The following is a 109,732-nucleotide window of genomic DNA, read 5'->3' as shown; positions in this document are numbered from 1 at the left end:
AAAAGAACCGAGTTCTGAAAAAAAGGAAGAAATAAAGATAAGAGCAAAGAAAAAGTACCAAAAAAACTTTCAAAGAAAAAGGTAAATTAATTAGCCACAAAAGATTTTTTTCAGAAAAGAAAATGTAGGAATAAAATAAGCAGATTAAATTCATGACAAGTGCACACAAAGGAAAAACTTCTAAAGAAGAAACCCAAAGACAGAAAAAGGGAACTTATTTCTTATCACAATAAGAATATAGCCTTGCTGATTTATCATTTTATTCCTTGGAAACCTTCTATCAATAAAGTAAGCCACAACTCTGTAGAATACAAACAAATATAAAAGTGTGCATTAAACTAAAGAAATATTGAATAAAAAACCAACACCCGTCTTTGGGTGAGGAGATGATAAGTGGTTTTCCCTTCTTTGTAGTTTTCTGTGCTTGAGCTAAACTTCTTACAGGAAGATGCACTACTTTCCTAATGGGCGGGAATGAACTCTATTAAAAATGGAGCTCTCAGCTGCATTTTGTATCAAAATTTAAAACAGCAGAGTCTTACTCTGCTGCCAGCTAATTCAGGAACTGAACAGGATGACATTCTTTCCTGTACAGTATATAATACAAACTTTCCCCATGAGGAAGAGTAGTTATCTCCAATTATCTGACATTTTTCCTCCCCTGCCTTTCCCATCACCCACTTTCCACCCACCCCAGGAGTTCTGCCTTTTTTTTTTTTTTTTTTTTTTTCTGAGAAACAAACAGCATGGTACCCATGCCTGCTATTATTTCCTATCTGGGTCTCCTTGGGCCTCTGGTGGTGGACTCCGCAGGCTCCTAGAGTCCGAGAGGAGACTGGAGATTTCTACCTGCCCATCTTCGACCTCAGACACCCACACTCCCCTCTGCCCGCTCGCACATGCGTTCCAGGATTCGGTGGATGCTGGTGAAACTGGGCCTGTCTGCTGGCAGCTCGCTCCAACAGAGACGCATCAGATTGTACAGTTCCAGGGGGCAGTTCTCTGGGCAGGAGAGGATGTTGCCGTCCCGCACGTAGCAGATGACCTCCTCGTGGGCCATCCCGTAGTAGGGCTGCAGGCCGTAGGAGAAGATCTCCCACAGGAGCACCCCGTAGGCCCACACATCAGACTCCGTGGTATAGCGGTTATAGAAGATGGACTCCGGGGGCATCCAGCGGATGGGGATAGCGTCGTTTTCGTTGGCTTTGTAGTAGTCAGCTGAGTAGATGTTTCTAGAGAGGCCAAAGTCGGCGATTTTCACCACCATGTTCTCACCCACAAGGCAGTTCCTGGTGGCCAAATCCCGGTGGACAAACTTGCGTTCGGAGAGGTAGGCCATGCCGGCGGCCACCTGCCTGGCGATGCACAGCTGCTCGGCACAGGAAAGGGGCGGCGGGCCGGGGCTGGAGGCCTGCGCCCCACGGGGCAGGTCGCTGGGACTGAGGCTGCGTCCGGGGTGAGGGGACATGCTGCGGAGGAACTCATTGAGGTCCCCGTAGGCCATGTATTCAAAGAGCAGGCACATCGGCTTCCCCACTGCACACACGCCTAGAACCAAAACAAGGCCTCCTGTTAGAGGTTGCGTTACTGAAGTGACACGTGGGAAAAAATTGTCCGAAAGCAAATGACCAGATCAGAAAATGTGGTGGCTTGGTTTTTCATAGTCGAACTCTGACCCCCTTTCTTTGTGTGAACATCTCCTATTTATCTTTTAAGATTCAACTGATTTATCACTCCTCATGGGGTGCTTCAGCTCCTGACCTTTCCAGGATCAGATTTTCCTTCCTTCACTCTTTATCCTTAATCCTGCATCCTATCTACCTGCCTGTTATAATCATCCATTTAGCTGAGGTTTCTTCCCAACATTTTAGCCCTTTCAACTAGAGATTATATCTTAAGTCTTCTTTAAATGCCACACACCTACCGTGTGTCTGGCGAGCAAGTACTCCGTAAATATTGGGTGAATGAATTTATGAGTGGATGTTTGCTTTGAGTATGTAATGCAATTGCTCTGTGTTTCTGCTTCCTTTCTGAAGAAGGATGATAAGGAAGCTGTTGTATGAAATTTGGAAAGGAGCACAGAAACAATCCAAGATCTTAGATGAAGTATTCAGGTGACTGCAGTAAAACATTTAGGTAAATGTACAATGTTCATTCCAGAAAGAAACAAAATGTTAACATAAAGAGTCTTAGATTTAGTGCCAGGAAGACATTTGTGAATTTTAAAATCTTGCTGTATTTGAGAGGGAAATGGACAACTTGAAATATTAGATCAGATGGTCACAATTTCATATCAGCATAAAAATAGATCATTAACTATTTTTTTTTCAGGCAAAAGTTAGAAGTCTGTTCAAAAAGGAAAAGAAATGAGAATACGATTACCTTGGCTTTTTTATTTTGATGTTAGTTTTTAATTCCAGGGACTTTAGCAATCTGTATATTTATATGTGCTATATAAATTAAAAATTAAAAAATTAAATACAAAATTGGTAAAAGAATTAATGAAATGACAAAATATTTCTCTGAGAAGTTTTTTAAAACTTCAGTTTTTTGAATTTAGGTGATTTAATGAAATAGTCTACTCCCTAATACAGAATATATTCTATGGGGAGGAACAGAGACATCTCTCTGATCAAGGAATGAAAGAAAAAACCTAAGTGAAGTATGAAGGAGAAAAAACTTGGCAAGCCTCTGTTTTCTGATGCAATACATTTCTTCACTTATATTTTCATACCTAAGAGTTTCACAATGTTAGGATTATCAAATTCTGCCATGAGGGCTGCCTCCCTCTGAAAGTCTGCTTGCATATCTGCTGAGGCTTCTTCTTTGAGCATCTTCACTGCCACCATTGTGAAAGGTTCATAGGGAAGTAAGCCTGGAGCCCTGAGAGATATATTTATTTAGCAAGAAATCAAAGATCAGGAAGATTACACAGAGTCACATGATAACTACCCATGTATACACATCCCCACACTCATGCAGCCTTTCCCAGAGCCACAGAACCAAGGTAAGATGCCAATGGCAGGTCACACTTAAAGCTCCTTGACTCCAATGAATAAAAATCACTGGGGTTATTTACAACATAGATTGTTTGAAAAATGCATTATTTATTAATAACAGAAAACCAAAAGTGCCCAAATCCAGTGGGATTATCATTACCATCCTAACCCCTTAATCTCGGGCCAGAATATAAATTCCTGGAAGGCAGGGACCATGACTTATTCATCTTTATATCCCCAAAGAGCCTAAAAGTGTTCCTTGCATATTTTTTGGTTCCCAATAGGTATTTGTGTGAGATTTTCATTAATCATGTAACCTCCATACCAGGGCCACTATGAGTAGAAGTAAGGTTGTATCCCGCCCAAGAGCAACGGGCCAAAGTAACAATTGGTGATTAAAACCAAGTCCACACTCTGTGGCCCAGCTGTGTGTCTGTGGAGCTACATCCATGCAGAGAGGATATTTTATTCCAACTCACACAAAGACATTAACTGGGCTAGCATTGGCCCTAATACATACTTGTTTTTTTGAGCTCATTGTTGGCTGACATTTTTGTGTAATTTTTTTTTCCTTTTTCTGTCTTGCCATTCTGTGAACATCTACTTAATATCCATACATGTCAGGCTTTGAGTTCTTAAACTGAAACACTATTTCAAAGTAAACATTAAGTGGAGACTATAGCAATTGAAAATGGAAGAGATTTTAGAAGTATTTACTAAAAGCAATGCGAGAAATGATTATTTAAAGTGTACAACGAAATTCTCTTCTGAAAAGAAAATATGATTAAACTTTGCTAATTGCTTATCAGCGGAACACTTTATAAAGACTCTCTCCATATACACAACCCTATTTTCCAGCAGAGGGGGAAAAGTATCAAGATTCAAAGTACAGTACTCAATAAAAATAAGGTGAATGATGTGAAGAATGAACTAATTTGATAATAACTATTATACATATTACATAGAATCAAGTTAATGTCTGGTAACTTTTCAGACACAACGTATTTCAGTTGGTAGTTTTTTTTTTTAACGTGGGCAACTTTACCTTGCTTGAAAGACCCTTCCAAATGCTCCTTCTCCAATATCTCTCACATATTCAATGTTATTCCTGGGATACTCCAGGCTGAGCAATTTGGGATTCAAAAGAAGTGGCATCCTCTGGTACATGGGGTTGGGATGAAGTCTGTCTAGCAAGAGCTCAGAAGGAAGAGTAGTGAGGGTTACAGCCGCTGATTCTCTGCAGGTAAGACAGGTAAGATCAATAGTGAGCTGAGGACCAGGTGAGAGCTTTGTACTCAGACTTAGGTTCTAAAGAGACATGGTGTTTAGGAGGAAACAAATTATGCTAAGTTCACCAAAGATCCTTCCATTTTAGAGCAGCGAAGAATTTGGTTTGGAGCCTAAAGGTACATTCCTTTTTTCAGGAATCATGTCACTATCCAATCTAGTAGTGGCAGTGGGGCTGAGGGGGCTGAGAGCGAGCAGGAACGGCCATATTCTTCCAAACTGTGGTTTAGATTCCATCTGCTGTGAAAAACTAACCTTAGGACATGTGATCCTATGCAACATGTCATTGACATTTTTAAAGATCATGGTGGGGCTGCTTACCATTAAAGCAAGGCAATGGCTGTCATAAAGGAAGTGGCAGTGTTATATATACCCCTCCTCCCATCTCCAGCTTTAATACCAAATACATAAAGGTTTTAAAAATGTTACTACACGTGATTCACTTAAACTAGAACCTCACCTTTTCTTATTTTTCCATTGTTTTCGTCTTCGGCAGCAATAAAGAGTGGTTATGGTAAGAAGCACGAATATGGCAAAGCTGGACATGATGGAGATTATTACAGTCATGGAGTGTGTAGGTGAGACAGAGAAGGAGGACAGGGAAGAGGAAGGCACGTTTGGAATGTCCACACTCGGCTTTGAGGACGTCATTGGTGGGAATGCTGTAAGTCAACAACAGATTTTCACTCATTCTTAAACTTTTAAGCAGGAACTTTCGTATTCAGGCAATCAGGAAACTAAATTTAAGATTATGTTTTAATGTATCAGGTTCTCCCTGGTTATATATCTATAAAGCTCAATTGTAAGGATCCAGTGAAGTCTAGTTGTAAGTAAATCCAGGTTACAGAATCATAGAATTTTAAAGATGAGACTCAGGGAAAGGAAATACTTTTTCCAAGACAAATGCAAATCCTGGGCTAGTGTCTTTACACTCATCATAGTTTTTATGACCTGACAACAATCATGGACATTGTTAAGTTATTAAATAAAATATTTTTATGAAATTGAAGTCAGGATTGTCTAAAGCTGAGGTTTTATACATATGTATTGTTGATTTACAAACAGAATTAAATGGAAGAACATGGAAAATGGAAATAGTAGGACAGAAATGAGAAAGTTAGTTCATCTAACAATTGAACTCCTGTCAAATTCCTATTAAAAAGGTCAATGCAATATACAAATAAGTTAAAATCTGTATTACCACTGGAAACCAAAAGATGTCTTACTAATGTCCCTCTGTAGGGTGCAACATCCATTGTATATCTATTAAAACAACATTATGAATTATATTTTAAATCCTTTTAGTTGACTGAGTAAAGACAAAAACATGGATACAGAATATTTTAATACATAATCAACAAGAATGTCTTAATAGTGAAGAATGAACTTTGTACCCTAAAAAGACAGAATAAACCTTATTTTCAAATATTTGTGGGATACTGACAGACACGGTCTTTTTTGTCAGGTCACAAAGATGAATCTCAGTAAGTTTCAAAAGAAGAAATTATGCAGATCTATTCTTTGATCAAAATGCAATTAATAATAGATTAAATAAAATCAATAAGACATTAAAAAAAGAAACATTTTAATAACCTTTCAATCAAAGAATAGAAAGTAGCCATAGTTACAGATGACAAAATAACTTCCTAGCAGTGTTGATGAGATTTGGCCAAAGATGTGTTCAGTGATAAACTCATAGCATTATCTTCTTCCATTAGATAAAAAGAATGAAGTGAATGAACTAGATATTTAATTCAAGATTTTGGAAAAGAAACAAAATCGACAGAAAACAGAGGGAAACAGGTGATATAGTAACAGCCATGTACAAGCAGAAATTAATAAGTTAGAATACACATAACACAAATGATAGAATTTAAAAATAGGTCAATAGTTTTTCTGATAAATATTTACAAAGTAGTCTAATCAGGGACATTTTAATTTTAAAATGAAAAGAAAGGCACAAATATACAAAATTAGGAATGATAAAGTCATTTTAACAATAGACTCAAAGGTCAATAAAAATGAAATAATATATAACTATGGAGTTACATTTTTAAAATCTTAAGGAAAATGGTAGGAGCCCATTAATTACCAAATTTGAAGAATTAGAAAGTCTGAAACTAGCCATAACCAAGAAATTTAAGTCATTATAGAATTATGGTTACATTCTTTCAGTATTGGAAGAGATACAATTTTCACAGTTTTATAATATATTCCAGTAAGAGAAAAATCTTTCAGATTGTTTTAGCAAGTTATTATAATACTAATATCACAACCTGACAGTGTTAGCACAAAAGAAAAGTGCAGATTATAGAGCATAGATTTAAAAGATCCTAAATGAAATATCAGAAATTAACTGCAGTATAGTAAAAGATTTCATAGAAGGAACTATATTATTATAACACATCACAGAGTCAAAGGAAAACTTTCATTGCAGGGATGCCTGAAGCCATTTGAAATAGGACATGTAAAAGCAGAGATTATAAGGGATGCCTACGTATGACTTCTTAGTCTAGGCATGGAAGCAGTGATTATGCCCTGAGCACCAGTGGCTAAGCAAGTGGTTTTGAAGCCTGTGGAGACCAAGTTTGGTTACCCCTGTGACTCAAGCAGGCACCTGGAACTAGGAGAATATTAGCACAGCAGTAAAACATTCGTGCAGGACCAATGACAGCATTTCTCATCAAGCATCACAGCAGTGGTGGATGTAACAGACTTCCCAGGCTCCGCTGTGATGGTTTGAAAGCTGCTCTGAGTTTCTGTGGACTGAGTCATTCGAAGATTTAAAAAATCAATCCAAGATGAGTGGGGAGGGGGGCTTAAATTGGAGAGCTAAACTTAATGCTAATATGAAAGTAGGAGCAATCATTAAAAGACAGGGAGAAGGGAAGCAAGAAGGAAATATCCAAAAGATAAACTAATGATTCAAAAAAATCTTCCATCACCCTTCAAAGTGAACTGGTAATATCCTTTAGAGTTTACTCAGAATTCAAGAGACTCTCCAAGAAATATTTGAGGGCTTTACACACTCCCACAGAATATGAGACAGTCTACCTAATAAGGATGACTTCTCTGTTCAACGATCAACCTACCTGAAGAGCTAAAGCCAATTTCTTTGATAATTGTATTTAACTTAGAGAATATATTTTTAGACATTTCTCACCATATGGTCAGATGAAATGATCAGTTTATGACATCTGGAGTTCATCTTCTTACATATAGCAAAGATTTCATAAAATGATTTAGCTAATCTATGCTGCTTGCAATTTCTTATAATCAGTGTAGAAGGCAGAAATCTGGATGCTTTTGTGTGTCTTATTTCTGTCTAATCTAGGATGGAAGGTCAGCACCTTTCATACAGTAAACCCTCAATGAATGCTTGAATGGATGAATGAGTAAACAATCAAAGGATAACAAACATCACAGTCATCAATTAAAAGTCCAATCAAAGTTAACTTTGGTTGCTTCTGTGACAAAGAATTGAAACATTTCTTTTTCATTCTTTCAAGTTGGGAATGACAATTTGACAGGCTTCCAGAATAATAGATTTTTAGGGTTTTCCAAAGCTGTTCTTGTTTCCTAGCTCTGAGTGATTCAGTTGTGACCAGTAGCATTCTTTCTTTCAATATTTTAAGTCTTAGTCCTTTAAGTAAGCAGGTAAAATCAAGTCCTGGCATTTAGCCAAGTGCAGAAACAATTAAGCCTGGAATATCTAGCCCAAGAAATGAATATGATTTGAGCCTTGAACATGAAAATCAGAGGAAGTTAGTCGACATGAAAAAAATTTCTAATTTCATTCTGAAGATTTCTGCATTCTGGTAGGCTTAACGTACCATCTGATACACATTAGTTTCTAGGACACCCCTTTTCAAGCAACCTTCTTGAATTCTTTCCTAGAGATTTTGAGATGACCCTTTTAAAACCATTTGATTTGACCCTGTAAACTTTATACTATTGGATGATACAAAAATCATGAATGCAAAATCAAAAGGTGATATTTTAAATTGGCTTATTTTATAGCCATAGAAGGGATAAAGCAACTTAGTAACCTTGACGTAGGAGATGGGATTTGCATCATTCACTAAATATGGTGCTCTCCATGGCCTAATTAGAGGCTATAAACTGGGCTCTCCGATGATCTTCCTTCATATTCTACCCTGGGTGAGTATAGTGAAAAGACTTTGAGAGGGACCGCACATCCCATTCTGGACATCATGAAATATGGGTGTAAATACGCATGCATGAATCCAGTTACATACACATAACGTTTCAAGGGCATAAACAAAATTACTTACTTGTTAGGTTTTCTTTTTTATAATCTGAAGGGGAAAGGATAAAAATTTGTTTTAAGTGAACATCCAGATAGCTCCTGTGTTCTGTGAGAGAGTGCTAAGAAATGCAAGTTCTCTTTCAGCTTTTTAATATACAATGGGAAAACATTCTTCGCATTCGAATGTGAAAGGATTGCATCTTTGAAATTAAAACAGCTGTTAGGGCTCACCACATAGTTCCTTACAGATGAAGTTCATTAAAGCAACATGCAGCCATTCAGCTTTGTTTTGTGAGATCAGCATTTGCAAACATATGGCTTATTTTTGCATGCTGAAAAATCTGCTTCCTTGGGTAAGAAAGAGGACTTTATGCCTTTATTCCACTCCTCTGACAAAATATGAACTGTTTCTTAGCCATTTCTCTGCACATTCAATAAAATGTTATGAGCTCTCATAAGATCTGCTTATGAAGTAAAGTAAGATCTCAAGCAGCAGCGAAAAGTGCTCTTTAATTTCGTTTAGAATAAATGGAATAAATCCTTATGCTAACCGGTGCAATTAGGATAGCAATAGGATTCTGTTATTAGATATGGAAGGAAGGCAGAACTCAAAAAATATTGGAAATGCCTAGAAATATTAGGAGATTTAAATTCACACCTTAGTTTCCTCAAAATAGTAAATTTCTCTGAACCTCCAAAGTCTCGAGAGAACTCTGTTACCTAAATATGGCAGTCTGGTACAGGCCATGGGGTCCCAGTGCATGCTGGGGAGTTTGTTGCAGTCCGGCATGGAGAGCAGATGTATCCCAGATCTGTAGAGTCCCCTGTGGGTCTTTTCTTCCACTGCTAGCCATTCTTTTGCACAGAAGAGCTCCTTTACTGCCAGGCAGTATTCTCTAAAATAATTTAGGGAGAACAAAATTTGATGAATCATAGCACGTTGAAGCCAAATTGGTGGTGGAGCCTAAATCCCATATTTTCAAAACATCATCATAGTACACTGTTTGTTCTGGCAAAAGTGTTTTTGTAAAGATCCTTTTATTGTAAATAATGTGAGAAGTTATGAAATATATAGTATATTATCCCATGAGATGATATGCTGTCTTGTTTTGTTTTTAAAATATCACTAATGCTACTGGGGAAAAGAACGTTCAAGTTCAAAAGGTAATGGATTAGGAATCCCAGATATGTTTTCTCTTAACTTCATATTAAAGTAACTACAAAGGTACAGAAACAAGGTACGCAGAGCTTTAAAAGATCATTGTCAAGCAGTTTCCAGCCTGGGAGGTTTTTCTGTAATCTCAGAGCTAATGGGCAGGGCCTGAGGAACACAGTCCGTGTCTCTGTGTGCTTTGTTCCCTAAAACAGAATAGTATCACCTTCCTGAAAGGTTATAGGAGGGCTTGGGGGTCCTTACCCAGCCCTACCCTTGGAGAAGCTGAGTCCTATCCCATTGCTGTGTGTGCTTTCATCTGAGAAAGCTAGAGTAAGGTCTGTGAGAATATGAAGCTGTAATGTTCATCTCTATGTTGTACTGAGTGAAAAGGCTGAAGAAAGATTAGGTAGACTAGTTGGACTAATTAGAATTTTGTGGATTAATATTTGTTCAAGCTTATCTTATAGGAAATAGGATAGACTACATAGGAAAAATCAAGTTAGTTCCAAATTAAGATATTTGGGATTCATAATAAGAGGAAATTAAAGATAATTAAAGAAATTAAGGATAATAATAGTAATGTCATTCATTCAATATATGAAGTATAAAGAGGAGGAAATTTTGTGTGAGTGTGTACATTCGTGTGTATGTGTAGTTATATATACATGTATATTTTATTTTATTTTTTTACTACTCATGCCTACACTCCTGCTTTCCCAGGCAACCACTTGCCAATATGGACCAACTGAGCATGTGCAGAATGAAAGGGCTGTACATACTAATGTGATGGGATATAATGGGAGTCATGAGTACAGCAATGGAATGTAGATTCTTAATATGTCTGCAAAGGAAGAGGGAACAGTGGGGCTTTCAGGCTTCTGAGACTCTGAAGAACTGGAGAAACATTGCTTGGCTTACTTCTTCTTATGCCTGGTCCCATCCTTGGGTCATATAAGCAAATCTTTCTGCATTCAGATGTTACAGTTAAACTGTGCAAAAGCAATATGGGACATATGAAAGAACTTTTTAGCCCACATTATGTGAAGAAAACAAATACTTGGGAAAATTATTTTTTATTATACATGGAAAGACACGTTAGAGAATTTAAAAAATTGTTTTGTTTTCATTGACATGCACTGAAGCATGGCCTCTACAGAAGAGTTTTTCACGGGGGAAAAAAAATCAAGATGAAATGGAAAATAGAGTGAAAACTAGGTTAAGTTAAACATGGTAGTGACTGAAGTAAATAAAGACCACAAAGAAGTGAAAACAACTTTGTTTCACTGAAACAAGTGAAATCTTCATTGAGAAAGAAATGGCACAGCAAGATATTGAACAAATAATAGGGGAAAACTTTAGAAGTTCTAACTGAATGCAGAAAGAAAGATGAAAATAGTGAGTAAGGAGATAACTGAGAGGGAGAAGCAAGCAAGAAATTCAAAGTACAAATAACAATGTTTCCCAACAAGAAACTAGAGCGCATAAAAAAATAGAAAAATACTCAGAGATATACTATAAGAAAAATTCTTAAAATAAAAAGGACACAAGTCTGATGATGAAATCATATTATCCATTCTTTTTATATTACTTATAGGAAAGAAAATAATGAAAATAAATCTATTCCCAAGTCTTTTTAAATGTCTAATTTTTTAAACAATTATTGATTATATATAAGAGAAAATAAAACCTTAATGAAGTATAAAAATGTGAAAATTTCTAGACTATATTTTTCAACCCCAATGTGAATAAATTGTTTACAAGGATTACAAAAGTAGAAACAATTTTCAGATTAAAAAAAATACTCAGGGACTTCCCTGGTGGCACAGTGGTGAAGAATCTGTCTGCTAACGCAGGGGACACAGGTTTGAGCCCTGGTCGAGCAAGATCCCACATGCTGCGGAGCAACTAAGCCCGTGCGCCACGACTACTGAGCCCACATGCCACAACTACTGAAGCCTGCATGCCTAGAGCCCATGCTCCACAACAAGAGAAGACACTGCAATGAGAAGCCCACGCACCACAACGAAGAGTAGCCCCCGCTAGAGAAAGCCTGTGGGCAGCAACGAAGACCCAGTGCAGCCAAAAATAAATAAATAAATAAATAAATAAATATTAAAAAATACTTGTTTAAATAACAGCTGGAATTAAGAAAAAAATTTAAGTACACTACAAATGGCTCACAGATTTAAGAGTTAATTAACTATGCTATTCTAATAAATTTGAAATCTCAGTGAATGGGATTTTTTTCTAAAAAAACAAAAAAGTTAAATTATTTTCAATCTTGAGAAAGAACATCTGTGGCCTAAGCATGTAAACTGATCTAGGGCATAAATGTTGGGAAATTACTCAATAAATTTATTTTGTGCTAGCATATGAAGATACAATTCAATTTTAATTCTCATTGTTCCTCAAAAGATACTTAGATGTCAGGTCTGATGAAAATATAACCTTAAGTGAAGAAACAACAAATTATATGTCTTAAGTAATTTTTTTTTAGATTTTTTTTTGATGTGGACCATTTTAAAAGTTTTTATTGAATTTGTTACAATGTTGCTTGTGTTTTATGTTCTGGTTTTTTGGCCACGAGGCATGCGGGATCTTAGCTCCCTGACCAGGGATCGAACCCACACCCCCAGCATTGGAAGGTGAAGTCTTAACCACTGGACAGCCAGGGAAGTCCCTATATTAGTCTTAAAATGTCTCCAAACCCTCAAAATTTGCAGTAAGTTGAAGAATGGAGCACTCTATTTTAATGATCTCTGTAGTCCTTTTATACTGAATAGAATGCCTTAAAACTATTTCAATATTTAAATAGTTCCTGGTTTTATCAAAACAGTTGGAAATGTGCTGTATTGGTAGCCTTCGTGTGTTTTCTTGAAAAGCAAACAGTATCCATCCAGTTTCTAATATATACCCTGGGTACAATTTATCCTTTAATCCTCTCAGCTCTATTGCAGACGAGGAAGCTGAAGTTTAGCTGAGGTCATATGTCAGTGCATCTAGAAAGCAGTACAAAACAGTATTTGAACTTTGTTCCATTTAGCTCAAAAGCTACATTGATTCCTGTCTTTTCTACACAAGAAGTAAATAAAGGCAAAGATAATTCTATTGAAAGTGGGTTTATAAATTTCAGTGTTTAAAGAGTAGGGGGTTTTAAAGAAATATCTGTTTTATAACTGTTTCTACTCCTTCCACCCACCATGACACAAGAGTGTCAGTACTTAAATTAGAATATTGGGTGGAATGTATTTTAATAGTCTGACATGCTCACCAAGATCTCATATTTATTGGCAAATAATGCTGAAATGCTTGATATGTAGTCTTTATTTTCTCTATCTTGGCTTACTAATGAGGTCCATATTAGTTTGGGATTTTGTTTTTTATTTCCTAGAAAGCAGGGATGTTTATGAATATGATAATAATGTGAACAATAACAAATGTAATAGAACGTTATACCTTTTATGACATTTTCTAACTTAGAGCCCTTGTATAATAGGGTATCACCAGTGATTCACATGGTAGGAATTTTGTCCAATTAATTACCTTATATTTTGGACAAAAGCCAGCTTTTGCCTTTACTGTTACACCTAACAACTTCCTCTTTTGAAAACTTTTCCTGTTGGCAGACAGACAAACAGAATTTCTCCATTTATTTATTTTGTAATTTTTACCTGCAAATGGGTGTAGGAGTAGGTGCCACCCCCGGGTTACATTCTTGGAAGATGTGGTTACACAGTAAAGCTTCAGCAGCCGGCCGGCAGAATGGGCTCACTGCTTTCAGTTCATTCCAGGCAGTGTGGACCAGTAGTTCTTGGGCCTCCTCAGGGTCTATGTAGGAGTTGTTGAAGAAAACAAGAGCATCTTTTGCCAGGACAGCATTACATACCTCCCCTCTGTACTCGGCGCAGTAGCCTTTGTTATCTTTCTGTGGTTTACTGAAAGAAGCAGTGAAAAACATTCCTGATCACATGCTATTTCTTAGCATCCCATCTGCCTTTTTGTTTGTTTTCCATTTCCACATCTGCATCACAGAAATAGAAGATTGCACCAGCAAATTGGTTGAAACGTTCCATCTGAATATTGTCTTCATTTCCAGCAGCAATTATATTACCTCTAGCTACTCCAGAGGGCTATGAAGAGGATCGAATGTGATAATGGATGTGGAAAACTTTGGAAACGCTCAAGGCCAGAATGGATGGGAGAATTTTTATTGTTTCCATCATAAATAAAATTTGACTCCACATTTGTTACATATAAGCGTACATAGCAAGTAAATACATCTAAAAAATATATTCATCATCATGATTAATACGTGACTGAACGTAGTAATTGCTCTGATCCACAGAGCTTGCAGCTTGATGAACATAGTTTATTTAAACGTTATGATAGTTAAGGATTTGAATTCTGTGGCACATCTTCCAAAATCAGATCCTCTCACTCACACATCTTCCCGGCATTCCATTAAAGAATAAGAAGAGAGCCACACAGGGAGGAGAAAGCATTGGCTATGGCTCTCAGAGGAGCTAAGTAGCATCTTCACTTTTGCTATTTTCTCACCACATGTCTTGGGGAGAGTCATCTGGTCTCTGACAATGTCCTAATCTGTAAAGTGATGTAAGTAATTATCCTGAACCCAGGTTATTGTGTGTTCATGGGTAATATAAGTGTTAGCACAGCAATAAGATTAAAAGCTTATCTGCTATAACAATTGAAGAGGACAATGAGAAAAATGGAAAACGCAGCTGGTACTCCCTCCACATATCCACTGCTTCCTTAATGCAATGCTGGGAATTATAATAGCTCCTATACTCACCTGACAGATATTTATTGAGCACTTACTATGTGCAGGCACTGTAATGGTCTCAATATATCCTTATGCCTTCCATCAGATATCTTATTAACACTGACAGCAAATTCAAGTTGCACTCTCATTTAGATTTGTACATCTGTTGGAACTTAGCATTTCATTATCTTTATATAAAGGATTTCAAGGAAAGAAAATTAAACAAATTGGAATTTGTGGGGATTAAGTTGCTAACAGACCCCATTTGAATTTGAAAAGTTGATTAGAAACATCATTGACTGGTCTTTGAAGCAAATCTATTAAATGAGATACAACTCATTCAGGTAAAACAATGAACTTCCGTGAAATACTATATTTTAAAATGATGTTTTGTAACATAGAATCATTCTCTAATTCATACTAGCATTCTACTAATTAGTCAACATGAATTTTATTGCATTACCTGTAATTCATTGGGGATTTTTTAAATGAATGCCTTGAATAAGAAAACGCAAAACTCCCATGAAAACTTGGGCCCTATAGGGTTGAGAAAACACCCAGATAAATAGCTCATGACTCAACCTCTGAGGGAATTCAGGGTATGCTGACACTAAGAAAGTTCTAGAGAAGCAAGGATATACTGTGCTTTAAGAAACTGAATAATAATACCTAACAATTAGAAATACCCCAAACTGGCTTACAAAATGGTCACACATGTTGCTAATCCTTCCATAAAAAGAGAGGATGGATAAGAGCAGGTGTGACTCTTTTCACTTAGAAAAAAACTATAGGGACTTCCCTGGTGGCGCAGTGGTTAAGAATCCACCTGCCGGTGCAGGGGACAGGGGTTCAAGCCCTGGTCCGGGAAGATCCCACATGCCGTGGAGCAACTAAGCCCATGCACCACAATTACTGAGACTGTGCTCTAGAACCTGTGAGCCACAACTACTGAGCTCGTGTGCCACAACTACTGAAGCCCGTGTGCCTAGAGCCCATGCTCTGCAATGAGAGAAGCCGCGGCAATGAGAAGCCCGCGCACCGCAACGAAGAGTAGCCCCCACTCGCCGCAACTAGAGAAAGCCCGCGCAGCAATGAAGACCCAACACAGCCAAATATAAATAATAAATACATACATTTATAAAAAACTATAGCATGTAAAAGTTGAATATTTCTCCTAGTGTCTCTGAGCTGAGAATTATTCATCCATGTTGCACGGTCATGTGTTAACTATTGAATGACACTTCTTTATTTTTCCATGAATATTTTTAATTTAAAAAATTCATGATTTTTTCTTTAATTACATACGCAAAAAACATTTAAAAGAAAACATTGGAAACTAAGAAAAATTACACAAAAGAAAAAATGAAAATAGCCTCAGAGATAAGGATTATTAATAATCAATTAAGAACCAATTCTTAAAAAAACCAAAAAAAACAATTCTTTTTTTTCTGAGTTTCTGCTGCTTCTCTTTTAAAAACCCCTGGAAAGGGCCTCCCTGGTGGCGCAGTGGTTGAGAGTCCGCCTGCCGATGCAGGGGATGCGGGTTCGTGCCCCGGTCTGGGAGGATCCCATGTGCCGCGGGGCGGCTGGGCCCGTGAGCCATGGCCGCTGGGCCTGCGCGTCCGGAGCCTGTGCTCCGCAACGGGGGAGGCCACAACAGTGAGAGGCCCGCATACCGCAAAAAAAAAAAAAAAAAAAAAAAAAAAAAAAAAAAAAAAAAAATAAAAACCCCTGGAAAAATCTTTAGAACAACCTCAATGTGAATTAATAGTACGGAGTCCTCAGTGATTTTTGAACATTAGCTATATAATGCAAAAGAAAAAAAGAAAAAGAAAAAGCAGAATAGGTTTTGAATAGAAATGAGAAGATCTTGGTTTTAATTTTGATTTGTCTTCCTACCAGCTTGAAGATAACTAGCCTGTGAAAACCCTTTGCATGCTGGGAAAAAACAGATACAAAATATATGGTTCTTATTAATTTTCTCTGTCTCTGTGATGTTCTGGAAGCATTAAAGACTTAGCTTTGGTAGTATATCTTTGCTTGGATTAGCCCCACAAGGTAAGGGATATATAGTACCAAATATATATATACAGGAATAGAGTGAGTGGTTTAAAAACACACAGGGAGGACACATGTGCTGAACAGTGTGCGAATGAAAGATGGCATGTCTTCTGCGGGTGGCCTGTATTTTAGTTTCCCTTTTACTATATACATACATATATATATATATATATATATATATATATATATATTATACACACACATACATAATACATACATAAAGAGACTGCCCAGTCACAGTTTCAGTCAGAGTTGGAACAATTTCCTCCCCTGTTTTGCTGACTTATAAACCTCAAATTTTTTGCAGTGGTCAAATTTCAGAGGCAAGATATGGAGGCCAATGGGGCCATTTTTTCCCTCATCCTTCTAACCCTATCACTTAAAAAATTTAAGGAGGTCACGGCAAAACCCAGGGAACAAGATGAATGCAAAAAATTTCCATTGGTGTCTTCTGTCTTTTGCAAGTGATGACTGCCCTTTCTGTCCAACTGAAGTCGTATTTCTCCACATGCAGATCTTGGGACTGTGGATGGAGCAACAGCAGAGGCAGCTGGTCCTGTTGCTCATTTGAACAGTGGGGCAGAGGTCACAGGAATCTGTTCACAGAATGCTGGTTGTTTTGGAATGATCTGCTGGACTACCTCCAAAAATTCTAGTTAATATTGCACATGGAGCCAGTCCCTCTCTTGTCTCCTGACAGACTGAACCTGGCTGACCTCTCTTTCTGAACAGTTTCTCTTTTTGGAGGCAACAACTGATATTTGATCCCAAGTCCCCCTTCTAACTTATTTTATAGCAGACAACTCTCCTTGGTCAGATGGAATATTTAAAGGATTCTCACTACACCTTTTGCTTTTATTTTCTCTCTGCTTTAACATGTATGAATCACATTCAGTAGAATACAGCTGACCCTTGAACAACATGGGTTTGAATTGTATGGGTCCACTTATGCACAGTTTTTTTCAATAAATACTACAGTCCTACACGATCCCATCCATAATTGGTTGAATCCAAGGATGCAGAACGTGGATATGGAGGAACCACATAGAGAGCCAACTCTAAGGTTATAGGGCATGCTGGTTGGTGCCCCTAACCCCTGAATTGTTCAAGGGTCCACTGTTTTAAAATGTGATCTTCCAGTTTCTAGGAGGGCAACATCTCTTCCCTTTGAACACATAATACAATATGTTGTCCAAGGGCACATCCAGATGACCAGCCATGGCATGGTTGGTTGGGACAACCCCACTACCCCAGCGGAAACTCCACACCTTCTTTTCCTGCCCTCCCTAGGGCTGGCACACGTGAGAACGGGACCTCTTCTCTGATAGCGACACATCTTCTTCCTTATACAGCAACTGCCAGGCTCCCATTGTACTTTCCCAACAAATGTGATGGCCAGGGCCCTACGCCACTCTAAACTTCCAAAGCAAACTGGAATTCTTTTTATCCTTTCATGCCTAGTGTCTTTGTATATGATTCATTCTCTATGACAGGGATCAGCAAATAGAACCCACAAGTCAAATTTGGCCTACTGCCTATTTTTATACCACCTGTGAGCTAAGGATGGTGTTTACATTTTTAGATGGTTGAAAAAAATCAAAAGGAGAAGTGAAAATTATATGAAATTCAAATTTTGGTGGCCAGAAGTAAAATTTTATTGGAACAGAGCCAGGTTCATCCATTTACAAATTGTCTATGGCTCCTTTTGTGTTGCAGTAGCAGAGCTGAGCAGTTGCAACAGAGACCATATGGCCCACAAAGCCATATACTTGCTATCTAGCCCTTTGCAGAAAACCAAAAGTGCTTGTGTTATCACAAGTGAAAAATGGTATGGAATTTTCATTAGTTAGCATTTATTTGACTATAATCAGTTTAAATTATTTTCATTTGCATTTAGTTGCATGTGAATGATTTATTTCTGTTCTTGAGCCCTTAGAATTTGTGCATGATTCCATTATTATGTTGCCTTGTAACTAATGTGTGTGTGTGTGTGTGTGTGTGTCGGTCCCCTAGTAAAATGTAAATTCCTTGGGTGCAGGGAATATGTACAATTTGTTTTGTTTTACCACTTTCCAATATAGTGCCAGGAATAGAGTGAGTGTTTTAAAGATGCACAGAGAAGACAGGTGTGCTGAATGAAAGAGGTGTATGAATGAAAGATGGCATCTCTTCTGTGGTTGGCCTGCATTTTAATTTACCTTTTCCCGTGTTTATGTTGTATATCCCTTCAGTGGATATTCAGCTTCTCTGTAGAATCCTTCAGGTCAGGACTCTTTCTCAATACCTATTTATTAGGTAAACAAATGCATCAAAGCTATATGAATTGGGAAAAAGATTGAGAACAAACTAAATTTTCTTATGCAATGAATTATTTCATTTCATAGAATTAGATTCAATGGCTTGAGTTGCAGGTCCTGCTCAGTTGCTGTGCTACCTGGGTTAGCATCATAGGTATGAATCTGTGTTCTTGAGTCTGTCTGTCTGGGCTCAGATTGAGGCTTTGTAGTTAGCTATGTGGTCTGGACAACTCTTGTGCCTCAGGTTCCTCATATAAAGAAAGAGGGATGATAGTTTTTGCCCCATAAAGTTGCTGAAACATTAATATGAGAACAGTGGTACTCAAAAATGTCCTGCAAAACTTAACTGCTATTATTATTAGTAATTAACCATTCTAAGTCTCAGTTTCATCATTTGTAAAATTAGATGAAATTTTACACATCATAGAGTTTTTATGAAAGGCAATTTTATGCAAATAAAATGCTGTAAGTTTCACAGTGTTATATTACATGGTGTTACTTTCTTATCTGCAGGATAAAGCTATGAGGGAGGGTTTGGGAGTCAGTTCTGTGTCTCTTTTCCAAGCCTATCATATACTAACTGTGTAAGTCATGTATACTCTCCAGTTCAAAGTATGTCTCTTTGTTTCTTTTCTGTACAATAGGGGTAATACTAGCACCTATTTCATGTCCTGAGGATAAATTTTTTAAATGCATGTAAAGCTCTTAGCACAGTGCCTGATACATAGTAAGTATTCAACAGATGTTGCCTATCTTCATCTTCATCATCATTTTGTGAGAATATTAAAAGGATTAAAAATTAGAAAGTTTTCTGAAAGATTACAGTACTCAACGAATAATAAATACAATAAATGGCATGTCAAACAAAGCGAAACAAAACATTGGTATAACAATAATATCTTACCTCCATTCTAGTAACAGGAAAGGAAGGTTCCACAGGAAATCAAATTAAAGGGGAAAAGAAACAAAAGTTAGTACATTTTCACCTCAAGGTTTGTAACAGATAATTTTCATTCTTCTAATCTCTAAGTTTCTGAAAAGTTCCCTGCTTCTGCTAGGAGGCCAGATCCTGCATTAACAGGCAGATTTGGAGAAGGAGAGTAAGAAAATATTAAATGTCTCCAGGAACTGAATTCTTCCTTTCAAGCTGAGTCAACCGTGGCCTCATTAGCCCAGGCAGTATCATAGGTCAGAATTTCCCTCTGTTGGCCACCCAAGGACTTTGCATCAAGAAAGCAAGAAGTAGGGGCTTCCCTGGTGGCGCAGTGGTTGAGAGTCCGCCTGCCAATGCAGGGGACACGGGTTTGTGCCCCGGTCTGGGAAGATCCCACATGCCGCGGAGCAGCTGGGCCCGTGAGACATGGCTGCTGAGCCTGCATGTCCGGAGCCTGTGCTCCACAACGGGAGAGGCCACAACAGTGAGAGGCCCGCGTACCGGGGGAAAAAAAAAAAAAAAAAAAGAAAGCAAGAAGTGGAGGTTGAACAGGAAGAGGGTGGTGGAGCTGTGATTCTTACAGACCCACTGGCTTCACGTGGTCACACAGCATCCCACACTCAGAAGGTCCCCATGCTTAATTTAGTGTTCTGCTGTTATCATCTTGAAACACTTAATAATTTAACAAGGGGCCCCACATTTTCTGGAGAGAACAGATGGAAGAGACAGGAGGAAATTCTTACAGAGAAAAAGGTATATAATTTGGAATGGGTAAAGGCAGAATCTAATAGCAGCTGAGCAGGGAAATCTGTTGAAACATGAAAAGGCCAAGGTTATGTATATGAAAGAGCCCCCAATTTAAGATGCAAAAGAGAGGATTCAATACCATGGAGATCAACCAGAGCCAAAGAGAACCCAGCCATAGGACTTGGGAAGAGATACTAAGCTTAGTTAGGCTTCTATTTCAAGGACAAGTGAGGGAAAAAAAAATCAAGGTCATTTAAGGGTGCTCAGTCTTTTCAAGAATATTAAGAGAATCAAAGGATGATTCACTAGGCTTCCATGTGTTTCGTACAGAAATTTCTCCAGTCACATTTTCATTTTTGCGGGGGTGAGAGTGGGGAGCAGGGAAGGGGTCCAAGAGCCTCCGATTATAAACAAGTGCTTTTATCTCAAAACTAGATTTTTAAAAATTTCAAAAACTTCCAACAGCCATCAATATTTGTAGTATCTTTTCCATTATCTGGAAAAGCCAATAAAATGTTGTCTCTCTTCTAAAACATGCAGCCAATCTAATATAAAAAAGCTGCCTGATTGTAGAAAGAATGCTTACCTCTTGAGCCTAGCTGCAGAACAGCTGGTAGTAATTTAGTGTGGCTACTGGCTGTTAGTCATTTATTCCTTTCCCTTTTATTAAAAACAAAAACAAACACCTTTAATCCATTGGAAACCAGATGAAGCCACCATGAAATGCCAAGGGACGGGGCCTGTTTTGTTGGTAAGAACACTTCTACCTATCGTGGCTGAAACACTGGGTGATAGAGGGAGTCGTGTGCTCCTGCTACATCACCCCACGTCTCACAACTGGGGAGACACGGGAGTGTGACTATGAGACATGAGAGAGAGTGTGAAACATGGTAGTACGTTCAATCAGCTATATCGATTACAAAATAAGAGTCCAAAGTTTTAATTTTTTTCTGTAATAATGTGAAACATCAACACAAAATATAGAAAATAAAAATATGAGATGAATGAATAAAGATGTGGTATATATACACAATGGAATATTACTTAGCCATTAAAAAAATGAAATAATGCCATTTTGCTGCAACATGAATGGACCTAGAGATTATCATACTAAGTGAAGTAAGTCAGACAAAGACAAATATCATATATCACTTGCAGGTGGAATCTAAACTATGATGCCAATGAACTTACTTACAGAACAGAAATAGACACACAGACATAGAAAACAAACTTATGATTACCAAAGGGGAAAGGGGGGAGGGATAATTTAGGAGTTTGAGATTAAAATATACACACTACTATATATAAAATAGATGACCAACAGGGACCTACTGTATAGCACAGGGAACAATACTCAATATCTTGTAATAACCTATAATGGAAAAGAATATGAGAAAGAATATATATAACTGAATCACTTTGCTATACACCGGTAGCTAATACAACAGTGTAAATCAATGATATTTCAATAAAAATTAAAAAAATAAAAATATGTGGTCAATTTTGGGAGGGTGGGGAACTCCAATACTAATATATTGGTTTTCTCCCTACTGCCCAGCTTTGGTTATGCTACATATTTTCATTTGAGCTTTAAATTTAGTGACCAGAATCCCCAGACTCTGAGGTCAACCCAAAGAAGGGGCATTGCAGACAGTGGGGGTGTTGGTAGAATGAGGAGTGGCTTATGTTAGAGGAGGGATGTGACCACAGACTCATTCCTGTACCCTCAGACTGAATAAGCAGAAAAGAACTCTGGACTTCAGTATTTCGTGAAGGACCTATTAATGCCATTGAGAATGGGAAATACAAACATGGATTTTCCTCTACTGGATCCCTGTGTCTATTTTTCCTAGCTTTATTAAGATATAAGTGACATTCAACATTGTGTAAGTTTAAGGTGGACAAGGTGTTGATTTGCTACAGTTACATAATGCAACTCTCTTAGCAACTTTCAAGTATATAATACAGTATTAACTATAATCACCAATGATGTACATTAGATTTCCAGAACTTATTCATCTTATAACTAGAAGTTTGTACCATTTGACCAATGTCTCCCCTTTTCCCCCACCCCACTGCCCCTGGTATCCACTACTGTACTCTGTTTCTATGAGTTAGACTTTTTTCAGATTCCACATATAAGTAATATCATACAGTATTTGTCTTTTTCTGTCTGACTTATTTCACTTAGCCCAATGCCCTCAAGTTTCATCCATGTTGTCTCAAATGACCAAATCTCTTTCTTTGTCATGGCTGAATAATATTCCATTATATGTATATACCACATCTTCTTTATCTGTTTTTCTGTTGACAGACACTTAAGTTGTTTCTGTATCTTGGCTACTGTGAATAATGCTGCAATGAACATGAAAGTGCAGATACCTCTTTGATCTCCTGTTTTCATTTCCTTTGGATATATATCCAGAAGTGGGTTTGCTGGATCATATGGTAGTTCTATTTTTAATTTTTTGCAGAAACTCCATACTTTTTTCTATAGTGGCTGAACCAATTTACAATTCCACCAACAGTGGGTCAGGGTTCCTTTCTCGCCAATACTTGCTAACTCTTATTTTTTTGATGATAACCATCTTAGTAGGTATGAAGTGATAGTTCATTGTGGTCTTGATTTGCACTTCCCTGATGAATAGTGATGTTCAACACCTTTTCATATACCTGTTTCCCATCTGTATGTCCTCTTTGGAAAAATGTCTATTCATATACTTTGTCCATTTTTAAATTAGATTTTTTTTTTTTGCTGTCGTGTGTGTTCTTTATATATTTTGGATATTAACCCCTTATATATAATTAGAAAATGTTTTCTCCCATTCTATAAGTTGCTTTTTAGTTTTGTTGATGGTTTCATTTGCTGTACAGAAGCTTTTTCGTTTGATGCAGTCCCACTTGTTTATTTTTACTTTTGTTGCTTATGCTTTTGGTATCATATCCAAAAAAATCATCACCAAGACTGATGTCAAGGAACTTACTGTCTATTTTTTCTTCTAGGAGTTTTATGGTTTCAGGTCATGTGTTTAAGTCTTTAGTTCATTTCAGGTTAATTTTTGTGACTGTTGTAAGATAGAGGTCCAGTTTCATTCTTTTGCATGTGGTTATCCAGTTTTCCCAACACCATTTATGGAAAAGACTGTCTTTTCCCTGTTGTATCTTCTTGGCTCCCTTGTCAGAAATTAACTGACCATATATGTGTGGGTTTACTTCTGGGCTCTTGATTCAGTTCCATTTGTCTAGGCATCTGTTTTTATGCCAGTCCCATACTGACTTGATTACTATAGCTTGAAATCAGGACGTGTGATGCCTCTAGCTTTGTTCTTCTTTCTTAGGGTTGCTTGGCTATCGGGACTCTTTTGTGCTTCCATACAAAGTTTTGAATTGTTTGTTCTATTTCTGTGAAAAATGCCATAGGAATTTTAATAGGAGTATATGAAATCCACAGATAGCTTTGGGTGCTGTGGACATTTTAACAGTATTAATTCTTCTGATCCATGGACACAGGATATCTTCCATTTATCTGTGTCTTCAGTTTCTCTTATCAATGTCTTGTAATTTTCAGCATACAGATCTTTCTCTTCCCAGGTTAAACCTATTCCTAAGTATTTTGTTGTTTTTGGTGCTATTGTAAATGGGATAGTTTTCTTCTTTTTTTTTTTTTTTTTCTTTTGGCGGTATGCGGGCCTCTCACTGTTGTGGCCTCCCCCGTTGCGGAGCACAGGCTCCGGATGCGCAGGCCCAGCGGCCATGGCTCACGGGCCCAGCCGCTCCGCGGCATATGGGATCCTCCCAGACCGGGGCACGAACCCGTATCCCCTGCATCGGCAGGCGGACTCTCAACCACTGCGCCACCAGGGAGGCCCAGTTTTCTTCTTTTTCAGATGTTTTGTTGTTAGTGTATTTAAAAAAAACTGATTTCTGTATGTCGATTTTGTATGTGGAACTTAATTCGTTGATTAGTTCGAACAGATTTGGGTGGAGTCTTTAGAATTTTCTATATATAAGATTGTATCATCTGCAAACAAGGAGAATTTTACTTCTTCCTTTCCAATTTGGATACCTTTTATTTCTTTTTTTCTTTTTTTTTCTTTGGATACCTTTTATTTCTTTTGCCTGATTGCTTGGGCTAGGACTTCCAGTACTATGTTGAATAGAAATGGTGAGAATGGGCACTCCTGTCATTTGCCTGATCTTAGAGGAAAAGTGTTTAACCTCTTGCCATTGAGTATGATGTTGGCTGTGGGTTTGTCATATGTGGCCCTTATTGTGAGGTATCTTCCTTATATCCAATTTGCTGAGAGTTTTTATTATGAATGTATGTTGAATTTTGTCAAATGCTTTTCCTGCATCTATTGAGAGGATCATGTAATTTTTATCCTTCATTCTATTAATGTGGTGTATGACACTAATTGATTTGTGTATGTTGAGCCATCCTTGCATCTCAGAGATAAATCCCACTTGATCATGGTGTGTGATCCTTTAAATGTGCTGTTGAATTTGGTTTGCTAGAATTTTGTTGAGAATTTTTGCACTTATGTTCATCAGGGAAATTGGCCTTTAGTTTTCTTGTAGTGCCCTTACCTGGCATTGGTATCAGGGTAATAAGGATTGGTGTTAATTCTTCTTTAAATGTTTGGTAGATTTAATACCTGTGTCTATTTTGATGACCTTTGGCTCTTCCAGGACTATGCTCATTACAGGGATCATGAGGTGTCTTGCTGGTCTCTGTCACAAGGCTGATGACAAAGAGAAGGCATCTTGCCAATAACCCAGCATCCTGCTGAGTTTAAATTGCAACTTGAGCCTTTTGAGGTTGACTAGAGGGGAAATGGAACTTCCTGGTTCATAGGGAGAGGTTCCAAAAGTTTTTCTGGCTCCTTTTGATGACTAACAGCAAATGTAAATGAGTCAGAAAGAAGTATATCACATTTCTCAAATAATACATATGAATCTGGGCATACACATGGAAGAGTTTTGGGAAAATGAAGGCTGATCTTTATTTTTTTTGTTGTTGTCTTTCAGACACTAGCAATATCATTAGACATAATCCTAAGCACTAGACCAGATTTTTCTATTTCCAGTTTTCCTGCTGGGTTGAGTAAATAAACAGATGGAGTGAAATCTTCAAAGTGAAACACAGAGAATGTGACAAAGGGGACTGTTGACTACAGAACACTAGGGGAGGATGGGGATGGCTGAAATGAGAGAAAGGAGAATTTGGGGTAAGGAAGCATTGCCAAAATGTCCAGGGGAGGCACCAGGCTCTGGACCTCTGGCCAGCCGCATCAGAGGCCAATGGAGAGAGATGCCTAAAGCAGAAGTGGAGAGAGCGAATGTCACAACCAAGCTCTGAGAGATCTGGAAAGCATAAGACCGTGCTTTGAAATGATTCTGAATTAAAGTGGTTCCATGAATCCCTTTTTCACCAGAGTGGCCTTACTTCCATGGAATATTGGTTCAGGGAGCACCCCAGAGTTGGAAAGTACAACAGTTTCCTCAGTGATGGCAGGGAGACTTTTATGAGGCATCTAGCAGCTTTGACTGAAAAGAACGGGGTAAGGAGAGGAAGAAAAATGGCAGGTGTCTCCTGGGGTTCAGAGGTCTTATTCCAATGCACTCATGAGACACCCTCATTAAATCTGCCTGAGGAAATTTTAGGAAAAGTAGGGGAGCTTCAAGTCTCATAGTAAATGGGATCCAACAGGAAAAACAGATCAGGAGATGAACAAAAGGGCCTTGCAGCTTTTTATGAATTAGCTATGTGAGGGAGTCCCTCTACTCATTTTAGTAATTTTTTTTCTATGTGCAGATGGATTCACATTTATTATTCAAATACATTACCTACAGGCCCATTGGCTAAAGTCAAGTCATTACTGGTTTCAGTCTACATGACCATTGCCCCTACTGGGGTCACTTCTCCCTATCTGCATTCACCTCTGCTGCGGCAAGTTTCCAGGCTTCTCTGCTGCTATGTGCCAACTCACGCATTGCTCCCACCATTCCTTTCCCCACACAAATTCTCCTGCTATTTTCCTCGAGGCTGCCATTGCTATTTGCCCTCATTCTCACTCTGGTCTATTCTCAACATTAATGACTTCTCCCTGCATTCTGGGACATTACCTTTCTATGCTGCCTGTCCACACTTTAAGGCTCTTTTTACCACCAGAAGATACCATCGTTTTCTTTAGGATTACAGCTTCCTCTGTTGGTATATTCTGTTTATTAACAGTGTTGGATCAGGTTCTCATTTGGACTAGGACTGCGATGAAAGGGGTGATGTTGCCATATACACTATGGTGGTAATTCTGCTCTATAGTCCTTTCAGCATCTTGGAGATCATGTCATGTGATGGATCTGTCTCTGTGGGGGGGAGATAAACCCATTTTATCAGGTTCTTCTTTTTATTGATCATAGCACTGCCTTCACACCTGTCTTTGTACTTATGATGGGTGGGCTCTGAAGGTTACCACACTAAAGGGGGAGTCCCTGACCAGTCCCTTCAGCTTGGTATGTTGCAGAAAGGTGGAAGGTAAGGGAATTAAGAATTCAGATACACATTTTATAGATTCCTTTCTCTGGACCAAAATCCTAGAAGAGAGGTATATTGATAAATTAAGGAAAAAGCCAAAGCAGAGGGAGTTTTTCCTACTTCTTATTTGGGACTCTAAAAGCAGAGAACCTTTTAGGGACCTCTTACCCTGACATAGGCTGGCCATATTAGTGTAAAAATGGTAGCATGACATGGTTGGGTAGACAGCAGAACTGAGTTGGTAGGTATGAATCTTTTTTGGATTTTGTGTAACATGAAAGTGATCCAGAAGTTGCTTCAGGATGCATGAGGGATAAGGAAGGAGCTAACTTGGATTTTTAGTATATCTGGTATTGTAGGGAGAGCCAGGGTGACCTACGTGCAGACGTTGCAGAGTAGAATCTAGAGAGGGGCTCGATGAAGGATTTGACTGAGATGTAGAGGGTTGTGCTGCTACAGGAAGAGCCTCAGTGGGGCTGAGCCAGACAGGGAGGTCCTCTGGGTCCCAACCAAGCCAAGAGATGAGATCACTAGTTCTCTAGCTGTAGACTTTACCAAATACCAGGGCGGGTCCAGAGGACACCACTGCATAAATCCAAGACTCCTTCTCTCTTTCCATGTAGCGAAGAGATACAGGAGAAAGGGGAGGAAGAAACGTGGCAGGAAATTGATCTTTGAATGGCTGAATAATTACCTGAAATGAGACTCTCTTCAGATTAGCAACATTAATTTTTCTCTTCTAACCAGTGGAGGTAATTCTAATCTAAGCTAGATTAGATCAGTCTATTTTCTTGGATTTGAGAATTCATACATAAATGTTTCTCCTTCTCTCTGCACACACAAACATACATACACACACGTTGTAAATATATAGATATAGGTTATATAAATATATATTTATGTATTTAACACTGGGTCTTGATCAAATATCAAATAAAACATAAGATAGTGAGAATCATTCCAAGTAATTTAAAAAGCATCAAAATTTTAATTGTTTTATTATCTCTTGAACCTTCTCATGTTCTTTTATCTGTTATTATTTGTCCTAGACACTTTCCTCAAAATCTCAGACACATCTGAACTCCTTCTACCGCATTCAAACACTTTCAAATCTTATCGTTTCTCTCCTGATAGGTTTCACACATCTCCCCTGTTCTCTCTTTACCAATTGTTGCTGTTGTTGTTCAGACCTTCATGACTTTTCCAGACTCCTGGAATGGCCTCCTAACTGCATGCCATGCCTCCCCATGTTTTGACACCCGACATCTGTCGATTTGATAAAGAATATATCTGGGGGCTTCCCTGGTGGCGCAGTGGTTGAGAGTCCGCCTGTCGATGCAGGGGATGCAGGTTCGTGCCCCGGTCTGGGAAGATCCCACATGCTGTGGAGCGGCTGGGCCCGTAAGCCATGGCCACTGAGCCTGCGTGTCTGGAGCCCGTGCTCCACAACGGGAGAGGCCACAACAGTGAGAGGCCTGCGTACCGCAAAAAAAAAAAAAAAAAAAAAAAAGAATATATCTGATCATATCACTTGCCTTCTCTAAAAAATTAAATGACTTCCCATTGATTGAAGAATAGTCAAGCTACTCAGGCTCTTCATAACCCAGCTAGAGCTCACATTTCAAACCTTTCTTCCCATCCTCCACCTCATTCTCAGTCTCATCATGACTTGCTATTTTCTGAACTCATTTCAACCTTGTCATCTCTAACTCAAATGGTATCTCTTTTCCAAGGATTCCCTTAAACTCTCTGTCTTGTGTCTGCTGTTGTACTTTGTGCTTCTGCGTAGAACATAGTCTGTGCCATAATGTCTGTGACCAATGGACTTCCTTTTTAGATTGAGAGTCCCTAGAAAACTGGGACTCCATTGCTAATGATCCCATTCGTTAATTAAGTTTGCATCCTTTACCTAACGCAATGGACTGAGCCCAGTGTATTTAATAAATGCATGTAAGAGTGCTTCATAAACAACAAAGTGCTATGTGAATAATAATCATTTTATTTGTTAAACTGAGTTGAATTTACTTTTAAGAATCTTACCCTTCTCTGGGAAAATGACTTCCCATTAGTGGAAATTCTCAAATAACTGATATGATGTCTCAAGATACTGTAGGCAGATATATCTTTGGAGAAGGCAGAAGGGATCCTTGGTTTTGAAACCTCTTTCCTTCATGGGTATGCCTCAGAGGGCCAGCCTTGTCCAATGCTCCCTTTGTATCTCTCTGTGTCTTTATTCACCTCATGCTAAAAAATCACAAACATTACTGGCAATTTCCCCATCAGGGAAGATCTAGGAAGTGGCACTGTAATAAGAAATAGTAGGCTCTGGGGAGCTGGCCCTGGGCACAGGTTCTACCAGTGCTTGCCTTACATGTGAGGCCAAGCATCTCTCTGCTGACCCTTGGACAGTAGACATGCTATGAATATTATCATGCCAGGCATTTCCTGATACAGGGATTATTTCCATCTCTAGGAATTCCACAAATGTTCTCAGAAGCCTTTGGGACATTTAAGTTTTAAAAATAAACCTTTATAACTCAACACAAGTATCCTAGAAATCCATGTGTCAGCCCTTTTCCTTGAAAATACCTGTAGGTCCTGCTATCACTTGCATGAAACAGGAAGGGGAAAGACCATAAGGTAGATCACATATTCATAAGTAAAAATGCCCTCAAAATGTAGCCATGCAGAAACTGGCACAACCATGTTAAATATCTGCCAACTTCCTCTTTAGAGCCTTGGAAAGTTTGATTAACCCCAAGAAACAAAGAAGAGGAAGGGAAAAAAGAGGGGAGGGAAAGGAATGAAAAAGAATGGGAGGGAGGGAGGAAGAAAGGAATGAAGGATAAAAGGAGGGAAGGAAGGAAGGAGGGAGGGAGGAAGGGAAGAATAAAAGAAGAAGAAAGGGAGAAAAGAAAATGAAAGAAAAAGAAATGAACTGGAAGCTGTTACCCATCACTTGGGCAGGTATTTGTGGATCTAGTTTTTGAAGCAACACATCAGCCAAAATCAATTATCTAGGTCAACCTCTGGAGTGTCCCTATGGAGGAAGAAATATCCCAAACGGGACTGGAGTAAGAGATTAAAAAAAAAAAAGATTTCCCCCAGTGAAAGATATTGTGGAATAGTGCCAACTCTCTCCTCTCCTGGAGCAATGCAATTGTGAAAATCCATCCTACCTGCTATACTGACGGTGGCTGCAGCCTTTGCAGTACTGAATTTCTCTCCATGCTTATTAGTAGCTATGCATGTGTAGAGTCCTGGCTTGGTGATAAACAGCTGCAGTCTTGAGTCAATTACTCGGTCTTTCACACTTTCTTGAATGGACCCAGAAGAAACCTGGTGGAGTCAGGGGGAAAAAGAAGATAGAATTAGGTCAAGGATTTCTAATATGCTGTATCATTTTCCTGGAAAAAAAAAGGATAAGGATTACGATCAAAAGGCATGTGGTAGATTGCAAAAATTGCCAACAACTTTTCTCTCTGTATGCCCATGACCTTGCAATGTGACTTTGTTGCTCTTCCCTCAAGAGGTGGCATCTTTCTCCATGCTTTGTATCTTGATTGGCTTGTGACATGTTTTAGAAAGACAGAGAGACTTGCAAAGTTCTTGCACATTGTGGCTTGCTTTCTTGTTGCTCTTAGACCTCCTGTGAACAAGCCAAAGCTAGCCTGCTGGAGGATGAGGCACATATAGCCCAGTTATCCTCACTGATCCAGCTGGGAGCCAATAATATCACCCAGATATACGAGTAAGGCCATTCTAGACCAATCAGCTCCCAGTCAACCTGCCAATCACAGGAGCTAGATCAGCAAGAGCAGGCAATCCTAGCCCAAATCAGCAAAACCATCCGGTTGACCCATAGACTTGTGAGCATTAACAAATGGTTATTGTTTTAAGCCATTAGGCTTTGGGATGTCTGTGATACAACAATAGATAACTAATGCAAAGTAGGAAAGGATATACTGTGTGGATCCTCCAAGATATGTCTCTCTGTCTTGAAGATAGAGTCAATTATGAGAGGTTATAGAGTTTTGGGCTCATTTTCATAATTCCTGTTCAGTTCCCCATAAATGCACATCAAATAGTGGATGGTTATCAGGAAAAAATGGTTGTAAAGCCAGTTCTGTTTCTGCCTCATTACTTAAATCAGAAAGTCAAATGTCCTCAAAGAGCCAGTCTATCAATGCCATATTAGCATGTAATTGACAGGTTAATTTATGTAAATGCTTATTAGCTGTCAGCATTCAACTCTGTGAGAAAGACAGCTGTCTAGCATATTCTATTGGGTTGCAGAGTTCCAATTTACGCCCTAGTTTGTCTGACCCCAAAGCCTGTGCTTTTAATCATTATGCTTTAGTGCCTTCCCTAGTCCTAGAAAACAGCATAGAGTTATTAGAAAACAAGAAGAGTAATAACAACCTCAAATCAACCATGAACAAAACAAACGTCTGACTTAAATGTCATTGTTAAAGTGGTGGCACTTCTTAAACTGGTAATTCTTTCTTCACTGTTTTCTTAAGCACTCTACCATCTTTTTAATAATTATTGTTTAATTATCATTGCTTATATGAGGGGAAAATGCTGGTTTGAGGGAAGTGTGAACGGAATGACAGTCAAGGAATTAGCTGATGGTTTCACCTTGACCTTATCTTGGAGGAGTAGGGATGAGTACCATGGTGGCCTTGAAAGAGATCTTTCTGTCTAGAAGAGAATGAAAAACTTGGAGCCAGTTATTTTACTGTTTCACATGAGAGAAGATTTCACAGTTAGACCAGCAAGGGGGAGGGAAGCCCTGAGGTGAGACCAACTTTCCATCCTTCTGCTGCCAGGTGGCTGGCTGGCCCCAAAACCCAGCACTCTCTGTAGCAACTAGGCAGTGAAAGTTTGTTCACTTAGCTTCTTTGTCTTTTTATTCTTTACCTGCGCTATTAGTCTCCTTATGAGAAACACTGGTTTATGTGAGCATCAGTTTACCTTAACTGGGGAAACGTCCCAGGTCAGATCAAGTATTGTGGCATTTTCCCCAGATAAGCAGCCTGGACTCTATGAGAAATTGACAAGGCAGAGAGAAAAATATCTTTAAGAGACATACATGCAGTTGGGAATTCAAACCGAATTCATCATTATCATATTTTTATCAGAGGTGCAAGTTCTTATGGAGTTGAGTGTCCAAATTAGATGGAAAGGATTGAACAATTTGAAATATAATTTTAAAAAAATTTATTGGAGTATAGTTGATTTACAATGTTCTGTTAGTTTCAGGTGTATAGCAAAGTGATTCAGTTATACATATACATATATTCATTCTTTTTCAGATTCTTTTCCCATATTATTACAGAATATTGATTAGAGTTCCCTGTGCTATATACTAGGTGCTTGTTGGTGAAATACAATTTTGGACTCTCCCTGAATTTTAATACAAAGCAACAATGAGTAAAAAGCTAAAGACCTCAAACCTCTGTCAGTCAGTATGCCTTATGCTCTCAGGATATTTTGTTTATAAATATAATCCCTTTCCAATTTATATATGTGAAATCCGTAGAACAATTACCTTCCTCCTTTGCAAAGTTCGTTCCCGCTTTCAAGAAGTAGGTCTGTACCGTCAGTGCCTGGGAGACAACTCAGAAACGAGTAATCCCCCAAATGCTGACTAAACTCCCACAATTTTCATGTTCACACCTAAGAAAGTCACTCCTCAAGGTCACTGAAAACATTCTTGGGAGGAAAGAGAAGTGAGTTTTAAACCGCCTGACCTCTCTTCTCCTGGACGTCATCCAGGTGCTGACATAGTTCAGCGAGTAGACCAGCAAGTTCTGAGGCTCATTGCCTGATTATGATGTGATTCCTAAGAGCTTTTCCTCCTGTTTCCAGAGGCCTGGCTTGATTCAGTTTGTGACTCACGCACAGCAGGCCTTGTTAGTCATCGTTTGAATTTGTTTTTCTTTCTTCATGGAGCAGCCTGATCAACAGTTTCGTATTTTTGATGACCTAAAATTCAAAACAGCCCTTTGCCCTGCGTTTTGATCGTTTTGCTCTTCAGGTTTAAAAGCTCAAAGTGATGAGTTCAGGTTATTCCTGGGAGCTTTGACCAAGGTATGCTGAGGCGAAGCTGAGGACTTAATTGAGGTGACTCTATCTGGTATTACAGTAAATATGGTATTTCTCCAAGTCACCCAGGCATACTGATCTGAAAGAGCTGGATAAACAGTTCTCTGCTCTGTGTGTGGTGTTGAGACAGTGACCTCAAATGAGGCCATCGAACAGGAACTCTATTAAAGAGGCATATTAGTTCACACCTGATTTAACGTATGTAAAAGCCTTCTGAGCGAGGCAATATAGGTGGAATATTTTTTACATATCGTTAATATATTAATAATGCTGTTTGGAGAGAATCTATCCCGAGTTATGGATAATCCCACAACTTCATCATGATTTGACCTCAACATAGAGAAACCTCTGAATGGCATTCTGGCTTCTATGACCTTGTCTTGCAAATAGTCCCAGCTGGCTAGGATTGTCTCAGGGACCTTTAGGATGTGGCCCAATATGGTCCATGTTTAGGGAGTTGTAATAATGTCTGTCTATGCTGGCTAGGATTATCTCAGGGACCTTTAGGATGTGGCCCAATATGGTCCATATTTAGGGAGTTGTAATAATGTCTGTCTATGCATCATAGAAAAAGGAACAATTGAGAAAATTTCCCATGCTGTTTTTGATCAACATAGCTATGAATATTGACCTCTTTTGATCTAGCTGCTGAAATATTCAACTTAATATATTCCACTTGATATATGTAATTATCTTGGTTTACCCAGTTAGTGAGAGATGTTTCCAAAGCTCGTGTCCTTTAAACCAAAAAACTGCCTCTTAAAAATATGTATAGGGGGCTTCCCTCGTGGCGCAGTGGTTGAGAGTCTGCCTGCCGATGCAGGGGACACAGGTTCGTGCCCCGGTCCGGGAAGATCCTACATGCCGCAGAGCGGCTGGGCCTGTGAGCCATGGCCACTGAGCCTGCGTATCCGGAGGCTGTGCTCCACAACGGGAGAGGCCACAACAGTGAGAGGCCCATGTACCGCAAAAAAAAAAAAAAAAATGTATAGGGACATCCCTGGTGGTGCAGTGGTTGGGAATCTGCCTGCCAATGCAGGGGACATGGGTTCAAGCCCTGGTCTGGGAAGATCCCACGTGCCGTGGAGCTACTAAGCCCGTGTGCCACAACTACTGATCCTGTGCTCTAGAGCCTACAAGCCACAACTACTGAGCCCTCGTGCCACAACTACTGGAGCCTGTGCACCTAGAGCCCGTGCTCCGCAACAAGAGAAGCCATTGCAATGAACAGCCTGCGCACCACAACGAAGAGTAGCCCCTGCTCGCCACAACTAGAGAAAGCCAGTGCGCAGCAACGAAGACCCAACGCAGCCAAAAATAAATAAACATATAAATTTTTAAAAATACGTATAATATATAGGTGAGCCTCCCTTTAAGGAAATTCAAAAACCACAATCTTCAACACAGATGATTTGGCTATTTATTTTATAAAATTCTTCTAATAAGTTAAAATGATTCAACTTTTAACATATTTTAGGAACTATATTGATTGGACAAAGCAAGAGAGATGTGCAAAATTTCTATATTTTTAATTTGAAATGCCAAAATAATAAATAGAGAGATGGGTATAACTTTAAATAAATCTGGTTATCAAAATGTAAGGATATTTTCTTTTAGAAAAGTAAACTCTGCTGTAGCCACACCAAACTATTATTTCCAACGTTGTAAAACAAAAGTGATATTACTGCTCACTCTGAGTTCATCTAAGACTACAAATTTTCATGAAAAATGAATGATATTTCCATAGGAAGAAAGCAAAAGAATTCTTGATGGCTTTGGGGTAAGTTTCTTGCTTTTCTCTTGTTCTTTGGCTGTAATCATTCAGGGTTTTAGTTTATTGGCATGTTCATGGAGGGGGAGAAAAGGAGCATTCACATCTTTTAAAGTACTCGTTGTACTTGGTAGTGTGTTATGAAGTTAGTTAACTGGCTTATAGTTAGTGAAAAGCCACAGTTCAAATTCTGTTTTATTCTGTGTCAAATAGCTCCCAACTCTGCATTTGTCTTAATCCCGCCCACCCAGAATGATACCAGGTCTGTGGCCCTTCCCTGTTCTCCTCAATAGACTTCTCTGGTTGGCTACTTGTCCAATATTAAATGCCTGCAGTTGCCTCCAGTTCCTGTTATTTGCATCAGCACGGGGCAGTCGTCTCGATTTCTATTTGGACTTGGATAGTAGCACCAAGAACAAAACTTGGCTGTAAGAATAACACTCTCTCTGACCATGAGAACTGCAGATGTCCTTTTGCTTTCTTCCTGGAAGAAAGTTACCATTCGTTTATTTTATTCCTGTTTTAGAATCTCTGACGAAGAGTCCATTTTGCTTTCTGGTTTTTGTGAATCACATCTTGAAAGATGAAGTTGGAGTCTCAATAAGACCAAAACTAACTCTAACCATTGGCTTTTTTTATTACTCCTCAACTCCAACAGAGAATAATCATATGTGTTCCAGTTCTAAACTCATAGGAGCCTTTTGAAAACACTGAATTTTTTAAAAGCCTATGTCTTTCCATTTTCTGTATTAACTGTTTTCACAGAGTTTAAGACAAATTAATAAAGTCATATTGTCAGTTACCCAGTTTTCTTAGGGCATCTCTTTACACTACTTTGAGAGGCTTAAGACAACTCCTACAGCTTCACAGAAAAGCCACAAAACATACTGCCAAATAAGATGTGAATTTTAAATGGCACCTAAAATTTAATTCGAGAGCTAAAGAAGAACAAGACTACAAGTTACTTTACTATAACAAGTTTAAGGCAGTCTAAGATTAGTAGTAGCCCCTGGTCCCTAGAAGAAACAAACAAAAATTCTCTGGAGAAAAGAACCTTTGTCTAGACCTCAAATTAATCTCTGACATTTTTTTTTTCTCAAAACAATGAACAGCAGGTAGTCAAAGATAACTAGGCACACAAGGAAACAAAACACAATGAAAGAGTCAGCAGGAAAACAGACGACAGAAACAGACTTACAATGGCATCCCATCTCACTCAAATAAAGCCAAAATGTATCAATTGACCTATATAAGCCTATAGGATCTACAACCCCTATGCACACCCCTTATCTCTTTCCTCTTTGCTCACTCACCTCTAGCCACACTGACCTACTTGCTGTTCCTCTGACATACCAGGTGCACCTTTATCTCAGTGACTTTGCCTGGTTATCATCCCCACATTATCTACATAGCCTCCTCCTTCAGCTCTTTCAGATCTTTGCTCAAATATCTCCATCTTAATAAGCCTTTCTGACCACTTTATTGAAAATGGAATCTTTCTCCTGAGATTGTATTTTCTCATTCTCCTGCTTTATTTTTCTCCATGGCATTTGACACTATGCACATAGACTATAGATTCTCCCATCTGCTTATTTTATTGTTTTTCCCCTTCACAATGTAAGCAACTTGAGGGCAGGAAACTTCACCTGTTTTGGTTGTGCCTGTATCCACAATGTCTAGAATAATGCCTGATGCCCAGGAGATGCTCAATAATATTTGTAGAATGAATAAATGAATGTTTTTATGTAAAGGGCTTAGAACAGGGCCTGGTCATAGCAACCACATACTATATGTTAGTTATTATTACCAATATTAGAAATGAAAAGAAAATTCTGTTGCATTAACAGACATGGGTTCTAATTCTGGATTACTTTTCATCAAAGTAGGCTCCAACAGTGAACTAATTATTAGATTGATGAGTTTTGTGTGGGAAGGAATTAATACCACTTCCCTTTTACACAAAAGCATAAAGAATGAATTTGACTTTCTACTATCCCCATGATACAAGGAAAGAAGTAAACCTATGGAGTTCAGTCTCTAAGTCAGTGACTTCTAGGATGAAAATATTGGAAGGCTTTGAAAAATGGAGATGCAGGTGGGACCAATGACACAGGTCAAGGTAACTCTACAAATAAGTGGTCTGCCCTGAGATTCACCACCAGTGCGTCTTCCCGAGACAAGTTTCCATACAGTTGGCACTCACAGCATTTCCATTTTCAATCCAGGTGATGGTGGGGACAGGGATGCCTGTTGCTGTACAGCGCAGGGTCACAAAGGAGCCAAAGGTGACATTGTGGGATTCAGGAGGCCGCAGGATTCTGGCAAAAACTGTTAGGAAAACAGAAGTGGTGAGTGACTCTCCTACAGGGAATAGTCAAGCTGGAGTGGTCTTTAAGAAATGCAAATCAGATCATGTTCTCCTGTGAAGGATCTTCCATGTTCCCTCTGTCTTAAGGGTAATATCAAATGCTGTGCCCTGGCTTCTAAGCCATTTATGCTCTGACCCTATGCTTCTCACCACTCCAGAATACACCAAGCTTGTTCCCAACTTAAGAGATGTCCATGCCATCCTTCAGCCTACAGCACTCATCCCATAGATCTTCATGTGGTGGTTTCCTTGTATCATCTGTTTAAGTGACACTTTCTCAGAAAGGGCCTCCTTGACCACCCAACGTAATGTCTAACCTTCCCCCCATTTGCTTTTTCATCATCCTGTTTCACTGTCTTTATAGACCTTGCCCCTATCTGAAGTTATTTATTTTTTTGTCTATTGTCTGTCTCCCCGCAGTAGACCGTGAGTCCTCAGCAACAAAAACCCTTGCCTGTTTTGTTCAGTACCTAGGAGAGTGCCTACCAAAGTAATAATATTTAATTGAATTAATGAAATAATTAATTAATGCTTTACATCTTCAACTGTATCATAGTGGGAGGACAGATAAAATCTTTCAAACTTTTCAGAGAGTGAGATGAGCATACAGGGTCAAAAAGAAAAGGAATATTTTAGACAAAAGTGGGCAGGAGAACGGGTAATTTATATTCTTCTCTGAGGCTGAATCCCCACTAACTAGATAAGAGGAAGTTCTTTTGGTGTGAAAAGAAATTTTACCTTTAATTGAAGAGTGGAGATGAGGTTTAGAATGTACAATAAATTGAAGGGTACTTAGAATCACAGAATCACTAATCTTGGAAGAGACTTCAGAGATCAACTAGATTTCTCCTCTTATTAAATAGATGTAGAAACCAAATCCCAGGTAATCTAAGTTTCTTCCCCAAAGTAATAAAACTGATGGGTGAGAAACCTGAGTTCAACTCCTCTGACTTCAAATCCAGTGTTCTTTAGACCATTATGGAATCCTTTTAATTGCCCATTTACTGCAAACATGATTTTTTTTTTTTGCTCTTGCCTTTTGTTTTCTGGGACTTAAAGACAGAACATAATATTAGACTATGAAATTCCAATTAACACAAGGGTTTGATGCTTAGTTCTTCTAAAACTGTGAAATTTGTGGAGTCTGTATTCGAAAGGAAAGTACAGAAGAGATAGTATATACTAGATAGGAGATGTACAGGCCAAGGCTAGATCAAATTCAGCTGTATTAGAAGTTAGTCTGATTTTTGAATACCTTTTTTAAAAGGTTACATAATTCAAGGGGATATAGGCGGATATGATTTGTTTGACAGTTATATGCTTTTTGCACGTTCTAATTCCAGATTTGCAGGTTCAGATGAACTCACCTTTCTTTTTTTTTTTAGAGAGAGATGGCAATTGGACCTTGTATTTTCTGGTCATATTTTAGAACATAATAAATTTGAGGAAAATATAAATTTTGTCCTTAACCACAAGAATCAAACACCCATAATCTATTGATCATCTTCTTTTTTTTAACATCTTTATTGGAGTATAACTGCTTTACACTGTTGTGTTAGTTTCTGCTTTATAACAAAGTGAATCAGTTATACGTATACATATATCCCCATATCCCCTCCGTCTTGAGCCTCCCTCCCTCCCTCCCTATCCCACCCCTCTAGGTGGTCACAAAGCACTGAGCTGATCTCCCTGTTCTATGCAGCTGCTTCCCACTAGCTATCTATTTTACATTTGGTACTGTATATATGTCGATGCTACTCTCTCACTTTGTCCCAGCTTACCCTTTCCTCTCTCCCTGTCCTCAAGTCCATTTTCTACATCTGTGTCTTTATTGCTGTCCTGCCCCTAGGTTCATCAGAATCATTTGTTTTTTTAGATTCCATATATATGTGTTAGCATACGGTTATTTGTTTTTCTCTTCCTGACTTAGTTCATTCTGTATGACAGACTCTAGGTCCATCCACCTCACTACAAATAACTCAATTTCATTTCCGTTTATGGCTGAGTAATATTCCACTGTATATATGTGCCACATGTTCTTTATCCATTCATCTGTCGATGGACACTTAAGTTGCTTCCATGTCCTGGCTATTGTAAATAGTGCTGCAATGAACATTGGGGTGCATGTGTCTTTTTGAATTATGGTTTTCTCAGGGTATATGCCCAGTAGTGGGATTGCTGGGTCATATGGTAGTTCTATTTTTAGTTTTTTAAGGAACCTCCATACTGTTCTCCATAGTGGCTGTATCAATTTACATTCCCACCAACAGTGCAAGAGGGTTCCCTTTTCTCCACACCCTCTCCAGCATTTATTGTTTGTAGATTTTTTGATGATGGCCATTCTGACTAGTGTGAGGTGATACCTCATTGTGGTTTTCATTTGCATTTCTGACCTAAACAGACATTTCTCTAAAGATATACAGATTGCCAACAAACACATGAAAGAATGCTCAACATCACTGAACTCACCTTTCTATCTTTGATATTGAGGACTCTAAGAGGTGGAATCTAGAAGAGCATGCTAGAAATACACATGTTGGACCCTAAAGCCAGGAGAAAGAAAAAGGAAGGAAGGTGCCAACTTCAAGGCAAAAGTGTTAAAGAAAAAAAAAAAAAGTGGATTTAATGTTTAAAAGGAAGCTGAATTTTCCCCCCTGCTCCAAATAAACACAAAATTGAGCCTGATTTTAAGTAAGTCCTGGGGTCGAATTACCAATATACAAAAGAATAGAAGATCGAGGAACATGTTAAACAACATTATAAGGATATAATTCAATCATATCCCAAATATAGACCATTGAACAGGGCAAGTTATTTTGTTTCCTCACCAAATAAATAACATGGGGGGAAAAAAGAAAAAGAGGGAACTATTATAGATTGAGAAAGACTTAAGAGGCATAGCCCTAAATGTAATGTGTGAATTCTCATTTGGATTCTTATGCAACAAATCAGATGTAAAAAGAAGTTTTTTGAGACAATCAAATAAAAATTGCACTGTCCTGGTAGTAAATGGTATTAAGAAATTAGTGCTAACTGGGATGGATGGGGTAATGAAAATAGTAATGTGACTACGTTAAAAAGCCTTAAAGTACATACAGACTGATTGAATTCATGTCTAGGATTTGCTTTAAAATAAACCAGCAGCAATAAAATGGTACTGGGTTAGATAAAACAAAAATGGTAGACTATTGATCATTGTTGCTGTTGGGTGATGGAAACATGGGAGTTTACTATTAATCTATTACTGTATCTACTTTTTTGTAAGGTTGAAAAGTTTTAGCATTAAAAAGTTTAAAAATTGCAGTAGAGCCTACTCTACAGCTCCAGAGAAACATGCAATGGGACACATACCTCTTTTGCCATTGAAATAGCATAAGGTACTAGAAAACCTAAAACCTGAAGAAGGGTAAGGTTCTGAGGAAAAACATTTGTCAGAGGTGTCAGTCCTAAGAGTTCAGAAATAACCACAACAGTTTTAGATCAGAGCTCTGTGGGGGATGATTCCAAATTGAAACAAAATGTGGGACTCAGGGAAAATTTTCCCTAGCAGGCAATAGTTATAACCTGAAAAATTCCATAGCGAGAGGAATAGCAGTCATTATGATGGTCAGCAGGGTCGGCTCCAAGAGTGAATGACCTGTATAGTCCCCCAGGGCACCATGCTTAGAGGACCCCATGCTTCGTTTATTTTTCTGCTGCCTGTGTCTTGAAATTATAAGTGATTTTTGAACTAGGGGCCCTCACTGTCATTTGCACCTGGTCCACAAATTATGGAGCCAGTCCTGAGAGCCTGGCGGTGAGAGCTAAAACTGCCTTCTTAAAATAGGGGTGAAGGCTGCACCTCTGTTGGAGTTCCAGAAAAACAAGGCTCCAAGGTGAAATGGAAAATTAAAAAGTTGCAAAATGCTGGATGGGTCGGAAGGAAGTGTCAGTGAAGACTAGAAGGCAGAGGCTGTCCCCATTGGAAAGTCTAAATTTCTCAAGAAGACAAGCCAGCTAGGAGGCAGTGTACATTTCTTCCAGAACGACAAACATGGTACCCCATCTGAACACCTGATAGGAGATTTCTCCCAACTTAGTCTAAGTTCACAGATTGTGGACCCTTGACAACTAACACAGAGTGACTGGCATCTGAGCGAGGGTACACCCAGGGATTCTTTTCCTTCTGATGTTTTCTGGCAACAATAATGGAGACCTAGATTGCACAACATAATTGAGTCCATATTCATCATTTGGCTGAAATAACTCTTGTAGGGGCTTGGGGCTATACTTGTGTGTCCAGAATTTTTTGAGTTTGAGTCTACTGCAATGATCATTTTATGGGTCCCACTACCTTCGAGAATCTGGGGAAAAAAGCAGGATCCTTGAAAGATTGAGAGTGGGTTTAATTCAATTCCATGAATGCTGGAAAAGTATAGACAAGCAGCTGCTGAAGATGACAATAGTCAGTGTGCCCTTAAAACTGAATGAGAGCCTTCTGGCTGAAGATGAGAAGCATAAGAAACTGGAAAACTATGAAATCTAGATTGTTTTTTTCTGCTTTAATTTACAAAGGCAAGAATTTTCATTTGGGGACTTTAAATTCTTCCTGGAAATTTAATAATAAGGGAGGGTTTATTTATTTATTTATTTATTTTGTAATTTGTGGATTTTTCTCTTCTTTTGGCTGGCGTTACATTATTTGGAATATCATTTGGGCTCATTGCAAAACCTCTGATGATCCATATTGCACAACACAGTTAAGAATTATGTGCGATGGTAACTAAAACAGAGTCCATCATCGTTCTAAAGGTCAACGTAGCCTTGGAGTTAATTTAATTAATGTGCCGCTCTGTCCCATATCAGAACCTTCTGGGGGGTCCAGTGGGGCACAGGAGGGTACAGAAAGGAGCACCATTGGCATTGCAGGTGGCTTCATGAATGTAGGGTTGTGCTGACAACCTGCTAGTCTCCTGCTCCAAGGGGGCAGATAGACCCTTGGCTGATCATGGGTTTCACTGTTAAGTCTGATGGGTTAAGAGAAAAAAATAAAGGCCAGGAAATAAAGGGAAGCTGGTCTCTCCTGCCCTTCCACATTCTTGCCAAAAGATAAAATAGAAACTTGACTCTTTTTTCAGTATTGAAAGATAGCTTACACCTTTCCTGCCAGTTTCCCTCCCTCAAAGAAGGTTGCAAATGTCTTTTAGGTTTTGACTCAGATGCTTTCTCGACACATCCCCCTCACACCATGTCATAAGTATTGATTTGTTTGTTTCTTGGCCTTCTCTTCTCCTGGAATATAAGCATCAGAAGGGCAAAGCTTGCTTTGTTCATTAACACAAGCTGATTGATAGATAGACAGATCATTGGTCGGTTCATTGATCAATTGATCCAGAACCCTGCATGATACATGGTAGGCACTCAATAGCTATTTGTTGAATGAGTGAATTAGTGACTCCTCTGATTGGTGAGATTGGGGGAAAGTGCTTGTGTATATGATGAGTATCTCAATCCTCTCTGGGCCATCTTTCTGCCAGCTACCCAGCAAACAAGAAGGGTATGGGTTAATATGCAGTAGGTAAGTTCTCCAGGTCAGGACTTCTCCATCCTATGACTCCAGGTGAAAGGTGGAGGTGTGGGGAGGAATCAGTAGATCACTTGACTCTAATTCTTGGATGAAGGAAGAGAAAGCTTTATTTTTCAATTCAGCTTTATCAGCAATAAAGCTAATATTTTTATACCCGTCAGTATTTCTTACCAGTTCCAAGCATAAAAGGTGAAGGGATGGAGAAGGAAATTTCACCACATTTATCAAACATTAAAAACAATAAAGCCAGTTGCCATTAAAAATAAGTGCAAGACTGCTCCATGGATAACAGTATACCTGTAATAATAAACTTAAACATAGTTCAATAATAAACTCCCATTGTTTTAGCGGTAGCCACAAACTGAAAATTTGTTCTAAGTCATCCATTTTAAAAGTAATGTGATAGGTTTCATATCAAATAAATGTCCCTTGAATATCCCTATTTTACCTTTTATTTGCATGAAAGACAATATAAAAGTGTTTTTGTTGCATAAACAAGCTGTTTAATAGAAGGGGCATGGCATTACTGAGTAATTTGGAAAATGTTTACAATTATTTTGATGTGGATTTTTAAAGAGAAAAATTATCCAACTCTTCTTTCTACAAATGGTTTTATCCATCATTCTCCAATTCACTGTGAGCTGTTTCTGACTTGCTTTCCTATGGGCAAGCACGTTATTGTTCATTTGCAACATGTAAAATAGACACGGGCAATCTATTTATCCCTGGGTTTTCTCTCATGGTATCTAGTCCTGAGTTTTGGGCTTTACTTTCTCTGGGGTAAGTTTACAATACTAACTGCAGGTTGAGAATCCTGTATTCAAAATTGGGCTTAAGCAGCCAGTGATTCCAAAGTTCTGTATAATATAACCGTATTGTATTCCCATTTCCCTTCTCTCTCTGTTTCTTTTCTTTTCCTTCCTTCCCTCCCTTCTGCCCCCCGCCCTGCCACATCTTTCTCATTCCATTTTTCAAAGCACTTTCAGATATATAATAAAGTTTATTATTGGTTGCCATTTTAAGGGGTAATCTGAATTTGTAATAAGGAAGTAGGGCCATTATACACTCTGAAATTTCCCTGGTGGGGTAATGGAAAGCCTAACAGGTGGGGGACCCAAGTTAAATCCTGAAATTAATAAGCAGTTTGGCTTGAGATGAATTGCCTCTCTTTTCTTGGTAAGTGAGTAGGATCAGAAGAATACTCAAGTCCCTTATAAATTCTATTTTTGAGCAATTATTTCAAAGGACACAATAAGTTTGCATGAATTTTTTCTTTCGTTCTTTTCCTTCTTTCTAATTTTCTAGCTTCTCTTAAAGAGGTCTTTGAGGCTACTTGATTCAAACCAGCACTGACAGGAGTGAATTGAAAACAAGCAAAACAAAAACTAAAAAACAAACAAACAAAACCCCCCAAAACCACACAGGAGCAGGTGAAATCATTTTATCTAAATTTAGTTATAAGCAGCCTGATATTTAGAAATAGGAAAACATCTCAGATACCTTATTTGAAATACTAAGATAAGGAGGTGGTATTTCAAAGAATACCACCCTAGGGTTTATTCCTAGACCCAAACTGTATTATATGAGAACTTGTGAATTTCATCCAAAATGTACAAAAGTTAGATTAGAACAGTTTGATTGATTTGGTTTGGTTTGGAGCAGTTGCATAATACTTGTCCACTTCAAGTAATGACAGTAAAAACCTAAGCTAGCACCTTGACATTTTTACAAGTCTCCGAACATTGTAACACCCTCACCTCCTGTCCCCCCAGGACTTTTGGTCAGAGGATCTTTCTATTCCAATCTGTGTGAGATTTATATTCTCATGCTGATTTACGTCATTTCATTTTGTTTGCATTTTCAGAGTTTGGGGTACAAAGTTTAAACATTTCTGTTGATTCAAACTTTTCTTAATAAAAGTAAATTCTCAATAACTATACTATGTAATAAGGCAGCCCATCTAATAACACTGTTAAATGCTGAATTAATATTCCCCCTACATCGTTTGTTATTTCCTTACAAAATCATGGCACTCAGAGTTGTTTACAAGGTCAGAGAAATAAACAGTTGAATCGAACCATACATTTAAAAAGAAGCAGTGCAGAAAGCAAAAAAAATACCTTTAGTATCTTGCTCAGGTTCACTCTCTTCTATTAATAGAAACAAAACAAACAAACACAAACAAAAACAACGCATCATGAAAAGGGAAATCTTTGAGCACTGAAACAGCGCTGTAAAGATGAATTCTGTAAAGAATCTGCTTGTTTCTTGTCTCAATGAGAGACAAATGCAATCAAGTGAAACTGCTGACCTTTTAAAAGCAAACTATTAAATGACATAAAATTTCAAATCATTACTTTTAGGCAGTATTACACAGAAAATGAACTACAGCATATCCCAACAACACAGCTCATTCATGCATTTTTATTGCGATGTTGACAATTACCCTTTCTTTCAAGGCCACAGACTGTCTACTCTTCTGATAATAGTAGTAATGATTGTGCTTCTCCTTGTCAGCGTGGCTTCTCCACTTACGAGGCCCTGCTGTGAAGTCAGTGATGTTGAATCTGGGATCTCAGCTATCATTTCTATGGTAATAGACCCATGTTGTGGTAAACAGAGGATTAGGGGGTGTCTGCAGAACAGAGCCTACAACCAACAGAGATTCTCTCCTCTGTATCAATTCCTAGAGGCTGCTCAGAGAGCAGAGAGGAGCAAGTCATTCTCTTTCAGGAAAAAACCAGTAAAGCAAGCTACAAAGAAAAATATAAAAATATCCAAATTGGGTATACGGAATTGAGAATTTTTAGAATTTTAAAAATCCTAGAAAAGAGACAGCCACCAAATTAATTGTTCCAAAATGTTTAATACAACCATATCAGATGTAGAGCCCACATGAGGCTCTACTTTTCTATCATGAAGATTTATTTTTCATGTCAATTTAGACCTTTCTTTGTTTTTTAAAAAATATTTTAATTTTATTGGAGTATAGTTAGAATAGACCTTTCTTTGAATTAATGATAAGCCAAGTACAATATTTGTTTTTAGTATAAAATGGCAATGCTATTGTTAACTACTTTTAATGATAAGAATACATTGGTATAATTCTTTACAGATTATGGAGGCTTTCACACACATTGTACATTATCTCACTTAACCCTCACCATATCTCTGTGATTGTACATGACTGATATTATTCAGCCCATGTTCCAGACAAGGAATGTGAGACTCACAGATGTGCTGCAGATGCAGAGCCAGAAATGCCACTCCAACTTCCAGACACCAAATCTTCTGTTCTAACCTAACATCACAGTGAGAAGCCCTCATTTTGGTAATTAATACCCAATACTCTTAAATTTAAGTGAACTTATAATTTCCCAGTTAGATTTTACTCTGAACTTTCCCTACCTCCACCAATCAAGTCCGTGGCACATTCTTATTTTATTCTTTTAAGTATCAAGGTCATGTTGGCTAAAAATGAGTTTTTTTCCAAGCTAAAAACTGGTCATCTGGACACTTGAAAACTGCGGAGATTCCCTGTTTGCCACACAGACCTTAATCAGAAGAAATAAATAAAGGTCCATAGTTGGACCAGATTGGACCTGAAAAATTATATTTGAATGCCTTTGGGCTGCACATATCTTTCTAGTTCGTCAGCACAATTGTGCTTATTTCTAAGCTTAGAAAACACCCCCCCTTTTTTTTTCCACCAGCCAAATAACTATTTATGAGTGCCTGAGATGGGCAAGAGACTTCTCTGGGAATATTAAGTGTCTTTATTATCTGGCTGCTATATCTCCAAAATTTTGTTCCACTAAAGTTGAAGGGCCTTAGTAAGTTTTGAGAACTTTATTTACTCATCTCTTACACTACTCTCGCTAGGATTCTAGAGCAAGTACAGGTAAATCCTCAGTCTCCTTTTAATTTTACACCGTGATCTTTTACTGGGCTGTATTTTAAAGTAGACTCTGAGGGCAATGCTGATTTTCCTTTGCCATCTTTCACCTTGTTGTTACTATTGTTATTATTGTTCATTTTACTTGATTTGTTTGGAATTGGAAGCAGTTTTGAACTAATGCACCCATTTCATCCACTCCAGATATGTAGAACCAACTCGGAAGATGAAAGAATGTCTAAGATTTGCCATTTTCCTAGGAGGAGGTCTGGAAGTTCCACCAGAAATTATACTTTCGTATATAGACTCTCAAAGTTTTTTTCTACACACAAATGCAAATATACATCTTTATAGATACATATTTACATATGCTTAGGTATTAATATTCACATTCACACACATGCGCACACAATTGAGGTTACTTTACATTAGAGACAAATATGCAAGAATACCTGCAAACTATTTAAGGTTGAGTACAAGCATTCAGTGTATGAGATTGTTATTTCAAGGTCAAACTGTAGTCCTAGTTTTTCCGTGTATCCTGCTTGCCTAGCCTACCACGATCCCTCTTGTCTCCTAAACTGATTGCTTTACCTCTTATCAATTTTTACATATTCCGTTTCATGGTCTTTATTCTCACTTAATTGTTAAATTTTCATTTAATTGCCTTATTGTGTACTGCATCAGTCTTGTCTTCCAATGTGATTTGTAATCTTCTTTGGGGGGTGGGGAGTAGGGCGTGGAGGAGGGAGCAGCATAGCATACTTTGCTTTTGCCGTCTTTTTTCCCCCTAAAGTCCAGCACAGTCTCTTGTAGAGAAAGGAAATTCTTTAAAAAAGAGTTGGATAGTGATTCATTTTCCACCTCTGCTTTCTTGGGATTGTTCAGTAGGACATTTAGAACAGAGAATCTGAGACTTCTCATATTGGAATAATCTGAGATAAAATCAACATCCAAGTTAAAGAGGATATCCATCATTTTCTTGAATACTTTGGTTTATGAGGAGCTCAGCATTATCATATCAACCCATTTTAAACAACTACGTTTTAAAAATATATGCATATATATTCTAAATCAAACTAAAATCAGTCTCCTTATAATCAACCCCCTGCCAAGACCTAGTTCCTACTTCTATCCACTGGACAAAAATGAAAAAAAAAAATCCATCAAATATTTTCATTTTTCCAAGCTTGCTAGCCCCAGTTTACCATCCTGACTGCTCACTTTTTTTTTTTTTTTTTTTTTTTTTTTGCAGTACGCAGGCCTCTCACTGTTGTGGCCTCTCCCGTTGCGGAGCACAGGCTCCGGACGCACAGGCTCAGTGGCCATGGCTCACGGGCCCAGCCGCTCCGCAGCATGTGGGATCTTCCCAGACCGGGGCACGAACCCGTGTCCCCTGCACCGGCAGGTGGATTCTCAACCACTGCGCCACCAGGGAAGCCCCTGACTGCTCACTTTTGAACCACCTCTTATCTTTCCCTCTTTTCGTAATTTATCCTCTTATCTTGTGGTACCAGGAACTAAAACTAACATACACCTAGAGTCTCACAAATTCAAAGAAGAGCGAGACTCTTTCTAAATACTCTACCTCTATGAATCTAAATTTGCATAAGATTTTATTTGCATTCATATAATAAAACAGGTCATTGGTTCCACTGAAAGTCCTGAATACCCAATACTCACTTCTATATTTGCTTTTATTAAGGTCTATCTCCCCAATTTTGAATACGTGTGTGTGTGTGAGAGTGAGTAAATATGATTTGATTCTAAGGTCAATTAACTTTTTCCTACTCAGTTCACCGTATTAGTTGTTGGAAGAAGAAGTTTGGGGGGGAAATGTATTGTTATATAGAAGGAGGGAATGCCATCAAGGTTCTCTGGTGGAAATAAAAGGAATATATTTAGTTAAATAATACTGGTCATGTAGATCTTGTAGAAAGAAAGAAATGAAACCAGAAGAGAGAACAGGCAGACCTGTGAGACGGTTTCCATTCTTTTGACTGTTAAGAGTGAGGAAAGCCAAGAAGATAATAGGAATTTGGCTATCTAGAGTTGAAGTCTCAATGGAGGCTGAAATAGCACATTCTTTACTCTTTGTAGGATGGCATCATTTATAATTTTCTTCTTAGGCAATATCTTAAGGAAATCTCTGGTACTCTAAGAATACCATTCTAGGGCTTTTTCTAAGGACATACTCAGAAATTGGGAAATCAAAATCATATTACTAGAATTGTTTCCTTACAGTTATATATAATACCCTTAAAACAAACCAGGCAAGTGGATCTGGGTTTGAGTCCTCACTCTACTGCTTATTAGCTGTTTGATCTGTGATATTGCTCAACTTCTTTGAACTTCAGCTTCTTCATGCAGAAAATGTAGGTATTGACTCCCAACTCAGAACTATGAAGAAGATTAAGTGAAATGATTTGTACAAACAAGTTAATACAGCAACTAAGACACAGCTAGAAGGTACTGAGGGCTAATTTTGAAGCCATGTCTTCTAGCTCTTTCTTTCTTGCTTGCTTGCTATTTCTATCTCTATGGTATCTTCCTGACTGATGAAAGCTGTTCTTCCAACTGACTTCAGAGGTAGAAGGTTATTTTATTTTATCTTGTCTTTAAATTTCAATCTGCCTTAGCTGGCTGCATCCCAGATATTGATCATGTTGAATAGCCTCTTTGTAGGTGTTAAAAACCTGTGCTTAAATCCATTCCTCAATTATCTGAGAAGAATCACTCTAGAAAGAGAAATCCATTCTTCAGGCCCTATTATTAAAACATAGATGCTAATCAATATTAGATTATTTGAATCCATTCTTAAATAGGCTACATTTGTCTCATATAGCATTGTATTTTAAGAATTATTGAGTCAGAGATGCCTGTTAGTAGACAACCATCACAAAGAACAAAAAAGGTCATTTTAATTATTAATTTTATACTTAAAAAAAATGGCTCAGGGGTGGTTGAAAAGAAATCACAGGGAGGCTCTGTGGTACTTTGTTTCTGAACAGATTCTTCTTTTGTTTTCCAATCATTAAAAGAAAACCTGACAATAGTAATGATAAACCTAAGTAAATACCTGGTTTTCCTTTCCTGACTTCTTGGTGGCTAAAGCAAAGAAACCCGATCCTGGTGTGCTGCCACTGTTTACATTTCTGTCCCCTTTGAAGCAGAGCAATGCATAAAGAGGTTTATCCACTGTGGCTCCATCTCTGAAGGGATGGGAGCGCAAGTTCCTTTAGAAAAACATACATGGTACCCTCACACACTTTGACTCTCTCCTCCAAGTCAGGCTGGCCTGCCTCTGTGACATTTCAATTCTCTAAAGTGGCTTGGATTGGGAACATTTCTGTGGCCGTTGAGATAATAACATTTTCCTAGCTTGTAAATATGGATGGTGAATAATGACTGTGAGTAAGACATGTTTACCAAGGAAATCAGACAAGAGCCACACAAAGTTAACTTGTTTTGATTTCAGTCCTCGTAGCTAGAGCAACTATTAGGAATATTTTTGTTAAAAATGGTTCTGAAAGTACATTACAAGTTTAACTGTAAGTCAAAAGTTGAATTTCGGTTCTGATTCACTTCTTTCATTCTTAAAAAAATTATCTTCTGGTTTTAATGGGAGGAGATGCTAAACAGCTTGATGATGAGGACGGAAGTCGTTATTAGTTTGCCCTTTCAAAAGATTTTTATTTGGGACTAATTTTAGATTTACAGAAGATGTAAAGGAAGCATACGAAAGTTCCCAGGTACTCTTCACTCGGTTTCCTCCAATGTTAACACTGTATATAACTACAGTATATTTATCAAAATCTTCGTTTACTTTTAAATGACATTTTGACCTAATTGCATGAAAAGGAAGATACCTGAGCTCTGACAGTAGTCAAAGAAGCTGAAGTTTAGTAAGAACCAGCATTTTCAAATTACTTATTTATTTTTTAGCTGACCAGAAATTTTAGCTGGGAAAAGAAACAGGAGTCACAACCTTAATCTTAAGTGACACTGTAATATCCCGGTTGTCTAAAGTGGCTTGGCTTGGGAACATTTCGGTAGCCTTCGAGATGGGATTCTGTATGTTCCAATAGGACCATAGATAGGCCTCCAAACTGTAGGGTCCCATGCTGATGAGATGGTAGATATGCACTCATTTTTAAATGATGTCCAAGAAAGATAGCATAGACTATAAACTCAAATAGCTTGTGAGTCAAATTGCAGCTCCTTCTGGTCTTCATAGCGCCTCCAATAGATACTATCCCAAGCTCTTTAGTCCATCTTTGACTCCCTGGTTAGGGGTCAGTGTGCCTGGCTAGCATGATAAGTCTGCCTTTTCCCCTCCCTCACTGAGATATGATCTGTACCATGAGCTGCCATTCATCCATCAAAGAAAGCCCTGTGGGACCTCACCTCTCTGAAGCTTTCCCTGACCTTTCACTGTTTCCCCTGTCCTGTGTATGTATCCTGCCCAAACTTCTATCATTGCAAATACATTGAACTTTAATTACTCTAATTACTTGCTTGCATGTTCACCTTCCTCACTAAATATGAAAACTTTTCAAGAAATGAACCATGTCTTATTTATCTCTGTAACCTTGGATTTATCTCACTACATGGAATATAGTAGGCACTCAACAAATGAATAAATTTGAAGCTATCCTAATACTAATGGTGAATAAGCTAAGTTTCTTCTTAAATTTTTAAGCTTCATCTGGAATAAAGACATTCCAGGTAGAAATCCTTAAATCAATGTTTCGCAAAGTGTAGTTCATAGACTACCTATGTAAGGATCATTTGGGAGATTGTTAAAAGGCCTTAACAGAGACGCATCAGATCTGAGTCCCTGGGGAATGCAAACTAGAGCTATGCCTTTAAATAAGATCTGATGTGCACTGATGCTTGGAAACCACTACCTTGGAGGAAGAGTTCCATTAGTCCATCAGCTTTGTTATTTCCATCTCCTTTCATAGAGAATTTTGAAGTGAGTCTACTCAATGATGTGACAGTAAATTAAATGAAATAACAACACATTAGTTTTAAGAAAAGGAGGCCTCTTGTTGGTTTAGTGTAACAGATACTATGACTAAGCTTCAAACTGAATTCTGAGATACATGCAAGCTAGAGCAAAAAATAAAATAAAATAAAGTACATAGTTCTCGCTACAGGAAGGAGTGCAAAATGGTCTCAAGAGAGACCATTGTTTTCTTCCCAGGCACTAAATTTTTAAAGCAATTTCTCATTTAAGATGTTTTGCAGAGCGGTGAGTGATGGAATGATCAATATTTTCAACAAGATTTTTGGCAAACAGCTATTTCTGTAGTGAATAAAATATGATGTAAGCTTGGGGTATGCACTAAGGTTGCCTCGACTTTCCTGTTTTTATACTTTTTTGTGGGGAACAGTTTGATTCTAAACAGCCCATTTCTAGTTTGCCAGTAAAGGCACATCTTCATACAGCTCCTTAGATAAGCATCCTTATATCACTTGTCACAATGGGGCCAAACCAAAGTTATAATCTCTAACAAGTACCAAGAATGTAGGGACAAAGCATTGCTGATTGAGGGTCGATTTATGTTCTTTGGAAGCAAGAGAAGCAGTTGGTAATGTTGACATTCTATTTATGAAATTTGAGAAGCCGAACCAGCAATATTCTCTGGATAGAAGTCATCCAGCTTCATAACAATGTAAAAAACAGACAACAATACCAACAACAGCCAGTATTTATCAAAGAGCTACCATGTAGACACTGTATATATGCTATCTCAGCCCCTTTTAAGAACTCTATGTTCCAAGTCATATTGCCCCCATTTCACAAAGGGGAAATAGACTTGCAGAGGTTAAGTAAATTATCCAATCTCACGTAATTAGTAAGTGGCAGAGTACTGATCTATGTAACATAAACATAGAAGAAGAAAAGACTCAAGAATGGGGTAATGAAAGATGTCCTGGTCTAGGGGTTAAGACATCCAAGCTCTTGGATAACTTAGGCAAAGTAATCATTTTTCTGGTCTCAAGTTTCCTTATCTGAAGACTAAGGGATTGAGCTATAACTTCTAGGGCTCATTTCAGATTTTAAAGCCGATGGTTACTCTTCTGATAGAACCAAAGTTAATAAAACATCAACTCTATTCTAAATAAAAATTTAGTTTTTGCATTGAACTTTATTGCTTCTACCTCAAGGATAAAGACGACACATGGAGTAAAGAGCTGTAAACGTCTTTCCAGTTGCTTAAGTCGTTGCTTTCATTGTACTGAAGTTACTTCAGTTCTAGAACTAATATTGATAACTATTATTTGAGTGATTCCTCTGTTCCAAGCACTCTTCTAAGAGCTTTAAACATGGTATTGAGGTTTATCCTTTTTCAACTTATGAGATAGGAAGTATTATTCACCTTATTTTACAGGTAGGGAAACTGAGGCACTAAGAAACGAAGTAACTGACCTGAAGTTAACATAAGTAGTAAGTGGTGGAGCCACGGTTTGAATTTAAGCAGTTGACTCTAGTCTCTGGAGCCCAGGCAGTTTTCTCAAAAATCTGGAGCCCATGTTATTAGCCAGTACGTTAAGTTCCTTCCAAACATCATGCCTTGTATAGTTTATCATTGGTGGAAATAAATATACTAATTAAAAATTGAAAGTCACATATTGGATCTCTGAAGGAAACAGGTGAATGTATTATTTGAATTCCATATTGCCATAGAGTCCTGACAGCTTTCTGTGATACCTTTGCATGATTCAAAATAGTTACATTTTGAAATTAAGCCCAGTGATGACATGGTCTTGTATGTATGGTCTCATACAGCACCTGGTGTATTGCTCAAGGAAACTTTGTTGGATGAATTAATGCATTAAAGAGAAAGAATTTTTCATTTTTTTGGTGAATGTATGTTTGAACTTGTACATCTCATTTTAATACCTAAACAATGAAAATAAAAGCTTACTCCAACTAGAGGATGCATATTTTAGGTCCCAATAACTTTTCATTTCAAATGATATAATGTCAACATTGTATCAATTTGATTATCTTAAATAATTGAAGACAAATCTTTGAAGCACATTTTCTTTTCTTAAAAGCGATTCAAGAGGGCCTAACTGAGAGCCTTGAAGTATTATATGTTCAGTGCATAATCATTATATAACTATTTTTTGTCCTTAGAGAACTTTACTGACAACTCTTCAACTAAAGGACCACTTTACCATTGTTTCTCAAAAGCACTACAGAACTTTCTAGATGAGAATGCAGCATAATCTCCCCTAAAGTTGAAATCAATGGGTCAAACCCTTCTTTTAGAGCATGCACCCTATTAATCATGCAGATTTAATTTTCCCCATGATAGCCCCCCGAGTTATCGAAGATTTATGCCTGTTTCTTTTCTTTGGTTTTTAAATACACAGTGTACTCATGACAGCAAATCAAAGCTGTTAGTGGCATCAGGCGGGTAGAATTGATGCCGGGAACAGGGCCACTGCAAATTTTATTAAGACTGCAATCACTGAGAGCACAGCACACATTGGGGGTTTAAATACCTCTCTCTGTGGCATTTGTCATATTAAGAGCTGCAGCATAAACAAAGGAAAAAGCAAATCAAATGTATGTAAACATTTCTAGATACAGTAAGGAAGTCTGATCTCTAGGAAAGAAGACAGCCAGAAGTCTAACATTTTTGAAAACAGTTCTGATCTCTTAGAGTTAGATCTCTTGCCATTTGCCTCTGGGACATCCTATGTGTGTATTTGTTTTGGGCTTTTAGAGTTCTACTTATATACTGTGTATGTTTGCCAAAAATCTTCAACAACAACAACAAAAACCTCCAATAGACCAGGTCATCCCTAAGGATACATGGTGAAGCTTTTCAGGTTGCAGAGGAAGGGACTGACAGCAATAAAGTGCCCTGTTCAGTGCTGGGAAACTCTTGCTCTGGAGCCAATTAAGTTTGCCAAATGGCTCATCTTCCCTCCTCCTCACTCCCCAAAATGCCTCTCCCAAGTGTGGAGACATGGGTCTATTTTTGAGGCCCCCTGCAAATAAGGAGTTGTTTAAACATTAGAGGAGCCTACTGTAACCCTCTATATAGAAGGGTTCTGTTCTCTTCTTGGTCTGCTTCTAGGGCTCTCACTTGCAGCTTTATACTGATGCCAAGCCACCTCTTCCCACTGGTGATCACTGACTGAAAACCCTTGGTTCTAGCCTCTCTTCTGCCTAATCTTTTCCTTAATGGCTTAAAGCTCCAAGAAGAAACAAGGCAACAATAGAAAATGCAATTAGCAGGGAGCCCAATCCATTCCAACATCCATCTATTTTAATTTGGGTCTCAAGTATTCTACACTCAACCAGTTTCTATACACAAAGCAGGATTCGTCTGAATGTGACATTCACAGAACGTATAAGATCCGCCCTCGCTCCAAATAAATAAATCATTTCATTAATAATTAAGGCAAAGGATATAAGGGAAGTATAAGGGAAATATGTAAGAATATAAGAGAAATATAAGAAAATTAGATATTTGTAGTTTTTTTTAATGGATCCTTTCCAATGATTAAAAAACTCAGAACAATGTTCTTTCTGGCTACAAAAAGAGTAATTACATTATCGTATTAGAAGTGTTTAATTTCTGTGGTGTAGTGGTTATGAAACATTTTTTAAGGGAGAATATCCCTCTCGTCAAAATTGGAAAAGTAAAATAAGAATCTGGTACTTCAGAGGTCATTCAAAGCCTCCCCTGATGGCAGCCTCTCCTTGAAAACTTCAGCTCTACCACTCAGATCATCACACTCCATGGTGGTATCGCCCTGCCACTGAGTGCTCTGGAGTACTGAGTACTTCGGAGTACTCAGGAGAAAACTGTTTCAGTTAAAGACACATAGGAGAAACAGTAGGGATCATTCTTTGGATGCGCACATGCCTAAGGTAGAACATGAAATAGAATGGAGAAAGAGACAACGCTGTCCCTTGACTTAGAAGAGAATTCCTTCCATAGGTCCCTGAGAAGTCACCTTGTCTCTTTTCAACCAAACAAAACGAATGCAGCAAGTCTCATTGTTCAGGGCTGGCAGGGGGAGGGGGGGCTACATAGAATTATGCTGCTGAAAATGATGTTTTTACCTCTGTGAGGAACTAATTAAAAGAAATGATCTCAAACAGAAGGATCATTTCTAGTTAAATATAAGGAAATCTTTCTGAGCCAATATGATTGATTTATCTTTGTTTTATAATTGTATATTCATTCTCATATCTGGAGACAGCTAAGGAACCATCTTAGCTAGGGGGCAGAAGCCACAAACAAGGTATGATTGCCTTTAAGCTGGGTAAGACAAATCTCAATTTCAGATATATTAAAATGTATAATAAAGAAACAAAAAATTAGCCAATGCTTGTTGTAAGAAATCAATGACTGTGAGATTCACTCCAAATATGGTAAAATATTTAAAAATGAACATTTAGAAAATGAAATTTTCTATGAAATATGACATACAGATTTCTCTGGCCCTCATTTATCCTGCCATGAGGCCTATCCTAAAGCCTACTGTCACAGAGGTACCCGAGAGAGGGGTTAACATTTCCAGAGGGAGAGCCTCCATATTTGTGAGACTGACAGCTCTTTTCTGCATTCCAGGTCACTATGGAATTTGGGAAACCAGAGATTTCCCTGCCAATGGCAAATCAGTATAGCTATATAGTTCTCACCCAGGAGTGCTTCACTTTTCTATGTGAACTTACTGTTATTTTACTTTATGAGTCAATAACACCTAACCAAGTGTAGAAAATATTCATTGAGAAATCAGAACCCATATGGAATTTTAGTTTGGATCCTCCAAGCTACTACAGAATCATATATTCCAGGTTTCTGCCCATAATCAAGAAAGAAGAGTCAAACGAGGAGAGTTCACCAGTAGCTGCCACTCTCTGAACCTTTTCACTTCCCACTCCATCTAAGTGGCTCCCTTACTTCCTCAACTTACTGTCTTTACGGGTTAATTCCCTCCCTAAGGAAATGGCAGCTTCCGTGTTCTGTTTATCATGATCCCACCCTGAACATTCTTCAGCCAATAGGCAAGAGTTGTGAATATCTAATCAACACAGAGATCGATTGCCTTTGACAAAACTTTTCCCATCCCTGAGTTTGTTCTAGAGCAGAATGGAGCAACAGAGCTACAAAAATAATATGTAAAACCAATGAACAGAAAGGTTGATGTCACTTGATTAAAATAGTATAATATTTGGAAGAAGTCACTTTTTCCAAAGCATAAATACAAGCATTAATTCTTCCTCATTATAAAGGTCTCTTTATAAAAGTTCAGAAATTAGAAAGCTATATAAAGTATATGATGGAAGGTTACCAACCCCCCCCCATGTAATTCTATATGCAGAGATGATGACTATTAACAATTTGGCATTTATACTCCAGTGTATAATATATAACATACTGTTCTTTAACTTACTTTTCCACTTATGAACACATTAATATTTCTAATGGGTTAATACTTCTAAAGAAATAGGATATTGCCTTGCACATGGTAAGCACTATGTAAGTATTAATTAAATTACTACTAATAAAAGCAGCAAATATATCATGCTTACTGTGTGCCAGTATTAATTCATGTAATCATTGCAAAAACCTAAAAGGTAGGTCCTATTTTTACCCCTGTTTTAGAGATGAGGAAAATGAGATTCAGAGACAGGAAACAGACCCAAGTCACATATATGGTGGAAAGTCTTAGAAATTAATACATATAGATCGATCTCATCCTTTTTAATGGTCACATGGAATTTCATCACATATTATGTCAGTCTCCTATTGATGCAAATTTAAATTATTTTTAAAAATTTACTATTATAAACAACTTTGTGATAATCTTGAGTATATACTTCTGTAAATAATTCCCTTAGAAAAATTTTTAGAAGTTAAATTATTGAGACAAATCGATTCACATTTTAAAGTTTGATGGTTATTAAAAACAAAAAACAAAAAACATATCCACTAGGCTACACTAAATTATAAGAATAATTGCAGTTGCTGGTTTCCCACACCCTGTCTATTGTTGTTATTCTAATTGATGTTCTTTGTAAGTAATCTGTCTTTTCTTTAATAATTAACATCACCTTTTTGTCTTTGGTTCATTATGTGTTTGGTTCATTATAATGTGTCTGGGTGTGCAAGTATTTCTATATCTGCTCTTTATTTTTACTATTGGGATTTGGTGTACATCTTGTACTTGAAGATCTAAGTTTTCATCAGTTTTGGCAAGTTCTCAGGCATCATGCTTTTGAGTATAGCTTCTCTTATATTTCTCTATTCTCTCTTTCTATAATTTACATCCTTAGTTATTTCTTTTTTTATCCTTAATTATTTCTTAAATTCAATTTCATCTTTCCCATCTCTCTGCACTGAATTCTTAATTCTGAAGAGCTGACTTCTAATGTGTGAATAATCTCTTTATCTCTAATATACCATTATTCAACCACTGAATTTTAATTTTAACCATTATATTTTTCATTTGTTAAAATTATATTTAATTCTTTATCAGAACTGTCTCTCTTCTTCCTAATGTATTTTACTTTTTTGTTGTTCCTCCTTTTGTGTCTTTAGTTTAAACATATTTATTTTAGAATATCTATTATATTGTGTTGTTAATCGAATTTCCTGGGGTTTAAATCACTTTGTATATTGTGTCAGCTAATTCTCACTCAAGGCGGGTTGTTTCCTGTGGATGCGATAATTTTGTATTGTGAACTCATCCTCAGTGTGGCTTTACCTATGAAAACCCTATGTAACCTGTGTAAGGTGTTTCTTTTTTCAGCTTTTTTGTTGTTAAATTTTTGACCAGGGACTAATTTTTAAACTTTTTCTTTTAAAGTATGGTTTATTTACAATATTGTATTAGTTTCAGGTGTACAGCAAAGTGATTCAGTTTTTTTTCAGATTATATTTCATTACAGGTTATTACAAGATATTGAATATAATTCCCTGTGCTATACAGTGAATCCTTGTTGCTTATCTATTTTATGTATTTTTTTGTATCTGTTAATCCCATATTCCTAATTTGTCCCTCCCTCTCCTTTTTGGTAACCATAAGTTTGCTTTCTGTGTCTGTGAATCTGTTTCTGTTGTGTATGTAGATTGATTTGTATTATTTTTTAGATTCCACATATGTCTTTCCACATATTTGTCTTTCTCTGAATGATTTACTTCACTAAGTATAATATCATCTAGGCCTACGCATGTTGCTGCAAATGACAATATTTCACTTTTTTTATAGCCAGGTAATGTTCCATTTTATATATACCACATCTTCTTAAGCCAGTCATTTGTTTATGGGCACTTGGGTTGTTTCCATGTCTTGGCTATTGTAAATAGTGCTGGATTGGGGTGCACACATCTTTTTGAATTAGAGTTTTCATTTTTTCTGGATATATGCCCAGAAATGCGATTGCTGGATCATATGGTAGCTCTATTTTTAGTTTTTTAAGGAACCTTCATACTGTCTTCCATAGTGGCTGTATCAATTTACATTCCCACCAACAGTGTAGGAGGGTTCCCTTTTCTTCACACCCTCTCTAATTTATTATTTGTAGACTTTCTGATAATAGACATTCTGACCAGTATGAAGTGATACCTCATTTTGGTTTTGATTTGCATTTCTCTATTAATTAGCAATATTGAGCATCTTTTCATGTGCCTGTTGGCCATCTCTATGTCTTTTTTGGAAGACCTGGGATTAATTTTTATGTTAATTTCTCCAACTGGGGATTCCCAGACTGGCTGTGTGGGCAGCATGAATTCAAAACCAAATCTAATTGAGATACAGTCCTGAGTATTGGCTATTCATTCATAAGAACACTTGTTTTTTCTTCTTATGAAGAGAAAGACAAGCCTCTGTGTTGTCTTTCTATGCCAAAGGGTAGCATTTTTCTGGCCTATCTTTCCACTTCAGTGGTTCTCAGCTTTATACAAGGGTATCAGCACTAACTTCCACTTCACAGGGACCCAAGACCTTGACTTTTTCCCTTTAAGAGTCTTAAAACCAATCTTCTACATTATAGAAATGGGCACTTGTCTCATTACGTGGAGGACAATGCCCAACCAGCTCATGATCTTACTGCTCTGCTTTTCCAATTTCTATTCATTCCTGACTTCTGAATATTTACATTTTTTCCTTATGAGTTATACAACTAACCTGGCATTTCTGGCTGTTTGTAGTAGGAAGATTTTCATATTATCTTGTGGGCCGTGTTGCTGGAGTTCTAAGTGTTTAATCTCAGGTTTGTGTATTTAGTACATAAAGATTCCATTAGTCATCATTTCAAGCATTCTCTTACAATATTCACAAATCCTTTGCCCTCTTTTCTTTCCTGGCAAAACTCCAATGCTTATATCTTGCCTTTGGATTTGGCTTCCTACTTATTCCAACTTATACCTGTACTGCTGAGCAACCCTGCGGGAAAACCTGTAATGAAGCAAATTGATGCCACTCTGTATTCATAGTCCTGTTCTCTTCTAAAATCTGAATGTTGCCCAGCAAGCCTAGTTTCCCTGTGAGTCATGTCCCCCATTCCCCACAGCTATTTTAAAACCTTTCCACTCTCCTCATCCCTCTGCCCCCCTTTACAGAAGATAACCTTACTTCCTACTTCCTAGAGGAAATAAAGCCCATCAGGACAGAGCTTTCTCAAATTCCATCTGCCCAACTAATGAACTCATTTATACTGGCATACACCTCTTTTCTCCTTCTTCCTATTACAAGGAAGGAAGTTTCTTCTTCCTGTCTAAGTAATCATATAATTGACCACTGAAGCTGGGATATTTTTGAAAGTAAAAGAAGGACTCTATTAATAATTATTCCAGGACAACAGGTGTAAACCAGAACTGTCCTGGGAAAACTGGGACATGCGGTCACCCCCTATATAAAGTTTATTGCTGAATACATCTCTTTTGCCTTCCCAAGCACCACAGTCCCTTGAACATTCCACCTCTCTCCTGTATATTCAAATTTTCCTTCTCTCTGGGTTCCTTCTCGTTAATATTTTAACACTGTCCATGTTTTTCTCTTAAACATTTCAATCTTTTAAAAAGAGAAATCGTGCAAAACCACACTTCCTATGTGCCAAAGATGCCTCCAACTACTGCTAACTTTTTTGACTCATCCCTTTTCTCTGCCAAATTTATCGAAAAAAATTGTCTACATACACTGTCTCTCTTTTTTCAGTTCCTGTTCTCCTTCATTCACAGAATTCTGGCTTCTTCCCCATCCCCATTCTGACATTACTCTTGACAATGTCACACATGATTCTCTCATTTTTTAATAGAACACACAGTATTTAGTGTTACCCCATTTCTTAGGTGCCTCTATCTGTGCAGCCTTGAGTGAATTAGTTATCCTCTGTGTTCCTCAGTTTCCTAAAATGGTACAATTATAGGCCCTCCCTCAGTGACTGTTAGTGAAAATTAAAATAAAATAATACTTGTAAAGCATTTAGGATTTTAAAATGTTAGCCATCCCGAATTGCTCATCCTTTTCAAAAAACATCCATATTTGGTCATGGTTGAGTTAGATGGTTCCATCAGTAATTTTGCATGCCACTGTTTGAATCTTTTAAGGCAGGGCATCAGGGTAGAATATCTTTACATTGCCATTCCAGAGACCCGGTGGCCTGAGGATGGCAATCTAGAAAGGGAGCTAGCTTTACTTCTGTGTCCAAGGGTGTTTCTTTCATGTTTGTTATGGCTGCTAAGATTTAGCAAACACACTGTACTAAATCCATAACCTGGCATGCTTCACCTCATTAGAAGCTCACAATGGCAGACAAACCATATCTTTCCCCGACATACCTATTTGCCCTCAATGTAGCCCCACATCAAATAGCACTTACAGGGCTCTCATTCTGATTTGCTCAAACTAATTTGCAGAGTTACTGATATAATACATAGCAAATGCTCATCTGTCCTAACTGACCATGGCCAGTTTCATCTTTAGCCCTCACCATTGCCAAGACAGCAGGCATTTGAAGGCACATTGAGATTCTTCCAGTGACTTCTTAGTTGCTTTTTCACCTGCTCTGAGTTGTTGGTTGAATTGGCCCTTCCTTTAAAATAGGTCATGTTTGCATTATATCTTGTGGACATGCCTCCACTATTCCTTTAGGTGGAAGCCAATTTTTCAGAGCTTCAATAGCCAAAGCAGATTTTCTGCAAAATTTATCTTCTAATAGTAATAATTATAGTTGATACCATTTACTAAATGCATATTATATACCAGCAGCTGTGCTAAGCATGTCACATATTTTCGTGTATATTGACTAATAAGGATTAGAATGGAGTAGAAATAGACATGCATGCTAAAATGAGCATCTTACCTACTGGTAGAGTAACTTTAAATGATATTATGAGCTCTCAGTACTAGCAAGTTTAATAAAATCTCTAGCATATATTAATTACTAATACAATGAACATGATGGTTTCAGTGTTTGGAAGAAAGGAGAGTGTTCAGTTTTACTGACAGGCATGATACAAAACTAAATGGCAAGGCAAGACCAAACTGTATAATTGAACTCCAACTAATGAGATCTGTGATAATTTTCTCTAGGCCAAAGCTAAACCAAATGGTTTCAATATCTTTGAAGACAGTAACCTAAACAATCAGTATTTGATGTTATAATTCAGTGGGCTCATATTTTATACCTTGAAGAGGGAAATATTTATGATATTGTACACAAATGGATAACATTGGTTCTGTATCCCTCCACATTCAAGCCATGATTCAAGCCATTGGTTCTGTATCCCTCCACATTCAAGCCAGAATTCAAGCCATTGGTTCTGTATCCCTCCACATTCAAGCCAGAATTCAAGCCATTGGTTCTGTATCCCTCCACATTCAAGCCAGAATTCAAGCCAGAATTCTTTGAACTGGAGTTCAAGGAAACACTGGATCTAGGCAGACATTCACTGTGTCTGAAAGTGGGACTGTGTGTGTTTGTATGTTTATTTAATTTTCACTCAATAAGTTACATCAGGTGGTTGTTGCATTCTGAGCTTTAAATAGCATTGATCATTTAAAAGATTTTCAATTCTAGCAGCTGTGCTAAAAATATATTCTTTTTACATCTGACAACCACTATTCCCTCCAACCTCATTCCTTTCCATGAACAGTTAATTGAAATGAGATCATTAAAGCTGTGAGAAGGAGGTCTAGCTAGGAAATAAAAGATAGTCTTAAAGGAGCTAATAGAAAACTGTATGATTGAGAAGGAAGAAATGTAGGAAAGGGTCGATTTTGGCCTAAGAGAAGGGTGACATCAAAGTAAGCTATGGGGAAACTGTGAAGTCTTCCCCAGCTGAACTATAATATGTGCCAGTGTGTGATAATCACTTTATCAATCAGATAACAGAAAAGCAGAAAAGGAAGTGATAATTCTTATAGTCAACATTTACTGAGTTTTACAAAGGGTCAGATACTCTGCTAAATACTACCAGTAACTTATCTCATTGAATCCTCACAACAAACCCCACTTTGCAGATAAGAAAACTGAGAGCCAGAGAGGTTAATTCTAAGGCCTGTAACAGGAGGAGTTGGGAAGAGTTTTGCACTCAGTTTACTCACCTCATATAGGCATGCTGGTAGTTTCTATTTTTAAGCAAAATATGTTATAATTTTAGGTCAAGAAGGAGCTGAGGACCAAGTGGATAGAATCCCTAGCTCGATCTGGATTCTGATTTCTCAGTGAAGATATTTCACAACCAGTTGTTGGATTAATTGACTTTAAGGGAACACTTTAAAAATCGGAAAATATTTTGACAATATAACTCATAGAAGTAGGACAATTTGGGGTTATACATTTTGAGCCGGTATTATATTTTTCTCAACCCTTTGTGACAATACAATTGGAAAGAAGTTACTTTTTTTCTTTTCTTTTTGATACATTTTTAAGACACGTCTTTTATGCTGAAAAAAAGATAAAATGAATATCTTCAAATTTATAAACAAGGGAGAATTGTCCAAGCCAAGAAGACGTTCTAAAATGGTATCCTATTGTTTTAGTATTATAGTGACTTTAGTCGGTTTTGATTAATTGATGGGCCATAGATGGAATATGACCTGTTATACAAAGGAACTTCTTTTTTTCTCTTTTCAATTTTTTGAGTGTTGACCTAACGGTCTAATATCTGCAATAAATGAGGGAAATGAACTACCTACTGCCTCTCTGTTTTGCAAGATGAAATACAGCCTTCACAGTAGAGCGTGAGGCCCTCCGCTAGCACTGTTAGGGGAAGGAACGCAGCTCCTTACCCTCAACTTCCAGCTTCGCCAACTTGGAATATGCCGTCCCGAGGCTGTTTTTTGCCACACATCGATAATGTCCTGCATCTTCCTTTTGCACATTATGAATCCTTAAACTCCCGGATTCAAGAACCGCAGTGCGGGAGTTTTCCTGCCAGGGATAGGGACATGAATTAAAAATGGCCATAGGTCTGTCAAGGACACATTTGCTATATTTCATCTAGTCATCACTATCATTCTTATCAAAAATATTATTTTAACATTTATTTGGCATTTATTATGGGTAACATATAATAATAAATGAGATAGTATAAGATTACCAAAATTAATTTTAATAACAATGCCATAAGATATAGTTATTTTTATTTTCTTTCATTATATGAGGACCCCAAGGCTTATTGGATGTCCTACATCAACAAGCCTTATTTTAGGAGTTTATTTGTTATCTAAAAAAGTCACATCCAGGTCCGTTTGATTAAAAGCATTGCTTTTAACAGCCATGCTTACTGCCTATATGGTATCCTTAGGGGAATATATGTCCTTTGAAAAGTTGGAAAATTCTGCAGATAATATAAAAATTGGTCTTTATAGTTAAAATGTTACATCTATCTTCTCTCTGGGGACTCTAAATTCAGTAGTATATATAGAGCCACCCCCTGCTTTTATTGTAGAAAATATTTATAACAAAAGGAAAGCCAGAGAATTATACAGATTACCATAAAAAATGAAAATTATTTGTTTTATTTTAAATAAAACAAAGCTAATTGATATTATGTTTTATTTCAATTAATTGACATATATCAACACCTATGTATTCCCCATGGAATACTCTGAGTACAGTAATATGAAAAACATAATGTCTTTGACCTCACTGAGTTCACAGTTAGTAGGTTATACAAGGATGGAAAGAGACGATGGTGATGCAGTATAGTAATTTATCAATAAATGTAGGTATAAGATACAAAGCAGTACAAAATAAGCATGTGAATAATGCATTTCAAGTTTGACTACTGTATGTGATTGAGGTTGTTGTCAAGGTGGTTTGTTCACCAGTCTTGAGTCTTGATGCTCTAACTTCACTCCAGAATGTTCTCATTCCTTTTCTTCCAAACCTTATTTCTCTCTCTCCTCCCAGAAACTATTTGTCAGGTCTAAAGCTTGGAGCTTAGTTCCATTTTTTAAATCTCTTGAGTCTCAAAGATTCAATATTGAAAAATAAATGATTCAAATACGAACCAACAAAAAAGACTGTAGCTTTGCTCTGCTTTGCCTCCTTTATCATCCTTAACACTACTGGTTCCTATCTCTTTTCTCCTTTACTCAGCCCCAACTGGAATGCCTTACAATTTGCATTTATGGGGACAGAAATATTAAAGTTTGGTTAAATGTTGTACATGGAAAAAAGTTTATACTAAGTTTATAAGTGTGCGACTGAGTTTGCAAAGGATTGTTGTATTTGAAAATGTGTTGTATATACATGTTTTAACATAACAATCACTTACCCTGAGAGCACTGTCCCCCTTGATCCACGACACTGATGGTTTGGGATTGCCCATTGTAGTACATGGTAGAACTGCCTTTAATCCTTCTATTATTTTTATGTTTATGGGAGGACGAGTTATTTTAGGTTCTAAAGGGAAATGAAGGTTAAAAATTAAAAAGCAATATGGCTTTATTAAACTTAGAGTTTCTAAGTTTATGTTTAATTATAAATATACATTAAAAATATTCTTAGGCTTATTATAATACAGAATTCGCCAAATGCTAAGACATGTTTTTAGTGGCTATCAAACAGAAATCATTTTTGAAAATTTAGGTTATCTCTGTTTTATCTTATTTGAAAACTCAGTTCATAAAACATATTAGGAGTTTATAATTATCATAGTATTCTGCACTTTAAAAATAGTTAATAAAAAGTTGATTAAAATAAACTGATAACAATTCAACATTATGTAATTCATAGCAACAGACATGAAAACATATGAAAGTAAAGTTTTGATATAAGTTTTATTTGGATAATTCTGAGTTATGACCTACTTTCCCTTTGGTTTCCATCTTAATTTGACTATTAAGTTTGATGATTAAAAATTAGATACATTTATCCTCTAGAAAATAAATCAAATGTTACTATACTTGTAATCAGAGAAATTCTGTAATACAATTCAGAGTAACTCTACTCTGCAAAGCCAACTTGTGTATACTGTTCTGTGAAACACTCCTAAATTAATTTTTTCAGAAGAAATAGTTTATGTCAGTTAATTTTTATTCTCCAATATTGAGCTTTCAGAGGAAGACATTATTAAATCTATTGCATAGAAGTATTGACAAGTTCAGGATGCCAGTTATTTTACTATTTGAAACATTCATAAAATAATGAAAACTACATTTATTTCCTAAGGAATCTTATGTTACAGATACAAAACAGAAAGACTGTCTTTGCAGGAGACACTACTGAGAAATAGATGCATTTTATTTCTTTCAGGTCATGTGCCATAATCAATTTGTTACTTTGACATAGAAGAGCAGGAAATAAGGATTTTTGCCCTTCTACTTCAATTGTGTGTGTGTGTGTGTGTGTGTGTGTGTGTGTGTGTGTGTTGGAGGGACATGGTTTGGTGGTGGTTATAAGTGATATTTGCAAAGACTGCATAGTCTATTGATTTTTAATCTAGCCATTTTTGCCACTTAGAGGTGGTATGATCCTGCAGTGTGGCAAAGATACAAGACAGGCTTTAAACATGTTATAGGAAAATATCAACGTTGTCACTTTGTCTGCGATCTAAAGCATACAATGCTCATTCTCATCAATGACAGTGAATACCTACATTTAGATAATGACTAGGCACCTCAATTGTGAGTTGAGTTGTCATACAGCTATTGGCAAAAGCTTAGCTTAGGATTTGATACACCTGTAGTATAATCAAAGCGAGTATTATTCATTCCTTCCATTGGGCTCCCTGAACTGATCCCTATGGCAAACCTGAGTCAGAGATAATGTCTTAGGCAGAAAACCTTTGCTTAAAGCAAATAACTCCTGTCTTCTCCACGAAATAGATGTCTTTGTCATCTGTTGGTGAGAGGTCAGGAGAACCTTTGTGGGCAATTGAATATAAAGAAAATTAGGAATGAACTGAGTATTGACGTGGAGTCATGGATTCCCTACCCTAAGGGAGCATGATTCAGGTGGAGCCATGAGCACTGACTAATCAGAACTGGTCATCTTGTTGAAGTGGGATGCTGGAAGTGTCCTGCTATGCCAAGACTGAACCCTTAGTTGTTGGACCATAAGGAATCTGGGGGAGGGAACTCCCGAAGGAGGTCTGAGGGTAGTTGGAGTAGCGATGGGGGTGGGGACCTTGAGGGTCTCAGAAACAGCTCTTTAGCAAGCAGTGTGGAAGCATTCCAAAATTTTAACAGTTGGAATGGCCACACCAGTGTACACCCACCTGAATGGGTGAGCTTTCCTAAGGAGGGAGTGGAGAAAAGAAGAGGAGAGAAGAAAAAAAGAGGATTTAGGATAGAACCCAAATCAAGAACACTTAGTGCCAGAAAAATATGAGCAGTATTCAAAGGAAAAGTAGTACCACAAAGTAGTGAAGTACTTAAATGTACTCTGTCTTTGGAATCACACCTTCATTCTTCAGCAAAAGAGAACATCCCAACTTCCTTACTTGGTGTTCTTACTGCCCCACATGCTGAAAGAAAGCCTGCTTGTGGGTACATCCCAACCTATTTACCCTCAGAACCCCCAGGTCAGCTTTCCCACGATGTCCCACTAGCCCCACTACATACCTATTATAGTTAATCTCAGACAGCATTTATAGGTGTGATCAAACATAAAAGATTAACAGACATGTGAGAACAACCATGAACATGAAGAAAGAGAATCAAAATAAAATCAAAACTTAGCCTGAAGAAAACAGAAATAAAGCAGGTGAAATAAGAAAATGCTTTTTAAAAAATGCATTAATAGTATCCTTAGATGAGTGAATGTTGCATCATACACATACAGTTGGCTATGAAGAAAAGGAGCAGTCAGGGAAAAAATAATACCTAGAAATTAAAAATACGGGTTTTTAAGATCAAAGTACAGAATATAAGGTCAGAGTAGCAGAATGGTCATACTGAAGACCAAATTCATGATACAGAAGGAAAAGCCAAATAAATCTCCTAGAAAGTAGAATATCAAGATAGATACGTAGGAAATATGAGGAGAAAAATTTGGAGTGCAAAATAAAGACTTTCAGCCACACAAACATTCAGAAAAGACATCTCACGTGCTCACACTGAAAAGAAGCAGCAAACCACTTCCTCCAGCAAAACAATAACGATAAAACCAAAAGATAAAAGATGTAAGAAATAGTGATAAAATCAACAACAAAAACTCATAATAAACGTTCCGGGTGGAACTGGATTCCACCATGCTTTGTATGGTGCCAATATGCATGTTTCTGTGATTTTTCCCATCAGTACTGTGATGTCAGAGAGGAGAAAATAAAGGTTACTTCATTACAAGTTTGAGAGTTTGCAAGCAGCAGGTGCTATAGCACAGGGGGTCATGAGATTTGAGGATGCTAGTAAGGGCTGCGTGTGCCACACTAGGTAGGAGAGAGAACTAAGTGAAGAGAGAATTGAATGAAGTGCCCATTGGGGGTCAATGGAACAGAGACCCCCCTCAATGGAGTTAAGGGCAGGAGAACATGACCATGATGGTGACGGTATGGAATAGGAGGAAGGGTGTGAGAGAGCTAGACTCTGTTCTTAGCTGAGAAAGAGACAGATGAAGTTTGTGCCTTCTGTTTGGAGGCAAATCATGCGTGTGGGAAACAATTTTCCTCATCGGACAGAGCTGGAAATAGAAATGTCCATGTTCAGGATGTGACCTACTGGGGTTTAAGATTTGAAATACAGTCCATTTCCTGGGGGTGACAAGGTCATAGATTGGGTAGACTGATAAAGAGTTAAGGCAAACATCACTGGACTTGTGAAGGTCAAGGAGCTATAGGATGAAGTGGACAGTGGCTCTGAATCATGGCTGTTGAAATCGCTTAGGATAATGGCAGGAGTAGGAATGGATAGAAATTTAATAAATCTGGAATCAAAATCTTTGAGAAATATGGGAGAGGACCTAGAAGTGGGTAGCTGACGTGATGAATAGAGTTAGAGAGAATGTCAAAATGGCAAAAGCCCTCATGAGAGGAAAGGTTTTGCACAGGAATACAAAATATAATGGCTTAAAAGCCACAATGAAACATCAGTACATGCTAGCCTTGTTGACATGAAGTGGGGAAGAAATAGCCTCCCTTTAAGCAGAAAAGTCACTCAAGTTTGAAAAGTCGCTCAAGAAAATCAAGTTTGAAACAAGGCAAAAGGGTAGAAGAAGTGTCTGCAAAGAGGTTTTAGATTAAAAGGGTGTTTGGTTGTAATGAAACTGTTTTGAAGGTATGGGGTAAAGATTCTAAAGGGAAGTTCCTGGTGAAAGATGTCAGGGTGGCGCAAATAAAGAGACATATAAAGGCATGAAAATGGGAGACGGTAGAGAACAATGAGGCTTGCCTGTAGGAGGGTGGTTGATGGCAGGAATAAGAGGTGTGGGACTGTCTCAAGGTTGTGATTTGAACTTGAACTTGTCTGGCTGCCTGAACATACAGGTATGCGGGAGGCTCTATTTACTGCCTGCTTCAAAATGTACCAAGTCAGCTTTGAAATCAATGGGTGATTCTCTTTCCTACTCACTCATCTTCACTTGCAGAGCTCCACAGCTCTCGGCAGCTCCTCCCACGCCATTGTTGGCGATGCAGCAGTAAATGCCATCATCGCTGTCTTCCACGCTCAGGATGGTGAAGAGCTGACCGTTTTCCCGAATGCTGTACCGGGTGTCAAAGAGCCTGTGGGTCGCAGAGAATTATGGCAGGTTAGGGCCCCATCTGTGATTTTTTGGCTATGATTAAATGATCAAACAGATGACTTAACCAATGGAGGAAGTAGACTAAAGGTTTGAGGAAATTCGATTGAGTTCTGAGTAACAGAATAAACTTATTTGGGAATTGAAAGCTAACATTATATTCTAATCTTTCCTAGTCTCCAATAATCAAAGCAGTGCTGAGTCCTTCAAAAATAACTTCAAAAGGTGATGTCTATTGATGAGACCAAACATAAAATTTATTTAGGAAAGTGTATATCATTACCCGGGATCTGAGTTCTGCCCCATATTTACTGGGAAGTAAAGCTAGATAATGAAAACACACACACACACATAAGTGCGACTAGCAGAAAGGGATAAACAGATACACACTACTGTATATAAAACAGATAAACAGCAAGGACCTGCTGTATAGCACAGGGAAATATATTCAATATCTTGTAATAACCTATAAGGGAAAAGAATCTGAAAAAGAGCATGTGTGTGTATGTGTGTGTGTGTGTGTGTGTATGTATATATATATGAACCGAATCTCTTTGCTGTACACCTGAAACTAATACATTGTAAATCAACTATACCTCAATTTTAAAAAATGGAAAAAAAAGAGAAAGAGTTAAATATTTATAGAAGTAACTACCACTTAACTATTTGTTCATTCATGAATCAAATGTTTGTTGAGTGCCTCACAAGTGCCAGGCACAGTCCTAGTTCCTTGGGATACATAAGGAAGAAAAGAGGTTCAAACTGTAAAAATACAGGTTTTACATATATTATCTCACTAAATGACATGCAACGTGAATGTTGAGAAGGGAATTAGGACCAAAAAAAAGAAATTTGAGAGGAAGCGTCAACCTAAAAGTGAGTTTTATGACCAAATATCCTTTACGCTAAATCTGTATATGAGGCAGCCCACCCCCAGCAAAGATCCATGTCTGAGTCCCCAGAACCTGTGAATATGTTACCTTACATGGCAAAAGGGATTTTGCAGATGTCAAGGATCTTAAAATAGAGTATCCTGGATTATCCAGAGGGACCCAATGTAATCATTAGGGTCCTTAAAAGATGGAAGAGGGAAGCAGGAGGATCAGAGGATGAGCTGTGATGGTGGAGGCAGAGTATGGAGTGACACAGCTGCTGGCTCTGAAAATGCAGGAAGGGGCCAAGGAGCGCAGGCAGCTCCGAGAAGCTAGGGAAGGCAAGAAATCAGACTTTCCTCTGGAGCCTCCAGAAAGCATACAGCCCCGTCAACACCTGGATTTTCGCTCAAAGAGCCCTATTTCAGACTTCTGAACTCCGAAACTGGGAGATAATAAATTTGTGTTGTTTCAAGCCACAAAGTGTGTGGTAATTTGTTACAGTAGAAATGGGAAAAACTAACATGACATGAAAACAAAAACTGTAAAGGGAATGGATTTTTGATTTTTCTAATTCAATGGGTGGCTCCCATCACACACTGATCTTAAAGAGGAAAAAAGGGATGTAGTAATTTTTGGTCTAATGTGACTAAGGATAATATAATCACTGGGTAGTTCATTAAATCACATTAAATAACTGAGGATAGCCATGATATTCACTCTCATGTAATTTTTGCTTTGTTTTTTGCTATGTATAAGTTTTCATGGAAAATATGAATATTGGAATATCTTACAGATGTGCTTGTGGACCAAGAATCCAGCCACTCTATGAAATATAAACTTCCAAGATTTATAATCTGTTGTATCACTGCTGCTTAATTCAAGTATATAAATTGCTTTTAGATTGTGAGGGACACAAGTATTTATAATTTTCAAAATATAAATTGTTCTTCTCTTCTTTTTTATTGAAGTGTACTTGATTTACAATATTATATTAGTTTCAGGTGTACATAGCATAGTGATTCAGTATTTTTACAGATTATACTCCATTAAAAGTTATTACAAGATAATGGCTATGATTCCCTGTGCTATACAATATATCCTTGTTGCTCATCTATTTTCTACATAGTAGTATGTATCTCTTAATCCCATATGCCTAATTTGCCCCTCCCCCATCCCTCTCCCCTTTGGTAACCACTAGTTTGTTTTCTATGTGAATCTGTTTCTGTTTTGCATATACATTCATTTGTATTAATTTTTAGATTTCATATGTAGGTGGTATCATACAGTATTTGTTGTTCCCCATCTGACTTATTTCACTAAGCATAATATTCTCTAAGTCCATACATGCTGCTGCAAATGGCCGAATTTCATTCTTTTTTATGGCTAAGATTCCATTCTAAATATATACCACATCTTCTTTACCCATTCATCTGTTATGGACACATGGGTTGCTTCCATATCTTGGCTATTGTAAATAGTACTGCTATGAATTTGGGGTGCACATATCTTTTCAAATTAGTATTGTCATTTTTTCTGGATATATAGCCCAGAGTGGAATTGCTGGATCATATAATACTTTATTTTTAGCTTTTTGAGGAGCCTCCATACTGTTTTACATAGAGGCCACACCACTTACATTCCCACCAGTAGTGTACAAGGGTTTCATTTTCTGCACATCCTCTCCAACATTTGTTATTTGTAGACTTATGATAGCTGACTGGTGTGGGGTGATATCTTATTGTTGTTTTTCTCTAATAATTAGTGATGTTGAGCATCTTTTTATGTGCCTGTTGGCCATCTGTATGTCTTCTTTGGAAGGATGTCTATTCAGGCCTTTTGCCCATTTTTTGATTGGGTTGTTTGGGGGTTTTTTTGATACTGAGTTGTATGAGCTGTTTATATATTTTGGATATTAACCCCTTACTGGTCATATAATTCGCAAATATTTTCTCCCATTCTGTAGGTTGTCTTTTTGTTTCATTGGTGTTTTCCCTTGCTGTGCAAAAGCTTTCAAGTTTAATTAGGTCCTATTTGTTTATGTTTGCTTTTATTTCTTTTGCCTTAGGAGACAGATTCAAAAACATATTGCTATGATTTATGTCAAAGAGAAATTTTTCAGAACTGTTTTAGATTTATAGAAAAATTGGAAAGGTAGTATAGAGAATTTACATATACCCCCTACATCCAGTTTCCCACATCTTAGGTAAGTATGGTACATTTGTTACAGGTAATGAGTCACCATTGATACCTTATTAACTAAAGTCATAGTTTATTCAGATTTGTTTTGTTTTTACCTAATGTCTTTTTCTGTTGAATAATCTCTTCCAGGATACTACATTTAATTTATTTGTCTCATTTCCTTAGGCTCCTTCTAGCTTTGACATTTTCTATGACTTTCCTTGCTTTTGATGACTTGACAGTTTTGAAGAGTACTGGTCAAATATTTTGAAGGATGCTCCTCTACTGGAATTTGTCATATGCTTTTATCATGATTAAATTGGGTTTATAGCTTTTGGGAGGAAGACCACAGGTAGAGTGTCATTTCATCACATCATAATAAGGGTACTACTATCAATATAATTTCTCACTATTGATATTGACCTTTATCACCTGGCTGAGGTAGTGCTTGTCAAGTATCTCCTGTGTAAAGTTATTCATTATTCCTTAAGAAGCACTCAATTGTATTTTCAAAACATAATTTCTTCCTATTTCACATATCCTTTGACTAACAACTATCTGAACCTGTTGCTCCCTTTACTTCTTATTTATTTGTAACATATTTTTTGCCATACAATAAAGGGAAGATTTAAATTTATTAAAAGTAATTTTATTCATAGTATTATAAGCCAAGTTAGAATATTTATGGTTTCCTGAACCAGACTTATAATGTTGATTTTCTTTGCATGATTTGAGAAAAACTCATTGGTTGTCTAATTCTTCATCTACTTACAATATTGGGAGATAAACACATGAGAGGATTATAGGGCAATATTTTTCAAAGCTTTTTGACAATGTAGGCAACAAACTTCCTTCTTGGACAAATTAAAGGACGTTGATGGGGAGAGTAGTCTTTGAATATCGACTTTTTTTTTTTTTTTTTTTTTTGCGGTACGCAGGCCTCTCACTGCTGTGGCCCCTCCTGTTGCGGAGCACAGGCTCCGGATGCGCAGGCTCAGTGGCCATGGCTCACGGGCCCAGCCACTCCACGGCATGTGGGATCTTCCTGGACCAGGGCACGAACCCGCGTCCCCTGCATTGGCAGGCGGACTCTCAACCACTGTGCCACCAGGGAAGCCCTGAATATTGACTTTTGAATACTGAATGCTATCTAACAACTATTATAATTTCAAAGTAGAGAAGAATATAAATAATATCTCAGTATATAAGCAACAATAATATATTACATCATGTTGTAATGTAATATAAAACTATTTATAACTTCTACTGTAATAGTGTCACAGGTACTTTATTACCACTGTTATTCATGATGTATATTAAATGAGGTTTTCCTGTATTGTTTAGGAATAGTCAATTTTACTATAGAAGACAAAGACATAAGATGGATAAAACTCATAAACAGTATTAAGCATATAAATTGTAAAGCTAATAACTTATGAGATATTGGTAAAATGACTTGTAAGTAGAGATAAAAAGTAAGCTACTGACTTATGAAATATAGGCAGAATTGATAAATTGTATTGAATATAGGTAGTAAATAAAATTGCAACCTACTAAAGATGGATGGAATAAATTAAAAATATGGAACAAAGAAGAGCATTATTTATGGTAGGAAGAGATGGAAAGACAAGTTCATAATTCTGCCACCTCTAGACTGACAACTTTGTCACCTTGAAAACAACCACCCACTGGTGATATGCAGTATATCACCTTCACCTTTTCCTTCTCTGGTGTTTCCTGCCTAGAGAAGTTCCTTTAGCATGTGTTGTAAAGCTGGTTTGCTGGTGCTGAATTCTCTTAGCTTTTGCTTGTCTGTAAAGGTTTTAATTTCTCCGTCGAATCTGAATGAGATCCTTGCTGGGTAGAGTAATCTTGGTTGTAGGTTTTTCCCTTTCATCACTTTAAATATGTCCTGCCACTCCCTTCTGGCTTGCAGAGTTTCTGCTGAAAGGTCAGCTGTTAACGTTATGCATATTCCCTTTATGTTATTTGTTGCTTTTCCCTTGCTGCTTTTAATATTTTTTCTTTGTATTTAATTTTTGATAGTTTGATTAATATGTCTTGGTGTGTTTCTCCTTGGATTTATCCTATATGGGACTCTCTGTGCTTCCTGGACTTGATTGACTATTTCCTTTCCCATGTTAGGGAAGTTTTCAACTATAATCTCTTAAAATATTTTTCTCAGACCCTTTCTTTTTCTCTTCTTCTTCTGGGACCCTATCATTTGAGTGTTGGCGCATTTAATGTTGTCCCAGAGGTCTCTGAGACTGTCCTCAGTTCTTTTTATTCTTTTTTTCTTTATTTTGCTCTGCAGTAGTTATTTCCACTATTTTATCTTCTGGGTCACTTATCCGTTCTTCTGCCTCAGTTATTCTGCTATTGATTCCTTCTAGAGAATTTTTAATTTCATTTATTGTGTTGTTCATCACTGTTTGTTTGCTCTTTAGTTCTTCTAGGTCCTTGTTAAACGTTTCTTGTATTTTCTCCATTCTATTTCCAAGATTTGGGGTCATCTTTACTATCACTACTCTGAATTCTTTTTCAGGTAGACAGCCTGTTTCCCCTTCATTTGTTTGGTCTGGTGGGTTTTTACCTTGCTCCTTCATCTGCTGCATATTCCTCTGTCTTCTCATTTTGCTTAACTTACTGTGTTTGGGGTTTCCTTTTCACATGCTGCAGGTTCATAGCTCCCGTCGATTTTGGTGTCTGCCCCCAGTTGGTAAGGTTGGTTCAGTGGCTTGTGTAGGCTTCCTGGTGGAGGGGACTTGTGCCTGTGTTCTGGTGGATGGGGCTCGATCTTGTCTTTCTGGTGGGCAGGGCTGCGTCTGTTGGTGTGTTTTGCGGTATTGTTAACTTAGCGTGATTTTAGGCAGCCTCCCTGATAATGGGTGTGCTTTTGTTCCTGTCTTGCTAGTTGTTTGGCATGGGGTATCCAGACTGGAGCTTGCTGGCCGTTTGGTGGAGCTGGGTCTTAGCATTGAGACAGAGATCTCTGGGAGACTTCTCGCCAATTGATATTACATGGGGCCTGGGGGTCTCTGGTGGTCCAGTGTCCTGAGCTTGGCACAACAGGCCAGAGCACCAAGACCCTGTCAGCCACACGGCTTAGGGAAGCCTTCAGCCAAACAGAAACATCGTGAACAGAGTGCACACCTATAGAAACCCTCTGGTAGTTTCCATTCCTTTCTCTATCTATGTATTTTAAATTGATTTAATTAACTGTATTTCAAGCATCTTAATTTGGTCTGTGAGCCTTCCTATTCCAGGACTTCTGGGATAGCTTGCCTGGTAGAATACTTGAAGACTTCTGCAGCCCAGGGTAGTTTCCCACATTACAACATATATAATAGAAGGAAATGATAAATTTCAATTGGAGCTTAGTGAAAACAAAGATGTAATTTTTCCCCATCCAAGTTCATGGATGTGGAGTAAAAGTTCTAGTTTGTGGAGCATTTAAATGCTCTAGTCCTAATGCAAGCTATGTGGCCTGCTAGAAAGCCAGTGGTTATATTTGTTACAGATTTTTAGAGTATTTTTGATCAGATAGCTATTGTAATGGGGAAAGGATAGCCTAACCTTTATGTGCCAAGTAGAAATTTTATCTGTTTGAGAGGGTACCTCACTATATACATCAAGAGTCCTTTCTGACTTTCAAAAGAAAAAGTCATGGTCACCTAAAGGTCAGATTCCTAGACCACATGCATCACTTGATTGGGATATTAGAAGTACAGGAAATGAGGCTGGTCCCTATTAATTCCCCAGAGTGTCCTGGAACATGTACCCCCAGAATTAGGATATCATGGTGTTTCCTAATTACTGTGAAACTTCTTCTAGGTCCTAACCTGGGATCCATGAAATAACCCTAACTTCCCCATATCAGTTAAATCACTTTATGTTGGGCAATTCTCTTAACCTCACTGAAGTTCAGATCTTACATTTATAAAATGAGGAAATTTGCATTTTATGTATTCTAGAAGGTGAACTTTAGTGCTGCCAGAGCTGTGATTACATTTATGACAAAGATAAATCACATGGCAGCCTTGGGCATTCTTGCTGGAAAAAGGCAGAATACTTACTTAATGAGAATTTTATTTCTGGTCCAGGAAATTTCAGGCTGAGGATAGGATTCCACTGCACACATGAAAGTAGCCACTTCTTCAACTAAGGCATCCACTGTTTCAAGAGGAGTGGTGATGACAGGGGCTGAAAGGAGAGGAGAAATCAAACGAGAGCATTCTACAGTACTGTTTGCTAACTCTTCTGTAAGTAGTCAGAGGCCACCACATACCTGAATGAGAATGACATTTCCCCATGGTAGAAATTTGCCAAAAGGAAGGAAAAATTTTGTGCAGAGGATTTTGTTGCTACTTCTAAAGTAGGCATTTGAGAATCAAAAGAGAAGACTCTCAGGAGAGTCGGACTTAGATTTATTATATATGGGTAGAGGCAGATTCAGGTTTTGTGAAGTCCAAAGTTATATAATTTAGGTGTCCTTTTTAAGAAAAAATATATAAAATTATTAATACAAAATGTCTGTTGCCTCCCTAACACCAATCAACTTGAAGGGAAGTGTCACTGAAGGGAAGTCAAAGTGAAAAGAGAAAGCAATCTTAACAATTCCTGTTTAAAAACAATTTTCCCCAAATTTTGTTAAAACATATGTTTATATGAACACATTGCTAGAAACCACCGGAGGTCTTAGAAGGGGGCTCCTGTAAATGAGAGGCTTTGAAGGTGAAGATTCATCAGATTTATAAAGAATTCACGTCTGCATTATGAGTAGATTAGAAAAAGACTCAATAATAAAAAGACAACCCAAACAACAAATGAGCAAAGGATCTGAACTGACCTGTCTCCAAAGAATGTATACAGATGGACAACAAGCATGGAAAAAGATGCTCAACATCATTAACTAAGGAAATGCAAATCAAAACCTCAGTGAGATACTAGTTTACACACACGAGAATGGTTATAATAAAAAAGAAATATAACAACAAATACTGGCAAGGATGTGGAAAAATTAGAACTTTTGTGCATTGTTGGTGGGAATGTAGAATGGCACAGCCACTGTGGAAAACAGGATGGTGGTTCCTCAAATGAGCATAGAATTAATATATGATCCAGCAATTCCACTTCTGGATATATGCCCAAAAGAACTGAAAGCAGAGACTCAGATAGATATTTGTACACCCATGTTCAAAGCAACATTACTCATAGTAGCCAAAAGGTGGAGCAACCCAAGTGTCTGCCAACAGATTAATGGATAAACAAAATGTGGTATATCCATTCAACGAAATATTATTTGACAATAAGAAGAAACAAAGTATTGATACATGCTACAACATGGATGAAACTTGGAAACAATAAACTAAGTGAAAGAAGCCAGTCACAAGAATGACATACTGTACAATTTCATTTATATAAAATATCCAGAATAGTCATTATCTGTAGAGACAGAAAATACATGAGTGATTGTCTAGGAATTGGGAAGAGGATGGAGGGATTAGGGAGTAATCTATGGCTAAGGAATGCAGGATTTCAAATAGGTGTAATAAGAACGTTCTAAAATCGATTATGATGATGAATGCACAGCTCTGTGAACTGTATACTTTAACCAAAGAGACTGGTATGTGAATTATATCTCAATAAAGCTGGGGGTTTTGTTTGTTTGTTTTTGCTTGGTGTGTGTTTGTGTGTATGTGTGTTACAAAAAGAAAGACAAAAGGAAGAGAGGCCATAAACATGGTCCCTCTCTCCTCCCACCTCCATTAAATGAGGGTCACCTGGCTTAGAACAATTGGGGAGGAAAGAGAAGTTAAGAAGGATGAGAATGTGTTGATAAAGGGATGCACCCCACTTCAATTTACAAATCTGTGGATCCCACCAAAACAAAGGGGTGAGGTCCTGGTCACCTCAAGGGTTTGATGGTGTGAGAAAGTGCCAGCACCTGTATTTGGGTGAGTCTGAAAATCTACCCCATTGCATAATCTGATTTAAAATAATTATCATCATCACTGCTTTGTTATTATTATTTATCAAAGGTTTATTTACGATTTTTCATGGAGCAGTCACTGGGTTGACTAGAAGCAAAAAGATGTGTAAAGCACATCTCTGCCTGGTAAGAGTCCACAATCTAGATGATAAGGTAGGATAGATACATAAAATGATCAGCTATAATAATCAGTTATGCCTGCTATCCTGGCATAATTGTTAATAGTACCCCCATACTCCAAAAATACCTGAGTTTGGACAGTAAATTATATGGTCATTTTAGTTAAAATGCAAGGTGCCTAGGAAAGCCAAGTAAGTAGTGTGAGCAATATTTTAGATGCAGGGTAGGGGGTGACAGCCCCATAAAGCAAGAAGAAAAAACTGGCACATTGACCATTAAAAAATGCATCCTGGGCTTCCCTGGTGGCGCAGTGGTTGAGAGTCCTCCTGCCGATGCAGGGGACACGGGTTCGTGCCCCGGTCTGGGAAGATCCCACATGCCACGGAGCGGCTAGGCCCATGAGCCATGGCCGCTGAGCCTGCGCATCCGGAGCCTGTGCTCCGCAATGGGAGAGGTCAAAACAGTGAGAGGCCCGCGTACTGCAAAAATAAAAAATAAAAATAAAATGCATCCAGTATCTAAATGAAACTTATTTTTTCAGTAAACTCAGAGGCAAACTCATTGGCTGAGAGTGAGGGAAATGGTGGTTGGGAGTGTCCACTTAGCCTGTATCTCTTTAGTAAGTGTTATTCTTTTCTTAAGGTCCAGTTTAAGCATCATCTCTTCCCAATCTCCCTGACTTCCTAGATAGAACCAAATGCCCTTTTCTTTAACCTTGGGTCATCCTATATATGTCACTCATAGCACTTGCCACACAGATGTTATTAGAATGATTTGTTTATGTCTTTGTCCCACACTCAGTTATAAAAACCTTAAGCTTTGGGTCAGGGACCATGTCTCAGACCTCTCTCTATCTGGAGGGCTAGCACACTGACTAATGAACCAAACTCTATTACTGAGGCCTTTATAAAAGGCATAAATTTTTTAAAAGGTTGAGAGAGAGTAGGTGAAAGAAGAGGGCAGAATTTTTAGGTGAAATGACATCTTTTATATTTTATATCTAGGCAGCAAGGCCCCCAACTTTTCCCAACTTTGCACTAAAATGACCATTAATATATACAGAATGCTGTACAAAGAAATAAAGAAATTAAAAGTATTAAAGAATAGTTAAGAGACATAAAGACAGACAGGCACTAATAAACTTCTAACAGAAGTTCCAAAAAAAAATAAAATAGAAGAAATGGCATAGAAGTAATGTGTAAAGGGATAAATCACTGATCATTTTTCAAAAGTGAAAAAAACCCAGAAATATTCATGTTGAAAGTTTCCACTAAGCATCAAGCCAGATAAAGAAAAATAAATTCATCCTTAGATACACTGGATTAAAACTGTAGAAAATTTAAGATAAAGAAAATCTTAAATCTTACTAGAAATAAAAGATCAATCACCTTAAGAAGAATGCCAATTAGGCTAACCTGATATTATTTGGCAACAATTGATACCAAAAGGCAATGGACCAGTATTTTTAAAAGGCTGAGAAAAAAATAACTGTTAGCCTGGAATTCTATAGCCAGCTTAGATAATCATTTTTTTTTTAAATGAAGACAAAGTAAATAAACAGACAAATACTGAGAGTATTTACCACTGAGACCTTCTCTGAAACAGTTACTAAAAGTATATAAACTCCATAAGAAATAACTTGTACCCAAAAGAAAGGGGCCAGTGATGAGAAACTGTAGTTGGCATAGATGGTGGTAAAATATAATTGCAATTTTAGACACTATGGAATATATATTTTTTAAACTCAATAATTTTTGTGTTTAAAAAAAGAGTGGAACTAGAATTCTAGGCAAACAGTTATAAGATGAAAGTTTAGGGAAGAAGTTTAGCAGATTGTTAAAACATTCTAAGTTCTTTACCGTAAGCAGGAAGATGACAGAAACACTGAATAACTCTAAACATGGGGAGAAAATATATGGTTAGAGACATATTGTTAAAATTTCATTAATGCTTACTACTAAAATAATAGATTAAAACCCAAAACTTCCAGACTAGCAGAAGAAAAAAGAGACTAGAACTGTATCAATTAAAAAAAAAAGATGAAGAGGCAGAAAAGGAGGATAAATAAGCCAAGGAAAGGTATAGTTAACAGAAGACACAAATTAATGTGGAAAAAACATGGCCAAATATATCAGAAATCACAATAAACACCCATGGTATAAACTGATCTATGGAAAGACAGACACTATCATACAGGACTAAAAAACACAAAAGACATGCCTAAATAAATTAAAACAGAAACATTGGATATAAAGAGAATGGAAAATATATACGAAGTAAACACTACTCAAAACAAAGTGATAAAGCAATAAAGTAGTACTAATATAAGAAAAAATGGAATATAAGGTGATAAGTAAGCCTTTAAAGAATGAAGAGAAATACTACTTAATGATAAAAGGAACAATCCATCAGGAAGATACAACAATCATGAAGCTTAATTATTTAAAAATATAGACTCAAACACAGCCCAAACCAAAATTAATATTACCAGAAGATATTACAATGAAGTAATAGGCTACTAAATTTTAAAGAAAATTACACACACACACACACACACACACACGAGAGTGGAAAAATGAATGAGTAGCAAAATGTTATAATCATTTACCTCCTAGTTGTGAGCATTATGTGTAATTTTGTATTTTTGTTTTGCCATACTTTACAGCAAAGTATTACAGGAAAATACTATATAATATTTAAAAATATATAAAATTAATATATATTATCTTTGTAATAAAAAATTATAGGACATAAATCAGAAGGCCACAGAAATGTTAATTTTCCAATGCAGTGGAAGCAAATTTGTAATTGATAACAAAGTTTGAGAAAATCAGTCTCTTAAGAAAGAAAGCAGATTTTTCTAAACAACTAATGAATGAAATAAGCAATCAATTGCATAATCACATAGATATTGAGAGATTAAAAAACAAAAAATATTATAGTAAGGTCATGGGATGCAGGTAATGATGGGCCCAAAGGTTAACTGATAGTATTGAAAGCTTTCATCGTTTAAACAGAAAGCCTGTTGAGGAACTAGACGGTAAGAGGTTCTAGCACAGGACTTGAATTCAAATCCCTGCTCCATCACTTACTTCCCACTCAACTTTAACTAGTTGCCTTGGCATCTTCAGCTGTAGACGGAGACAATAAAACCACCGCATAGGCTTGTCATGAGGATTAAGTAAGTGAATATACATAATGCATTTAACATTGTCCTTGGCCCATATGGAACACTCTGTGTTATTTGATTCTATAATTTAGAGACAGAAACCTGAACTATTCAGTTGTTCTCCTGGTTTCTGTATTACCTGCAAATTACCAATAATACTTCTAGGAGTCTATCCTAAGGAAATAATCCCCAAATGGAAAGGCATATAGATGAATTTCACTGCACAAAAATAGATTAATTGTACTAAATTGTACTAATTGTATGAAAGTGGAAGAAGAGTTAGGCACACAGATTTGTCTTCTAGCTGTGGTCTACTGGAGCTGGCTTGTACTGGCTTGCAAGAGTCAAGTGTTAATTTTTCAGAAATTTAACAAGATAATGGAATAGAGCCATTATTAAAAACTAAATTATATAAATTTGATTAGATAAATTGTGTTAAAAACAAAGTAATAATACTCAACATTTATCACTTTCTAATTATTTTTCTATATTTTACTATTATCTATGTTCTTGTGGTTATTTACATCTAATGTCTATAGAAATTATAGGTGTGCTACTATACATCTCCTCCCAATTCAGTGTTTGTTGGTACCTGGAAATTGGCTGTGACTGGAGCATTTATACTACAGCAGTCAACAAATGTAACATATCAGGGTCTTGTTTTCCTCAGAGAGGCATATGTTCAACATATATTAGCAACTGTTATCTAAACAGGATACTATTTACACAGTCACTACAAATAGTATTTTGAAGATATTGATGATATAAAATATGCTCACGCTTTAGTGGCAGGGAGCAGAATTGCATAAACAATCTTATTATGATATCTTTTTTTAGGATATATAGAAAAAAATGGAAGAAAATATATCAATATGTTAACAGTCCTGGAAGTGTGGGTGTTTTTCTCTTTTAAACTTTTGTATATTTTGTGTTTTCAGTATCATTCTTAATGGCTGTGAATTATTTTTACCCCAAACTCCAAACTTTATTCATTAGTTTCTTCTCATTCAACATGAGATGCAGAAGTGACAGAGTTAACAGACATAATATTATCTTTCCAACGAGGCAACACAAACTCTGTTGAGATGAGTTAAGATCAAAGAAGTAAATCTTAGAATGCCTTGATAAACTTAGACATGGAGAAACACATGAGCTCTTACTAAGAACAGCTTCCCTTAATGTTCAGGGGCATGACAGTTTTATGTGAAATTTGATTCTGTTTTTAATCATTTTAGCATCTAAAACTGATTAAACACCTGCTATCAGCCATGCATTATACTTTTCATTCATGATCTCATTTATGTATCACAACAAATGTGAAGGCAGATACTTTTATAATTCCCATTGGCAGATGAGGAATGAAGGCGACGAATTGTTCAACAACTTGTCTAAACAAAACAAAAGCAGGAAGTGATAGAACTGAACTTCAAAGTTAAGTCTGATTTAAAGTACCTATCTTTTAACTCTAAGCTATACCATGTCTTCAGTGTGGTACTAGTTACAGAAAGGGGAAAAAACATGATTGACATTATCAATATCAATACCTATAGGCAGAGTATAGTCTAAGTCCACTTTGCCCATATCCCAAAATTATCCAAACAAATCTGCTTTCAGATTTTTACTGGCACAATCACATAGTTGTATTTAATGACATTTGTTGACTCAGCAGACCGTCTCCTGTTTGCTTTCATTTTACTATCCAGCTTTCATCTCAGCCAGGGCCTGTTTAAACTAGGACACTATTTCTTCCCTCAATCCAAGGACCACATGAACAACAAATACATGAAAATAAACACAATGCTTTTCTGTACCCAAAGAGTAACTTAACTTGAATACTAGCTGCTGAGAAGGATATGATATTACCCTTTTATGGGCTCTAGCACATGGCCATTGACATACCAACTTCTGATTGACCAGCTGCTGACTGACATAACTAAATGACTGAATAAACAAAGAAGTCAGGTGTATTTGCTCCTTTCTGTTCTAGTAAAATTAGGGCTCAGACTTGGAACATATTCATGCTTTTCTAACATCATGAATACAGTATTGTTTTTTCGGTACGACAAAACACTTTGGTGTCGGAAATTTTTCAAATCCCCCAAAGAAAGAGGATGTTCAGTATTGCTCATCATTTGGCATATCTTAGACACTGACACATTTATTCTGCTGGTGATGTAATCAAACATAAGGTTTTTTTTTGTTTTTTTTGTTTGTTTGTTTGTTTGCAGGACGCGGGCCTCTCCCTGCTGTGGCCTCTCCCGTTGCGGAGCACAGGCTCCGGACGCACAGGCTCAGTGGCCATGGCTCACGGGCCCAGCCACTCCGCGGCATGTGGGATCCTCCTGGACCGGGGCACGAACCTGCGTCCCCTGCATCGGCAGGCGGACTCTCAACCACTGCGCCACCAGGGAAGCCCCGTAAGTTATTTTTTATTATGATGTCTTTGGAACTTGTAAGGTTCGTTGATCATCTCAATAATTATAGTAATCTCACTTATTAATACCGTATCATTAATTCTTTATCACAGAACACACTGTTGGTCCTTGCCTTCAGGAATGACACTGGGGACAGGCAGGTAGGAATTCTGGGTCAGCCTGTTAGAATTTCTGAAATGACCTCTCCTGGGGGGCATTCCTTTGGGATTAAGGGATGATTTCATAGGGACTCATCTAAAATGTGCTTGTTCCCCAGAAGTTGTCACACCACCAATCACTGACAATCCTCAGCATAGTACATAACATTGTAAGTTGAGCACTGGTAGGTCCTTCATTTTAGGAGAAAACCGAGGCTTATAGTGACTACATGCTTTCCCTAAAGACACACAGAAAGGCACTGGGGACTAGAAAAGGAACTCGATCGTAATATTCTCTTCCAGGCCTGCAATATCCTTGTTTCACTTTCTTCATTATTTGACCTAGACGACATGGTATGTTGCCAGATAATCTCAGCTCCCTTACTTTCTAGTCCTTTAGCTTCACTGACCCTGGAAAGTACCAATCTTGAACTAATCCAACCAGCTGTCTTCACTGCCATATGTTCATAAAGTATTGTTGGATAAAGTGAAACAACAGTGCAGATGAGGACCATGATGGGCGTGCAGTCTCCAGTCCCAGCGGGTCCTCAGCATGGACATATGGTCCTTCACATTATCGGATCCACTTCTCTCATCTTCCTGAATGGGACCATTTCCTTCAGGTCCTCTAGTCATCCCTTACTTGTCACTTTCCCCCAATAATCTCACGTCCTATTTCACTAAGAAGTTGCCTACTTCACCTTTCAAAATATGGTAGAAATCTTGCCATTTCTGCTCTTTTTCTGTTCTTTAAGGTCAATAATATTTAAAGCAACTGTGTTTCCGCAAACGTGGAATGAGTTACTCTTTCAATATACGTTAGTATAAAACATTCATCCAGGACTTGGTGTCCTGGATTTCAATGACAGCTGTGCCTGATCTGACTTAGTCATATGTCGAATTTGTGAATTCTATCCCTGTAGACATATGATTTAGAAGAAGAAGTTACTAAAATATACCTCAAGTTAAATCACTTGAGATTCAACAACTTCTAGGTATGGTAGTTATGGGGTAATTTTAAAACTGGAATTCGGACGGGAGTCCTTTGTGCATAGCATGTTAACAAATTCAGGGCTGCTTACATGAACTACTATACTCCTACAGAAAATCCTACTATACACTTAATACTCCCTGATAAAGCGTTAAATATTATTGAAGAATGTGGTTAAGGCAAACGTTCAATGAAATGTTGACTATTTTCATACATGACAGTTTATAAAATTTTCCTCCTTATGGTTTGATACTGAGCTCATGATTGAAAGTATTACTAGTTGAAATGATTCAGAAAGATAGTGACTTTTCCCTTTGTCTTTGAATATTAGGAATATCGATTAAATTAAAACTATAACAATACACTATTGTGTATTGTTGTGTACACTATTGTGTAATACACTATTAATTCTACAAAGTTGGTTATTAATTTTATTGAGGAAATCCTATGCCGATGGTTAGAAAAGAACCCATGGAATACTCTTGCAGTATTTTAATTGTGTCAGTTTACTTTGTGATATATTATGCTGCAGACGCCTTGATTCATTCATGATAAAGGACTTAGGAAAAAGGTATACCATCTAAAAAGCCTCTTCCCATTATTGCCTTCTGCCAAGAATAGAGAAAACAGCTAGAGATATTTTGTGTAGAACAATTTCATTACTTTCAATAGTATTAAAATAATCACATATTAATGTGTTTTTTTGTACTGATATATTCCATGTACTTCAACATTTAAAATTTTAAGGATTGTGTTTTCATGATAATGCTTATTCTCAGAACTCGTAAGTGTAGTTAATGAATGTTTGCTCTTCCAGGCCTGGTGTTTTGGCTAAGGCTGATGTTAAACCCATATTAATTTAGATTTTTCAATAATACTCAAATACTCTCTTTGAGTAGGCTAGGCAAAATTTTTTTTTTGATTTTACAGTCTAATTAAAGCAGTAAATAAATTATGAACAAATAAACAAGGTTGGGGTAACAATCTGGCTATTTTATTTAGAAGTCAGGGTTTTGGCTTTGTTACATTTATGCCACCATTTTTGAAGTTTTCAAAATAAACAGTGTGCTTCACCTGTAAAGTTTGGAAGCTACAAATCTTCTCTTTCGAGAATATAAATTAGGAGGTTGGGTTTGGTTTTTCTTCATGCACGAGATTCTAATTTGAACCAGAAAATCAATTGTCCTGCTCCTTGTAAGACTGGATTTCAGTAAATTTTAGCATTTAACCATGTCATTTTTATGTCACTTCATGGTTTAGAATAGCACAAATAAATTTATAACAATCCATAAGTCCAAACATCCAGGTGCTGCCTTTCCGGACATCCGTTTTATGATCAGGAAGTATCAAAATAATCTGAAGCCAATGTTAAGTCTTTCTGGCTATTATTAGATATTTGGAAAGATCTAGATTCTCTTTTATCTGGAGCTATGTTAAAGTATTAGTTGACAATTAGACATTTAAATACATTTGAAGATACTGTTCTACTCACGTAAAATAGAAAAAGAAAGCAACAAAACAACATAAGTCTATGAAATCCGACTGTTTGTGAAAAAAGCTGTATCTTGTTAGCATGTGAATTTTGACCTTGTGGTTCCAGAAATTCTAATGAACCACAAAATCTAATCTATGTTTCCCATCTACATACAATATATTTTATTACCTTCACTTATCTATACAATACAAACCTGTTCAGTTCTTTGGTAAAGTAATATGAAGGGAAAATAATTCATTTGGGTGTGTCATAAATCACAGAACCTTTTTTACTCTACTGTAATACATTTAATTTGAAAACTCTGTAATATCATTCAATCTGTTTTCTCGTGTCTTTGTAAAAAGATTTCCATGAAGCCCCCAGTCACTTCACAAGTCACCTATTTTCCTATCTTTCTTCCTGATTTGAAATACCCTAGTCTCAGTTTCATAATACGCTGGCCAGAAACTGTGGACATTCTTGCTACTGCAACAGGTGTTTGTCAGTTTCTTAAGTTGCTTTCCTTTCCCCTGAGGTGGTGTTATTTCCGGTACATTCCAAAGGCTCTGAAAAAAACCTTTCACAGTCTCTTGCCAAACCAAATCATGGCTCCAGCCTCTAAGTTATTGAGAACCCATTGTTCTTCAGGCTTTTATCTTATAGGCACTTGTGTGTGTCTTTCTCTAATTCCAATGTGGGAGGAACTAAAATATTGATTAAGAGTTTTGCAAAGCTGAAACTGAAAATGGAAATGATTTTTGTTCAGAAGCAAACACTCTGGATGTCTGGGAGTGCGGTTGATTATATTCCCGGCAAACCTGATGTGAAAAGGTTTTCATCATCCATTTAGACCACCCTGAAGTTTGACATACACATAAACAAACTGACCTCGATAACTTGCAGTCTACCTGCTAATGTTTCCCCTATAAGTGAGGGCTCCACATGCACTGAATGGCTGAATTTTTTTATTGCAGAACTTAAGCAGAGGAGGGATAGCAGTAGAATAGAGACCATCAATCAATTGCTTATTTATACAGTTTTCTCCCTCTCCCACCCCTACTTCGCCAAGTAAAACCCAAGTGTGCCATAATATGAATCAGTCATGATTGGAACACACGCATGCACCTCAGAACTATGATAATAAGGCAAGAGTAGACAAGATTGCTCAAACCAACCTTTTGGAAGTTTCTCAGTCCCGCTGAAGGCAACCAAAGTAAGAATATGTACCAGTGGAATGTTGACAAGCTCTCTCATGATTAATCCAGGCTCAGGCAGCAGAAGGTTCTTTCTGGACAACACAAGGAAAATGCCCCCCCCCCCCACAGTTTACATTTTAAAGCATAGTTTGTTCCAAAAGGGTTGTCTGCTAATGACTGTTTGTGTCAGCAGCTCCACTGACTCTAAGTATAATCAGGAATTCTCAGACTTGGCTGTAATGATGGACACGGCCAGCTGGTGAGTATCCACTTAGGCCAGTAATGCAAGTGTAGGGCTGGAGGAACAAGGGAAAGAAAATCCCTTTAGAATCCCTTTTAAGACAGTGGTAGAAGGACAATACCAGATGCCTTTTGCAACCATCACTGGATTCCCCGAGGTATAGTTTTCCTGGTCTTCTGAGTCAGCTCACCGTCCCTCCCGCACTCACCCCAGAGCCCTGGGCATATCTAATCATGACTCCTCCCCATTTCTCACTTCCCCCTCCCACATCCATCCCGTTGACAATTCCTACAGATTGTACCAACTCGATATTCCTCGATTTCCTCCCCTCCTTTGAGCTAGTCTCACCCTATCCCAACCTTCCTTTCAGAGACATTCATCTTCTTGGAATGACAGTGGTAACCTCCTGTCTGTTCTTTCTGCCTTGTGTCCTACTGTCCTCTAATCTCTTTTCAGATTGCCTGCCCTACTCAAAAGTCTTCAGTGGCTCTTCATCACATAGAAAAAAATATTCAAATCTAATATGACATAGGAAGGCTTGCTGGACTCTGCCTACCTGTTTAGCCCCATCTGCTACAATCCATGCCTCTAGTTTAGTATTTAGCAACCTGGTTCCCTGTATACAGCCTTCCTGCCTCCATGAATTGTTCCTGCTGTTCTCCCATCTTGGAATGCTTTCCCCTCCTCTCCACCCAGTTAATACCTATCTCAGCTTGATCATCATCTCCTCCTGGGAGCCATCCTGGACCAAAACTCCCACATCTTCCCAAAGTTGCATTAGGTTTACCTCCTCTGGGCTTCTCTATCATTGCACTTACCACCTGGTTTTAAGATTTTTTTCTGCTTGTGTTGGTGTCTCCCTCATTCTTTGGCTTCATGAGTCCACAGAGTCAGCAGCCATGGACTGTCAATTGCAGCAGGTTCTTCCAAAATGTTCTCCTATGCGAATTGCCTTTTCCCACTGGAACAATGTGTCTTGGAGACTTTTCCATGTTAATGTACAGCACTACCTCATTATTTCTATTGGCTACACAGATTTCTAAATCGTGGATGTATGATGGTATATTTAACCATGCCCCAACAATGTATGAGAGAATCCATTTCCCCATACTCTCATCGACACTTACCTTTGAATTTTTACATTTAAGTAGAATAAAAAGGGTATGTCGTTGTTTTAATTTACATGTATTCCACTCTTACTGTTGGTAATGAGAATTTTTCATGTGTTTGTTATTCATTTTCCTCTTCTGTGGCTTTTGTCTATTTTCCTCGTAGGTCATTTTTCTTTTTCTTATTAATTTATAGGAGTTTTAAAAACTATTCTGGTTGTAACTAGTTTGTATCATTGGTCCATTGTATATTTTGCAAATATTTTCTGTGTAGAATAGCTCTACTACCTAGCCATAGTGATTGCTTCAGAATGGGCTTAGGGCTCAAGCTGGTTTATGGCTCAAGGTCTCCATGGTATTTTACTGGACCTAATACAAAATAAGCTCCTCTTTCTTAGACCACCGCCTGTGAGGACCAGGAAAGCCAAGGTTGTTGGAGGCTTCATGCTTCATTAACAAGAAATAGTGTGCAAAGCCAGAACGATCCATCGGATTTCCTTGTTTTTGAAATTAATAAATTCCTTTTTATTTTTTTTGCTTGGCTAGTGTGAATTTGATTCCTTAAATTGCAATCAAAATAATCCTGATGTAATTTTAATAGAAGAAATATAAATTTGGTGTGGTTTCTGCTCTGAGAATATCCTGCAAATGCTATGTACTTCGTGGGAAACTTTGACATTAGCAGGATGAGCACTTTTTTTTTTATGTGAAATTTAGGAATCAGCAGGATGAACAGAGTGGCTGTGGTTTCCATAAGCAGCACTAGGGAAAGCACAGGGTTCCAGAGATTTGGGTGACTATAGATTTATGAGCTAAAGTTAAGCTCAGGATCACCACCAGCTGTTAATAAAGGGAAGTCCAAGGTGAGTGATTCAAGGGGCCTCTATTCAAATGTCCAGGAGGAGGATTTGGGAGTGAGCACTCTCCATCCTCTTCCCCTTTCCCCTAAACTATAGAACAAGCACCGATGGTGCCCATTTTGAATCCAACAGGAGTTGTACCCTCTAGACCAGTGACCCCAGGAAATTATCCCCTACTTCAAATTCCACCACAACCTGAGCCTGAAGGTGACAACAATACTGTGCGAAGCTAAGGGGAGACAAAAGTCTGTTGAGGGAAAGCCAGAATGTGTGGCTGAGGGCTGGTTTAAAATGAATCACTCTATTTCTGTTTTGCATATAAGTTCATTTGTATCATTTTTTTTTTAGATTCCACATATAAGCAATATTCTACGATATTTGTCTTTGTCTGGCTTCACTTAGTATGATAATCTCTAGGTCCATCCATGTTGCTGCAAATGGCATTATTTCATTCTTTTTGATGGCTGAGTAATATTCTATTGTATAAATAAACCACATTTAAAAAATGATACAAACGAACTTACATGCAAAACAGAAATAGACCAACAGACACAGAAAACAAACTTATGGTTACCAAAGGGGAAGTGGGGGAGGAATAAATATAGGAGTTTGAGATTAACAGATGCAAACTATTATATATACAATGGATAAACAACAAGGACCTACTGTATAGCACAGGGAAATATACTCAATATTTTGTAATAGCCTATAAGGAAAAAGAATCTGAAATATATATATATGTATGTATGTATAACTGAATCACTTTTCTGTATATCTGAAACTAACACAACATTGTAAATCAATTATACTTCAATTGAAATAAATAAATAAAAGAAATCAATTGTTGGCTAAGAGAAGCCCCTGGAGAGTGTGGCTTAGGCATGGACACTACAGCAGCTCCCAAAGTGTAGCAGCTGGAGGTTGTCAGTCAATTATGGTCCTTGCAGCAGTTTCTTGGAATCTGGATAGAAAATGGACTCCCATCCTATAATACAACCAAACCCATTCCTTATAAAGCAGGCTCATTCAGACACAGAGAGTGGAGACTGGGTGCCAGCCAGTTATTTGGCTTCTTTCTTGGGCATGTGGAGAGTAAATGGGGCTGATGGCCAGTCTGCCCTTCAGTAAAATGCACTCAGTCACCAGATAAGCTTGTCCTGCCACCTCTGGTATCTCTGCTTCTTCATCTCAAGAGCTGGCCACGAGAGCAAGTAGCACCATGCTGAGCCATATCTCGAACTTGATGCCAGAATTCAACCATACAGCTGCTGGTGAGACCGGCCCCATTCCTGCTGGAGTCAGCACATCCCCCAGTTAGTGCTGTTGGTCTGCACCCTGCTCTCATACATCTGCTGAGGCTTGGCAAGGAGCCCCTTCTAATTATCACAGAGGGCAATGACCTGGTTCTCTGCCTCACTGGTCAGCAGACAGTGGTTCAGAAATGCCACATGGATTGCCCTCTCCAGAAAATTCCTGGGAAGTCAAAGGGATATTCTGGAGTTCTAATTTTACAAATGGATTTAATGTCTGATTAAATATTAGGATGGCAATTAGAGATGCATCAATATTCTGGGAACATATACCTTGTAAAACTGGGAGGGACTCTTAAAATGTTTATTCAATGAATGAATGAATTATATTAACTACCTACTGTCTGCTGAACATTCAGCAGGAATCAATGGAGCAAGAAACAATGTCTGGTGATAGAGTGAATATTATACAATAACATTAATAATTAACTAAATTATAATCTGGAGAGATACATTGTACTGTGAATTTATATAAGAACTGAGCCTGACCTAGTCTTGAGGGCTCAAGAAATGCTTCTCTGAGAAGATGCTAGTGAGGCTTAAACCCTGCAGGATAAGTAAAAGCCAGACAAATAAACTAGGGACATCTGGGAGTGGACCATAACAGGTAGTGGGAGAAGAATGTGGAAATGACCCAGAACATGAAGGATGTGATGTGATGGGAAGAAAAAAGGTCAGTGTGTTTGGAGTACAGAAAGGGTAAAACCTACAGAGGCAGGTAGAGGAGGTCATTCAGGATCTTGTATATTTCAATAAGAACTTCATTCTAAGAGCAGGAATAACTCATGGGAATGTAGATCACAAATAAAGATATAAAAGTGAATCAGCTCTGCTAAGGGGAGAGTGTAGGACAGGAAGCCCTAGAACTGAGCCATGAAACATCCCACCCTTTAAAATTTAGTAGAAGATAAAGAGCTAGAGAAAGAGATTGATAAGGAACAGCTAGTGAGATAGAAAAAAACTGATAGAGTGTCACAAAAGGGAAGGGAAGGGAAGGGAAGAGAGCGTTTCCAGAAGGAGAGCCTACTTTCCAGGACTGTTCTGAATGCTACCGAGAGGTCGAGTAAGAAGGAACGGAAAGGTTTCCATTGAATTTAGCAACATAGAAGTAATTAATGACGTTGATAAAGGGCAGTCTCAGGAAACAGTGGAGAATGAGGTGAGAAATCAGAGTGGTATAGAGAGATGGAAGAGTCAATAAGAGGTGTGAAAATGGAGACAGTAGGGAAATATGATTCCCTCAAGAAGAGTGACTGTGAAGGGATAGAGAAAGTTAAGCAGCTGGAGGGAGAGGCTGGATGAAGACAGAATTGATTTTTCATTTATTTTGAAGGTGTGCTGTGAAGGATCCTGTAGAAAGAAAGAGGTTAAAGACACAGGAGAGAAAAGAGATAATAGACAATTCACGGTCTCAAGGAAACCAGGTGGATAGAATCTTGTAATAGAAGATGAGGAGGAAGGGATAAGTAGGGAAATTTTTGGCAGGAATGGCAAAGAGTTTACTGAGCCCTCATCTGATGACTTCTATCATCTCTATCAAGTAGAAGATGAGGTCGGAGAAGATTTAAAACAGTTACTCTGGAGAAGAAGAGAACACACTGCTGAGATTGTTCAGCATAGAGTCATACTGATTCTCATATACCCTGGTGTAATTTTTTTTCTCTACCAATTCTCAGCTTTATACATAACAGATGTTGAATTGTTAGGTTTACTTGGGGGATGGGGGAAGGAAAGGGTATTTGTCAGTGATATATTAACCCAAGGAAGGAGCATTCCAGAAGAGAGAATGAAGTGTAATGATAGGAAGCAAAGTGGATGTATTGCGTTAGAGACAGTCAACAAACCAGTGATGAAACTGGCAGGACAAAGAAGGCAGGAAATGGACAATGGGAGCAAGCAATGAAAAGGGTGGATTCAGGGATGGGGGTAGGTTTAAACCAGTTTAGGAGTTCATATTGGGAACACAGCCCATGACCCGGGGCCATTTTGCTTATGTGTAGTTAAACTCATTTCTCAGAGTGGAGACGAGCTCTGTAGCTGTTGCCATTCACACGAGGGGCAATGAGGTTGTAACAGTGTAGATGGAGAGAAAAGGATAGATTTAGGACAAGTATGGAAAGGTGAATCAGAAGGATTTGTTCATAAAGACAGATTTCCAACTGGAAAAATTGAGTGAACATAGAAAATGGAGTATTGTATGCTAGCAGGAATTTCCAACAGGTAAATGTATACCTTATATATCTCAGGATGCTGTTTGGGTCCCAAAACAAAATAGATGGCCAAATCAAACAGAATAAAGGAAGATGTACAAAGGTGTAAGGTATTGGGAAACTACAAGAATTAGAGTGGAAACTGTAAACCACTAACAGTCGCCCTTTGCAATTTCTAGGCCTAAGGGTTTAAAGGACAGAAAAACATTTACTGGAACCTAGAGGCAGAGATGACTGTGTTGAGAGAGAGCTTCCTAATAGGAGCGAAGACATTTGGTTGAGGGATTCCGCCAGCTCGTGAGAGTGCCTTTGATTTCTGCAGATTCTCACCATTAGCCAAACCCAACAGGAAACAAGAGGGCAAGAAAGCCCATTGGTAGAATTCAAAGAAGTCAGTTTCCAGGGCTTCCCTGGTGGCGCAGTGGTTGAGAGTCTGCCTGCCGATGCAGGGGACGCGGGTTCGTGCCCTGGTCCAGGAGGATCCCACATGCCGCGGAGCGGCTGGGCCCGTGAGCCATGGCCGCTGAGCCTGCGCGTCCGGAGCCTGTGCTCCTCAACGGGAGAGGCCACAACGGTGAGAGGCCTGCGTCCCGCAAAAAAAAAAAAAAAAAAAAAAAAAAAAGTCAGTTTCCACAGCCACAGAGCAGGGGAGAAATTGGTCTGGAGAACAAATGGAAGGACACCCCAGGAGGCCTCTTTAGGAATTCCAGCTTTACCTGGAGCACAAATGAGATAACAGATAAGAGAGGCATGCCAGTATTCCCATTCGTTGTAACAATTTCTTTTTGAATCATTCAACCATTATGTCATACTTCACCCACCTCTCTACTTGTTCCCAAAGATTGATTACACTGCTTCTATATCAACCACTATTTGCCCCTTTGAAATATATCTTCGTTACTACAATGGGTTACAGGGGCTTTTCCAGACTATGGGTCTACTTCTCTGGCTTTTCTAGACTATGGAACAAAAGTATTCTCTGAGGCCTCTAACCTGTTCATATCCCTGAATTTAGCACTTCTTCCTGGTTCATCGAACCCCTCTGGCAGCATCAAGAGATCAGCCTGAAAATCCAATGCAAAATTCTAATATGGTTACAGTTCAAAGACGCTAAAGTTCCTACATCTGGCTTAAATAGCACTGAGGGAAGAAGTCCTCCACCCTGCCTACTGGGAATGCCAATTTCATCAGCCACCTGCTAGAGGAATGTTTGGAGCTGCCATTATTCTTCAGGTTTCGTCAACCTTGCCTCAATCTTCTGCCACAGGCTGTTCAGCCCCTTAAAGCTGCTGCCGGTGGGATTTTCAAGTAATTAAAAAAATTGTCCACTACACGCCTGTGAGAATGGCCAAAATCTGGAGCACTGACAACACCAAATGCTCGGGAGGATGTGGAGCAACAGGAAGTCACATCCATTGTTGATGGGAATGCTAAATGGTACAGCCATTTCAGAAGACAGTTTGTGATTTCTTACAAAACTTAACATACTCATAACAGATTACCATCTGATCCAGCAATTGCACTCCTTGGTATTTACCCAAAGGAGTTGAAAACTTATGTCCACACAAAAATTTGCACACAGATGTTTATAGCAGCTCTATTCATAATTGTCAAAACTTGGAAGCAACCAAGTTGTTCTTCAGTAGGTGAGTGGATAAATAAACTGTGGTACATCCAAACGATGGAATATTATTCAGTGCTAAAAAGAAATGAGCTGTCAAGCCATGAAAAGTCATGGAGGAAACATAAATGCATATTACTAAGAGAAAGAAGTCAATCTGAAAAGGCTACATACTGTATGATCCAACTATGTGACATTCTAGAAAAGGCACAGCTATAGAGATGGTGAAAAGATCAGTGGTTTTGAGGGGCAGGGAAAGAAGGGAAAAGATGAGTAGGCAGAGCACAGAGGAATTTTAGGGCAGTGAAAATACTCTGTATGATATAATCATGATGGATATATGTCATTATACATCTGTTCAAACCCATATAATGTATGACACCAAGATTGAACCCTAAGGTAAACTATGAACTTTGGATCATTATGATGTGTCAATGTAAGCATCCTTGCTAAAAAACATATCATTCTGGTGAGTGATGTTGATAATGAGACAGGTATGCATGTGTGGGGCAGGGGGTGTATGGGAAATCTCTGTACCTCCTTCTCAATTTTGTTGTAAACCTAAAACTTCTCTAAAAATATAAAGTCTTTTTAAAAAAAATAGTTTAAGTAAAGAGTCAATACGATGATAGTATTCATGTTTTTATAAAAGTTTTATTATAAATATTGAAAAATTATGACAACTACAGATGTCCTTTTATGACCAAGAACTAGTTATAAAAACATCTTTGCAAGGAAGGCATTATACTCTATAGTGAAGTTGTTTTGTTTTGTTTTAATTCAGTATTTGAAATTCTTCCTATGTTTGTGCGAGTTTTGGTAGGAGGAAAGTCTATGCTGTCCCTACAAAAGCTAAGAAAAGCGAATACTTACTCTTGTGAACCTGCTAGCTGGGTATGTATGGTAAGTGACCTAAGCTCAGACCATCAGACGCCTTTGCTGGGACTGTGAATCTGGAGCAAGTGTCACAAAAAAAGAGGTAATTAGAATTCACGCCAGTGGTGGTGGCATCAAGTGTTCAGTGGCAGTGGTGCCAAGGGCAGCATGCGGCCATGGCAGTGTCTTAGCAGTATCCAGTGTCTAGCGATGGCAGTGCCAGTGCCCAGCGTTCAGCTGCAGAGCTGTGTCATCCTGACCAGGCTGTTCCTCTGCTGAGATCGTGGCCCAAGTGCTTGCCACCTGACTGCCTTAGGTTCCTGCCTGGCTCTTCAGTGTTCCCCAGGATTCCATAAGCTACCCAATATCCTTCCCCCAAGTTCCCTTTCTCCTAAATAAACCAGTCATTTGTTGTTGATTGCAACAATAAATGTCTATTTTGAAGAAAAGAAAATTAAAGCTTCGAAAGGTTGAAAATGTGTCCAAAGTTTTGTAACTAGTAAATGGAGGCAGAATTCTAATACAGGTCTGTCTGGCTTCTAAATATGATTCCTGCCCATCTCAGCCCCCAAACCACTGCATCTACAATGTGGATACAGTATACGCTTCATATGACAGGTGGCTGTTTTAATGGCCAAACAAGCGTAGAGGTTGAACTAGTCAAGGTAAGTGGTGATTTTATCTTCTCTGATGAATACAAACTGAGAAATCAGGGAAACAGCAAACATGGTTATACAGTGACTCTGGAAGAAGGATGGGGATGGCAAATGCTGTCCCAAGATCACATTGGACATGTCCTGCCGTATGAAGGTGAGTCATCTGGGGTTCTTTACGAATTGGTGTGAACGGTCATAGTAAGCAGGCTGGCTTAGAAGGTGACCCAAGATGTATACATGACTACAGATGAGATCAGTCAGGTTTTTGGTGGGACTTAGCCAATAAACTTGGGAGGCAGGTAAGTACATGCCTCCTCCCCTCTGGGACCAAAACTAACTTCCTCAGCAGGCAAAACTTAAATATTCCTGAACTTCTAGGAGACCAGACGGTCCATGCAGGGCTTTCCTCCAAGTCACTGCTTCCCTTCTACTTCCTGGTGCCTATTCAAACCAAACCAAACCAACGAACAAACAAACCCCAAAACCTCAGTACTTACTGCCTTCAAACTTAATCTCATCCTGCAAAGTAGTCCCGTTTTCTATGGAGATGCAGGAGGTAATGACTTATCTGTAACAGCTGGAGATGGTAGCATCAGGAATTACTGGCCCTAGAAACCTGGAGTTTCTCCACCGAATTACTATCATTTGTGTTCACCCATTGCTTTTGCCACTCACAGGATTGTGAATAGGAGACTTAATTATTGGATTTTAACTACTTAGCCTACTGTCATCAATATTGACTATGAATTTCTTGTGCATCTATCTACCTATCTTGGTGTATGAGTGAAACCAAGGGCAATTATCAGTTAGTTAGCCATTAATAAATACTAAACTGTGACCTGCCTTCACTGGATCAAGCTTGCTTTAATTTGGTTTTTTACAAAAACTCACATTTCCTCCAAGGGTCACGTAGCCTAAACAACGAGATGTTTGCCCAAGTTGTTTTTCTGGAAACTTGGAGTCAGCTGTGTCTCGTTTGAGCTTAAGCCTGAAAAGACTGGTTGGGACCACTGACCCTCCAACTGGGCATGCGCGGGTGTCCGCTCTGTGACCTTTTGACGTCAGAGGGCCAGGAGCTCCACCCTCAGAACGTGCCGGCGCCACTCTTCTGGAGGTGCGGCCCGTGAAGAAGCCGGTAGCTTAGCTGCGCCTGTGAGAACTAGAAGTGCCTCAGCTGTTTATTATCTCCAATCACCTTTCCCCACTTTCCCCACGCCCCAGCTTTATCCCATAAATATCCCGAGCCCTTCAGCCTTGCCAACGCGGATTTGAGAGTCGTTCACCCATTTCCTCGTTTGGCTGCCTCGTGAATAAACCCTTTCTCTGCTGCAAACTTTGGCATCTCAGGGTCTGGCTTGCTGCACTTCTGGTGAGTGAACCTGGTTCGGTGACATTAACACCTAATTTGTCAGGCAAGTTTACAAACGATGGAGAGGTTTTGGGGGTTTGTTTTCGTCTTAGTGTATAGAAGCGTGTATTTCCCCCTCCACCAGGACCTCAGTTTTACTTCAGTCCTATGTATGTACCCTTAGTTCAGGTAATCTTGCTTAGAGCTAGAGATCTAGACGCTAAAGGAGAACTATTTGTAATAGTGTTTCATTTACTCCTAACGGCAATTTGTGAAGATGAAAAAGAACAAGGCACAGGGGCTTCCCTGGTGGCGCAGTGGTTGAGAGTCCGCCTGCCGATGCAGGGGACACGGGTTCGTGCCCCGGTCCGGGAAAATCCCACGTGCCGCGGAGCGGCTGGGTCCGTGAGCCATGGCCGCTGAGCCTGCGCGTCCGGAGCCTGTGCTCCACAACGGGAGAGGCCACAGCAGTGAGAGGCCCGCGTACCACAAAAAAAAAAAAAAAAAAAAAAAAAAAAAGGCACAGTTTTAGCAGAACTATTGTCCCCCAAGATAATGTGTGGTCTCTACATTTAAGGTAAACCCAATGAAATTCCGGTAGTATTTTTGGAAGTAGGAGAACTGATTTTTTTTTTTTTTTTTTTTTGCGGTACTCTCACTGCTGTGGCCTCTCCCGCTGCGGAGCACAGGCTACAGACGCGCAGGCCCAGCGGCCATGGCTCACGGGCCCAGCCGCTCCGGGGCATGCGGGTTTCTCCCGGACGGGGCACGAGCCCGTGTCCCCTGCATCGGCAGGCGGGCTCTCAACCACTGCGCCACCAGGGAAGCCCAGGAGAACTGATTTTTAGGATGCGTATGTGGAAACTAAATAAGCAAAAATGATCAAGGAAAGTTGTTGAAAAAATAGACTAACAAGGGGTAATTTGCCTAGCAAATGTTGAAACACATTGTAAAAGCTATAATAATTAAAATAGTGTAGTACTAGGCTATAAATAGATCAATGGAAATTGAATAAATGATAGATGACATTTTAAACCAGTGGGAAAAGATAACTTCTATCAACTGGGTAGCCATCTAAAAAATTAATTATATATATATACCTCATAGATTACACCAAAGTAAAAAATTATGTATGTTCCTCATATATTACACCAAAGTAAAATTCTAAAACAATTAAAAGTAGTAGAAGAACGCATGAAAAAAATGTGTGTGTATATTCTTGTGGGAAAAGTCATGTGATACAAAACCTACAAGTCCTATAAGGATGAATACATTTGACCACATAAAGTTTTCACATCTACCTTGGAAAACATATTGCCAAAAGGCAAATATCAAAAAGGAAAAAAGAAGACTTCCTAAGCTAATAGATATCTCAGTATGTATCTTACTTGAATTTTCCTCAGCATATGACAATATTGGCCAGTTGTTTTTACTCGAAGTTCTTTTTCACTTGGGTTTTCTGCATAGTGCTCTTTCTTGTTATTTTTTGTTGTCACCCTCATAAAACCGTTTCTTTCCCATGTAGAATTAAAATTTTCTTCCCAACATTAAGTCCTTGGCATTCCTCTTTTGCACACATATTCTGAGTGGTTTTAGCCATTTTACAGCATTAGACAACCTCTATACATGTATGACTCCTACACCTGTATCTTTGAATTAAATCTCTTTTTTGGAGACACCTGCATATGTGATCACCTACCTGGCTGCCCCACAGCAACTGAAACTTGACGGTTGAGATATAATATTTTTAATCTTAAAACCATTTAATATTCAACTAGAATTAACAGTGAGATCAGAGAGGACAGAAAACCTTCAAACTTTGCTTTTTCTCCTCATCACTGCAAGGGGCTCTTTAAGACGAAAATGTCATTTACAGACCATATCTCCATAATGGCTTTCTACTGTTCTCATCTGAGCTAAAATAGTTCTGGAAACCCACATATCTCCAGAAACTAGACCTAGTTCCAAACTCATAAATGAAGGTGCCAGTGGGAAAGTTGGAGAATACATGTTTCCTCTTATTGATGAGTTCTATAAAGGCAAGTATTTTAGTGACTGGCGTATGGAATGTGTTTAATAAATAAGAGTTGAACGTAAATTAATAACTTTCAAGTTGATGTGGCTCTAAATTACCTGTAAAACGTGATTTTCAATGTTAAAGTTTCCTTAGAGTAAGTTAATAACAGACCAAGAGATAGTCCTGTACAGCTGTCTGTATCTTTAAGTAAGACAGTCTCTGTTGTTTGTCCCCTGTATGCCCCCATCCCTGGTAGTGGGAAGTTACTTTGGGGAGTTGTGGGAGACAGCTTGGGAAGGTGTTATGATTTCAGAGCTGATTAAATCTGACACAAAACCTTTTCCCAAAGCTCTCAAGACCTGGAGTCTAAATTTCTACCGACCAAAAGATCTGTCTTCATTTAAATGAATCCAAGATCCTAGTAATAGAGGAAATTGGTCCTAAGTCCCTACAGCATCAGTATGTCCAATACTAAACTCATCATCTTCCCTGAAATGTGGGAATTCCTTTATCTCTTGTTTCAGTCAATATCACCATCTTCTACTCAGCTTCTCAAGCCATTAAGCTGTGAATCATCCCTGACACCCTTTTTTTCCCCCTTAACCTTAAATTGAATGTGAATCTTATCAGATTTACATTCTGAAGTCCTTTCTAGTTTGTCCCTTTCTCAGTGCTCTCACTGCCTAACTTTAAGCCCTCTTTAATTTATTGTCTGTTCACTACAGCAGCCCCCTAATGGGTCTGCCAATCATTTCTCTCCAACAATGTCAGAGTTCCTTCTGAAATGTGGCCACTTTGTTCTCCTGCCCAGAATATTTTATGGCTTCCCACTGTTTTGGGGGGTAAACTCCACACTCCCTAGCGTGGCAAACCTCTGTTCCCCTCTCCTCCCTCTTCTCTCATCCTCCCTCTTTGAGGAGTAACTGTAGTGCCTTGAAATCACCACATTCTTTCTGGCCTCTCTGCCTTTTTTTTTTTTTTAAAGGGCCTCTTTTTATTAATTTATTTAATTTATTTTTTTGCTGTGTTGGGTCTTCGTTTCTGTGCGTGGGCTTTCTCTAGTTGTGGTAAGAGGGGGCCACTCTTCATCGCGGTACGCGGACCTCTCACTATCGCGGCCTCTCGTTGTGGAACACAGGCTCCAGATGTGCAGGCTCAGTAGTTGTGGCTCACGGGCCCAGTTGCTCCGCGGCATGTGGGATCCTCCCAGACCAGGGCTCGAACCCGTGTCCCTTGCATTAGCAGGCAGATTCTCAACCACTGCGCCACCAGGGAAGCCCCTCTCTGCCTTTTAACATGGCTTCCTTTCTGCTGAAATGTAACTCTTCTGCTTTTTTTTTTTTTTTTTTCCTAGCCAGTCACGGCTTGTCCTTCAAGATTCTGCCTGGTTCTTACCTCCCTAAGAAGTCTCGTTTGATGACTCGACCAAGGTAGGATGCCCTCTTCTTTGTTCTCATCAGTGCTCCGACCCTGTGCTCCCCTCTCTCTATATCACAACACACTGTACAATAGATTCTTACCTGCTCTTGAATGTGAGCTTATCGAAGGCTGTTTTTTTTATCTTTTATCTTTGTGATTCCTGTGCCCAGCAGAGTTCCTGACGTATTGTACCCCTGGTACCTATTTTATGATGAGAGAGGAATAAATGAAACAATATCCTCCTTTCTCCCTAGGAATTTTAGGCCTTGGCGGTGGGTTCTTTTGACACAGGAGTGAAGCATTAAAAGGGATTTCCTTGGGCTTTCCTGGTGGCGCAGTGGTTGAGAGTCTGCTTGCCGATGCAGGGCACACGGGTTCGTGCCCCGGTCCGGGAGGATCCCGTGTGCCGCAGAGCGGCTGGGCCCGTGAGCCATGGCCGCTGAGCCTGCGCGTCCGGAGCCTGTGCTCCGCAGCGGGAGAGGCCATGGCAGTGAGAGGCCCGCGTACCGCAAAAAAAAAAAAAAAAAAAAAAAAAGGGATTTCCTTGGCTTTCATAGGTTGTATTTTTTTCCTTTCCTCCAGAGGAGCCTTTGGAGTGTTAGGTCATGCAGGATTGCATTTTGCAGCTTGGGGAAATGATGGTTTGAAGGCATACTCAACACTGGAGAGAAAACAGGACTGGAGTCACAGGGCTGTATGCTTGAAGTCTATGCTTTTGGTAGAGAAGAAGGATAATCTATGTTACTGTATTTACCCAGATCATTAGGGAAAAAAATGGCAGGCAGGAATTCTGGGCATATCCTGTGTACAGGAAAAGAGTGAATTTGATTTGGGCGTTCTCTGGCCTTTATCATTTGGGAACCTGAGGGTAGTGGTAAGCAAATGTCCTCCTTCAGTTCCTCTTATAACAAAACTAGTACCTGTGTGCCCTGTAAGCTGCCCCTCTGTATTGTCATCTCTTCTGCTTTTCCTCAATCTTATCTTCATCCAGAGTTTCCTGAGACAGAGGGGCACAGAGAAGACCATAAACCATCATTTAAGCCCCTTACAAGGATGACAGAGTCATCCCTGTTTCTCACCACCTGTCTCCTTCCTTCTTCCTCATCATCATAACTGGTGTGTTCCAGATTCCTACCACATATTCCTCAAAAACATTAGATCTATTTTCAGGGGACTGTGGAAAAGATTGGAGAACACTGAACTAGACCACCTCCAAAGGAAACATCCCATTTTAAAAGCTTTATTTCTCAATTTAGTTCCAACCATCAGCACTGTTTACATATTCTGACCATGCCTTAGAGACGTATAATTCAATTCAGTTCAACAGGTCATTGCGAGGCCTCATGCCAGGCACTGGAATCCAAAAGAAACATCGACAACTGCTTCCACTAGGCCATGTGGCAATGTAAGGAGAGAAGTTCTTGGCAGGGCTGGGAGCACTGCCCGAACAGTGGGGGAGTGTTTTGACAGCCTCTTAGATAGCCCCCAAACAGGGAGTGCCCTTTTGTAATCCCCTTTCCTAGAGTGTGGTCTGGATTTAATGACTCACTTCTAATGAATAAAACACAGCAGAAGCAATGGTATGTCACCTCTGATATTAGGTTATAAAAAGACTGCTCCTTCACTGGGATATTAGAATAACAGGACTTGGTGAGGTAAGGAGGAATAAAAATGATGTTCAGGGTTTTAGATTGAATACCTGGATGGATGGGGTGTCATTTACTAAGATACTGAAGACTGGATTTTTTTTAGAAAGGGAAAAAAAACAGCTTAAGAAGGAAAATGTTCTTAAGCATGATTTTGGTTTTCGATGTGAAGTTTGAGAAGTCTGTGTGACACACAAATAAAAATGTCTGCTAAACAGGTTAGATTTAGGCCTGAAGTTCAGAAGAAAAGTTTGGGCTTCCATGTAAATTCAGGAGTTTTCAGCATGTTGATGTTGTTTAATCATAAGACAGCAGAGATCGTCATGGAAAAGTGTAGCTGGAGCAAATTTGAGACCCCAGGACTGAGCTCTTAGGAATACCAACTTTTAGAGGCTGTACTGAAAAGAGTAAGTTAATAAGGCAGAAGAGAGTGAGAAACAATTGCCAGACAAGTTGGAAAAGCAGGTGTGTGCATTCTTGTGGGAAGAAGGAAGCTCCTAGCAGGAGGGAGTGGTTAATTCTGTCAAATGCTGCTGATGGGTGAGGGAGTTTAGGGGTGGGAAGTGTCCATCTGATTTCGCCACATGGTGGTTGGTGGTGACCTTGTCAGGAATATTTCAAACATGCACGGTTAAGGGCTAACATGAGCACGGAAGAAAATCGCAGACAGCAATTCACATGCTGAATTCTTAGATCTCTGTGTTTATTAAATTTCAGTTTGATTTAATTTGATTTATGAAATCCTGATTTCCAAAAAAGAAAGCATAATATATTTGAACTGTTGACACCATATTGAAAGTAGCTTTGGCATTTGCTTGCCGAAATTGCTAGCTTTCATTTTTGCCAGGTGACTAAACAATGAGAAAATGAATATAGTCAGCACTCCCTTCTCCTTGCCTAGCAATAGTTGCTAGTTGCACACACAGACTATGACAGTGCTTCTTTATGTGGTTGAATTCAGTCATCTTAAACAAATTGGACAAGGTGCTAGATACATCTTCTAGTGTTTTCTATAAACAGCGCAGTACCCTTATAGTGACGTGCTGGATTAATAAGGGCTCAGGAAGTGTGTACTAATGTCCAAATGGCCTGGAAAGAATTTTCCAGTTTTGAAAGACATACCATCTCAGGGACAGAGATGCCCTGAGCATCATTTAGCCCCTCAGCAGCTTAGCAGCACCAAATAACGCTCAGAAGATTACGCTGCACACTGAATCAGTATGACGTGGTCGGTGTATTCACAGTCTGATTTTGCAGTGGTCTCTTTGAGCTGTTGCAAGGATTAGTAAATACGGTTTTTGCATAACCCTGACACCCTCAGGAGATTTAATTTAATAAAAATATAAACCCACAGATAAGTCTTATTTTGTAATGTCCTGGTAATCACCAGGATTAGGGTGGGCAGACCAGCCATACCTCTGGCCCTTTTGCAAAGCCTGGATGTGTGTGGCCTATGGGCCAGAGGACAGGTTGCTTTTGGTTAGCCCAGGGCAAGGGCCAGACTGAACTGTGCAGACTAGGGAAAGTTCTGGAGATTTTGAGTAGCGGTTTACATAGGGCTTTAGAAATTATTACAGTACATACTGAAGGAGACATTTTCTGTGATTTTCTAACTTTGCGAGTGAAGTAATATTTTTGAGATGTTTCTTTGTCAGTGGTCTAATAAAACCGTTGTTAGTTGTACTTCTCTGGATTAGGAAATATTCAAAGACTGCAATAGTCTGATGTGATTTTTAGGCACTCTTTGTTGGCTGACTTTTTCTTTTTAAAAATCTTTTTCTGTCTTTAGCCATTCATAGTAAAAAATAAATAAATAAATAAATAAGAAAAAGAAAACAATCATAAAACATTAAGAACAATAAAAACAGTAGTCAGTCATTTAATAGTAGTGCCCAGACTTAGCAAACAAACATCATTGCCATGTTTGTACATTTATTTCTCAACTTCTTTCACATTACACATAGAATATATGTTAAAGTTTGAAGAACACTGCACATTGTTTTGTGTACATTTCTACCAACATTGATTATTACGGATTTTATTCTAACATACAGATATACTATTAATACCATCTGTGCAATCGTTCACGCAGTTTAGTTATTTCCAATTCCTAACCGTAGAAGTAAAATATCAGCATCTCATCCATTCTTGTTCTTGTGATCCTCTGACCTTTAGATAAATATAGGAACGGAATTACTGAGTCTAAGTACGTGAATATTTATGAAGCCCTTGATATATGTTTCCAAATTTCCTTCCAGATATTTTTACCAGTGTCACCAATTTTCACTCTATCATGATATCATTTTTGAACTATCTATGATAATTTTTTTCTTCCAGTTTTGTTGAGATATAGTTTACATACAGCACTGTGTAAGTTTAAGGTGTACAGCATAATGATTTGACTTACGTACACCATGAAATGATTATCAGAATAAGTTTAGTGAACATTCATCATCTCATACAAAATGAAAGGAAAACAATTTTTTTTCCTTATAATGAGAACTCTTAAGATTTACTGTCTTAACAACATTTATATAGAACATACAGCAGTGTTAATTATATTAATCATGCTGTACATTTCATCCCTAGTACTTATTTATGTTATAACTGGAAGTTTGTACCTTTTGACCACCTTGATCCAATTCCCTCTCCCCAACCCCTGCCTCTGGTAAGCACAAATCTGGTCTTCTTTTCTATAAGTTTTTTTTGTTAGCTTGTTTGTTTTTGAAGAATAATTGACCTACAACACTACATTAGTTCCTGGTGCACAACAAAGTGATTCACTATTTCTATACATTGCAAGATGATCATGAAGCTAATTCTAGTTAGCATCTGTCACCGTACAAAGATATTACATTATTGTTGACTGTATCCTCCACACTGTACATTTCATACCCATGACTCATGTATTTTGTAACTGGAAGTTTGTACCTCTTAATCTCCCTCACCTATTTTTCTCATCCCCCAACTCCCCTCCCCTCTGGCAACCATCTGTTTGTTCTCTGTATCTATGACTCTGTTTCCATTTTGTTATGTTTGTTCATTTGTTTTTTAGACTCCACATGTAAGTGAAATCATATAATCTTTGGCTTTCTGTCTATGATAATTTGATGGGTAAAATAGGTATCTTGTGTTGTTTTATGTGTGAAATGTAATCTTTTGCAGTATGTATATTGGCTGTTAATACTTCTTCTATTGTAAATTGTGTGAGCTTGTTCTTAGTCTATTTTTCCTCTAAGATGTTTGTCTTTTTCTTATTTAATTTATAAGATCTGTATATATTAAGAACTTAAAGTATTATATGCATTGTTGATCTAGTCCTCATTTATTCAGTTTGCCTTTTATGACTGAAAAAAATGTTTTAAATTTTTATAAAACTTAATCTATCAGACCTTTTCCTTGTGCCCACTACCCAGGCCCTGCTTTTATGTTCATAAAAGCTCTCTGGATTCCAAGAAAAGATAATAACAACCTACATTGTTTTCTAGACCAACTAAGAGTTTATTATCTTTATATTAAAATTTTCAATCAATCCAGAATTTTCCTTAGCATCATGGAAAGTAGAAATATGACATTATTTTTTAAAGTATCAATTATTAAATAATCTCTTTATTAACTAATCCATTTATTAAATCTCCATTTATTAAATTAAATTTAATAATTGATTAAATAATAAATAATCTCCATTTATTAAAAAGTAATCTCTTATTTATCCCATTTACCTGAGATCTCATCTTTTTAGTGTATTAAATTCTTGAGGACAATAAGATGGTAAGGAAGGGAAAGGCAAAAAGGAATTACTTTGAAGGGTGATGAAGATGATTGCATGGAGCACTATGTTAAACATATCCTGGAACAACTGTAGGATCAGAATGGAGTGCCATGATTGATTACTAAGGACTCCCATGAGCACATATGTGAGAGGGGAACAGGAAAGATGCTTTATATTTGTACATTGTGTTTCATTGATGTCTATTCTTCACCCACTATCATATATGTATGTAGCTTCATGCACCTAAAATATATATAAAGAATATATATAGCAAAAAATTATAGAATTATAATTTATATAAAATTATAGAAATATAATTATAATTTAATTTATAATAAAAATTATAGAATTACTATGAGAAATTGGCAAATCCACAACTATTATAGAACCATTTCAACCACTGTGGAAGATTTTAACACACCTCTTTGTAATTGATAATTCAAGTAGAAAAATTGTAGGTTTTTTCCAGTTTTATTGAGATATAATTGACAAATTGTAGTATATTTAGAGTGTATAGCATGATGATTTGATATGTGTATACATTGTGAAATGATTTCTACTACCAAGGTAATTAACGTATCCATCACTTCACAGTTACCTTTTTTTTTTCGATGAGAAAGCGTAAGACTTACTCTGTTAGTACATTTCAAGTATGCAATACAACATTGTTAACTATGGTCATCATGCTGTACATTAGATCCTCAGAGCTTACTCATCTTATAACTAAAAGTTTATACTGTTTTACCAACCTCTCCCCACTTTTTCCACCCCCACAAATACAGTGTTTGTCTTTCTCTGTCTCACTTACTTTGCTTACCGGAATGTCCTCCAGGTTCATCCAGGTTGTCAAAAATGGCTGTATTTCCTTCTTCTTTTTTTTTTTTTTAATTGACAAGCTGGAATTTATTAAAATTAAAGCCTGCTCTGCAAAAGACAATGTTTTTTAGGGCAGTGAAATTATTATGTATTATATTATAATGATGGATACATGTCATTATACATTTGTCCAGATCCTTGGTCCACAGCACCAAGAGTGAACCCTAAGGTAAACTGCAGACTTTGGGTGATTATGATTTGTCAATATCGATTCATCCTTGTTAAAGAATGTATCATTCTGGTGAGTGATGTTGATAATGGGGGAAGTTATGCACATGTAGGGACAGAAGGTATTTGGAAAATCTCTTTACCTTCTTCTCAATTTTTCTTTCTTTTTTTTTTTTTTTTTTTGCGGTACGCGGGCCTCTCACTGTTGTGGCCTCTCCCGTTGCGGAGCACAGGCTCCGGACGCGCAGGCTCAGCGGCCACGGCTCACGGGCCCAGCCGCTCCGCGGCATGTGGGATCTTCCCGGACCGGGGCACGAACCCGCCTCCCCTGCATCGGCAGGCGGACTCTCAACCACTGCGCCACCAGGGAAGCCCCCTTCTTCTCAATTTTGATGTAAACCACAAACTGCTCTAAAAAATAGTCTTTAAAAAATGGTAATAAAACTTTCTCATAGAGTGATGAAGTTAAAAGGGGATGATGTATTTTGTGAACAAGGGCAATATCTAGCTCATAATAAACTAGCATTCATAATTGTTAATTCCTTTCCCCAGCTTTATTCTCCAAATAGGATGAACAGGCATTGTACCAGTTCTCTTTTTCTAGTTTACTAATTCTATATTCCAGGTATAATGAAATGTATAAATGATGAACATTAATGTTCACATATTTCAAAAAATGAGTGCAAATTATTTTACAATTAGCATGGTATAAAATAGATTAATGGGAGAATACTATAAATAAGAAATCTTCCTCTAATTTCACTACATAGAAAAAAAGACAACGTCAAGATAATGAGAAGACAAGCCACAAAGTGTTAGAAAATATTTGCAAAGGACACATCTGACGAAGGACTGCTACCCAAAATACACAAAGAGCTCCTAAAACTCAATGATAAGAAAACAAACAACCCAATCCAAAAGTGGGCCAAAGACCCTAACAGACACCTAGCAAAGAGGATACACAGATGGCAAATTAAGAATATGAAAAATCTGTTTTACATAATATGTTTTCAGAGAAATGCAAATTAAAACAGCAGTGAGATGCCACTACACACCTATTAAAATGTCCAAAGTCCTGGA

At 38.0% G+C, this 109,732-nt stretch overlaps 1 protein-coding gene across 6 annotated transcripts; it reads right to left on the bottom strand.

The window, feature by feature from the left end:
• Positions 1–238: 238 nt before the first annotated feature.
• Positions 239–88,581, bottom strand: MUSK (muscle associated receptor tyrosine kinase; the record flags this gene model as incomplete). Of its 6 annotated transcripts, XM_082630438.1 has the most annotated exons (15): positions 239–1,548; positions 2,735–2,883; positions 4,045–4,236; positions 4,747–4,948; positions 8,582–8,605; positions 9,277–9,452; positions 13,384–13,672; positions 30,249–30,408; positions 37,155–37,279; positions 45,006–45,035; positions 64,061–64,202; positions 65,554–65,681; positions 69,788–69,939; positions 77,086–77,212; positions 88,503–88,581. In XM_082630438.1, 15 exons carry the CDS (start codon positions 88,579–88,581, stop codon positions 866–868), a joined length of 2,658 nt encoding a protein of 885 aa, XP_082486564.1. In that variant the 3' UTR covers positions 239–865. The 6 variants fall into 6 exon arrangements, with proteins under 6 accessions (XP_082486564.1, XP_082486566.1, XP_082486562.1 ...); XM_082630440.1 differs by lacking the exons at positions 8,582–8,605; positions 13,384–13,672 and adding an exon at positions 19,758–19,764; XM_082630436.1 differs by lacking the exon at positions 8,582–8,605.
• Between the last annotated feature and the right edge of the window lie 21,151 nt (positions 88,582–109,732).

Source organism: Mesoplodon mirus (assembly GCF_964341445.2).
Source record: "Mesoplodon mirus genome assembly, chromosome: 1".
Classification (NCBI taxonomy): domain Eukaryota; kingdom Metazoa; phylum Chordata; class Mammalia; order Artiodactyla; family Ziphiidae; genus Mesoplodon; species Mesoplodon mirus.
The sequence above is the reverse complement of the archived record's forward strand: the minus strand, read 5'-3'. Positions and strand labels throughout refer to the sequence as shown.